This window comes from Pelodiscus sinensis, chromosome 3 (assembly GCF_052426305.1).
Source record: "Pelodiscus sinensis isolate ZL-2025 chromosome 3, ASM5242630v1, whole genome shotgun sequence".
NCBI lineage: Eukaryota > Metazoa > Chordata > Testudines > Trionychidae > Pelodiscus > Pelodiscus sinensis.
Window position 1 is genome coordinate 166,323,703 of NC_143054.1, and position 129,205 is coordinate 166,452,907.

A 129,205-nucleotide genomic window follows, 5' to 3' on the forward strand; every position below is an offset into this window, starting at 1 on the left:
TAGAGAAATTAGAAACTCAAGCCATTCTCAAAGCACATACTTTCAAAATATAAAATATGAATTGTCTAGAATTTTGGGTTATAAAAAAAGGACACAAAGTACTGTGGTGGACTTAAAACCATATGCACTCACAACCTTTACAGATTAAAATTAATTATCATCTGCTGTTACTAATAATGAAACCCATTCCTTTTTTCCATAAGATAAGTGTGCTCATTAGGGGTTGAACCTTGTAAAGTGCTCAGTACATCTAGGAGGTACTCAGCAACTCGCAGGAGTAAGCCCCCATACACATATTCTATATCAGATAAAAGCTCCAAAACTTTCTGAAAATCTTTAATAAGAATCAAGTTCACATGAAGAAGGATAAAGCACTGAGGTTCCTTCTAAAATGCGTGGCAGCATAGTCCCACAATCGCTTAATCACCCCTGTCAAGTCAGGTAGCACCATACATTGAACAACCACAAGTGGCCCACCCCAGGCAACTCAGGCATGGGCTTGCATAGATTTCCTAGCTCATGTTCGCACAAATAAATGTAATAGCAAATTTTCCAATATTCGTTTTAAAAATTTCTAGACTGTAGAGACTGCAGTAGATATAAAGCAGAAACCAGGTTCCCCTATTTTGGAAAAAACAAACAAAACAAAACAAAAAAACTTGTGTGGGACTTAATATTGTAGTTCTTTTAATAGAGTTGTAAAGTAAGATCATCTGGAATCTAAATCCAAATGAGGGAATACCAAGAAAGACAGTGAAGGTACACTTGGGTGTAATTTCATGCTGGTGATTTTTTGTTTAATGTAAGCAGCTAGTCTTAGAGCAAATTTTAAACTAAAAGTTGCATATTCATTGATACACACATGACTCGGAACATAAGTGACTTAGCACATTTGTACACATGCTTACATAACCTTAGTGAGAAGTATTTACATATTCAAAGTTTCATTTTAACAGCTGAAATTTAAACACATGAAAGCATATTAGCTACTACAAAAATGCATAATGGGATCAAATTTTACACTAGCATAAAACACATTTTAAAGTACTTTCTGGGTATTTCAAATTAATTATTTTCTATATGGTCTTGTGTAGCATACTTTCAGTCATTACAAAATTAATTTAATCATTTACTTATCTATTTGCAGGTACATTGTCAATTAAAAAAAACTAGCATGAACTTTTACTTGTACACAACTTTTATGCTCTATCAACATAATTGCATACAATCATAAATTCAAATGAAGTTCTCAAATACTTTGGTTTAATCTTAGTTGGGAATAAGTATTTGATGCAACACAAATCACATCCGCCACCCTAACTTTGCTGAAGAAACAAAGACATTGATAGCGTTCTTTGGTAAAAATGTTTGGGGCATTTTGTATGCATTTGTGTTTACCAAAAAGTGGTCTCTCTGATACTGTTGTACTGTCAGTTTACAGACTTAAAAAGCTATTCCAATTTAGTGAAGAATATAAAACTATCAATTTAGTAATCAATGAAAATTGGCAGAGACAACATCTGCAACTACTACAAGGGATCAATAGTATTTCTGAACCCCCCTTTATTTTAAACACTTATCTTTTATTTTGTAAATACTTGAACTACAGCCTGTCTATTATTTTGCAGGTAAAGTAGAAACATTGTTAGGATTCTGAAAAGTCACCTAACAGAGTCAAAGATGAGACAGTATTTAACTGCAAAGTATTTGTGCATCAACTACAATACATACTAGGCAAAGGCTATTAAAAAGAAAATCAGTTAACTGCTACAACAGAAGCTATGCAAATATAAAACAGAGCAGATATAACACTGAACATACCGTACTTTATTAGCACAAAAAGCTGTAACAAGGCACAGCAAGCAGAAAAATACATTGATTGAAGGGTTAGTGTTGCATACAAGAAAAGTTATTCTTGTATTTGCAGCCATAAGGTTCTCTAACTCATACAGTCACTGCCATGGAGAAGTAACAACATACTGTAGCAGCTGGTAAAGAAACTAGGGAGCAGGAAAGTGGTACAGAGCACATTTCAAAAAGGGGTTGGCGATTCCAACACAATTTTAGTGCAAAAATATCCAGGACAGAACAGTTGGAAACTCTTTGATTAAATAAGTTTAATCCACTTATTTAATACTGGAAACTTCTATCCAATAATAAAATAAAAAACAGAAGTTTAATTTCAAGTAGTTTGTTCAAATGGTATCAGCACAAACATTGCAAAAAGGTGCTAAATGGAAAAATATTATTTATAAACAAAATAAACAGTAACCTTTGAAACCTGCTATTTACTACAGTTATGTCTTTTTTTAAAAAATTGTATTAAGTTATACTTTAGCTATGAACACTTTCAGCATAAACAATGTTAAGTAGAGTTTTAAATTAAGCATTTCTCCTCAACATCATTTGCAACTGAGACATAGATGTCAGGTCACTAACTCCTATAACCTGGGAAATAGGGTTTCCTGGATTAAGGAATTGTTGCAGAATATGGATGGTGCTGAGGCAGGGTCTGAGAAGGAAGGGGAGTGTAAGGGGTATGTGGATGGGGCACTTACCTGGTGCTCCATTCCAAAGGGCACACATGGCTCTGTGCTCCCTGCCGCACTCAGACACAGCCCTCCGCCACTATGGGAGCAGCAGAAGAAAAGCATCTGGGGAAGCACTTCGCTGCACTGCCATTCCCTTAGCTGAGGGAAGGGGATGCAGCAGCATGCAGAGCCGCTTCCTCCTACCTCTGTCATGGTACAAACTACAGGTGTTCCCGGATCAGGGACATCCAAAGTACGGAGGTTCAGGTATATTTAGCTTTTAGCGAAGTATACAGACTGTTTTAACTAATGGCAATAATCAAATTTGAACAAACTTTCATTTTTAAAAAATTTCAAATAGCAGATTTTTAACTGCCTGTCCAAGATAGTATTAATCTTGCTAATAATGCCACTTGAATCCGTGAATGTTCTAAATACAAGCCCACTTCTGATCAGACATGTTCAAGCCCTTATCAAAAGGAAACCTGGTGAGCTAACTAACTGTGAATGATTTTTAGCATCCAAAAACTCTTAATGTAGCACAGGCTTCCCATGCTGCTAAAAAAATATTTAGAGATGTTTCGTTTCTTGACATTTGGAAACTTGTTTGGAAGGAACAATTAAAAACTTTTCAAAGATGAAAAGATTTTGTTGAAAAAAATTAACCACCACTCAAAACATTAAAATAGTCAACCAATAAAAAAAATGAGTTTTTGTTCTTTAGCATCAGATGAAATGCCCCATAGTTGCTTCACCCAATTACTACAGCTACAAATTTAGAAGTTAGCAACAAATACTTATGTAGACCTTAATGTAAAGCACATCACTTTGTCTCTGCTTACTGTATTAAGAAGCATCACAACATGATTGGTGTAACAGCACACAGGAACTGACATACTAAATATACAGTATTGCAAAAAAGCGGATGTGTTTGCCAAGTTAAACTAATGCGCGCACGCACACACACACACACACACACACACACACACACACACACACACACAAAAGGCAGCGCAGATTCTAGTAAGCCTACTGGGGACTTTCGGTTTACTTTGTCTTAATGGGTTCCCGTTCCAACCATCGCACCCGGACTTTTTGTTTATAGTGATATTCCTTTAGAAAGTCTTGCAACATTGATGGTAAAGGGAGACCATCAATTCCATCATATGTAGTGCACCTGCAGATTACTGCCCGGCAGATATACTGCAGACTAAAAGGAAAAGTCCTGTTCAGAGATACAGTAAGTAATGGTTCAAAAAACATGCAAGAACTAGGATCTTTATAGTGTTCTAGAAGTCCTGTAACTGTGGAGGAGTGAAATACACAGGGATCGTGAGCATCAAAACTAAAGTTGTGATTCCATTGCTCAATACGTGCATGTAGGGATCGGTTATAACGACGGAAGCTCACAGAAAAGAGATAGTCCTCTTGTGCAGAATCCCTGAGCAAAAAAGTGCCTTCAGGTTTGCCTTCCAGGAGAGCCTCTGCTTCATAACGGTCCATCACACCCCAATAACATGGGTTACCTGTTATTTTAAGCAAGTCTGGCACAAGGCAGTGTATGTAATCAATTTGCGTGTGTACTTTCCAAGCTCCTTGTCTGCTACTATGGATATGGCTCTCTCCAGACACCTGACGTTGCTTTTGCCTGCGAGACTGCAAGCAGAGTGTTGTTGCATCCTCTTCATGTTCACAGTTTCCCTGTAGTGTTGCACTATTGTCTCCAGTCAGCTCAGTCATACCTGGGGCTAACTTTGGTCCCAATTTATATAATGGATTAACCTGTGCTGTAGTTTCAAAAGTATGTATTTGGGCATTAGGAGGGGGATCCACCCCTTCTTCAATACTAAGCCTACGTCTCTCTCTAAGTCGGTCTTCTTCATCTTCTGTGGAAATCAAGGAAGGATCAAATGTATCAAAAAAAGTTGAATGAGGACTCACGGGAGCTGTATGTTGCTTAATCAGATGCCACTTTTGGGCAAGGTCAGATCCAGCAGGGAAAGGACATTTCTCAAGCATTAGTTCAGAGAGATGAATCTTTCTTTTATTAGAAAAGATAGGTTTTGACCTCTTGCTATAAGTTTTCATGGGAAAACATAACCCAACAGTATCCTGAAGCCGCTGTCGCAGAGAACGGCTACCTACCGTCCTGTTTGATACACTCTCCATATCATGAACAGAGCTCACGCCGTATCTTCGCTCCCTCCTTTGGAAGCCACTTCGTGTTCGACCAAATCTTTTATCATTATCCATTGAGCTTTGGGTTTTTGTAGAACAGGAATGTTTCTTCTTCCCACCCCAAGGAGCATGCCGGGAATAGGAATCTCTTCGTGCAAGTCTAGTTCCTGTGACACACGTGTCATTATCTTTCTCAATGCTTATTTCAACAATTTGAGGGATGTCAGTGACACAATTCTGATTTCTCTTCACTGAATTCTTTGAAGGACTTAAACCCAGTTGTAAGGCAATGTTCTCTCTTAGAGGGCTGCTTAGTTGCTGCTGAGCCAAATCGGGCACATGGATACTTCGGTCTTTAACAGAGGAATGCCTACTGGAGTCTACATCTGTGTTTTCATTTCTGTTTCCACCTTCATGATTGAAGAGATTCTGGCATCTGTATTTGAAGTTGTTCCACATCTTTCCCACTTGATCCATGGATTATGTTACCTAAATTCAAAGAGGATGAAAAGATTAATTAAAATTATTAAAAATAAAGATACCTATCTGATTAATGTAGCAATAGCATTCAAATGAACTAGAGGTATGGAGAAGATATTAGTTAACTGAAAAATTTAGAAAAAAAAATTAGTGCCTGCATAATCTTGTAGTGCTATTCTATTCATGTTGCATTATTTAAAGATTTAAAAAACAAGAATAGCAAAGAAAAGAACGCAGACAAGCACAAGTGACTAGTTTCCAAGAAGCTGCAGAATAAATGAATCTCACTTTACAAAAAGCCTTTCCCCACCCTACACCTAATCCCAAAATAGCCAAAAGCCCAAAAAAGCATTAATGGAAACAAGCACTATGATAACTTTTCAGTTTTGATATTTACATTTGATGGGCACATAAACATCTCTATAAAAAACAAAGAAAGAACAACATAAAGCCAATATTGCTGAAGTTAATTGTGTATTTGAGCCTAAAGCTTGTTATTTACATTTTATAATTACAATACATGTAAAGTTTCCAAGTCTTCAAATATGAGTGTCAGATATCTGTAAGTGACTCCCTAAAGAGGAGTGCCAAGAAACGGTAGTAAAACAAATGAAAAATGAAGGCTAACACCATTGAGTAGACTCCAGCAGAGCAGTTATGAAATTAGTCAAATAAACACTCTTTCCATCCCTGAAAGGGCAGAGGCCCTCTCTACAAAAAGCAGTTAGATTCATAAACTAAAATGGAAAAGTCAGGTCATGGTTTCAAGCTGTATTTGACAGATGTGAGAACCCCAACTTCAAAATTCAAAGATTTGATGAAAGAAAGCTGACAAGAGCTAATTCTCAAGAGGAACAGCAGGACACTCACAAAAGCTTACTGTTGAGGCTTCACTAAAGCGTCTCTTAACTATGAAACACCTAATAAAAACAGCATTTCTAATTTAACCCCCCCCCCCCCACACACACACACCAACCAAACAAGTGGGAAAACCGTGGAACTTCTGTTTTTACTTGTAGCAAATTTTACTTGTCAAAAATTAAATACAAATACAGTAGACTTCCAATAATCTGGCACCTTTGAGACCTAGGTGGTGCTGGATTATCAGATATGCCGGAGCACCAGGAAGTACTATAAGGGGGCATACTCCCAACCCAATCCCCCTTCCCATCTTATGCTCAGGTCCCGGAGCCGCCGGTACAGCTGCGCATCTCCCTCCAGGCGCTGGGGTACGTGCGCTGAGTGGCTGGCTTTTCAATGATTTGGCTGGGACGCCGTGCGCAACCCAATCCCCCTCCTCTCCTCTCCCCTCCCCTTCCCCAGAGCCAAACACCTCCCCTCCCTGCTGTCACCCAATCCCCCTTCTCCCCCAACCTATGTCCAGGTCCCGAAGTAGCTGCCTGTGCTCAGCGGCTGGCTGCTAGCACATGCAGGCTGGACAATGTGTGCGCTGGGGACCGTGAGCGGAATGGCGTGGGCTGTGAGCACGCATGCGGCTCACAGTGGCCCAGCCATGAAAGCAGCTGACCTGAGCAGTTCCGGATTCCAGTTGCTCCAGACTATCAGGAGTGCCGGACAACTGGGTGACAGACTATTGGAGTTTTACTGTATTAGCAGCATCCACAATACAGTTACTCCTTTAGAAGCCAAATCTGATAACCTATAATCAAGGTATGAAGGACATGGGAGCTGCCTGGAATATTCTTATGAATCATATGTTTATCTATTTTGATTGATATTGTCATGTTGCTAACAAAGAGCTAATTTCTGCTACACAGTTTTTCTTCCCAATGACTTTATTCAACAGATATTACAAAGTATCAAGTCTCTCTAGTGATTCTAAGGAAAGGAGGAATCCAGGTGGAAGAAAATGGGAACTAAGGATTTGAGAATTGTTATTTTATGTTTACACTAAAACCAGCCAGCACAGTAATTAGTGTAGTGGTGCATGCCCGCACGCCCTGTGTGACTTGGGCCATCCATTGCCCTTTGCAAGAAGCAGGCTCAGATTGTTCAGTTCTCCAGGGGAGCAGAGTGCAGCTGGGCTGTAGCTGCCTGGTTTTCTTGCTAATTTCATGGCTCTGTGAAATTGACATGAGCAACAGCCACTGTCCACAGACATTGCCTGGCCCGCTCTACACCAAAATCAACCCTACACCTCTTGTGGAGATGGTATTTATGTTGGTGGAGATCATTTACATTAGAAGAGAAAGACAAGACTGAAATGTAGACTTGCAAGTAGTTAAGCTGATGTAAGTTGTCTTACAATAACATCCCTAATCTATACTACACAGCAGAAGTGGGTAATTCACTAATCGTGTAGTCAACAGAATTTTTAGATCAATTAATAAAGGAAGGTGTTCAGTCCTGCTTCCCACTACATTTAAAAGGAAGAGCCACAGCGGGGGTAGCTCAGGCCACAAACAAACAGGCTTCAGGCCACGTGTTGAGTAGTCCTGTTTTAGCCTTTTTGATTAAAAAAAAAATCATAGGAACTTAGCAAACAAGTTACTCTGTCATTATATTGATATGGTTCTCAGCTCCCCTAAAGTGTTTAGCAGGAGCCAAAAACAATTGGAGCTGGTAGGTAACAAGACTGGTAAAGAAGGGTGTATGTAGCCTGCAGACCCAGTCTAATAATGGGACGAGTCCAGGGAATCTCAGAGAAGTGCAAGCATGGATCTGTTGCTGGAAATAGATGCTCACAGACAGATTGACTCAAGGGTCAAATGTACAGCTTAACTCTGAGTCACAGTTCCAGGGTAACAAATGTGGAGCACCCTATTGCTGCTGGAGCCCCAAACCACAGGAGAAACTTCTTTTACTAAAACACCTTCAGAAGAAACAAAAGAGCAACTTCATTAGAAAGAAAAATAAGAGAACTGAGCTAATGAAGGATTCTAAAAGATACAGAATTAGAGACTAACATCTTTACTCTTCTAGAATTAGAGACTAACACCTTATTAAGTCATGTAAACTAAAATGATGGATAAATCTGACTGAAATTTCTTGTAACTACTATGTGGGCTGCAAGTTCCTCCCTATAGCGATCCTGAAACGATTGCAGGTATGGAGAAAGTGTACTCTTCTGAATTGGTGCTCTGAAAATTAGGTCCAGATTAGGGATGTGAGTAGTCGACTCAACTAGTCACTTCCTCCACCCCCTGCTGCCTCTATCGCAGGGGGGCGGGGCAGAAGCTGGTGTTGGGGGGAACCGGTTCCCCCCAGTACCATCTCTGTGGGGGATAGGGGAGGCAGAGGCACAGTGGTAAACAGTGCAAGCGGGCACTGCTTCAGTCCCAGCTCATGTTGGTTCCCACTGCAGGCACTTCTGCTTTTGAAATGACAAGAGCCCTGTAAGAGGCAGCGGGACGGGAACGGACGGACGGACGCACACACACACACGAGCCAGCTTAAAAGCCAGTTCTCCCCAGCACTGTCTCCTCTATCAGAGATGGGGGAGGGGCGGGGGGAGAGAGAGGGAATAGGGGATGCTGCTGCGAAGCAGCCCCTGTCCGCAGGGCTCCCAGCAGGTAGCTCCCCCACCGCAGACAAGAGTTGTTGGAGCCCCTGTCCATGGCCAGCCCTAGTTGTCATGAACAGGGGCGGGGGCTGGAGCCGAGCTATCCACTGTGAAGAGGGGCTGCTGGACTCAGGGGTATGTCTACACTACCACCCTAGTTCGAACTAGGGTGGTTAATGTAGGCAACCGGAGTTGCAAATGAAGCCCGAGATTTGAATTTCCCGGGCTTCATTTGCATATTGCCAGGCACCGCCATTTTTAAATGTCCGCTAGTTCGGTCTCCGTGCCCGCGGCTACACGCGGCTCAAACTAGGTAGTCCGGATTAGGCTTCCTATTCCGAACTACCGGTACACCTTGTTCCACGAGGAGTAATGGTAGTTCGGAATAGGAAGCCTAATCCGAACTACCTAGTTCGAGCCACGTGTAGCCGCAGGCACGGAGTCCGAACTAGCGGACATTTAAAAATGGCGGTGCCCGGCAATATGCAAATGAAGCCCGGGAAATTCAAATCCCGGGCTTCATTTGCAACTCCGGTTGCCTACATTAACCACCCTAGTTCGAACTAGGGTGGTAGTGTAGACATACCCCAGGAGCCAGGACTGCTTGGTCCTAGATCATGCTCACTGATCGCTGCGGCTCTGCATTTTAAATGTAATAAAAGCCCAGCAGCTCTTCCTACATTTAAAATTCAGAGCTGCAGCCCGGGTGGCTCCAGAGCCGTCACGAGCCAGGACTGCTCAGTCCCGGCTTAAGTCAGCTCCTGGAGCTACCCCCACTGCGGCTCTGCAGAGATGCTTATCGACTAATCATATAACCAATACAAATTGTATCGGCTATATGATTAGCCAGATAATTGCATTTTAAACACCGTTGGTCCAGATATTAGTTGCTTCTAAGTTGTATTAAATATAACGGATACCCTTCTTACCCAGAAAAGGCATAAAAACCACTATGTTCCGTCCTGAGACTGTATCTCACTATGTACAGTTTGGACTTCTTCAAGCTGTGGATAACATGATTACTATAAAAAGAAAGATAGTTAAATGTTATTTTCATTAAGTTATCTTTACCTAGAAATTTAATATTTGCCACCTTATTATAAAGTATATTTAACATATGTATGCAATGGCTTGTGTTCAGTTTATCATACCAAACAGAAACCTTAAAGAAAGTTTTTCCTTTTTTAAGTCTGTTAGTACTTATGAGACAGGACTTTGCAGAAGATCCTAAAACGGATGTTTTTAAATACATCAAAGCTAAAAGCACCTGGATCCTTGAGGCTTCAGATCCTATGAGCACACTTGTATAGACCTTGTGGAAAATGGTCTCACATCTAAAAGCAATGGTTCCCAAGCTCTGGTCTGCAGAAGCCCCTGTGGCCTGACAAGCTAGTAGATCACTTGATCCTGGCTCTCCTTATCTCCAGCTGCTACATCACATCAAAAAGTCAGCTAAAAATATATACTTTCCTACTATTACTCTTCCAGGTAAGCAACTGCAGTAACTGCCACAACGATGTTATTCAATTGTAAAGCAGAGGCGATGATAACTTGTGCACTTAAAACATGGGAAGGAAGGTTAGTCAGAAGAAAATCTATTGAAGAGGAGGTCACACTATACCTTGAAAGTTTAGGGTTAAGTCTCTCCAAAATGATGGTGTATGTTTCATTTCAGGAATCCAAGAACTGGTAAGAGGATTTCAGGAGAAGAACAGTACTCAGCTGCTAGTTAGAGTTTCAGAAGCAACAAGGAGAAGTAACAACTTAATGACTGAATCTACTGCTTCCTTACTCCAAACCCCAGCCTGTACTAGTAAGAGTGAGCTTAAAATAGTACTGGTATACAAGGGAATTATGTGTATAAAAAAAGATTTAGGGTATGTCTACACTACAAAGTTAGTTCGAACTAACGGACGTTAGTTCGAACTAACTTTAATAGGCGCTACACTAGCGCTCCGCTAGTTCGAATTTAATTACTAGCGGAGCGCTTAGTTCGAACTAGGAAAACCTCATTTTACAAGGATTAAGCCTAGTTCGAACTAGCTAGTTCGAATTAAGGGGTGTGTAGCCCCTTAATTCGAACTAGTGGGAGGCTAGCCCTCCCCAGGTTTCCCTGGTGGCCACTCTGGCCAACACCAGGGAAACTCGTCTGCCCCCCTCCCGGCCCCGGACCCCTTAAAGGGGCACGGGCTGGCTACGGTGCCCATGCCAGGTGCAAGCCTGCCAGCACCCAGCCAGCAGACCCTGCACCTGGCACGGATCGAGCCACCCACCCGATGCCCCCCAGCCCTCCCCCTCTTCCCGGGACCAGGCTGGCAGCTCCCAGGAGCTTGCCCGGGACCGCAAGAGGCGGGCACCCGCCTGGGCTAGTGCAGACATCGTGGACCTCGGCCACGACCTCCGCACTAGGCACAGGAAAGTGGCCATCTAGGGCAGGAGAGCTGCCAGCCTGGCCACCCAGGAGCAGGTGTGCATGAAAATCAAGGGGGTCCACTGAGACCCCCGATCCTGAGCTTACAATGGCCATACTGGGTCAGACCAAAGGTCCATCTAGCCCATTAGCCTGTCTGCTGACAGCGGCCAACCCTAGGGACCCTGGAGGGGATGGACCGAAGACAGTGACCAAACCATTTGTCTCGTGCCATCCCTCTCCAGCCTTCCACAAACCTTGGGCAGGGACACCACTCCTACCCCCTGGCTAATACCACTCCATGGACCCAACCTCCATGACTTGATCTCACTTCCCTTTAAACTCTGTCCTAGTTCTAGCATTCACAGCCTCCTGCAGCAAGGAGTTCTACAAGTTGACTCTTTGCTTTGTGAAGAACAACTTTCTGTTACTAGTTTGAAGCCTGCTACCCATTCCTTTCCTTTGGTGCCCTCTAGTCCTTCTTTATGGGAACTAATGAAGAACTTTTCTGTATACACCCTCTCCACCCAACTCCTGCTTTTAGAGACCTCTATCCTGTCCCCCCTCTGTCTCCTCTTTTCTAAGCTGAAAAGTCCCAGTCTCTTTAGCCTCTCTTCATATGGGACCTGTTCCCAACCCCTGATCATTTTAGTTGCCCTCTCCTCTCCCAGCCTCTCTCTTCCCCTCTCCCACCTCCTTTTCCCAGTCTCCCCCAGTTTTGTTCAATAAAGACAGATTCCATTTTTGAACACAATTGTCCTTTATTTTGTACATCAAGAAGAGGGGCTAGGGAAGGGTAAGTGGAAGGAGGTGAGCGAGGAATGGGGTACATGCCCCCGATGGGGAGGACTGGGCTGGCTCTGCGGGCTTCTGGGGGTGGAAGCTCTCCTGCAGCCCCCCAATTGCCCCCTCTCCCCAGATGGCAGCCTGCGGCAAGTGCAGCCGGGCTGATGGCCGAGTGCTGTGATGTGCCCAGTGTGGGTACTCCGGGCAATTCAAGCCAGGACTGCCTTGCAGTCTGAGAACTGTCTCTCCGGGGTGGGGGTCGGGACCCTTTAAGCACAGCCCTCGGCTAGCCTGAGACAGCATCTCCACGCTCTAAGTCCTCCTCTGATGCCCTGCCGGCACTGCTTCCAGCCATCCTTAAGCCTGGTTCTGGGTCCACTTAACGTGAACATGCTAGTTCAAATTAGCAAAACGCTAATTCAAACTAGTTTTTTAGTCTGGATCCGTTAGTTCGAATTAGATTAGTTCGAATTAACTAATTCGAACTAAGTTAGTTCGAATTAATGTTGTAGTGTAGATGTACCCTTACAGAAAAAGGAATGTGGCATAGCAGTTAATGACTCAACAAGATATAAATATTCATAGATGGGGCAGCTACAGAACAAGACCAGAATGATTAAAAAGACCCAATTTTGAAAAATTTTAATCATCTTCACTTCCCATTCACTTGAGTGTGAGCTGAGGTTCCACAGCCCATCTGACAGAGAGGCCACAAGCAACTTCTGAAAGTTTTTCCAACACATCCTTCCCCCACAACACCTGGATAGAACTGCAAATATAGAAGTAAAAAGTGGATTAAATTGGGGGGAGGAGGAAAGAGAGAGGCAGAAAGCCTGAAAATTCAGTCTTTATACTGTACTAATGCAGGAGTGGGCAGTAAGTCAGAGGTGGTTTGCCAGGATTAGTCCCTGGCAGGTTGCTGCTGCTTTATTTACCAGCATGCCCACAGGTACAGTCACTTGAAGCTCCTGTTCGTAGCAGATCACTGCTCATGGCCAATGGAAGATGCAGGATGCGTTGCTGACCGGGACACCATTTCCTGCAGCTCCTTGGCTGTTGGCAGCAATCTGCGCCCAACAGCAATCTGCGGCCAAATGTGATTTTTTGCTTCTAACACAATCCTGTGTATTGTACTTGAATAGGAAGAAAGACATAAAATAAGTATCTTAAAAATAGTCAGATGCAGACAGGCTTTACCTGAAACCAAGAATTGTGTCTTAAAATGGAAGAAAAAATATTAACATGTTTAAATATAAAACTATCAAAAATGCTAGTCAGGTAGAATTTTGGAGGGAATGGATATCTTCCTTACAAATTAAAGTAATATGTTACTTAAAGCATTTGCTCTACTAAGTATATTTAGTAGAGAGGCTGATAACACTCTGTTTTAACTCATTAATACCTAAGAAGTGCATAGCATCTTATCTTGAATCTTTGGATTTAATAATATTTTTATTTAAATCTTACCTCTTATTTCCCCTTCCTTCTTAAAATCTACTCCAAAAGATAAACGGAGCAACTCACTTCCTATATTTTGTCAACACTATTAGCTGCTTCGATATATGCTTGCTTACAAGCCTTTCTGTGACCACCATGCACAGTGGCTACTTTGGTAAGTCATCTCGGATAACAGAAAAGTTTCTGGAACTTGAGCCCTTGTCACAGTTAAAGCCATATGCGTCATATTGGAATAAGACTTGAATCATTCTTCAAATTATATTTGATGCTTAATTCATCTAAATTTCAGATGCCTAAAGTTCAACAGATTTTGTTTCAAGGATTTCTTGTGCCGGCACTACATTGACAAAACTGCAGTAACTCAAAAGCCAGTTTTCATAAAGTTAAATAGTTATTTTTAGGGCCCTATCAAATTCACGGCCAGGAAGCATGTTGCCAATGGTTCAAATGGCAGTCCTATCACCTTGGAAAGGGCTAGGTAATGTCCTGGGGAGGGGAGAGGAAACAGGTTGGCGGATTTCAGAGTAGAGTTTACCATGGCCTTTTAAGAATCAATTGACCATAGGGTTGTCAGAGACAGAGTAACCCCATGTACCCTAGTGGAAAGCTGATATGGAAGCTAAGTGAACCCTTATAGAGGAGACTGAAAATCCTTGCTGTTTGAGATGGATGAGGTAATGTAGAAAAAGTGACACTGAGGCCAGTGTTGGGAGTGGAGCATTGCCCATCCAAATGCAGCATCATCCCTGGCCTGATGGTTCATTGTGTAGCGTGCCATAAAGGTATGGATGGAAGAGCAGGTTGCCACTCTGCAAATTTCCTGAGGAGGAATCCAAGCCAGGAACGCTATGGATGAGACCTGCATTCTCATGGAGTGTGCTCCCTAGAGGCTTTTTCCACTGCTCCCATTGGCCAGAATCTGGTCAACGGGAGCAGCAGGAAGCCATGCCTCAGTTGAGGTGCCTGGGAGTGGTGTGGGGTGCAAAGGCAGTTAAGTTCCCCCTTTATGCTCAGAACCTGCACCGCATCCTCTCACCCACCCATCCCCAGCCCTCACTAAAACTCCAGCCCCCCAGCCCATTCCTGCACTCTCCCCCCGGGAAGACACCCTTCCCCTAGCCCATTCCTGCACCCTCCCTCCAGGCCACACACTGCACCTTCCCTTGATCTTGTCCCCTTCCCCTGGCCAGACACCCTACTCCCAAGCTTGGCCCTGCACCCTACCTCCCACCCAAACCTCTCACTCACACCCTCCTGCATCCCACCTCCCACCCAGATCTTGCACCCCATCCCTATACTACTCGCTGGCAGCTCTGTCCTGCACACTGAACCCCTCATTTTTGGCCCCACTCCAGTGCCTAGGGGGTTCCACAAAAATCCACTAACCCCGGAACCCCAAAAGAATAATTCTGACTTATAGGAAGCCTTGAACCTCAGTCCTCTCTGTCCCTCGCCATGGGGATCGAGTGCCAGAGGAGTGAGGTGTCTCAGTCAGGGACTACATCTGTGAGGGTTAAGGTTTTTTTTTTTTTTTGCTCACTTGTGTGGTCCTCAACTGATTTTTCTGTGGGTCAGTAGCCTACGACGCAAAAAAGGTTCCTCACCCCCGCCATAAATAAAGACACCTTGTGCATGGGGCATAAAATTAATATTTTACTCTATTTAAAATGAAATTTGATAAACTCACAAAAGAAAGTTAAAGTGTTTAATTGTTTACCAATTTAAATTAATATTTCCTTTCTTACTGGTTAAATTAAACCATTCTCTCTAGCTGCAGCACTAGCAAAACAGCTTAGGCGTAATTATGCAATTAACAGCAATTTTCCATTAGCAACTGGTGGTCCACAGAAAGCTGCATTGAGCCAGGTGGGCTATGAGCCAAAAAGTTTGAGAATCACTGGTTTACTGGCATCAATTGGTGCTGATCCTGAGCTCAGTGCCAGCAGTGCTGAAGGGGGCACAAATGTGTCCAATGCTACCAATGCTGCCCTTGAATGAGACACTGGGCTAAGACCTTGACTTTGATGAAAATCCCAGAGAGTCCAGAAGGGCCACTGTGTGGGAGAATGAACTGTGCTGGCCATGGCACTAGGTAATGGCAATGGTCTTAGATCAAAAAAAGACCATGTGCTCCTACTGCAAAAGGACCGGTATGAGTCCGACTCCGATTCTGATGTATCCGTGAAAGAAGACCATAAAGGATCAGTATTTCTAGGTGCCAATGGCTGATGCCTACCAGGACAGCCCTGGCACCAGGGAGTGATGCATTGAGACCAGTGGGACATCATAGCTGGCTTTCCTCTGGAAAGCTCTCTGGGAGGGACTTATGCCAGCTACTTTCCCTATCTGGGGGGAAGAGAATGATGCTGTGAGGTGGGGTAGTAGCAAAAGCTTTTGGAATCAAAGGCAGACAAAGCGCATGAGTAGATTCTGGTGAGCAAGAGGGAGCCAGACTCCACCGCCCTCTCTCAGGCAGGATTTGACATGACCGGCACCAACTCGGATCTTATGGCAGCCCAGTCCTTAGGAATAGTAGTGGGAGATCATCCCATCTGGCCACCTCTTCTTCTGTGGCACTGGTAATTTTGACTAGTGCCTGCATGCGGTATGTGAACTGCAAGGGGAGCCCGTGAGATGCTGAGAGTCCTTAATCCGTGCTGATGGGTGCGTTGATGGTACTCGAGTGCTGCACACTAAGGAAGCAACACTCAGTGCCAGGTCTGTCAACATGAGACTGGATTGGGCCAAAGTGCAGCCTTCCTTAGAGATCAGCATCTCAAGTTCTTGCTTTCTTTCAAAATCAGAGGGTGAAACATCTTGCAAGCACAGCAGTCCTTCTGATGGCCCTCTCCTTAGCAGAGGCAGTAGCATGCACCAACTTCCAGGGAGCTGGCTGCCACCCCGCATGTAACCATGTAGACGCTGATATTTTCAGCGGTTACTCAGTCAGGCAACTATACTCATTTTAGCATCCCTATTAACTACTATCTATGGAAATACAACAGAACTATGTCAAGGGACTGCTGCTGTGTTTATCGAACAAGAGCACAAGGGAGTTCCAGATAACTGTCACTGGCAGTAAGAAGGAACTGAGGTGGGGGCATGTTGGCAGGGCTCTATATGGCATCATGAGAGTGTGACTCCAGGGGCCACCCAGATGGACCCTATGGCTAACTGCTGGGGGAAAAAAAAAATCTTCCAGCTACTGCACACATGTGTTTACACACACCCCCCCTGACTGGAATGCAAATGAACAAACACTCAAAATATATTTTTGAATATTTATATAAAAATAAAAAGATGCATGAAATAAAAGTGACCCTACATAGAAAAATCAGACTTAGAACAAATCTATAAAAATATATTTCTTTTTGTGTGGACCTTTGCACAATACAGAATTTCTTGTTCCATGCATCACTTCTCAATCTTTTGGCTAAGATCAAGTGTAAGGAGACTTGTTCCCAGTCTCAATCTACACTCTCTCCTGTTCCTCTTTCTTTCCTTTTAGCCATTTAACTCTAAAAACAAAAAGCAATCCTATGGCACCTTAGAGACTAACAATTATATTAGGTCATGAGCATTCCTGGATAAAACCCACTTCAGAGGTCAGTAATCTGATGGAGATATAACATGTTTTGACAAGGCAACAGAAAGCTAGTTTCAAATCAGATATTTGATCTAGTCCTCCTTTTGTAGTACTGGTTTCAGAATTATAAGGAACTACTAATTCTGCTTGCACAATTTAAGATTGTGAGCAAACTGGATGGATTGTACAGGGCGCAGTTCTGCAAAAGCCCTTAGATGAGACATTTGGTAAGTAAAACTAAAAAAAAAATCAAGTTAATTTTTCAGTCAAAAGCAGTTAGTTTTCAGCTGTTCTGATGGATGCAGTGAAGTGGAGCTGAGCTCCATTATTAATAATGCTGTTATTTTTTCACTTTTCAATATGATTACAACACAAATAAGATAATGAAATTAAACAGTCATCATCTATAACACACAACATAACATTAATCTGCAAAAGATGTTACACAGTTCCAAACTGCGTGTTTAAACAGCAAGGGTGTTATAGTTTTCAGCTCAGAAATCTCTGCTTATGTGTTGTGAGCACTCTAGACACCTAATAGTGTCTTACAGATAGTATCTGTTCTATTCATTGTTAACGGTGAAGACTGTTAATTGCTTCAAACTGAAAAGTGGCAAACCCTACTATGCTACTGTTATGAGAGTATGGGGAAAAAAATCTTAGGTGATGGGAAAAACTAAACTATGAACTAACTTTACTAAACACTGTAAGGTCCATGAGCTTTACAATATTCTAAAAAAAATATAAATATAGGCACTCACAGGATGTTTTTACCCTTAATAATCTCAGGTATGTGACTGTAAACCAGGGCTAGGCAAGATACAGCCTGTAGCCCAGATCGGGCCTGCCAAGCAACCGGATCTGGCCCATGGACACAGCAGGTAGCCTTAGGCAGACTCCTTGCCCTGCCTGCCCCCTCATCTACATGCTGTGCAGAAAAGTGGCTGCTAGCGATTTGTGTTTCACAGCTGTGAGCTGGAAGGAAAGGGAGAGGCTTCCTGGGCTGCCCCGACCCCCAGCACAATCCCGTTGGCCAGTTTCTAGCCAATGGGGATGCCTGTTTGAAGAAAAAGCAGCACACGAAGCACCACTCCTCTGTCCCCTTAGGCTCTTTTCACCAACACACATGGCTCCTGCAGCCTGTGCAGGGGCAGAGCAGGCAAGAAGCCTGCCTGAGAAATGTGCTGGGCTGCTGGTTGGGAGTCACCTAGGTAAGTCTGACCAGAGCCTGCCTCTGGCACCCCAGCACTTCCTTTCCCCATTCCCACTCCCCCACATAAGCCAAACCCTCTGCTCCCCTCCTGAACCCATATTCCTTCCCAGTCCCCTGCCCCAGGTCACACCACCTCCTTTACCCAAACTCCCTCCCAGACCCCACACACCCTCCTGCATCCCAATTTGTTCTCCCAAACTTCCTTCTGCATCCATCTTCCATCCCATACAACCACATCTCCTCCATTAATACCATAAAAATGTGGCCCTAAACCACCTTCCAAAATCTTGGAGAGACCTTCCCCCTCCCACTGCAAAAATTATTGCCCACTCATGTTGTAAATCCCAGCCCTCAACTTACTCCCTCTTGGATGAGTGTGCAGACCCACATACAAGCTCCAAAGTTAGAAACATTTATCAGATTTTCCCCTCCAAAAACCCCTTACATTTTTAAGACACAGGAACTTTAGCCTGAGCATCTAGCCTTATACAATTACAGTGGTCCTGAACAGGAAAAGGGGCAGGAAAAGATGTCAATTGGACAGATCCTAAGACATCATCGGTTCTCTGCAGCTGATGCATTTCTGCATCACACACACCACATCTCTAATGAGGTTATCACATAACAGGATTTTGAAAGGTTTTAGAATGAGACTGGGAATTTAACACACACATTGCCTAGAAAATTGGGGGTAAAAACTCTGTCTCAGACAGAAGGTACAAAAGAAACTAGCAGACAGGCTTGTCAAAAGCAGTCCTTGGCTGCCTTATCAAGACTAATTGGCAAAGAAACACCTCATTCCCCAGAGCACCATGGATAGGCAGAATATAAATTCTGCAGGGAAGAAAGAGCTGGAAGGTTACAACCAGCTCTAACTTGTTTTGTGCCTTTATTCTGACCTGCAGGCAGCTTTGTCCTATGCTACAGAGAGCCAAAGATACAAGAGACACTCTTTCCTATGTTTGAGCCTAGCAGCTGAAAGGAAGCTGCACTTCACTGTTTTGTATACAGACTGAACTGCCTCAGTCCTCAGCTGAAACCCTGTTGCTGCAGGTCCATTTTACAGTAAAGAACTAAATCATCCCATCCCACTATTACAAGAGTAAGCTAATCCCCATGCAACAACTGAATACTTGTGTTTTAAAGCCTTAAAGAGAGGAAATTCAAGACATTAAGATTTATACTTCAAAATAGCATTTCCAGGGCAAATATACGAATGTGCAGCGTGCCAGAATAGAAAACACAAGGAACATACAACCAAATTAGCAAAACCCTAATGACCATTCAGAAGACTCAAGAGGGTTAGAAGTGCAAGTTCCATTTGTATGCCTAAGTCATTAGGTGCTTTTGAAAATACCACCTTTCCAAATTTGGTGGCAAATCGAGCATTCAGGTGAGGAAGTTTTTAAGTATTAGTGCAAGGTGCATTTTTTGATCTTTTGTTTGAGGAAGGCAGGTGTTAAGATTTCAAGAGACTATGACTCCAGGTATGTCTACACAGGGCTAAGACCCATAGTGCAGCCACAGCTAGCTCAATGAGTTGGCTTGGGCTGGACTTAGAGGTCTTGGACCCTCCACTCTAGCAAGGCCCTAGATCTCTGGCTCCAGCCAAAGCCCAGACATCTGCACTCCAGTTTTTGTTTAGCTCTGAGCCTGGTCAGCTGACTCAGGCAAATTGCAAGGTTTTATCCCTTATGTAGACTCCAGAGATAGTCAGCTTGATAGTTTTGCTGGCAGAACTTGTACATCATTTGAAGCAACAAATGTGCATGTTACTGCAATATATTTCAGGATTTAAAAAAAATTGTGTTTGCTTCCAGTTTTCAAATGCTCAGTGCTAGTAAGTCAAAACATGTTTTATTCAAAACCAAAATCAAGGGCTAGTGCTCAAAGACTATAACAATTGCCAATACTTTCTGTTTTATTGAAACCTATATGCATATAATGTTAATTGCAAAAGTTGTAAATATTCTTGTAACTTAGGAGTTATGAGGGTTATTGCTCAGTTTTCTATTAAAACATTTCCTTTCAAGCACAGACTAAGTACAAGACATTTCAGTAAAGAAGGGGACTGCTTCAGAATTAAGCACTTGGCAAAAGAGAGCTTTTATAAAGGAAACTGTTTTGTAACCTAGGATACATAAAATTCTATTATAACGAAGTTTAAAAAAAATAAACCTACTTACAATTAAATCTAATATGGACAATCTACAGTAAGGCCTAAATTATTCCAATATATTAACTGCTTTAAATTAAATATAATACACTAAGCAATAGGGATGTTAAGAAGCAAGTACAGTAAAACTCCATTAGTCCGGCATCCAATGCTCCGGGACTCCTGATGGTCCGGCACCAACAGGAACCCAGAAGTGCTTCCCCCATTCAGCAGGAACCCGGACAGGCTTTCCCCCATTCAGCTGCTGCTGAAACTGACCAGCAGCTGAATCGGGGAAGCCGGGAGCAGAGCAGCTGGGGTGCTGCCGAGTTGGTCTCGTAGTGCTGCCCCTCGGGGCTGCGGGACCAATCCAGCAGCACCCCAGCTGCTCTTGGGGACGCCTGGGGCAGAGCAGCTGGAGTGCTGCCGGGTTGGTCCCGCAGCGCCAAAGGACGGCGCTGCGGGACCAACCCGGTAGGACCCCAGCTGCTTTGCCCCAGGCGTCGGGCAGCAGCGTCAGTTTCACCAGCAGGCTGAATCTGGACGCCTGGGGCAGAGCAGCTGGGGTGCTGCGGGGTTGGTCTTGTAGCGCCGCCCCTCGGTGCTGCGGGACCAACCCGGCAGGACCCCAGCTGCTCTGCCCCAGGGGTCCCCAAATCAGCCGCTGCTGAAACAGATCAGCGACTGATTCCAGGAAGCCCCGGGCAGAGCAGCTCTACCCAGGGCTTCCTGGAATCAGTCGCTGATCTGTTTCAGCAGCGGCTGAATCAGGGACCCCTGGGGCAGAGCAGCTAGGGTCCTGCCGGGTTGGTCCCGCAGCCCCGAGGGGCAGCGCTACAGGACCAACCGGGCAGTACCCCAGCTGCTCTGTCGCAGGCAAGAGCAGCTGGAGTGCTGCTGGGTTGGTGCCGTAGCACCGCCCCTCAGCGCTGCGGGACCAACCCGGCAGCACCCCAGCTGCTCTATTGCAGGCATCCCCGATTCAGCTGTTGCTGAAACTGACCAGCAGCGGCTGAATCAGGGACGCCTGGGGCAGAGCCGGACTATCGTAAGGGGGGGGCTATGAGGGGCCTGGGGTGGCATCCCCTCCCACCCCACTCCAGACCCCTCATAGCCCCCCCCTTCTGATAGTCCGGCATATCTGATAATCCGGCACCCCCTGGGTCCTAAAGGTGCCGGATTATCGGAAGTTTACTGTAAATAGCTAATCATGTGGTCCAGTGTTTCTCAACCTTTTTAAATAAAATACTGCTTTTAAAAAAAATTAAGTACCCCCTCCTTTTTTTTTTGAAAAAGTAAGCACCCCCAGTACCTACAGTTTTCAGACAGACAGAATTTTTTTCTATCATTGCAACACATTTGTTTAAACAACTTAATTGTAGCCAGATGGGCGATGAAATTTTTGGGTGTAAAAAGTAGAAAAATAATAAAGCGCTATAAAACTTATAACAAAAATTCAGTTCTCTCCAAATTTCAGTTGCGTTGACATGCCCTCCAGACTTCTCTCTAGTACCCCTAAGGGTATTTTGTTTGTACAACTGGTTGAGAAACACAGGTATAGTCAAAACAAATTCTATTGACTACACAATTAGTCGATAAGGAAGGCAGTTAAAGCACTCAGTCCCAGCTCACACCGGGTCCTAGGCCTACCCTGCTGCAGCCCTGCATTTAAAACGTAAGTTAAAACGTAGTAGAAGCCACGCTGTCAGCCTGCCCAGCTTTTACTACGATTTAAATGCAGAGTTGCAACAGGGGACGGTCCCCCACTGTGGCTCTGTATTTAAATGCATATAGTCAATAGCATTAACCAATAAGCTTTTACTTATCAGTTAATCAACTATACTATTACATCCCTATTAAGCTTCAGGGGGTAGCCAAGTTAGCCTGTACAGGATAAACTTAAAAAACAACAAATAGTCTGGTAGCACTTTATAGACTAACAAAACATATAGATGCTATCATGAGCATCTGAAGAACTGGGCTGTGCCCTTGAAAGCTCATGATAGCATCTACATGTTTTGGACTAACTGAAGTGTTGGAGCATAAGCTTTCGTGGGCAAAGACCCACTTCGTCAGATGCAAAGTGGGTCTTTGCCCACGAAAGCTTACACTCCAACACTTCAGTTAGTCTATAAGGTGCCACAGGACTCCTCGCCACTTTTGCAGATTCAGACTAACACGGCTACCCCTCTGATACTCTACATGTTTTGTTAGTCTATAAAGTGCTATCAGACCTTTTGTTGTTTAAGTTTATCCCTATTAAGCAATTCAAGTTTACTGCCAAGTTTTAAAGGAAATTTAATCACTGAAGGGGTGGAACAAAATACAGGACTATGTAGCACTTTAAAGACTAACAAGATGGTTTATTAGATGATGAGCTTTCGTGGGCCAGACCCACTTCCTGAGCACCTGTAATCAGTCTGTGTAAGTCCTAAACAATGTTCTCCTGGCAATACCTTCTTCTAGAGGTACAGACAGCATAATTTTTTTTTCCAGTTTTTTCACCTACTGCAGTTCAATGACTGCTCAAAGCTAGGCAACCAACAGACTGTCATATGAGCAGAAATTAATAGAACTGGGACTTCTGAGCTTAAAAAACAGAAGACTAAGGGATGATAGATACAGTAGAGGTTTATAAAATCATGACTGGTATGGAGAAAGTAAATAAGGAAAAATTATTTACTTGTTCCCAAAACACAAGAACAAGAGGTCACCAAATGAAGTTAATAGGTAGAAGGTTTTAAAAAACACAAAACAAAAGGCAGTACAGTAAAACTCCAGTTGTTCGGCATCCAGTGGTCCAGCACTCCCGATAGTCCGGGGTCCAGTTGGTGCCGGAAGTGCTCTGGCCAGCTGGACAATTTGAGCTGCTCTGCCCCCAGCTTCCCCAAGTCCGACGCTGGTCAGTTTTAGCAGAAGCAGACTTGGGGAAGCAGTGGGGCAGAGCACCCCAGCTGCTCTCCCCCTGCCTTTCCCAAGTCTGCCGCTGCTGAAACTGACCAGCGGCGGACTTGGGGAAGCCGGGGGCAGAGCAGCTGGAGTGCTGCCCACGCTGCGCAGTTCCCCGCCAAACCCCTCCCTCCCCCAGACCCCGCATAGCCCCCCTTCTGGTACTCCGGCGTATTCAATAATCCGGCACCCTCTGGGTTCCAAAGGTGCAGGATTATCAGAAGTTTTCTGTATTTCTTCACACAATGCACAGTTAAACTGTAGAAATCCTTGCCAGAGGATGTTGCGAAGACTGGAATTTTGACAGTGTTCGAGAGAGAACTACGTAAGTTTCATGGAGGATAGGTCCATCAATGGCTATTAGCCAGGATGGGTAGGAATGCTGTTTACAGCCTCTGTTAAGGATGCATACAGGTAACTGGTTAACCCAGTTACTCCGTGAGCATCACCCTTACTAACGGTTAACTGCTGCCTGGGAACAATCCCCCACCAGGGGCATACCATGGGTGGAGGGCTGCTCTTACTCCAGCCCTATCCCTGGCCCAAGTGCAGGGCTGGCAGCCGGGCTGGTGCTGTTTCCCGTCCAGGATCCCGCTTAGTCGTTTAACTGGTTAGCTGATTAATCGCGATTTTATATCCCTAGCCTCACGATTTTACATCCCTAGCCTCTGTTTGCGAGAAGCTGGAAATGGGTGACCAGGGATGGATCACTTGGGCTATGTCTACACTACAGGGTTTTTGTGCAAAACCCGCCATTTTTGTGCAAAAACCTGCAGAGCATCCACACCTCAAGCGCGTTTTTGTGCAAGAAAATCTACAGTCAATCGATAGAACAGTGGGCTTTTTGCGGTGTAGGTATACCTCCTTCTATGAGGCATAACTCCTTTTTGCGCAAGAGTTCGTGCACAAAAAGGTGCGTGTGGATGCTCAACAGGTTTTTTTGCGCAAAAAGTGGCTATCACAAAAAGCACAGGTGCATCGGAACTTCCTTGCACAAGTGTCCATGCAGTGTAGATGCTCTTTTGCACAAAAGCACATGGCTTTTGCTATGCAATGCACTTTTGTGCAAGAACTCTTCTGCAAAAGGCTTCTTGTGCCAAAACCCTGCAGTGTAGACAAAACCTTGATGATTCCCTGTTCTGTTCATTTCCTCTGGGACAGCTGGGATTGGCCACTGTCGAACACAATATACTGGGCTTCATAAACCTTTCATCTGACTTAGTATGGCCAGTCTTATGTGGAAGCTGAAAATGTGTTTTCCTTTTCCAAGTTATATAAGAGCCTACATGGAAAAGAATGACATTTTTTAGCTCTAACATCTTAAAGTGTTTTTATATATCCAGCCCTACGGTGGCTTTATTTACTTACTAATTAGAAAGATTTAAAAATTCAGCTTGTGCTATTTAAACTGTATTCCAATTTCCAGCCAAATAACTGTCAAGTATGAGTAAAAAGTTAATTTAGTAAATAAAAAAAAGCATCACTCACCATTTAATATATTAAAGGAAAAAACCACAATAAACTGTAAGTTAAGCTATATAGTTGCATAAATTCATCTGTATATAGCATAGCTAGATTAGGCAGGATTTAATTTAAATCCATTGATGTCAATAAATGTCTATTTCAGCAGACATTAAAATAAAAAAAAAAATACCCATCACTAACAGTGAGCAGGAGTGGATACTCTCTTTGCACCTTGTACCTGCAAGGATCAGGGGTTAGTTGCCCCATGGCCAGGCCCAGAACCTTTTGCAACTCCGCTGTTAGGGCTGTATGCACTCCTTCACCAGTCAGGAGCATCAGAGCGGTGTCCAGGCAGGAACTATTTGGCAGCAAAGCGGCCTCCTTTGGAACCAGGCACTAGTCCTCTACCTTGTAGGGTTGGTCTGATATCTCTGCCTCACCAGGCCAGGATCCAAGCTTCCCCAACACCTTTCACCTACACGGTTGTGAAAGGTAACCCCTAGAAGCCTCACTGACAATGCTAAGGATCCTTTGCAGACCACCTATAAATGTCACTCTGACAACAAACTTTAACTTCTATAATTGGAGAAATGTATATCTACAAATAATGAAATTAAAATGAATAGCCAAAACTACATACTCAAACAGAAAGCTGTCAAACTTAACTATAGTATGGATTAGATTTTTAATTGGTAAATGTCAATAAATGGCAGTTTCACCACATACAGAAAAACAAAAATTCCAGATAGGTAAGGCAAGAAAAGTCTGCTTGGGAACTCTGAGTTTGATTTAAGAGAATTTACTTTGTATATTTTGACATATGCATAATGTTGAAACTTTTTGAATATCAGGGTACCCTGTCTAATGATGATTTTCCACACTCCCCACCACAACTGTGTGTAAATTGTGAAAATGTAAGTTGATAAAAATAGAAAAAAATGCTTAAACATTGATATTATTGGTCAAAGTTATAAAAAAAAAATAGAAGTCAAATTCTGCCAGCCTCGATATAGCATATCCTCCTGCTTAGCAAGAAGAAATACCAAAGTCACTTTGTTTTAATAGATATCAAGCAATGAAAATGAAATCATCCTTTATGAAAAAGAAAGCTAAAACACAAAGAACAAGACTCAAAAAAGATCATAAATCAATGTTTCCTAATTAATTACGTCACTTAAATATCATGGGTAGATGGATGTAAATGAGAGAGCAGAATACTCTCCCAGTCAGAGGACAATGCTTCTAATTTAGATGCAAGTTGGATAAAACACTAGAAAAGATACTATATAGAATAAATATGCATTATCAGAGATGAAGTAGCAAAAGGTTCATTAAATCACCTATCACTTTGCACTATGGATTCTAAATTCAGAGGGGATACTAAATTAAGTTTGAAGTGTGTAGCATTATGATTTTAAATATAACTCATTTGTAACTTGACATATTGAGGCAATGTACATTTTCTAGCTATAATTCCACAAGATTTGTACACTCAAGTATAGATACTAATTTTCTAAAAAATTACTGCTGCCAAGTTGTGTCAGCTACTCACTGGCACAAGAACTAAATTCTATAACTCAAAAAGCACAAACCAAACAGTAGTCCCCGCACTAATTTACTTATTGTTCTAGGCGCATGGTGTCCAACATGCTAGCCACTAGCCACATGCTAGCCACTAGCCACTGGCCAGTTGAATATGGCTAGTTTGCTATAGCAGTAGTCTCTATAGTGGTTACTGCTTCAGAGCTGGTTGGGCACCACAGTTCTAGGCAACGTTTACAGCTTTGGGGAAACATTACCATCACAGATGCTTACATTTGATTTTGGCAGAAAATAATTTTCTCTGAAGATTGCAATTTAACATCACAGATCAACTGAACAAGATCTGTGAGGAGATAAGACTACAGACAAATTCAGCCTTGCTGGAAACAAGAACTGGAACTGAATTTTTGACCCTGATCAAATCAGCCAAAATAAAATTGCAACAGCAAGCTATAATTGTATCAAGCAAGGTTATTCAATGAGCAACAGAACAAAAGAGACAAGATAGTCATCACAACAACAACACAAGTCTAGTTTTAAGTTAACAACCAAATAAAATTGAAAAATAAAGTGAAAAATTTATCACTAAAACTAGTAATCCACCAAAGACATTAAGTGGTACCTTTCTAAAAGGAACTAAAGTAACTAAAAAGTAACATGTAACTAAAAAGTAAAAATTTGTTTTGCTTATCTTGGCTGTGCCAAATCAAATAAGGCTTACCAGCGAGTGCAATATTCAAAGGAAAGTTTAATACAATTGCTGCTGAACAGATTGTAAAATACAGTACAGCAGATTTATTTCCTTGTGTACTGATAGTTCTCAACCATTTATCTGTATATTATATATGCTCCTTGCTCATCCAAGACTGATATCAAATAAAAAGGAGGAGCCAAAATTATCTTGTGAAAAATACAGAAAGCTAAGATTTTCAATCAGGACATTTCAGGAAGTAATTCAAACTTTACCAATTATAACTAGGTGAGCCCAGAATTCCCCCCTTCCCCTGCATTATAGGTTGAAAGAGAAAGAGGGTCTGAATGACAGTAAACTAATTGCTAGATGTCTGGATTATATATATATATGGATTATGATTATTAGTTAGTAACCATAAGAAGCTTTAAAGCCACAATGAGATACAACAGACAATCCTTCTCCTAAACTCAATTTATACTTTTACAGTTTGAAAAATGAAGTTAAGAAAGAGATCAAGTCATAAAGAAAATTAATTTCACACCATTATTTTTGACCCTGTCTAAACAAACACAGTAAAAACCTCAGAGGGGTAGCTGTGTTAAGTCTGTAAGGATACGTCTACACTTGCTCCTTAGTTTGAGCTAGGGATGCAAATGTAGCTGATCAAAATTGCTAATGAAGTGGGGATTTAAATATCTTGTGAAAAATACAGAAAGCTAAGATTTTCAATCAGAACTCCTCCTAAATGGCAAGGCCTAGGATCACCACATTTCATATATAGCTTCTTCTTACTTCTTCTTATAAAGTAAAGCAAGATAAAGGATTTGGCTGTGCAGGGGGACTTTCAAGCTTCCCTCAGTACTCCCCCCTACATAAAACCATACATGGAGGGGGGGGGGGGGAGGAGAGAAAAAAAGAGACAGAATCACCAGGTAGATGAAAGAGGCTGGCTGGGATCAATCTCCCCTTTCGCCTCTGTTCAGGACTGTCCCAGCCCTGAGCCTCCCATCCCTCAGGTGCTCTTTAGGGAGGGCAGAGAGGGTGCAGACCTTCTCCATACAGGAACATTGCTGTGTGTTCTAGGGATATTAAATATAGGTTAATTGAATAGTCGAGTAACTTCACGAATTCTTATCAGTTACTCCACTATTCCATAGTTCCCAGGGGTAGGGCCAGAAGCCAGTATGCTCCAGCCCCACTCCCGAGAAGCCTCCTGCCACTCTGCATTGTTGCCTCTGTATCAGAGGCAGAAGCACAGGGTGGGAGCTGGTTTGCAAGGGGGAGCCAGTTTAAAACCCAGTTCCCCTTGTGCTGCCACCCTGTGCTGCTGCCTCTGATAAAGAGGCAGAGGTGCAGGGTTATAGCAACCCCTGTCTAGGGTGTGGTTTGAGTTCCCAGACCTGGGGAGAGCCATAACGGAGTTGCAGGGCTGGCTTTAGGAAGCGCGAGGCCCAATTCAAACCGTTTTGGCGGTCCCCACACCCCGGATTTTTTGTTGAGTGCAAAAAAAAAAAACAAAAAAAAAAACCACCAAACCACAACCACACAAATATCACATCAAGTAGATCTGATCAAAATCATATCTATATAATTGAACATTTTAAAAAAAAATGCCATCTTGTATTATGCAAAATTTTACACAAAATTAAATCAGTTGCCTTAAGTGTAGGTCAAATATTTTCAATGCAAGCTATCCAATTTTTTTCAATAAAGTTTAAAATTTGATTTTTAAAAAGTTACCAGAGAGCATTGCAGTTTTCGGTTACAATGATTTTCTTTTTAAATAGCAAAAATGGAGTCTTTGTTAAGAAAGTGTTAGTTCTGTGGTCAAATTCCAGTCCTTAGTGATTTCAGCACCAATGATTTCACTAGGTAATATGGTACCTCACCACCATTGCCTCCTTGCACTGCCCTTCAACACACTGCCTGCATGTTGAGTCCAAGGTCAGTCTACACAAGATTTTACCAATGATTTTTGCTCAACCGATCACTGAGACAAGACAAGGACTCTCAATTGATTCTAGTCATCTGTGCCTTTAAACACTGGATGTAAAGTGTCAGATATAATTGAGGACTCCCAAATAGACTCTACACCACCAGAAATAAAACCTGTTTCCATCTTTTGTGACTTTCAGTTAGATGTGACTCACTATCCTCTGCTTAGTGTTCAAGTTATGGTAGACTCTAAGCCAGGTCATATTAAGTTCAGGTCTTTAATGTTTTAATCATACAATATGGATAACAACATTTCATTCTCCCAACTCCAAGTCTTAAGTGAATTTCAACCCAAAAGAGCCAAAATTGATCACCTTGACACAGCAAGAGTGTCTACTGATCTCTGTGTCAAAGTAGGTATGTCTATATAAATAAGGTCTTCTCCTGAAGCCTTTTCCTACAGTTGATTAGCAGATGGCAGTAGACAGCTCATTCAGACCACTGGCTGATGATAGTCATCCTGACCAGTCATTAACCATAGTCATGGACTCACCCTACTCTCCATTGTCTCTATGATTCTCTGATGACCTGTGACAAAAAAGGAGGGTGGAAAGGGAAACTGAAGAGAGAGACTGCTCTAAATTCACCAAAGAGCAGTATTGTCAAACCCCCCCGCCCAAAAAAAAAATCACAAGCAACACCTATACAAAGTTATGAGAATGGTCTACAAATCATAAGGTATTTTAAAAATAAAACATATTGGATTTTTATTGGCCTTTTGTTTCATGAGTATTTAAGGTTCATGTTTTAAAGCTTTCCTCCTTAGCTGTAAGGCCCAGAAGTATAGAGAATTTTTTTTAAATGAAAGCTGAGATTCCTACATAATCAATTGACTCCAGGCCTTTAGAAAAAACACCAAATGTTTTGAGACTCATGGTAAAACAATGGAGGAATTCTTGGAAGCCAATGCTTTGCTCACAGTATAAATTAAAAAAAAAAAATCTTCTCCACTAAACATCCTAATGAGATACTGCAAATGGTAAACTGAATTCAACAGCTCCTGATATGAACAGGTATCAACCTAGTTTTTCATATTTGAGATGGGTTACCAGGAATCATACATGACAATATGAAAACTTTCCACTCTCAAGTCAGCATATTCAAAAAGCACCTATAATTTTGATCCATGCATTTATTGGATAGTGAAAGAGAAAAGAGGGGAATTAGTGTAGATAAATGTTTAAATTTAAAAAAAAAAGGCTGAAGGAATTAGGACTAGGCTCCTATATCTCACGTTCAGAACTGACTAGGACACTTATGACCCGGGACACTTATAAATCCCGGGTGTGACATGTCATGCCCGGGTGTATCCCCGCCCACCTGCGAACTGCACACACAGCAGGAGCAGCCAGCAGCATGCGCTGGTAAAGGTGGGGGAGGAGCTGAGCCGAGGGAGCAACTTCTGGGTGCAGGGGTGTGGGGCCCCCTCAGGCACGGGGCCCGATTCGGCTTAAGGCCGGCCCTGCTGAGCTGGCCTGCTAAAAATGTACTGGCAAATGGGGGGAGGTGCAAATGCATGTAGTCTACTATAGAATTAACCGATAAGCTTTTGCTTATCGGTTAATAGACTAAGGATGTAAAAGTGTAGCCAGTTCCCCTTCATCAAGGAGCAAGTGCACAGTTTGGCCTCTTGAAAATGAGAGGGGCGCCTAAGGACTAATTTACACTATAGAGTTAGGTTGGCTTAACTGAATAGCTCAGGATTGCTAAAAATTTCACACCTTGTACAACATAATTAAGCCAGCCTAAGCTCTGGTGTAGACACTGCTAGGTCTATGAATTCTGCCATTCCTTGGAAAGGTGGATTTATTATACCAATGGAAGAAAAAATTCAATATATTTCTAGTATTTTATATATATAATCTAATCTGACCTATTGTGCCATATTTATAAAGCTTGACCTCAAAAGTTACCCCTCAACCCCACTTAGTGTATCTTTAACTTACTGTTAAATGCTGCTTTTCTGAATAAAGAGTTTGCTATAGGCTTATGAATTCAGTAAATTTTTTATTTAAATGTTTAAGGCCTAAATATTTTATATTAAATACATATTTCATTTTAAACGGGTTATTTTTAAAATGATAATTTAAATGAAAATCTGATTAAGGTTACATATTTTTATCCACACTGATCCTGTGCTACGCGTGGCATTTCAAACCGGATGCACCCTCATGGAGCTCGGGGTCAGCAGGGACTTACTTTTGCACAACAGTACCACACTAGTGGCTCATTCAATTTGAGACACTACAGTCTCCATTCTTTTCTGTCTAGCTAATTATTTCCCCATTTTGTATTTGTGGATTGGATTTACACCCCTCCCTCGCCCTAACTAAAGAGCTTTGCACACATTTTTATTGAATTTCATTTTACTGGCTTTCAGACCATGTCCCTGAGATGTGGGGAGTCACCAGGACCTGCACCCCCATCCAGAGCCAGATGTAACTCTCAGCCAGCAGGCAGAACAGAAGATTTATTAGGTTCACCGAGATACAGTGTAAAACAGACTTTTAGCACAGGAACCAGAAGCAGTCAGTAGGATCTGTCTTGAGGGAGGGAGGGGGGGAAGACTCAGAGCCAAGGGCCTTGCCCCCCCATCTCTGCACCTCAAGCCAGTGAGAATCACTCTCACTCTCCAGCAGCCTCTCTCTGCCTGCAGCCCATCTTGCCTCCAGCCTTTGTCCAGCTTCCCAGTTAAAAGGTGTCACCTGGTCTCACACGCCCCTCCCAGGCTCATGATACAGAAAGCCTTGGCCATTGTGCTGGGCCAGCTTCCCTCAGTTTCCCCCCTTTCCTCTTCCTTTATTGTCAGCAAAGAGCCATTGTATACTCTGCTGTTTATTTTTGTCAACAGAATTGGCTTCTGCCAGTATCCCACAATGCCTGCCTGATGACTGTGCTCAGTGTTTTGATCTCTGTTGCTCTGCAAGTGTGTGCGTCATAGAATCATAGAGCTGGAAGAGACCTCAAGTCCAGCCCCCTGCTCTAGGCAGGACCAATCCCAACTAAATCAACCCGGCCAGGGCTTTGTCAAGCCTTAAACACCTCTAGGGATGGAGACTCCACTACTTCCCTAGGTAACCATTCCAGTGCTTCACTACCCTCGTAGTGAAATAGTTTTTCCTAATATACAACCTGGACCTCTCCCACTGCAACTTGAGACCATTGCCCCTTGTTCTGCCACCTGTCACTACTGAGAACAGCCTCCCTCCATCCTCTTTGGAACCTCCCTTCAGGAAGTTGAAGGCTGCTATCAAATTTCCCTTCACTCTTCGCTTCTGCAGACTAAACAGACCAAAGTCCCTCAGCCTCTCCTCATAAGTCATATGCTCCAGCCCCCTAATCATTTTGGTTGCCATCCACTGGACCCTCTCCAATGCATCCACATCCTTTTTGTAGTGGGGGGCCCAGAACTGGACACAATACTCCAGATGTGACCTCACCAAAGCTGAATAAAGGGGAATAATGACATCTCTGGATCTGCTGGCAGTGCTCCTCTTAATGCAACCTAATATGCCATTAGCCTTCTTGGCTACAAGGGCACACTGTTGACTCATATCCAGCTTCTCATCCACTGTAACCTGCAGGTCCTTTTCTGCAGAACTACTACTTAACTGGTTGGTCCCCAGCTTGTAACAATGCTTGGGATTCTTCCGTCCCAAGAGCAGGACTCTGCACTTGTCCTTGTTGAACCTCATCAGGTTTCTTGTGGCCCAATCCTCCAATTTGTCTAAGTGACTCTGGACCCTATCTCTGCCCTCAAGCATATCTACCTCTCCTTAGTAGCTTAGTGTCATCCGCAAAGTTGCTGAGGGTGCAATCCATCCCCCTCATCCAGGTCATTAATAAAGATATTGAACAAAACCGGTCTTAGAAACAAACCTTGGGGCACTCCACTAGAAACTGACCGCCATCCTGACATCGAGCCATTGATCACTACCCACTGGGCCCAGAGTTTTAGCCATCTTTCTATCCAACTTACTGTCTATCTATCCAATCCACATTCCCTTAACTTGCTGGCAAGAATGTTGTGGGCGACCGTATCAAAAGCCTTGCTAATCACTGTCCTCACTTCCAAATGCCTCAAAATGGATTCCTTAAGGATCCCTTCCATGATTTTTCCAGGAACCAAGGTAAGACTGATGGGCCTATAGTTCCCTGGATCGTTCTCCTTCCCTTTTTTGAAGATGGGCACTACCATTTGCCTTTTTCCAATCATCCGGGATTTCTCCCGATCTCCACGACTTTTCAAAGATAATGGTCAAAGGCTCCTCAATGACATTTGCCAACTCCCTCAGAACCCTCAGATGCATTAAGTCCGGACCCATGGATTTGTGTACAGTTAGCTTTTCTAAATAGTTCCTAACCTGTTCTTTACCCACCAAGGGCTGTCCATCTTCATCCCACCTTGCATCACTTAGCGCATTAGTCTGGGAGCCCACCTTGTCCGTGAATACAGAGGCAAAGAAAGCATTGAGTACTTCAGCTTTCCCCACATCATCTGTCACTAGGTTACCTCCTTCATCCAGTAGGGGCCCCACACCCTCTCTGATCACCTTCTTCTTGTTAACATGCCTGTAGAAACATTTCTTGTTATCCTTCACATCCTTAGCCAGTCACAATTCCATTTGCGCTTTTGCCTTCCTGATAACCCCCCGGCATTCTCGAGCTAGACATTTAAACCCCTCCCTGGTCATTTGTCCAAGTTTCCACTTTTTGTAAGCTTCCTTTTTGTGCTTAAGTTCACAAGGATTTCCCCTGAAAGCCAATCCGGTCTCCTACCATGTTTGCCTCTCTTGCTACGCATCAGGATGGTTTCTTTCTGTGCCTTCAATAAGGCTTCTTTAAAATACTGCCAGCTGTCCTGGACTCCTTTCCCCTTCATGTTAGCATCCCAGGGGATTCTGCCCATCAGGTCTCTGAGGGAGTCAAAATCTGCTTTTTTGAAGTCCAAGGTGTGTATTTTACTACTCTTTTCTTCCTTTGGTCACGATCCTGAAATCTACCATCTCATGATCACTGCTTCCCAGGTTGTCACCCACCTCTACTTCCCCTATTAGTTCCTCCCTGTTTGTGAGCAGAAGGTCAAGCTGCGCACGGCCCCTGGTCAGATCCTTCAGCACTTGTGTCAAGAAGTTATCCCCAACATTCTTCAAAAACTTCCTGGATTGCCTGTGTACTGCCGTATTGGTTTCCCAACAGATGTCAGGGTGATTAAAGTCCCCAACAAGAACCAGGACCTGCGATCTGGAAGCTTCTCTCAATTGTCCGAAGAAAGCCTCATCTACCTGATTTGGTGGCCTGTAGCAGACACCAAACAGAACATCACTGCTGTTGTTTGCTCCTTTAAACTTAACCCATAGATTCTCAACAGGTTTTTCTCCCTCTTTATACAGGAGTTCAGAGCAATCATAGTGCTCTCTTACATATAGTGCAATTCCTCCTCCTTTTCTTCCCTGCCTGTTCTTCCTGAACAGTCTATACCCTTCCATGACAGCGCTCCAGTCATGCGAGTCATCCCACCAAGTCTCTGTAATCCCAATTAAATCATATTTCTTGGACTGGGCCTTTTCTTTTGGACTGGGCCTCCAGTTCTTCCTGTTTGTTGCCCAAGCTTCTCGCATTAGTGTACAAACACCTCAGGTAACCAGTTGATCGCCCTATCTTCTCCATTCGAATTGGGGTCCTCCTTTCTTGCTCGTTCCTCTCTGCATTTCTTCCCAGTATCTGACTTTCACGCTCCCCTCAGGGTTTTGGTCACCATCCCCCCACAAACCTAGTTTAAAGCCCTCCTCACTAGGTTTGCAAGCCTGCCCACGAAGATGCTCTTTCCTCTCTTCGTTAGGTGGATCCCATCTCTTCCAACAATCCTTGTGCCTGGAACAGAGTCCCATGGTCGAAGAAACCGAAGCCCTCTCTGCGACATCACATGCGCAACCACGCATTTATGTCCTCAATTCAACGATCCCTGCCCAGTCCTTTCCCTTCAACAGGGAGGATGGACGAGAACACCACTTGCGCTCTGAATTCTTGGATCCTTCTTCCCGGCGCTACATAATCCGCAGTAACCCGCTCAAAGTCATTCTTGGCCGTATCATTAGTTCCCTCGTGGAGAAGCAGGAAGGGGTAGCGATCCGAAGATTTGATCAGTTTGGTAAGCCTCTCAGTCACATCCTGAATGCGAGCTCCTGGTAAGCAGCACACCTCTCGGGATTCCAGGTCCAGACGACAGATGGATGGCTCAGTCCCTCTTAGGAGGGAGTCCCTGACCACCACGATCCGTCGTTGTCTTTTGGGGGTGGTGGCTGTGGCACCCCCATCCCTAGGAATACGCATCACATGCCTTCTAATAGATGGTATTCCTTTCTGGTTTCTTCCTTGTGAGGTTCCTTCCAAAGCATTCAGCACTGCAGAGCCTGTGGAGAGAGCCTGAAAGTGATTACTTACCTCTATAGCATTGGGGGATTCCCATGCTGGCCTTTTTCCCCTTCTAGAAGTTACATGCTGCCAGTTCTCTTCCTGGTCATATACTGCCCTCTCTGGCTCTTCTGCCTGCCATGCTTGAAGGATTAAACGCTGCCTTCTATCGAGGAAGTCTTCATCCTCTCTGATTGAGCATAGGGTCAACACTTGGGCCTCCAGTCCTCTAATTTTTTCTTCCAAAATGGCGACCAGCTTGCATTTAGTGCAGATGAAATCAGTTCTTTCTTCCGGGAGGAAGACAAACATGGCACATGCTGTGCAGGTAACAACAGCAAACCTATCACCATCCATCGCTGCTGTCCTGGAGAAGGGATTTAAAAAGAAAGGCAAGAGAACCTCATGCCCTTCCCAAGTTCCTCTCTAAACTCCCTGTTAGCACTCACCTGTTCGCAAACTCCTTGGTCGCTTGCCCACTGCCTTATAAAGCCATGGAGTGCCTAAAAGTCCCTCCCCCTACCAAGGCTCAGCCAATCAGCAGAGGCTTCTAGAATTCAAACTTTAATTAGAAGCCAACAGTTCCCACCTGCCAATCACAGCATATACTCCATGAAGGGGGGGGGGGGGGGGCAACGGGGAAGTGAAAAAAAAAAGCCTCACTCACAAACAAGGGAAAAAAAAAAAAGTACACACACCAACCCTCACTCACAAACACAAGCTCAGCACATAGCAAGAAAGCCCCAAACACAACACACACTTCCCTCAAGAGTCCTGAATGTGCTTCTCCTTTACCTGGAGAACTCCCTCTCTAAACTCCCTGTTAGCACTCATCTGTTCGCGTCCCTCCCCTTTCCAAGCTCTGGTAAGTACCTGACAGCTGAGTGAGCTGCTCCCTTTGGGGAACAAACAAAGAACAAATCATTGGAATGCTCCTGTTCTGCTCTGCACTAGGAGCACAGTGGCAGGAAGACTGCTGCTGCAGGGGGAGGGAGTTAGATGCTGTGCTGTTTTGACATTTTTCATCACAGAAAGCTCAGAGAGCTACTCTTGATGCCACTCCCAGCAGTGGAGGAGGCTGGGGGAGAACGCTGAGGGAATCCCAAGATGTGGGGATCAGCTCTGCCTTCCACAACATTGCACTGTGGGATACATAGTCACAGTGCACTGCTCACACTTTCAGTGATAGTGCCACCACTATGGACATGATCTGTTGACCAAGAGAGAAAGTGTGAACACCTTCTGGCTCTTTGTTTTCTTCACTTTTGGTTGTTGATATACATTTTGTCAACAACACTTGGTAGTAGAGACATATTCTAAGACACAGGCAAAAGCTCCAAAGCCTTCAGTTAGTTAGCTAGCTAGATTACAGGGCACGATGGACAGAAGTAGTTGAATGTATGCCTTTTCCTCTTAAAAGGATTGCATCATTAGCAGTAAACTAGTACAGGCAGTCCCCGGGTTACGTACAAGATAGGGACTGTAGGTTTGTTCTTAAGTTGAATCTGTATGTAAGTCGGAACTGGCGTCCAGATTCAGCCGCTGCTGAAACTGACCGCCAGTTCTGACTTACATACAGAATCAACTTAAGAACCCCAAGCGTCCCCAAGTCAGCTGCTGCTGAAACTGATCAGCAGCTGATTCCAGGAAGCCCGGGGCAGAGCAACTCTGCCTCGGGCTTCCTGTAGTCAGCGCTGGTCAGTTTCAGCAGCGGCTAAATCAGGATGCCTGGGGCAGAGCAGCTGGGGTGCTGCTGGGTTGCTCCAGTAGCGCCGCTCCTCGGCACTACTGGACCAACCCAGCAGCACCCCATCTGCTCTGCCCCAGGCGTCCTGATTCAGCCGCTGCTGAAACTGACCAGCAGCGGCTGAATCAGGACCAGAGCAGCTGGGGTGCTCCTGGGTTGGACCAGTAGCGCCCAGAGCGCTCTGCCACAGGCGTCCATAGAAAAGCCTAGTCTGCTGGGGGGGGGGGGGGGGGCGTACTAGCTGTGCCCCCCCCCACCCCAGCAGACCAGGAAGACACGGGCGGCGGACCGAGACGCACCGCGGTCCCGCCGCCTGGGTCCTCCGCGGCTTTGCTCCCAGTCTCCCTGGTCTGCTGCAGACCAGCAGACCAGGGAGACGGGGAGCAAAGCCTCTGAGGACGCCGGCAGCGGGACAGCCGCGGGGCGTCTGGGCTGTCCCGCTGCCGGCTTCCCCCGCGGCTTTGCAAAGCCTCGGGGAAGCCGGCAGCGGAGCAGCCCAGGCGCACCTGGGGTGGCCCGCTGCCCGAGCCTCCCCCTCGGCTTTGCAAAGCCGCGGGGAAGCCGGCAGCGGAGCAGTCCAGGTGCGCCTGGGCTGCCTCGCTGCCCGAGCCCCCCCGCGGCTTTGCAAAGCTGCGGGGGGGGGGGGGGGGCTCGGGCAGCGAGGCAGCCCAGGCGCGCCTGGACTGCTCCGCTGCCGGCTTCCCCGCGGCTTTGCAAAGCCGCGGGGGGGGGGAGGGGGGCTCGGGCAGCCCAGGCGCCCCTGGGCTGCCCGAGCCCCTCCGCGGCTTTGCTCTGCGTCTTCCTGGTCTGCAGACCAGGGAGACGCAGAGAAAGCCCCAGAGTACACGGGCGGCAGGACCGCGAGGTCCCGCAGTCCATGTACTCTGGGGCAGCCCCGTTTGTATCTGCGGATCCGATGTAAGTCGGATCCGCGTAAGTCGGGGACTGCCTGTAAACAGTACCTTCACACTCATTTTCCTAGACTTTTGACTAGAAATATATAAAATATGAATCATACACAAAATTCTAATAAGAGTGAATGAGATCAGAAAAATGAACAGTTTGACCACTATGGCTAGTCGCAAGTTAAAGCAGGGGCAGTCATCTTTTGTTATGCTCCAAATTTCTTGGTTAAGGCATAGTCGAGATCCAGACTCTGAAGAAACAGTTTTCACACAATAGTGATCAGTAAAAAAAAATAATTTTTTGCTGTCTCTTCAAAAGTATCTGGAAGTCCAGATTTGACACACCGTTTACCTATTCACCACTCTTAGTTTAAAGGAACAAAGCAATAATTATACCTCATTAGATTAATGGCCATCTTCTAGCTAAGTGAATCTTACTGGGTGATGCTTAATGATAACTGGTTAACCAGTGGTCCCATAGGGTCCCTCTTAAATTGGTTAAGTATAATGTTTAACCAGTTAACTGATTAAACAGGGTTTTACATCTGTGTGATTTACATCTGAGGCAGACAATTTTTGATGAGGAGGGGCTATTTTGGGCTCCATGTAGTGCTGCTACTTTGAATGCCGCAGGGAGCCCAGCATCCCCAGCTGACCACAGGTTTCAGTGCTTTTGCCTCAGAAGTGCAGCAACAGACCTATAGCTGTTGCTGAACTTTAAAGGTGGAGGTATCCTATCAACTAATGCAGGGCTACTCAAAACGTGGCCCACAAGCCGCATGCAGCCCATGGCCCATTTGTTTGTGTTTATTTCCGGCTGGACATGCAGTCCACAGGTGAGAGCCAACACAAAAAAAGTAGTCAATATAAGGTCTTCTGTTGATATGCGTTTTAGTAGTTAAATTCCTGGACTGTCATTGCTCATTAAAAGTGCTGTTATATGGGTGGAAATTGGATAAATATTGTACTTTATTAATATAAGCAGAACCAGCTTAAATGGGGCCTGTGTGTTGTATAGTCTTGCCTTAATCTTTATATTCATGTCTGTCAGTTTGAAAGAAGCTAGTTGCATATTATATATATATATATATATATATATATATATATATATATAAAAACACTTAAGTTGCAGCCCTTAGCTGTGAGTATCACTGTGGCCCCCAGAACTTCCAAAGTTGAGTATCCCTGGACTAAGGATATGTCTACACTTGCTCCCTATCTTGAGATAGGGATGCAAATGTAGTGTACCGAAATCGCTAATGAAGCATGGGATTTAAATATCCTGCACTTAATTAGCATAATCATGTCTGATTGCCATTTTGAAATCACATTATTGTGAAATAAAACACCCCGTGTAGCAGCATTATTTTGAGAGAAAACCTTCTCTCGAAATAACTGTTCCTCCTCATATAAACCTCATTGTATTTCCAATTTTAAATTAATGTATTTCCAAACTAAGTTAATTTCTCTCTCTGACACACATATGCTAAAGCCTAGTTTCCACATTTAAAGAAAAAACTACATGTCTGTTCATGTTTAAACATGCTTGATTAAGGTCTGACTGTTCCAGCCTTATGTTGAGCAGTACCTTGCTATCACAAGAAGTCTCATGAATTTCAATTCATCTGTCATCTGAAGAAGTGGGTTGTGCCCACGAAACCTCATAATACTATCTATATTTTTTATTAGTCACTAAGGTGCTACAGGACCACTTGTTAAAGCATTTCAATAGGATTATTTGTGGTGTTAAAGCAAGGGTGGGGAACCTAAGTCCTGGGAGCCATCTGGATCGGGCCCCAAGGCTCCGCCCCCCCCAGCACTGGAGAGCTGGCACTAGCGCTCCAGCCTCACAGCTCCCCTGAGGCTTCTTCTACAGGATGAAGGAATGCCAACACTGCCTCCCCACTGTGGGGAGGAGGTCCCAAGCCTCGCAGGCCAAAGTCAGATCTGACTCACGGGCTCTGCCTTGCAGAGGGAGGGGGAGGAAGTGTCTCCATGTGCTGCTGCTTCCCCTTTCCCCAGCTAGCACAGCAAAGTGCCGCCTGTAGGGTTATCCCCTTGCTGCTCTGGTTGACCATAAACGTGGTCAACAGGAGGAGAAGGGGGCAATGTCTCAAAGCAGCAGCGGGACACGGAGCCATGTACGTCCTCAGGAAGCTGCACCAGCTAAGCACCCTCCCCACCGCATCCCACTCCGCTCATGCGCCCTCCCTCCCACCCGGAACCCGCACCCAAAGCCTGCTTCCTGGCACTCCCTCCCACACACTGACCCCCTCATTTTGGGGACCACCTCAGAGCCTCGGAGTGGGGGGGAGGGAAACACACCAAAAGATCTACTAGCCTGGGCCTTCCTAGACCTTGGTGTGAAAGGGGAATGTGGGGTGTCTTTCTGCTTCTCAGTAGGGATGTTAAGGACTAGTCGACTTTTGCCCCCTTGCTGCCTCTATCAGAGGGGGTACTTCAAAGGGGCAGCACCGCACAGCTGATCCTGAGATCAGCTTTGCGGCGCTGCTGCGTGTGAAGCTGAGGGTCAACTGGGGACTCCGCAAGTGACTGCAGGTTCTGAGCAGCATTTATCGAATCCCCAGCTGACCCCGGGTTCCACTGAAATACCGCAAGGAGCCTGGGATCAGCTGGGGAATCCCCAGTTGACCCTGGGCTCCAGAGCATTTCAAACCGGTAGACCTCAGGCTCCATGCTGCGCTGCTGCTTCGAAATGCACAAGAGCCCCTGCTGGGGACTCTTGTCCATTTTAAAGCTGGCACGCCATGTGAAGCCCAGTGTCAGCGGGACTTCCTGCTGGCCCCAAGCTGCACGCAGACTTCTGCATTCCTCCCTTGAAGTGCACAAAAGCCTCAGCAGAAGTGCCTATTGACTAGTCTGCAAGTTAACATCCCTACTTCTCAGTCAGGGACATCTCACTTTTGTGTTGCATCCCCGACTGATTTTTTCTGCGGGTCAGCGGCCCCCAACCCAAAAAGCGTTTCTCATGCCTGTGGGTGATTGAATCTGGCCCTTAAAGTGTTAGTTACTTCTGAACATCAATCAAAACTTTGTTAGCCAGAGGCAATAAAAAGTGCTTTACAGAAATGAGCTTGTTTCTAATCATTTTGTGTAAACTGTATTCACTTTAAACTTCTACTCATTGACAATATGAAGTGATATTACAGCAACTTCAAAAAAGTTAAGTCATTTCCTCCAATGGTACTATGACTACTGTATTCATATTGTAATATCACTATAGCTACTGTATTCATATTGCAATATTTAAGCACAATGGAGCAAGCTGCGGATAAGTTTACAGATTGACAAAAGTTTCTAAACAAGAGATATATGGCTGAAACTTTAAGCCACATTCCGATAATGAACAATGATTTGCAACTCCCACTAAACTTTCATATGAATTAACCCAACGTTTTGGTTTGATGTCATTTGTTTTCTTAACATTCTCGGTGGACATTATGCTGAAGTGTTTCAGCACAATTTGCTGGAGACTTTCCACTGAGAAGGTTAAGAAAACAAGTGACATGAGTTAATCCAGCATGAGCCACACTAAATTTATTTAGACGCCCACAGAATCTTAGAAGACCTAGTTATCTTGGTGCACTGTAGAATATGCTAGAAGTCAAATTCAGGAGAGAATTTTAGTCTTTCCCCCAACTGGAGGACACAGATTGCATTTTTAGACATTATTTGTTGTATGTTAACACCTCCCGAACATCTCTTCTAAATGCTGACTTATGAAAGGGCATACCTTTCACCCTCTAGTCCTGGGGAAACTCTTCCCTACTGTGAAATGCAGAATTTTGCAGAAATTAATGCTGTATATGCAGATTTTCTTTCCCTCATTCACCAATAGGCTACAGTGCTGCTGACCACCATTAAGGGCCACTAGATAAGGATGGAGGAGGGAACTGGAGGGTTCCCAGCATGCCCTAAAGTAATGATGCAGTGGTGCACACAAAACTTCATGCAAGCCCGGGCCCCAACATCAAGTTGTTTCTCCCTCTGAATCCCTGGGCATAAGGATGTGAAGGAGTAATCAACTAGTTTTATTGGTTAATCGACTAGTCTTATTAATCTAGTTGACTTCTTGCAGTTTCCCTTCCTGCCTCTGTATTCTTCACAGCACTAGCTCCATGCTGCTACCTCTATCAGAGGCAGCAGAGCAGGGTTGGAGGAGAGGGCCAGAGGACACCGGAGCCGGAGCAGCCTTCCCCTACCCACTCCCTCCCAGTAGCCTCTGTCTGGGAGGAGCTCGGATCCCCTCCCCCCCCCCCCCCGCCATGGACAGGGGCTGCTGTCACCCCACTCTGCTGCCTGTGTATCAGAGGCAGCAGCAGGCAGCCAGTCCATGAGAGGAACTGGTCTTTAAACTTACTCCCCTCACGAACCAGAGAGGCAGCAGCACTGGGTAGCAGGGGGCTCGCCGGGAGTGAGGCCAGATTGCACTGGCTGTTGGCCCCGCCCCCAGGGACTACAGAATAGTTGACTAACCACTAAGAATTCATGTGGTTAGTCAACTGTTCTGTTACCTGCTATGTAACTTCCCTACCTGGGCTCAGGGGGGCAGGTGAATGGGGGTAGAGGGCACAAGTGTTTGGGTGGGGGATTGTTGTAGCTCAGCTCAGGGAAAGGGAATGGAGAATCTGACCCTTCAACACTGGGTTCTGTGGAAGAGCAGGCAGAAACCCCGCCGCCCCTCTTCCCCCCCCAGTAACTGGGTTACTGAAGGAGTTTCTTTAACTCTCTAACATGGGGGAATTTGCATGTGTCTTTCCTGTTGCAGACTAGATGTTACATGTTTACATGCAAGGGGGAAGGCAAAAGCCACTGCTTGCGGGGAGCTAACTTTTAAGCCAGCTCCCTGCTGCCTCTGATACGGAGACAGTGGGGGTGGGGGTGGACGGGAAGGAGAGAAAGGGAGGAAGGAATTAATGTAACCACGAGGATTAATGAATAAGCCAATATGCCTAGGCTTGGTCAGTAAGGGTATGTCTACACTACAAAGTTAATTCGAACTAACAGATGTTAGTTCGAATTAACTTTGATAGGCGCTACACTAGCGCTCCGCTAGTTCGAACTTAATTCAAACTAGCGGAGAGCTTAATTCAAACTAAGTAAACCTCATTTTACGAGGACTAATGCCTAGTTCGAATTAGGTAGTTCGAATTAAGGGCTGTGTAGCCACTTAATTCGAACTAGTGGGAGGCTAGCCCTCCCCAGCTTTCCTTGGCGGCCACTCTGGGCACCACCAGGGAAACTCGTCTGCCCCCCTCCCGGCCCTGGAGCCCTTAAAGGGGCACGGGCTGGCTACGGTGCCCGTGCCAGGTTCAAGCCTGCCAGCACCCAGCCAGCAGACCCTGCACCTGGCACGGCTTGAGCCAGCCACCCGCTGCCACCCAGCCATCCGCCTCTTCCCGGGACCAGGCTGGCGGCTCCCGGGAGCCTGCCCGGGTCCGCAAGAGATGGGCGCCCGCCTAGTCTAGTGCGGAGATCGTGGACCTCATCCACAACCTCTGCACTAGGCACAGGAAAGTGGCCATCTAGGGCAGGAGAGCTGCTAGCCTGGTCACCCAGGAGCAGGTCTGCATGAAAATCAAGGTGGTCCACTGAGACTCCCGACCCTGAGCTTAGAATGTCCATACTGGGTCAGACCAAAGGTCCATCTATCCCAGTAGCCTGTCTGTCAACAGCGACCAACACTAGGGACCCTGGAGGGGATGGACCGAAGACAATGACCAAGCCATTTGTCTCGTGCCATCCAACTCCAGCCTTCCACAAACAGAGGCCAGGGACACCATTTCTACCCCCTGGCTAATAGCACTCCATGGACCCAACCTCCATGACTTTATCTAACTTCTCTTTAAACTCTATTCTAGTTCTAGCCTTCACAGCCTCCTGCAGCAAGGAGTTCCACAGCTTGACTATTTGCTTTGTGAAGAAGAACTTTCTGTTGTTAGTTTGAAGCCTGTTACCCATTCATTTCATTTGGTGTCCTCTAGTCCTTCTATTATGGGAACTAATGAAGAACTTTTCTTTATGCACCCTCTCCACACCACTCATGCTTTTATAGACCTCTATCATATCCCCCCTCAGTCTCCTCTTTTCTAAGCTGAAAAGTCCCAGTCTCTTTAGCCTCTCTTCATATGGGACCTGTTCCAAACCCCTGATATTGTAGTTGCCCTCCCCTCTCTCACCTCCTTTTCCCAGTCTCCCCGAGTTTTGTTCAATAAAGAGAGTTTCTATTTTTGAACACGTGTCCTTTATTTTGTACATCAGGAAGGGGGGCTAGGGAGGGGTAAGTGGAAGGAGGTGAGGGAGGAATGGGGTACGAGCCCCCGATGGGGAGGACTGGGGTGGCTCTGCGGGCTTCTCGGGGTGGAAGCTCTCCTGAAGCCCCTTGATTGACCCCCCCCCCGGATGGCAGCCTGCGGCAAGTGCAGCCGGGCTGATAGCCGAGTGCTGTGATGTGCCCAGTGTGGGCACTCAGGGCACTCCAAGCCAGGACTGCTTTGCAAGCGAGGAACCCCTGAGAACGGGGTGGGGGTCGGGTCCCTTTAAGCACAGCCCTCGGCTAGCCTGAGGCAGCAGCTCCACACTCTAAGTCCTAATCTGATGCCCTGCCGGCACTGCTTCCAACCATCCTTAACCTCAGTTCAGGGTCCACTCAGTGTGGACATGCTAGTTCGAATTAGCAAAACGCTCATTCGAATTAATTTTTTAGTCTAGATGCACTAGTTCGAATTAGCTAATTCGAATTAAGTTAGTTCAAATTAACGCTGTAGTGTAGACATACCCTAACTGTGTTCATGGATACATATTAATGCCCTTAGTGCAACCAGATTGCAGGGAGAAAGAAAAGGCAGCTAGAAGGGTTTTTTTGCTTGCTCAACTATTATGTGATGCAAGGTCCATATACTTTATTGTAACTAATTTTATATGAAAGGAAAATAAGAACCATAGTATTGATTATGAAACCTCTTGAACCAAAACAAAAATCAAAGTATTTTTTTCAAAAGATGGTTTAATCTCTTCCTGCAATGAGTTTTATGCTAGTCTATTCCTGTGCCAAAGCAGATTTCATTCGAAGTTTGAGTCCCGAGCATATATTTGAGCATTTAAATAAATAATGAAATACATGTTGGACCTCCTTGGTCTGGCACCCTTGGGACCTGACTGGTCCTGGATGAGGGATTTTGCTGGATCAGGGAAGGTCATTTCTGTGCATCCCGGTCACCAGCTCCCCCAGCCATCGCCTCACTCCCAGCTTTCCAGAAAGCTTCCCCCTGCCACTTACCCTCTGCATGCAGGGCTGCCCCAGTACTGCACATAGAGCCCTGCTGTTGGGCTCCCAGCCCCACAGAGCAGCCTGCCTACTGGGGTATAGCTGTGCCACTGGGTCAGAGCCCCGCTTAGGTTTCAGCCTTAGTCAGCAGCCCCACTGTCTCCTCTCACCGGGCAGCTCTACAGGCAGCAGCAGGGCTGCTGGGCTCGTTGCTTCATCACCGGGCAACAGCCCCACTCTCAGGTTCCTGGCCCCACCACCAGGCAGCCCTGTGGTTAGACTCCCAGCTCCACGGAGCAGCCGTGCTGCTTTCTAGTCCTGCTGGGCAGCTGTAGGGCTGCCACGCTCCTGATTATGCTGCTAGGCAGCCCTACTGCCTCCTGGCCTCACGAGGCAGTTTCGCTGTGGAGCTCTAGCCCTGCTGCCTCCTGCCCCACACCCCTGGTAGTGTCATCAGTGGGTGGCAGCCCTACTGCTGGGCTCTTTTTTGCTGCCATAAGGCAGCCCTGCTATGCTGCAGGATTCCCAGCTACCAGCCCTCCATTGGGACTCTCTGGTCCTGGGCAACATCTGAGTCATTGCTTTCCTAACAGTAGAAGAAACATTTGAGAATGCTTGTCCATACATAAACAGAAGAGAATTCCAAACTTAAGATGTATCTGATTAGTGAAGTTAAAAAAAAAAAAATTCAAGCTATTGTAAGTGGTACATTTCAAATGCTAACAACCTAGTGTAGTGAAATACTGTAATAGTGTGTATTGTAGGATGAGTGTCAGAAATATACCCAGAAGTACTTTGAAAGTTAGTTTGTCTTGTTGAGAGTTTAAATAAGAGTCAACTTTAAAGAAGAAATTAATAAAGGCTTTCTTTAACCATGATTAAACATCAACACAAGAACAGTATAGTATATTTACATACATTTTGCTGCTTCACAATAGACTTTAGAAGTAGAAAATGGCACTTGGTTCCTAGCCTTAAACATTACATTAAAAAGTCATGAAAAAGCTTGGAGGATTGTCACTTCTCATTTCACTATTCAGAGCACATCCATAGTTCACCATTCTTCTGGCTCCCATGAATCAACTTAAAATCAGACCAAGTTATCTGTGCAATGCTTTACGGTCTTTAATTTTAAATAAAATTAAATAAATACAAAATTTAATAAGTTATTTTCTATTCAACAAATTTACAGTTAATTAATCTGTAGATTTACAATTTCCTTTAACGATTAGAAATCATAGTAAAAAAATTCAATGAGTCTTGGACAGATGAAAACAGTCAAGTGAATGATGGAATGAAACTGCCCAAACCTCGACTTTTACATGGTATGAATATTTAGCAATGAGCTGATGAAACAAAACCCTGAAATAAACATGGACATCACAGATACAAGTGTGAACCACAATAGCTTGCTACTGTGGTTCAGCGCCAATATTAAATTACAAAGCTTGTGACAGCAGAAATAGAGCTATTTATTACCTCTTTAATTCCAAGAAAATATCCACAATAATGCACACATAAATCAGCCTTTCAAAATTTTCCTCATCCACACACCTGGGGCAAGTAAACCATCTCCCCACCCCCACCCCCACAAATATTCATGCATAAAACATTATCAGAGACAATTTTGCAAAGCTAATGTGTATACAGTATGCATCAATATGTATATAACATTTATAAGTACTATCAGCAACCTGTGTTACCTTTGGAATTATGCTAAATCTAACAATAGGATAGCATCAGAGGGGTAGTCTGTAACTGGAAAAACTTAAACAACGAAGTCTTGCAGCACCTTAAAGACTAACAAAACATGCAGATGGTGTCATGAGCTGTCATGGCATAACCCACTTCTTCAGATCAAGTCAAGTTTCCCTTTCTGCCTAGCCACTTAGAACTTGACATATGCCCTTCTTGTCTGATTTTCTGGGGTAATGCAAAAGTTAGCTTCAAGAGAAGATCAGTTCTGACTTTTCCATAAAAGCATCATAGAATGATAGAAGATCAGGGTAAGAAGAAACCTCAGGAGATCATCTAGTCCATCCCCTTGCTCAATCAGGGCCATCTAAATCATCCCACGATCTCACAAGCCCGGCCTTAAAAACTTCTAGAAAGGGAGATTCTGAGTTTCAATGTCAATTCCGAGTTCCTCCGCCTCTGGAAGAGCGGCCACTCTCTAAAATTTTCCAGAAGGCCCTTCCTCCTGCAGCAGACCCAGTAAGCCAGAACCCTTCCCATCAGAGCCAAACTCAAAGGCATCTTCTGGGGCTGCTTGCCTTGCCTTGCCCTGCAGTAACCTCTCCGCGCAGGGACGGGGCTGGGCACGGTACGTGGAGGGGCTTGACCCCACGCTCTCTCCATTCTCAATCCCCTCCAGCCTCTTTGCACCCTGCCCCCGCCCCGCTCCTCTCCCTTCCCCTCAGCTATGACTGCTCGCGGGCGGAAGGGAGGCGCCGCTCCCCGCCTCTCCTTGTGGGGACTGGGCCTCCCACAGGCCGGGAGAGCCCGTGGCGGGTGGGGGGTGGAAGAGCGTTTCTGCGCCCGGGAGCCGAGCTAGCCCCCAGCGCCCCTCGCCTCAGCCCGGGGACCCCTACCGTTCAGCTGCGGCGGGACCGGTGCACCTCAGCCCCGTCCCGGCGCCACCGGGGCCCCAGCATCATCTGCTCCCGGGCCCACCCGGCTCCCACCGCCTCGCGCGGACGGCACAGCTCCAGGCAGCAGCACCCCTCCGAATGGAAAATAGCTACCCGGGCCTCGGGGCGGAGAGAGATGGGGGAGTGACACCGCCGCAGCCAATCCCAGGGGACCTGTGACTTCATAAGACCAATAGGAACAACAGAGGACCAAAGGCGGGGTCAAACCCAGCCTATAGGAGCCTTCGGACTCGCTCCGCTAGAACTGATCTAGCGTGCGTCTGTTGACTGCCATCTTGGATTCGGGCAGCTTGACCAGGCCTGTAGCGGTCTCGTCCGCGTCCATTTTGGATTCGGGCAAATAAGCCCGGAGAACGGGATTGATCACGTGGGGGGAACGTTAACTGAGAAAACCGTTAGCCGGAATGTTCCAGGGCCTGGCCTTGTGAGGACGAAATCTTTCGTAGAGGGCATGAAGGGCTTTCCCCGCCTCGAGCTGGCAGCGGAGGCCTGGCTGCCCTGCATGGCCCACCCAGCCTGGGGCACCGCTGGAAGGGCCCAGAGCGGCCGGAGGCTAAAATAACCGTCGCGCCTGGCGCAGTTGCCCAGAGGGTTCCTGACTGGCAATTTCCTGGGGGGGTGGCCAATAGGGGTGCCAGGTGTCCCATTTTGAACCCGACAGTCCAGTATTTGAGCTTTCTGTTCAGGAAACAAATTGAGAAAATAGAAATGTCTGGTATTTTCTAAATAAGGTGTAATGTAGATTGTGATGTCATGTCAAGTGTGTCCAGTATTTTTGTTGAAACCATCTGGCAACCCTAGCAAACCAATTGGGTGGGGGGGAGTGCATGAAGTCATTTGCTGTTCAAAATGGCTGGTGGCTCCCTCTGGGCACCATGCACTCTCGGTGTGGTGTGGGGGGCATTCGCTAGCCACTTTGAAAAGCAAATGACTCCTCTGCACACTCCCCCGCCTACAGGTCCAGATTGGCCTAGGGGCGTGGCAGGGCGGGCCATATCTGGCCACCTCTGTTCTTCATTCACACACCTTCACACACTCATTTTCACAGGGCTGAGGCAGAGGTTCAGGGTGTGGAGGGGATGGGGCAGAGGGTTGAGAAACAGGAGGGGGTTCAGGGTGTGGTATCTGAGAAGGAGTTTGGGTGTGGGAGTGTGCTTAGAACTAGGACAAGGGACTGTGGTGCCAGAAGAGGTTCAGGGGGCAGACTCCGTCCCTAGATGTTTTTAAATCCCAGCTTGACAAAGCCCTGGCTGGGATGATTTAGTTGGGATTGGTCCTGGGTTGAACTTGATGACCTCCTGAAGTCTCTTTCAGCATTATGATTCTGTGACTGTAGGTGACACCACAAGTGGTTCCTGAAAGTAGCCAGCATTCTCCTCTGTCTCCTAAGCGCTGGGGCAGCCAGGATCAGAGGGCTCTGTCTGTGTGCTGCTGCCACCACCCACAGCCGATGGGCACTGTGCAGGCAGTGGTTGGGGTTGGGGCAGGACATGGAGCACTCCTGACCACTCTTGCACCGAGGAGCCTGAGGAACATGCCAACCAATTCCAGGAGCCATCGTGAGACTAGTATAATAAAGAGAATTGGCAACTCCCTTGGCTCACTGACATTCATAGCAATGCCTTGCATACCCTGATGCCCACACCCACCATGTTTACAGCAGCTCGGCCTGGCCTACCACAACTCACAAATAAATCAGTTTTAATTACAACACCTTCTGTTCCCCTAAACGCTTACTCTAAGCAGCCAAATGTACTGCAGACTTAATTCAAAAGTCCAATCAATAGCTTACAATTTATGCCAATTTAAGAGGGGAAAAAATAACCATAAATGATCTGCAGTCTCCAAGTCAAAAAGGCATAATGAGCATTGGCAGCCAATGGCCTGGGTAGCTGCTTCCAGGCATGGCCGCTGCAGAACCCTGAGCCGGAGCTGCTGCATGAGATGGTGGAGTTGGGGTGGGAGCCGGCGGCCGGGCTCATCCTGCTGTGGAGGGAGCAAGGCAAGGGTGGGAGGAGGGAGAAAGCCCAGAGCCTTGCTGCACCGGAAAGACACCATCCCTCCTCCCCCATGCGGTTGGAGCACTAGCACTGGCTTCCCGCTATGGGGGTGAAGGGGAGGGAAGAGAAAGCCTCGAGCCTCCCTGTGCAGGAAAGAAGCACTCTCCCTCCCGGGCTGGAGGAACAGCAGCACACTGTCTGGAGCAGTGTTTCTTAAACTTTTTGAGACCACGGAACACCAAACAATATTTTTTTCTGAAGAACACCTATGAAAATTTTCTTCAAAAAAAATTGTCAAACAAAAAAAGACAAAAAGAAAGAAGAGGCCGTGCCACACCTGTGAGTTGTTCACAGAACACCAGTGTTCCACAGAACATAGTTTAAAAAACAGTGGTCTGGAGCTTTCCCTGCGCTCCCATTGGCCACAATCTGGCTAATGGGAGGTATGGGATGCCCAGCATGGGGCATGAAGACAAATAAGTGCCCCCACCTCCTCAAGCCTAGCTCCTGCCCCCTCACTCACCTCCCTGCTGAGACCCCACCCCCCAATCCACTCCTGCCCCCTCTCCTCCAGCCATACACCCTACCCCATGAAAGATACCTACCCCCATGCTGCAGCCATCCTGCACCCCAAGCCCCCTAACTCTCTGCCCTGCTGAGATCCCACTCCCCCAGCACTCTCACTCATCTCCTCACTGAGACCCCACCCCCCAGCCTGTGCCTGCTCCCCCCCAGCCAGACACTCTTCCCCCAGACTGCTCCTGCTCCCTTCACGCCCCCCCCCCCCCATCAGACATCCTGTCTCAGCCTGCTCCTTCACCCTACCTCCCACCCTCAGCCCCTCCTGCACTCCCATCCCTATCCCACTGACCGGCAGCCCTGTCCTGCACACTGAACTCCTCATTTTTGGCCCTGCCCCAGAGCCTAATGGGCCCACATAATCCACTAACCTTGGAATCCCCGAAGAATTAATCTGGCCTGAGGCCTTGAACCTCAGTCCTCCCCCTTCATGGGGCTGGAGTACCAGGGGAGTGAGGTGTTTCCATTGGGAGCCACATCAGCGAGGGTTTTTTCAAGGGGCTTTTTTCCCCCTTCTCACTTGTGTGGTCCCCAACTGATTTTTCTGTGGGTCAGTGGCCCCGATCCAAAATAGGTTTCCCACCCCTGCCATTAATAAAGACAATGTTAAATCCTTTTTGTGTTGAACGTAATATTTTACTTTATTTAAAATGAAGCCTGACCAACAAGGCTCCAGTCGGGGCCCAGCCCCCATCTGACTGGAGCATCTTTTCCCAACCCCGAATCCTGGAGAAGGCCCTGTGATTCAGCCCACAGATGATTCTGGCCACAGAAAGGGCTGGTGGCAACCCCCCTCCTGCTGTGGCATGGGTAGGAGAAGAGGCCACGATCTGGCTGCAGCGGACAGAGGGGAGTTGGTGAGCATAGTGAAAGGTAGGAAATTCTTTCCTGATTTTGCTGCTATAAAAGAAATACATTCTTTTCTGTCTAGTCTTTACAGCAAAAAATCTGCTTTTGTCAATATAAGTGACCAGACAGTCTTGTATTTTGGCCTCCTTTCTGGTAAAAATTTTTAAGATGTCCGGTATTTTCTGATTTTTTCCCCCGGCCAGGAGGTGAAAATGCCGGGCACCTGGCAACCCTACAAACACTCAGAGCCCGGCCTCCCTCCTAACCCCCCTTGTGGTCCCCAACACCCCCAGACACCAGACACCATGTTTACCTGGTTCCACAAGGCCGCCGGCACAAAATGGCTGCCTGCAAAAAGACCAAGGGGAAGCAATGACTCCCCTGAGTCTTAGTGCTCAACCGCTCCCCTGTTCCTATCCCTGCACTCACTGTTAAAGGGGACATGCTGTTTTATTAAATTTTTTTTTCTTAATAAGTCTTGGAGTCCTTTTTTTTTGCTCAACAACTTTGGTCTCCCCCTCCCTTTTTTTTCCCATCAACAGAATTTTTTCCCTGTGTTTTTTTTGGGGGGAGAAGGGGGGGTTCGGTATTTTTGTTTCAACCATATGGCAATCCTATAAGCGAAGGGCAAACAAATCTCATCAGCATCAGTAGGAAGAGTATGGAAAGTAAGTTTTGATCCATAAGTTGTGTCCTGCACAGCTTTAAACCATCTTTGTGTTCTCAGTGTTCTGGGTTTGTCAGTACAACTCCCATGTAACTTAATGTAACTTCCTTCTGGGAAGCCTGTGAGCAGCTCCATCCAGAGCTAATCGGAATGACTGGACAGTATGGCCCTTCCTCCAAAACACTGTGATACATCCTTCCTGCACCTGGCCGTGCCCTGGAGTTTGTATGTCCCTTCAGTAGAGTTTGGTGGTAATTAAAACAACTATAATAATACATCACTGTAATTATGAGCTAACGGTCCTAAATTAAGGCCAAAACTAGTTCTAATTTGAATTACTCTATGGCTGTGTCTAGAATGGCATGATTTTGCAGAAATACTTTTAACTAAAAAGTGTTTCCATTAAAAGTATTTCTGCAATAGCGTGTCTAGATTGGCACGGATGCTTTTGCGCAAAAAGTGCTTTTGCGAGCAAAAGCATCTGTGGCCAGTCTAGATGTGATTTTGCGCAAGAAAGCCCGGATCGCCATTTTAGCCATCGGGGATTTTTTGCGCAAAACAGTTCTTCCCTGTCTACACTGGCCCTCTTGAGCAAGTTTCTTGCGCAAGAGGGCTTTTTCCCGAGTGGAAGCGGGAAAGTATTTGCGCAAGAAGCACTGATTTTGTACATTACAAAGTCAGTGCTCTTGCGCAAATTCAAGCAGCCAGTGTAGACAGCTGGCAAATTTTTGCGCAAAAGTGGGTGCTTTTGCGCAAAATCTTGCCAGTCTAGACACACCCTATTAATATAAATTCCTCTGTCCTGTAATTACTGTTAAGTTTATTTCCCAGTGTACTGAATGTTACCATTGATTCTGTTAGTTCCCATGATAGCAAAAAATATAGAAATATTAAAAATCTTGCTGTATCTCACTAACTGCCCTTATTTACCATTTCTACTACATTAAGTATGTTTACAAATTCCTTGGGAAATGTAGGGCCAGATTTTGTTTTCAGCCTCACAGGTGCAACATCCACTTAAGTCAACAGGAAATGTATTGGAGTAACAATACAGAACTGGGCCTTTACTTCCTTGTTTATTGGTATTTAAAATACTGTATTAAACCCCTTGTGAAGTGGAGCAAAAGGATGTAACCAGTGGAAAACACTTCTACCAAGTTCAATGTCCAGCCAGTAGTGGGCTTCAGAATCTCAATTAAACAGGGCCTGATAGTATATCCTGGGGACTAAAAGAAGGTTGTAGGCCAGTGGTTCCCAATCACTAGTGCGGACCCCCATTCTCCCCGCAAACCATTTGCAGACCCCCATCAAAGCCAAAACCCCCAAATCATTTGGTCCACTGAATTTTGATAGGAAGATTGTAAAGTGGGGCAAGCTGGAAACATTATCAGAGGCCTGAGGTACTGTACTATTTCAGGGACACCAAAAATAGTTTAAAAAATCAACCTCTCAAAGAGGATTTGTTTCACCACTGACAGATCATAACCATTTCTAGTAAAACTGTATTTTTCATGAGCGTTTCATTTATGCCTGTTATGTTTCCATATCCTGTTTTGTTGTACCATGGTAGCTAACTTGTTTGGGTTTGCTGTGAGGTGCCCTGAAATTCTTCATTCTTTATTACTTTCATGTCAGCTGCAATATTTTTACATACCTTTTAAGGTCATACAAGGGATAAAAATGAGTTAGATGCCACCCGATTGAAACCTGGATGATGATAGCACAGGGGTGGGCAACATTTCTGGCCTGAGGGCCACACTGGGGATCAGGTAGGGAAGGGTAGGGGAGGCTGTGCCTTCCCAAACTGCCAGGCATGGCTCAGACCTACTCCCATTCAATATCTCTGCTCCACCCCCCAGAAACCACTCTGCTCCCAACCCATTGACCACACTGCCCAGCCAGAGCATATAGCTGGGGCATCAGGTCTGGCAGCACAACAAGTACAGGTCCTGGTGTAGCTGAGGCTGCAGGGGAGAGTGGACATAAGGGGAGGAGCCAGGAGCTAGCCTCCCTGGGCAAGAGCTCAGGGGCCAGACAGAAGGGTCCTGCAGGCTGGATGTGGTTTGCAGGCCATAGTTTGCCTCCCTCTATGTTAACAGGTTACATGGCTAGTTTTGTATCTTCGGAGTATTGTCCCTAGAATCTGAAGATGTCTGCTTCACCATCTGCTGGGATTCAAGATGGAGGAATAATACTTAACATTTATATAGTGTTTTTCATCTGTATATCTCAAAATGCTTTAAAGAAACTAATCATCATTACTACCAGTTCTGATGAATAGAGCCCTGCAAATCTGCAGATGTCTGCTTTCTTTCCATGGACCATTTTTAAGGATTTCAGCTTGGATTCAGATATAAAATTGCATCCAAACAGGGTTCTACAGCACAAACTCCCCGGAACAGAGCAGCTGTCAGCCAGCCCTCCGTCTTCAGCTTGGGTCTCTGAATCATGCAGCAGCTAGTTGTGATATGTGGTAATAACCTATGGGCGTTCTGGGAGATGTAGTCTCTAGTTTGCTCAGCTGGAGGAGGTAAACTACAACTCCCAGAAGGGAGTGAGCCAAGCAGTAGTGTAGCAAGGATGGGACAGGTGGATGAGCCCCAACTTTAGTGTGGTGGGTAATAATGGAGGGGGAAGAGCAACGGGGCCGCCTCTCACACCCTCCAGACAGCCTTGGGGGAGGGATAGATGCTCTGGCCATGGGGCCCCTGTAAAAATGTGCACCCCTCTTCCCTCTCAGAAACTTGGGGCTTAGCCTGCTCTACCCACGCATGCTCCCACCTGGGAGTGAGGTCATGTTCTGTTCTGCTTGGTGCTCCAGCTGGGAGTGGGATCAGAGTGCAGTGAATTGTCGCACTTTCCTGCCTGCCCAGTGCTCCATCTGGGCTTAGGAAGCAGGACTGGGGACTTGTCCCACTCCCCTGCCAGGTGCTCCTGCCAGGAAGCAGATCAGGACGCAGAGGCTTGCAAACCCCCAGGCTCCACTCCCTAACTGGAACACCAGGCAAGCAGAGCAGGGCATGCCTGCTCTTCAGGCCCAGTCCATGAAATCAGTCAACATTTTCCCCAAAGCCTATTTGACTTTAGCATTACAGGTCAAATTTTCAATCCTAAGCAAATGCAGAGTTGCACACACACTGCATCTGTAAAACCCAGCTTATACATACAGACAGGTGTCTAACCAGTCACTTGAGTTCACTTGCCTGACCGCACATGTGAATGCCAGTGTGAATGAGGGGGTTTGTGGTTGTATCCTATCTGTCATCAACGGACATTTTCTCATCCATTCAGACATGGCACTGATTCTTTGATTCAATGCAAGATCATGTAAAGTACAGCAATGGATAAAGCTACTTCAACAAATTTCTCATGCAAGCAATTAAATCTCCTTTCAGAAAAGTCATTAAGAGGTCACACAAATCAGAAGTCACAGTATTTCATAGAGACATTCAGTTACTAGAATCAAATCTTTGTATTTTCATACAGACCAACACCATATGCTAAAAAGTTGTTTCTGTCTCACACTTGTAATTTTTAACTGATTTACAAATGTTGAACCAAATTCTTGTCTCATTACACTGGCAAAACTCTAGTTAAGTCTCCAAGGAGAACAGTGGTTGTTTAGTGTCTGAAGAGCCGGTCATTTATTTAGGAACCTCTATGCGGACTTAGGTAACTGACAAAGGGCTCGGTCATCAATCGGTTTTGAGTGGGAAAGTTGACCAGTGGACTTGTGCTGATGGAAGTGTGCAGAGCAATCAATTGCATTCTGCTCTGAAAGGCCATGACTCTGTGCAATGTGCCTGAAATTGTGGATGGCTGTGCACAGATGGGCTTCCAAAATGTGGTGGGATGATAGATGGCATGCGTATTCTAATTCTGGCATCAGATCACCTAGCCTCCGAGTATATTAACCTCACGTGTTCTCCAGGTGCTTGTGGATCACTGTGGGCATTTCACAGACATTAAGTAGGCTGGTCTGGAAAGAGGCATGATGTTCAAGAAGGTGCAAGTGGAGACTTTCTTCCCAGACCAGAAGATCACTAAGGAGGAAAAGTCAGTCCTTTGTATGAACCAACCTAGTAGGGTCCCCCATATCAGCTGGAGAACCCATCCTGAAGCACTGCATCCATGGGGATGTGCAATCCTATCCAATTGCATAGGCATGAGGAAGGGGTGTATCAGGTTAGATTGGCCCCAAGATTGACCTACTTTGTGATTTTGGGATGAGATCGGTGGGGAGTTCACAGGATTGTCCAAGACTGGAGCCAGCAGGAACAAGAGGAAGAAAGCATGCACCCGGTGAGGAGGGGACTTATGACCCAAGTGACAACAGAGGTCTCAGGGGAAGACCCATCATCTGCCCCTAGTAGCCCTCCACAGCCTATTCAGAAACTGGACTGATGGACAGGATCGATTCAGATTGACTGGATACAGGGGATGACTTCATGAGAGAACAGTGAGAAGACCACATGTTGAGTCAGGCCTGAGAGCAGGTGGTGGAGCTGAAGCCTGCAGGGGATGCAGAATGAAGAACGCCCCCAGAAACCTCGGTTTGAGCTATATGAAAACTCTCTTTATTGTGTAATCAAGGAACCCCAGATCCAAGGTGAGATGTGGCAGTTGCTGGAGAGGCCTGCTACGATTACCCATGTGACACTTTGGGCCGGGCACTTGGGCCAGGAGAAGACCTTGCAATGGGCGGCACAAAGGTTTTTTTGGCCTAGCATCCACCACGAGATATGGGACTTTTGTGAGTCCTGCCCAGAGTGTCAGTGCACCGGCCTAAAAGGAGTACCAAAGGCCCCCTTGATAGCTCTACTGGGAATGGGGATTCCATTTGAATGGTTCCAGCCAGAGCAGCTGAACTTATGTAAATCTTTTCTGGGATGGGGATATCCAGGGTGATTTTGACCGATCAAGGAATCAATGTTTCCTCCAAACTCATGGCTAAGCTGTGTCAGCTGCTAAACATCAGGGCCCTCTTGAAGGAGACCTGGGAAAAACAGGGGTCCTGAGTCATGGGTACTGTCCTCTACATAATCCAAGTCCACGAGCAGTTTCAGAAACTCGGAGAGTTCGCTGATCAAATCCCCTGCATGCCCAACAGATGGAAGCTCGGTATTACAACTATGGGACAAAGCTACACACTTTTGAGCCAGGATATCATATCCTCCTTCTATTACCATCAACTCAGTCTAAGTTGCTTGTGAAGTGGCAGGGCCCTGTCATGGTAGTATGGCGCATGGGGACAGTGGATTACGAAGTTCAGTTAAGAGGAAGAAGGAAGGAGGTCCAGACTATCATGTAAACCTGTTGAAGAAATGGAGAGCTTAGGAGGGCTTACTGATCACCCAGTACTGACCCACCCAACCCAGAGATGTTGGTGGTGGTTGAATCCATAGTCCCTGCACCTGTCATGATAGGTGCGGAACTGAACCCAAGGTAGCAAGAAGAGCTACACCAACTGGTTCAGGCCTTCCCCTCTATATTATCCACCCACCCACAAGAGTCCAAATTAGTAAGACACCATATTGTTACACTACCCAGCCAGAAAGTGCATCACCACCATCAGCCCGTACCTAAGAAGATGTGGGATGTGGTCCAGAAAGAGCTCAGACCATTCTTGAAATGGGGATAGTTGAGGAGTCACAAAGTGAACGGAGAAGACCAATTGTACAGGATACAAAACCTGATGGGACCATCCAATTTTGTATAGACTTTTGAAAAGTGAAAGAAATACCACAGTTTGATGCCTACCTTATGCCCAGGGTTGATGATTTACTAGAGAGACTTAGTAACACTAATTTAATCTTTACCCTGGTTTGATGAAGGAGTATTGGCAAATAATTTTGACTCCTGCTTCCAAGGAAAAGACAGTATCCCTAACTCTTTCAGGCTGTTTTTCACCATGCCCCACAGCCTTCATGGAGCAGCCACGACTTTCCAGGAACTTATGGATAAGTTATTACAACCCCACCATCAATACATGGCAGCCTCCATTGATGATACAGTAGTATACAGCCAGTCATGGCCAGAACATATCCAGCATCTGGAAGCCGTGCTTCCAGACTTTGGGTGAGGCCGGCAAGTGTCACCTGAGTCAACCCAGCAAGTGTCACCTGAGAAGATGCAAGGCAACATACACCAGGTACAACATTGGGCAAGGGACCCTACACCCATTGGTGGACAAAGTGCAGGCTTTGAGGGATTACATGGCTTCCACAAAGAAGAGACAGGTTTACCAATTTTTAGGGTTGGTGGGTTACTACCACCACTTTGTGGCAAATTTTGCAATACTTGCAGCCCCCCATCTGATTTGACTAAGAACACCCAACCCCGAAATGTTCAGTGGTTGGCAGAATGTGAAAAGGCTTTCCAAAACCTAAAAAGACCGATTAACAAAAGTGCCAGTTTTGCATTACCCAGGTTTCTGTAGACTTTTTATTCTACAGTCTGATGCATCTGAGGTGGGGCTGGTAGCAGTATTGTCCCAGGAGTCAGAGGGAGAAGAACATCCAGTCCTCTATATGAGTCAGAAATTGTTTCCCAGAGAACAGAAGTACTCAACAGTGAACTAAGCAATTGACACCATAGTATTACCTTCTGGGGAACCTCTTTCATCAATCACAGACCACGCACCAGTTCGGTGGCTAAACAGTATGAAAGATGCCAACCATTGATATCTATTGCTCATATGATTTTAGCATGGCTCATCAACCAGGTAGGGTGCGCGCTAATGTGGACTTTTTCTCCCGGGTAGGAAGGGAGGATGGAACACAGGAGCCCCTATCAAATACCCTCTTAAGGGGGAGGGTGTGTGACTGGTGTATCAACCCCGCACTGGAGCTGAGAGGGTTAACCTGGCCCAGCTGACTGACGAGGTCCTGCCCTCACAGTCCTGCTGGACATGCTCCAGCTGGAGGCCAGCTATAAAGGCATGTGGAGCTGCTCAGTCTAGGCTGAATGCTGCAGGAGAAGGAGGTGCCATTGGAGCTCCAAGGGAGGAACCACCAACTGACCAAGCCACAGAGGCCAGTCAGTGGGAAACTGCAAGGGAGGCCCCTAGTATGGAGGGAAGTGCTGGAAAGAATGATCTGGAAGAGATCAGTAGGAAGTAGCCCAAGGTGGGGAATTGTTGCATGTTTTAATGGGATTCCCCCTGAGCTAGTGGTGGTTCACTCCACCACTCAGGGTCCTGTGCTGGGATCCGATGGAGAGGGTGGGCCTGGGTCCCCCAAACCCCTCCTCATTAACTCCATGAGGGAACACACACCTGTTGTTACTGACTCTGGTTACTGGGCCACACTGCCCTGGGAGAGAATAGTGTTATAATTGACTCTGGCTATTAGGCTACGCTGCCCCAAGTGAGAGGGGTGTGGCTACAGACTCAGGTTGCTAGGCCACACTGCCCTGAGAGAGAGAGGGGTGTTATCACAGACTACTTTTACTAGGCCACTCTGCTCTGAAAGAGAGGGGCATTGTTATTGACTTGGACTACTAAGCCACACTGCCCTAAAAGAGAGAGGCATTGTTATAGGCTCTGACTGCTAGGCAACATTACCCAGAGAGTGGGTGGAACTGGCATATGCAGGTTAGAACACTATTTGAGCTGTCGCTGAAGGCCCGACGCCCCCGTCCCCATGGAGATGGGCAAGATTCCCTGCAACAGTCACGTACCTTGAGATCTGCCCGAAGCTTTCATAATTCCTATGGTTGGAGCACAGCTGGAACTAGACAGTCTCCTCTCCTCAAACACTGATGAGGTCCAGCATCTTGGCATGGCTCCAAGCAGGATCTCCTGGTGCATGGAGCAGACATGGCCAGCTGGGAAGATGTGCTGAGAACACAGCACACACATCACTGAGCAAAGAACTCACTGAGCAGGAAGAGGACTTTCAAATTTCAAAAAGAATGCAAAGGGCAGGTCTTGAAAGTTGGTGACCTAAGAGCAGGGCAGCAGAGTTCAAACATGACCACAGAGGCAAGAACAGATATTGTGGGAAGGATATCAGAGGCCAGTCACAACGCAGTACTACACCCCAGTATCCACACTGCCTCCCCGCCCAGTGCTGTATGCTGAGCTCAGCAAGCTCTACACTTCTCTGTCAGATGGTTTGCCTAAAGTGCAACAACTGAAGAGTTAGTGTGCACTACGTCTCTTGCCAGCATGGACACCTCAAAAGTTACAGCATTGGGAGCTGATTTTTTGTGCAGTAACTTGCCAGTGTAGACTTGGCCTACAATGGCACTTTGCATTGCTGAAACTTTCTGGCTCGGGTATGAAAAAACACCCCTGTGCACACAAGTTACAGCACTGTAAAGCGCTGGTGTGAACCAGCCACAACGTTCGCAGAACTTTCAGTTTAAAGCACTGCCATGACTGCTTTTGTACTTTCTTTACAATGAACTTGTGCTAACTGTCATGTTTCCAGGCACTAGGCCTTTTTGTGCTAACCCATTGATTAAAAAAGACCAAGAGCCCTCATAACATCATTTCATTCCTATTGGGATGTATTCCTAACTCCTTGCTTAATGTTGTAGTCATGTTCCCAAAAAATGCTGTTTTAAGCAACATGATGATAAACAAAATCCAATTTCCCCATAAAATTAATGGAAATGGACGGGGTTAGTTTCCATGGGAAATTTGTTTTGCCAGACTTATATACAGTAACATTTTAAGTGTTAAACAAAGACTTTAATACTGTATTCACAAAAGACAATTGTGAAGCCTGGCTGAGACAGAGATGTAGTGGGGTAGGAGCACAGGAGCTTGCCCCACCTCACCCACCTGGCACTTGCCAGGGAGCAGGGTCACAGCATGGGGGCTTACCTCGCTCTGCCCAGCTGAAATGCCAGGCAGGTGGAGTGGGGTAAACCCCTGCACCCCAATCCCACTCACCATCTGGAATGCTGGGTGGGTGGAGTGGAGCAAGCCAAACAACCTTATAATGCAACAAGGAGTCCTGGGGTACCTTATAGACTAACAGATTTATGGAGCATAAGCTTTCGTCGGCAAAGACCCACTTCGTCGGATGCATGTAGTTGTAATTCCAGAGGCAGGTATAAATATACAGGCATAAGACTTATAATGGAACATTGCATGACTTTCAATGAGTATGTGCTCTAATAGATCAGCAATCTAATAATGAAACAATGTTAACTGGGGTGGCTTTAAGTGAGGAGTACCAATTTCCTTGCAACAAGGAGGAAAAAATAGAACAGGTATTTACTAGCTAAAGGAGAGAAAAAAGCAGCAGACAGCTGCAAAATGACTCTGCTAAATTTAAACAACCATCTCCAGAAAGGCATGATGGGAAAAGATTGGCACTTAGGGGGAATTAGTAGGAATTTGCAAGCTCTTTCTAAAGAAAGTGTGCCTAAGAAGGGGCCCTATATTATGGCCAGTTTGGATTTCTGATTTTGTCTGTAAACTGTTTGCAAGGATGAATACTGAAAGCAATGCTCAGCTCATGTAGCTGGAGGTGGAAAACAATAAGCTGCCTCCTCCCAGTCTGAGCAACTGTAGAGTACTCTATGGAGAGTTTTTTACCCCAGTATCTAGATGACTCTCCACCAGCCCTTATGTAATGGTGCTACCACAATGAACGCTAGAAGATCTGTGTAACAGTAGATCCTGTGGCCCCACCCACAGGCTGTGTGCTGCCCTATAGAGAGTCCTGGGGCAAGGGCTTTGTATAGCACAGATCTTCTGGGTGTCCCCCCACCCCAAACTTGAAATTTTAATAATTCAGCTGCCAGCTGCAGGCTTTTTGCTTTCTGAGGTTAGACATGGTTTGCCCTGTAGGAACTAAGCTCTACATTTCTAAAGAGATTTAGTTGGCTAAAGATGCAGATAGTGGGAAATGAATGGTTGTCAGGCTCCTAGGTGTTTTAGAATGTCCAGGTGCTTGGTTTCTATCTGAATATTTCTATATGGCCCTAGATGTCCCATTGCACAACAACATACTATAATTAATGTGGCACTGACTGTGCGCTATGAGATACTGTGATCTTTGGAAAACCGCTTTTCCCTAATTACTATTGTCTGATTTTACACTAATCTCTACACACTGCCCATTTAAAACATCAGCATGGCCTGTTGAAAAGATTTCCAACATCAGATGGGTTAAAGACTTTTTTTTTCTAAGAAAATTTTGTCTTTAAACTTTTCAACTAAAATATAAAGTTTGACACCACAGCTACAACAATCAACAATGGAGGATTCATTTCACCTTATAAGGGATACAGTTTGCAGCAGCAAAGAATCTTCCATGATTTTTTATATCTTTTGGGCATTGTAGTTCAAGAACTGTACTTGGATTCTCTTGAAAAGCCCTAGTGTACATCGCAGTGTTCAAGTTTTCATAGCACTTTCAATCCTGATCTAAAATTAGAGCCTGCTCCTGAAATGAATATGTTGCTCTTCAGTAAGCAAGCTGAAAATTGAACACTAAATTCTTGTCTCATATACTTCTGAGGTAAAACAGGAAGATTTATTTCTTGTCACATCTAAGGTAATAATATAAACTGTTTCCATTGTGTCTGTAAGTAATTGCAGTTTATTGGATCATACAGTACAAATTCTGCATCGCAGCAGGGACTTAATAGGTAAGAGGAGGAGTATTATAACACTCTCAGTTAAATCTGTATATATAGTTTAGAAATGTGCATCTGTCTGTCCATCTTCTGAGAGTCCATTTGTTCAAGAACTCCTGCTAAACAATAAGTGTTAGAACCACCACATTTTATATGCGGCTTCCTCTTCTCCTAACTTAAAGCAAGGTCAGGGTTTGGTTGTGCTAAGAAAAAAAGTAGTACCTTGAATGTAAACAGTGAGAGTGACACAAAGCAGCAAATAAGCAATTACAGATACAGAGTTCAATATTCCTAACTTGCTCTACAAAAATGATGCATGCATACAAATGGGATAATTATATCTGGTAGATTAAAACCTTTCCAATGATATCTCACATGAAATATTTCTTATATGGCATATTCCAGTTATATCACATTCGTAAGTATATTCCCATAAAGTATATGAATGCTCTGTCACACAGAAGCACTTGCAATCTTAACTGGGTTATTTTTAAAGTACTGAGGGCTTTTTTGCTACCTTGATATTCTTTTAACATTTTTCACATGGAATTTATCTCTATTTAGAGTTACTTTACCTACTTTTTCCTATTTTCTGGTAATGTAGTTGTTTAGCTGAATTAGCTACATTCATTTTCTGATTCAGTTTCTGTTTTGACACCATGTACAGTAAAACTCCATTAGTCCGGCATCCAATGCTCCGGGACTCCTGATGGTCTGGCACCATCAGGAACCCAGAAGTGCTGGGGCAGCCGGACAGGCTTCCCCATTCAGCTGCTGCTGAAACTGACCAGCAGCTGAATCGGGGAAGCCGGGAGCAGAGCAGCTGGGGTGCTGCCGGGTTGGTCTCGTAGCGCTGCCCCTCGGGGCTGCGGGACCAACCCAGCAGCACCCCAGCTGCTCTTGGGGCCGCCTGGGGCAGAGCAGCTGGAGTGCTGCCGGGTTGGTCCCGCAGCACCAAAGGACGGCGCTGCGGGACCGACCCGGCAGCACCCCAGCTGCTCTGCCCCAGGGGTCCCCAAGTCAGCCGCTGCTGAAACAGATCAGAGGCTGATTCCAGGAAGCCCCAACAGCGTCAGTTTCACCAGCAGGCTGAATCCAGACGCCTGGGGCAGAGCAGCTGGGGTGCTGCTGGGTTGGTCTTGTAGCGCTGCCCCTCGGCGCTGTGGGACCAACCCGGCAGGACCCCAGCTGCTCTATTGCAGGCATCCCCGATTCAGCTGCTGCTGAAACTGACCAGCAGCGGCTCAATCAGGGACTCCTAGGGCAGAGCCTGACTATCGTAAGGGGGGGCTATGAGGGGTCCGGGGTGGCATCCCCTCCCACCTCACTCCAGACCCCTCATAGCCCCCCCTTCTGATAGTCCAGCATATCTGATAATCCGGCACCCGCTGGGTCCTAAAGGTGCCGGATTATCGGAAGTTTACTGTAATACAATTTACAGCACAGACACAAAGTTCTCATGGGCCTTCCATTCTGTCAGAAATAATTTCCTACATCTTTTAATACCATTGAATTCTTCTTGACTGGGATGATCTATACGCTGCAGTGGAAACACTGAAAAATCAATTCTGAGTTGCAGTATGTCATGATGGTTTATTAAAAATGGTTACTCTTTACAGGAGATATTTACTGAAGTTAGGAAGCATTACAGGTACATTTTTAATTTTTAAAAATAAAAATAGGTACTTTGAAAATTTCTTTATATGAAGCTGTGATGAGCTTACTATTATTATAGCCCAGTTATAGTTAAGTGTAATCAGCATTTCCATGATCTAACAGTGGATTTAGGACTGGAGTTAGAACTCCATTATAAAAATTCTGTCTCAGCACACTGTTGGGTATTTTTATAATCAAACTAATTATTTAGATAATTGGTTAGGTTGCTCACACATTCAGGGGCAGATGACTGTTTTGCAGGGCCCTGGGCAGCATAACTCCGCGGGGCCTCCCCTTTGCCACAGCACATGTGCCGCGATGCCATGCGCATGCGCAGTGGCGCCACGGCGCATGCGCGGGGCTTTTTTAAGTGCGGGGCCCCGGGCGGCCGCCCTGTTCGCCCTGCCCTATATCAGCCCCTGCACACATTTATCCCTAGTCTTCCAACAAGAACTTTGCAAAGATTTTAGCACATGGCCTGGGAACAAGTATGCAACAGCTGTACATACTCCCAGTATATGAATTTGAGAATCTTTTCTAAAAACACAAATATCTTGAAAATGACTTAGTGGTGGAATTTAAAGTCTTCAAGCTGAAAATGCCAAAAGACCACTTCTGTACACTTCTGTGTATTTGGTAGCACATTGATTCTCTGGGTGTTATTTCTCCCTCTTTAATGGGTGGTCCACTTAACCCAAGAGCCAACTACTGCTCATGCAGTATCCATTTATAAACACACACAAATTTGCCTATACATTTGCAGGTACAATTTAAGAGCTAGTATTGAACATCTGGCCCTTAAGGTCACAGAAAACGAGCTTCACACTTCAAGTGAAGTAGTCATGTCTTGGAGAGCTAAAGGCACTTCATATATTTTCACTCAGTTCCTGGAGGGTTCTAGTCTTAACATTGATGGTCTTCCATACCAATGAAGACCAACGGAATCCTGGTCACATGACCTGGGCGAGTGACTAATTGGAAGACTGTCAAACCAAAGGACCCTACAATTGTTGGAACATAAGAATAGTCGTATGAAGACTCAGTATTAGCTCATTATGTGGGCTTCATATAAAAAGATTAAACACTTCCTAGATGATTATAGTTATACGCATATGGCAACTCTTAATGCTTGGGTTTCCTCACAAAGAAAATCGCCATCTCATGGTCATGCTCCAAATTATGCACTTAGCTGAGATGTGGCAGGATTAAGTATATAATTAAGCCTTTCATAACCCATTTGGTATCCAGAACTAACTATTTTGCTTTGAAAATACCAATCCTTAGATTCAAACGGATAGATTTCCAATACTTAGACATACAATACATAATTTTCAAAGCCATGATAAACTGCACACTCCAACTCCAGCATTCGTACATGCAAGTATATATTTTTAAAACCAATTGCCAGCTTGGCATGCACGATTGTCAGAGGATGCGCCTTATTTGATGCCCCCTCTTGCCCCTTATCCTTAATTTCTTCTTTTTGGAGTAACATGACACTAAGCTAGGGGGAGAGGTAGATACGTTGGAGGGTGGGGATAGAGTCCAGAGCTGTGTTCCCTCTAACATGGTCTATATTTGGGTGGGTTGAATTTTCTTTTGGGTGGGTTGAAATTTCTCATGTGCAACACCAATATTGAGGTAGTGTGTGGATGTGCACTGCCACTACAAACAAAACATATGGACTGTTTATATATATTTATATGTGTGGAAGAAAATATATTAAAACAAGGGATATTTAACAAGGAGCAATGCTTACAATACTTAAGAAAATTAACACTACCCTTGGAGTACCTGTATCATCATTTCTAAAAACTCAACCTTGTAAACACACCAAAATGCATATTATTCACACACAGCTCAGCTTTAAGATGCTAAACAAGTCTATGAGTTAACTAGAAATAATATTTGCAAGGAGAGCATGACTAATACAATATTTACTTACACTGGAAAGGGGAATAAAAGGCATTCACTAAGGCTTATACAGTTTCTCTGGGGAATGTTTAGGATCCATGCTGTAAAAGCAGATAAAACTTCGCCTGGTTTGAAACTTTCACATTTTTATGTGTCACCAACTGAAAGAATAGAAGCCCCAGAACAAGTTAACACATGACTTCAGGATTTGTAGACAGATGCATGTTTCAAAGATCTTGCAAATAAGATTTCATCCTGCAAAATAACTAGCATCACACCTAGTATTTGCTACTTCTGACTCATGAGCCAGAACTCTACTACATAGCAAAGATCTGGCCTTAATGCAATACAATATACCATGAACTAATTAGTAACACAGGTTTTTTTACATGATTAAGATTAGAGTTTTAGATATCTGCAACACTCCAAAAAACTTTTGTTAAAATAATCTTTTTCTTTCCTACCTTAAGCCATTAACACCTATGTAAACTGTGTTTGAAATGTAATCATGCAAATGTCCTGGCACACATACCCCCCATGCAACTTGCTTTCCTCTCCACCCTGCCAACCCAACTAGATGGAGAGGACTGCAGCAAGTGAGTCAGGAGGACACCCCAAACAAACTGCCTCCTGCCTCCATTTTACTGCACCTATGCCAGCACCTACCCACCTCCTTTCCCCTGCCACTCCTGTGCAATCTGCTCCTCCCAGACCAGCTGAGGGCTGGGATAAAATCCTGCTTCTCAGACTAGTAGGCACCAGCAGTCTAGCTGCAAGTCAGAACAGGATCAGCACAAAAAATTATCCACACCTCCCCCACCTCACCAAAGGACACAACACAAACTCACTCCCCCTCTTCACCTCACCCCAATGCCAGTACACATACAGACACCCTCTTTCCCCGACCTACCTCATGCAGTCAGCCCCTTACTTCCCTACCAGCCCAGGAGGGTTGGGGAGACTGCTGGGTTTCTGCCTCTGCTTCTCTCTCTCTCTCTCCTCTACCATTACAAGCTTCTACAGAGAGCCTTTGCCACACACTTCTCTACTGACAGAGCAGATCTGATTCTTTGTTTTTTATTTGTTTTGTTTTAGGGTGGGAGAAAGCAATTTGCAAAGTTCCATGAAAGTGGACTTGCACATATAGAAGTTTTGCAGCCACTGCTGATCATCCCATACCTGCACTATAGTGTGAGCTCACCCGTCTGTGCTTGTCTGATGGCACCAAAACCGGCATTCCACTGCATCCAGAGTATTGAACACTGGCAGCATTTGCAAGTTGCTCAATTCAAGTGCTTTGCATAGGATCATGTTCATGGTCTCCTGCAATTCATCCTTGTTCTGGCAGGCTCTTGGTATGCTCTGGGTATACTTCAGCATAAGGTGAATAATGCTTGCCATCATTATCACAATGCTTTGTTTTACAGCGCAGTCCATTGTGGGATCCATGCTCATGTTGCTGTGGTGTCTCCATGGGTAGGCAAGTAAAGAAAGGGAATGAAAAGAACACCTGCCTTTATAATAAGCAGGGGTGGAGTCAGTAGAAGAATGCATTATATGACACTGACAACATGTACCCAGAACCACCTGCCACACAGTTTTGGTTCCAGCATCCACTGAGACCTTAGCTCAGAATTCAAAGGGGCCACAGGCATTGTGGGATAGATTCCCACGATGCATCTCTCTCAAAGTCAACAATATCCTCCCAGCCGGGGATATGCTACTTCAGCCTACTTTGAATAGCATCAGATTCTCTTGCAAACTGGGGACACACATCTTTGACTTAACAAAATCGGGCGGGAAGACAGCGACCTTAATAAATTTGATCTAATCTCATAGTGTAGATATGGCCTTAGTCTTTAAGGTGCCACAGGACTCCTTTGTTTCAGTGAATTAAATATGTAGTAATCTGGAATGATTATAAAGGCTTAAGAGTACATTTAAAATATAAAATTAACTTAGAAATACTGATGAAGAAAATGTAAAACAGAGAAGACCTACATCATGTATTCCATAACATTTAATGTATTCAGCAGGACAACTGACTTGCCCTTATTGGAAAGTTTTTTTCCTACAAATCTCTTGCAGTCTCTTAAAAAACAGTAACTGACATTTTTTATTCCCAACTTTAGTGCTTTTAAATGGGTACCTTCTGCATGTCCAGTCTTCACAATCTGGCATGTAGTGAAAAACATGCTCCTTTTGCTTTAGAAAGAAAATACAAAAGAGTGCTTTTTCTCAACTATAATTTGCTTCATTTCAGGGATTTGGCTGGAAGGGGGCAAGGATGAAGTTGGGGTGGGAAGAGAAGAAGGAGACAGTGGGGAGTGAGTGGGGCCTGGGCAGAGTGGAGTTGGAGCAGGGATAGATTAGGGGCAGGGCAGAAGAGGTAGGATTTGGAGTTTACCTCCTCAAGCAGCAGCCTCACCCAAAGATCCTCCACCTAGCTTCTGGGGGAGAGGTTGAGTGAGTCACAAAGTGCTCAGCTGCTGCCCCTCTACTTCCTTTTGCTTTAGGATGGCGTATTGTTGGGGGCAATGGGCCTGTCTTTGCAATGGAGTTGCAAGGCAGTAGTACTGTCCCAGCTAGGGAGAGAGAAATTGGAACTCTTGCTGCGTCACCAGCTTTTCTTCAGCCTTATGTCAGCTCCTAAGAACCCCATTAACCATCTCTGGATGTGGAGTGGGATGATAGGAGCTTTGGAATGAAATCCTGACTCCATTCAAGTCAATGGCAAAACTCCCCCTGGCTTCAGTGGGGCCAGTTTTTCACCTTAGCCTTTGCCTTTGGGTCAAAAACAAGGGGTAGCTGTGAGTTCACTGCCTAAGCAGCTCTCGTTTCCCCAGGACTGGAGCAATGCTGTGTGGGCCTGGGGCCAGGTAGGCCTCAACACTCAGTCAAAGCTACTTGTCTACCTAAAACAGGATGCAGATATGGTCAGGAGTTTGCAGAATGGTAGGACTTAAGCTGGCAATGTCAGCTTTCACTTTGATTCCATTCTCACTTCCTGTTTTGCCATCCTTAGTCAGATTGAATAGAACCTTATCATTCTAGAGAAATAAATGGGACTATTTGATACTATTCTAACTGACTAGGGATGGCAGAATTAGGCTCTGTCTCACATCTTCAATGCTTTTGTATTTATTTTTTGCATAGAACTAAATTCACACTGCTTGTACTGGCTGTAGGCATTTGCAGGGGGCACTACAATGTTGGTTGCTTTGGTTGGGTTGGGTTGTTCCTTTGTTTTTTCCTCTGTGCTTTGCTGAGCCTTTGGTTTGTGGATGATAGTAATGGAAAGCAATTATCATTCTATCCTACTGAATTTGAAGCTCATTGCCCTACAGGAATGTTTCTTAAATTTGTCAATTAGAATTAAAGGAAAGTCTCCTATGAGCTGAACTTCTAGCAGCAATACTACTTTTGTCCTGTCAATGTGATTACCATTTCTGGAAGGTTAATTACTTTTATTAAATATTGAAGCTTATTTTTTAAAGTAGCATAAATCAAGATTTGAAAAAACCCATGAGCCTTATCATTATGGCTTTCTCAATTGTTCAGTTATCTTACAAGGTCAATATTTAGAGAGTTTAGGCATATAGGCTATAAATTCAGCAATTTATTACCAAACTGTCTGGTGAGAGTTGTAAAAGCAGCTCTGCAAGAGGAGTGATAGTAATTAGTAGTCTGGCAGATGTGCAGGAGAGATAAATTTTAATAATGAATACTAATCTACATACAAGTTGAACAGAGTAAGACAGATTTATTTGGGGTTTTGGTTCCTTTTGGGCATTGCATTTCTGCGTGGCTGCCAATGACTTTATCTTAGTACTCCCAGAACTGAGCTGGTTTAGGGTCTATGTTTTGGCCAAAGTGATGGCATTTTCCTTAGTTCTTCTGCTTGCTGCATGTATGTAACATAAGAATGCTGTCAATTTGTTTGAAATCATAGCTCTGGTGAACTAATAGACACTATGTAGAAATGTTGATTCCATTTTGACTGGCATCAAGGGCTTTGATCCTGCAATTTTATTCTGTATTGATTTTATACCCATTACTGTGGTGTCAGAGCACTGTGGCACCTGAGCACTCAGGATGCTGATGAGAAGTCTGTAGACATTTTAGATAAGACCTTAGGTAGTACACAGCAGGGAGTAGGAGGAGGAGCTCAAGGTGTGCAAATTGGGGTAAGCATTGAGTAGCAGTGATTCTCAAGCTCCTTGCAGGCCTGTTCCTTTATTCCAGAGAGTTCAGAGTAGACAAGGATCAGGATGTGGGTGGAGGACAAGTGTGTCAGAAGAGAAGAGAGCTTCATACTACACATCATGCACTTATCTTCATGTTCCTTTCTTTGGCCTCCCTCCTGCTGCTTGGACTGAATTACACATTAATTCACAATCCAATTCCCCACTCCTCCTGATTACCAACACAGGTGGACACTAAGTTTGTACTATCCAAGGTCAAATTCAAAGTGTCTGCTAGGATCCCTATGTATTTAATAAGTGTCTATTTGCCTGCTGAATGCCTCCTTCCATACCTCTTCTGACTTTCTCTTTTATTCTCTAAAGCTGAATATCTTTCCTCTACTCTTGGCAGCTGACTTGAATCATCAGACCAGCAGCTGGGTCACATTCACAGTGTCTCAAGAGAATGAGCTAGGGCTATTAGTAAAAACAATACTACCTTCTCCTTTCATTTCTTGCAGTCTGATAACAGTGACTAAGATGTGATTTTTTTTTTATTGATTACATTTCTTACAGCAAGCAGAGAAAAGTATAACTTGCTATGGCAGCAATTTCTTCCCTTTCATGCTTGATCAAGCAGACTGTACTGTTTGCATACATATGTTCATATTTCATTATTACTTGGGTGTTCTGTCTGCCCAAGGGAATAGACCATGAGAAAGTGTTGTCAATTTTTTTAAGACCAGAAAGAGCCATTTGCTCATCTAGGCTATGTCTAGACTGCAAAGAAATTCAGAAAAAGATATGCAAATTGGAAACAGCAATTTGCGTATCGTTTTCTGCTTTTCTTTCAAAAGAGGCTTTTCTGAAATTTGGCCCGTCTATACAGGGCCAACTTTCAGAAAAACCTCTTCTTTCAGCCCATCCCTTCTTCCTGTGGTATCCCGGAAAAGCTCTGCAGTGTAGACATAGCCCTAATCTGACCTCCTACATTACACGGCCATATGATTTCAGCTAGTAGTTCCTGCATCAGCCCAGAATTTCTGTTTGAGCTGTAGCATATTTTTAGAAAGGTATTCATTGATGTAAAGGGTCTTCCTAGAACACCCTCCAGCAGTACCCTTTGAAGCCTGAAAAATTAATCCATAAAAGGCTATATATAGGGTTGAAAAGCCTTTAAGGATTACTATATTACAAATCCTGTGCACACAAATCATGAAAGAGTCCCACATGGTTTGTTTGAACAGTTCATGCAACTAAAGTATTGAGCTAGCATCACCTTCCCTCCCCCCACAATGTCTTAACTCTCCAAGACAGCTCTGGCATCTCCCATCATGCCCCGGCTGTCCAATACAGCTCTGGCATCTCCCATCATGCCCCGGCTGTCCAATACAGCTCTGGCATTTCTAGCTTCACCTTACCACAGCTTCTCTGTCCCACTAGCTTCAACTCATATTGCTAGTAGGCATCTCCTTCTGCCTTTCTCTGCCTCTCTCCTTCAGCCCTTAGCTACAACTAGAGATGATGGCATTCTGAATCAGGGAGGTTAGCAGGCAGCCCCCCGCCTCCCTCAGCTCCCTAGCCCTCAGTGTTTTTCAGTCTTCCAACACTGGGTTTGGTTCAGAAAGATCAGCAGCTCTGTCCCCTCCACTTGGTTCCTGGCAATGCTTAATTTGTGCTGGGGCTCCAGCAATTTTTTTACATTCCTAACTGTTGATACAAGCCCAGAAGCATTAAAGCAATGAACTGATATACTTAAAGGTGCCAGGGCTGAGGCCTGGCAAGCCCTGGCACAAATTAAGCACTTCTGCCTGGCCCTTTTTCTCTTTTCAGCTTTGGCTCACAAGATCTATAAGTCAGTCCCTCCGTTGGCTTCCTGATGATCCTTCCTGGAAAGAGGGAAGAATTAACAGAGTTTTCTGCTCACTGCAGCTTTCCCAATAGACTCCCATCCCCAATCTTAATTCCCTAATAGCTCTCACTTCTCTTTTTTTGACTATCATGTGAGAGGAGTCAAGAGGAGAGTTTCTTCTCTCAGCCTAGCATGGTGTAGACAGAGGTGTGAGATCTGCTTCATTTACATATGCATGGTATGTCTACAGTTTAAATTGGGGTGTCATTCCCATCTTGAGGAAAAATACCCATGGTAGCTCTGGTTGTGCTAGCATGCTAAAAATAGTGTGGCTGCAGTGGGAGGGATCAGCTACCAGGGTCCCTCCCACTGCAGTTGCACTCTATGGGTGTGTCTAGACTACAGGATTTTTTTGAAAAAAAGTGGCCTTTTTTCAAAAAAACTGTACCTGCGTCTAGACTACTGCTGTGTTCTGTCGACAGTAAATTGAAAGAATGCGGCGGTTTTGTCAATACAGGCAGTCCCCGAGTTACGCGGATCCGACTTATGTCGGATCCGCAGTTACGAACGGGGCCCTCCCTCTCCCTGGTCTCAAGCAGACCAGGGAGAGGAAGCAAATCGGCGGAACACGTGGGCAGCGGACAGCCCAGATGCGTCTGGGCTGTCAGCTGCCCGCGTGCTCCGTGGCTTTGCTCTGCTTTGCTCCCCGTCCCCCTGGTCTGCAGACCAGGGGGACGGGGAGCAAAGCAGAGCAAAGCCGCAGCCTAGACGCGTCTGGGCTGTCCGCTGCCCGCGTGTTCCGCCGATTTGCTCCCCGTCCCCCTGGTCTGCAGACCAGGGGGACGGGGAGCAAAGCAGAGCAAAGCCACGGAGCCTGGGGTTCTTAAGTTGAATCTGTATGTAAGTCAGAACTGGCGTCCAGATTCAGCCGCTGTTGAAACTGATCAGTTTCAGCAGCGGCTGAATCTGGACGCCAGTTCTGACTTACATACAGATTCAACTTAAGAACAAACCTATAGTCCCTATCTTGTACGTAACCCGGGGACTGCCTGTAGTGGTAAACCTCATTCTATGAGGAATAACGCCTTTTTTCAAAAGTCATCTTTCGAAAAAAGGCGCTATTGCATGAAAACAGGGCTTTCAAAAAAGTGAGGCAAAAAAGTGAGCTGCTTTTTCAAAAAATCTTCTTGTCTAGACGCTCTTTTTCGAAAGAGGCTTGTAGTCCAGATGTAACCTATGTGCCTAGTCTCTTGGACAGGTATGTATTGGGGTGGCTACTGTCTCCAGCTGTCACAGCTACATCCTATTTTTAAGGCACTAGCTCTAGCTCAAATTGTAGGCATACCCAAAGACTTCAAGTAATGGAACATCTACCCCATCCTTAGCTAATTGGTTCCAGTAGTCAGAGGCATAGCGAGAATTTTATGCACTTGAGGGCAAAGGAAAAATTTGTGCACCTCCCCCCACTGCCACAGGGTCACAAACCTGGCACACGGCTGAGCCCAACCCTGGGAGGAGAGGTGGGGAGAGCTTGTTCTGTGTCTTTCCCCGCCCCCTCCAGTTTGGGGCTGGGCCTCGGCATACACTAACCCACAGGTGGAGAGTTGGGCTGGTGGCAGAGAGGAGGCTCCAGCCAGCGCCGGCGGGCGGAGGAGGAGTAGCCAAGCCAAGGGATGACAGGAAGAGCGGAGGGGGACTAAATTGACCGCCCCCTAGCATGGAACCTGGGGACAACTGCCTCACCTCACCCTTCCCTTGCTTTGCCCCTGCCAATAGTTAGTCACCTTCACTCTTAAAATGGAGATTTAATATGGAGACTGTCCTCTCCTGGAGATTTTTGTATTTTACTTAGCCTAAAATAGAAACCATGCTGACTGAATGAATGTTTGGGAACACAGCAAAACACAATATGAGGAGCTGCCTCACTTGGGTTAATGGGAGCCAAGGAGGAGTCTAATTAAACAGGGAAGTAATCCCCCAAGGGAGTAAGGGAGCCTAGCTGTGGAGGAATGAGCAAGGTGGCAGGGCCTATAAAGACAGAAATAGGAGCTTTGGGGCTGTTTGGAAGGACAGACTCTTCCCAGAGGGAACCTTAATGGTAAGAATACGGTGGCAGGGGTGTGGGTGTTTCATGGGGAAAACAGGTCAAAAAGGGAACCTGACAGTGTGTGACCAGATCTAATGACTGGAAACCCCAAATCCAGTTACTGTGAAGTGGGGGAGACACTGGGTTAGCCCCAGCTATAGCCCCTCTTCACTTGGGGCTGCTTCCTACCTTCATTGGGTAGCTGCAGCTCCCAGCCCTGGCTCTGCAGGCATCCCTGTTCAGATCTAGGAGGGGAAAAGTCACAAGTGACAAGAGGTGAAAAGGATTGTATGGGGTTGAAGGAAAGAGATGGCCCAAGGTAGGGATTTGGTGTGATCGGGTGGGCCAGGGAATGTTCTGGCACTGCTGCTGGAGTGTCTGGTTTTTAAATATTACAAAGTTGGCAACCTTAGGTTGGAAGAAGCCCAGTGAGAGAGAGACTGGACTGCTGAGCTGAGGGTCCCTGGACTGGAATCCAGAGATAAGGATAGGCCTAGATTCCCCTGCCAGGCACTGTGGGAGTGATACCAAGGCATTGAATGCCCAGGATTTCTGGGGAAATATTTCCTGGAAGGGGGAATTGTTGATTGAGCTGGTTGGAGAGGACAGAGTCAGAGAAGACATTGCAGTTCCTGAGATGGCGAGAGGACCTACAGGCCAGGCAGAGCGTTGGAACAATGGAATGCAAACCATGGAACAGGTTATTGACTGAGTAAGCCAATCCCCAGAATAGCCAGCAGGGGGTGCCACAAGTGGTGAGCATAAACCATGAGACAAAAGTAAAGTGCAGCTGCTTCTTCCTGTTGGGCTCGTCTACATTGGCCCCTTTTCCGGAAGGGGCATGGTAATTTTTGAGATCGTAATAGGGAAATCCGCGGGGGATTTAAATATCCCCCGCGGCATTTAAATAAAAATGTCTGCCGCTTTTTTCTGGCTTTTAGAAAAGCCGGAAAAGAGCGTCTACACTGGCCAGATCCTCCGGAAAAAAGCCCTTTTCCGGAGGATCTCTTATTCCTACTTCAAAGAGATCCTCCTTTGAAGTAGGAATAAGAGATCCTCCGGAAAAGGGCTTTTTTCTGGAGGATCTGGCCAGTGTAGACGCTCTTTTCCGGCTTTTCTAAAAGCCAGAAAAAAGCGGCGGACATTTTTATTTAAATGCCGCGGGGGATATTTAAATCCCCCGCGGATTTCCCTATTACGATCTCAAAAATTACCATGCCCCTTCCGGAAAAGGGGCCAGTGTAGACGTAGCCGTTGTGTTTGTCAGTCTAAATTCAATGTTAGGAAAGTATTTGACCTAATGGTACAATAGGTCCCTAAAGAACATCTCTGTACTTTATTTTTCCATGTAAATCGATTTAGTTAACCTTGAAGTAAGACATTTTAAGTACATAAGTCCATCAGATTATTGCTGACTGTTTGAATAGAAGAGGGGAAAGCTACTAATTATAGGGATCAGAAGAAAGGTAAAAATGGCCTTCAGAAACCCAGCCGGGGAAAGCAAAGTGAATGTAACTGAAGCATATATACAGACATTAGGAGGACACGAGAACAAACCTGCTACATTCCATGCCCTCATGAATACAGAAAAAAGCTTGGAAACATGAACCTTTAAGGTCTCAGAAGACAAATATGAGATTTTGGATTCTTCTTGAGTTGGGCCACTGAGCAGAAATGGGATAAAAGGCCTGTATTTACACTCACTTCCTGAAAGCTGAAGACATGTGGAAGGGGGGACACTGAAGTCTTGAGCTAGCCACCTGTCTACACTGGCTGCTTGAATTCGTGCAAGAGCACTGACTTTGTAATGTACAAAATCAGTGCTTCTTACGCAAATACTTTCACACTCCCGCTCGGGAGAAAGCCCTCTTGCGCAAGAATACTTGCTAGAGGAAGAGATGGGTGACTTGCATTGTCTAAATTTAGTATTCAAATCCCAAATATGCTAGCTTGGAAGTGGAGAAGGCATATTGTTTCCCCAAGATGATTGGATAGATTTATCGTGTGTATATTTATCCATCCATATCCAGGGGAAAATTTAGTTGATAGATATTATATAGTGTGTTTGCCCCAAACTCAGAAAAGTAGAGGGAGGTGGAATTTGAAAGGTGGTGCACCACAAGATGCCAGGGAATTGGGATTAAGTATTTTAAAAATGACCCAATTAGTAATTCTTTATTAGACTGTATTTGGTTAAATCCTCTTTATCGCTGCTCCACCATTAAGAACTAATGTTTTCCCTACCAGAAAAAACACTAGCTAGAGGGAGAATGTAATGTAGGCTGTGTGGGAAGATTAATGTTGCCACAGAAAAAATGCAATGTGTGACTGTAAGGGCAGTGGATAGTGATTACAAATGGAATCACAACCAGCTGACACTGTCATTAGTATCCCTGGAGCAGAAGACAGGCCTGGGCTCCCCCCAAACTGCTGTGAACCACTACAGAGGCAACCCCTGAAGGGAGGAGTTTGGGACTAATGAGGGGTTCACTCCAAATCCCTTGGACTGGCTAATGATGCCTGCCTCTAGTAAATGCTGAGAGGCTATATGAGGGTCACAGCAAGCCTGAGGCAAATACTGTCTAGAAGTGCATTTCCGTTCCCCCGTCCTTCCCCCCACAAGGCAAGGGTAGAGCTCTGTCACAAGCCTAATGCTATTTAATATTTTTATCAATGACCTGGAAGAAAACTAAATTATGACAAAGTTTGCAAAAAATTGGAGTGGTAAATAATGAAGACAGGCAACTGCTTGGTAACTGAGGAGCAATCATGCAGTATACATTTTAATACAAGTAAATGTATACATGTGAAGTGGGCCTCATCCTCCCTGATTGGATCCACCTTGTCATCTCCAGCCTGATTCTGGCCTGCATATTTATACCTGCCTCTGGAAATTTCCACTACATGCATCTGACGAAGTGGGTCTTTGCCCACGAAAGCTTATGCTCCTACACTTCAGTTAGTCTATAAGGTGCCACAGGACTCCTCGCCGCTTTTGCAGATTCAGACTAACATGGCTACCCCACTGATACTTGTCTACATGTAGCAACTAGGAGCCTGCCTACACTTGAAATGCTACAGTGGCAGCTCTCCAGCAGCACCTCTGTAGTGCTTCAATGGAGACACTACACTGGGTTCTCCCATTGGTGTAGGTAATCCATCTCCCCAAGAAGTCAATGGAAGAATTCTTTTAACCTAGCACTATCTGCATGGAGATTTAAGTCACCTCAACTATTCACTTAGAGCTGTGGATTTCTCACACCATTGAGCGACATAACTGGTCAATCTAATTTTCTAGTGTAGGCCATCCCAAAACATGTAGGCCACACTTTCAGAATGGTGGACTATATTGTGGGAAGAGAGACTCTGAAAAAGATTTGGGGTCATGGTGGATAATCAGCTGAACATGAGCTTCCAGTATCACACTGGGGGGTAGGGGGGGAATGAGGGTGTGTGGAAGGGCCAGAGCTTACCCCAGGGTTGCATTGACCCTTCTGGAGGCCTGGGGCTAGTGGATTTTGTGGAGCCCCCCTAGAATGGAGCCAAAAAGTGAGGGATTCAGTATGTGGGAGGAGGCTGCTGTGGAGAGGGGGTGGGGTCTGGGTGGGAGGTAGGGTTCAGCAGTAGAGTGAAGATGGAGGTGTGAGGTTTCAGCAGTAGAGGGCAGGAATAGGCTGGAGGTGAGGATGCAGTGTATGGGCAGAAGCAGAGTGCAGGTCTGGGTGGTAGGTGCAGGAGTGGGGGTGCAGGATCGGGGTAGGAATGAGGGTGCAGGAGTGGGGGTGGAGCTGCAAAGACTGGGTGGAAAGGAAGATGTAGGTAAGGGTGTGGGGTCTGGGAAGGAGGAGATGCAGGGGCAGGGTAGGAAAACTAACTGGAGATGAGGGCGCCTACCTGATGCAGCTTCCAAGAGGGGAGGGGCATAGGTTCTCTGAGTGCTGCAGAGAAGCACTCCCTGCAGGAACCGTTCTCCATCACTCCCATTGGCAGGGAATCACAGCCAATGGGGGCAGAGCCTATAGGAAGCGCTTCTCCACAGTATGCAGAGCCACTTCCTCCCCCCTGCCAGGCAGAGTCCGTGGGCTCAATCCAGCCTGCAGTTCGTTTATCAGGCCTACAAGGCTTAGAGTTCGTCTACCCTCTCCCAGCGACGGTGGAAGCTGACCCATGTGGCCAGAGCACCAGCACCAGCTCGCACCCTTGTGGAGAGGGGATGGAGCCCTGAGCCTCACAGGCCAGAGCAATTGGCTCCCCACCCCTATTCTATGGCCTAAAGAGCTAATGTGATCCTGAGATGCATAACTAGAGGAATTTCAAGTAGGAGATTTTACTTTATATTTGTCACAGATATGACCACTCCTGGGATACTGTATTCTGGTGTTCACAATTCCAGAAAATTGTTAAACTGGAAAGGGTTCAGCAAAGAGCTAAACCTGCCTTATTGTATTAGACTAAAAAAAACTCAGTCTATTTAGCTTAATAGAGGGATAAAGGGGGACTTGATCACAGTAAGTACCGACATGGGGAACAAATATTTAATAATGGGTTCTTCAAACTACCGTATTTTCCGGCGTATAGGGCGACTGGGCGTATAAGACGACCCCCTATCTTTTTAATTAAAAGATAGGGTTTCATCTTATACCCCAGCGCCCTTCCGCCTCCTTTGCTCCCGGTGTCCCTGGTCTGCTGGAGATGGTCCCCAGCAGACCAGAGGCACCGGGAGCAAAGCCGCCAGGAGCGCCTGGGCTCCCCCCCGCCGGAGCCCCTCCGCGGCTTTGAAAGCCTCGGGGGAAGCCGGCGGGGGGGCATCCCAGGCGCGCATGGGCTGCCCGCCCGCCGGAGCCCCTCCGCGGCTTTGAAAGCCTCGGGGGAAGCCGGCGGGGGGGCATCCCAGGCGCGCATGGGCTGCCCCCCCTCCGGAGCCCCTCCGCGGGGCTCCGGAGGGGGGGCAGCCCATGCGCGCCTGGGATGCCCCGCCGCCGGCTTCCCCCGAGGCTTTCAAAGCCGCGGAGGGGCTCCGGCGGGGGAGCAGCCCATGCGCGCCTGGGATGCCCCCCCGCCGGCTTCCCCCGAGGCTTTCAAAGCCGCGGAGGGGCTCCGGCGGGGGAGCAGCCCATGCGCGCCTGGGATGCCCCCCCGCCGGCTTCCCCCGAGGCTTTCAAAGCCGCGGAGGGGCTCCGGCGGGCGGGCAGCCCATGCGCGCCTGGGATGCCCCCCCGCCGGCTTCCCCCGAGGCTTTCAAAGCCGCGGAGGGGCTCCGGCGGGCGGGCAGCCCATGCGCGCCTGGGATGCCCCCCCGCCGGCTTCCCCCGAGGCTTTCAAAGCCGCGGAGGGGCTCCGGCGGGCGGGCAGCCCATGCGTGCCTGGGATGCCCCCCCGCCGGCTTCCCCCGAGGCTTTCAAAGCCGCGGAGGGGCTCCGGTGGCGGGGCATCCAGCGTACAAGACGACCCCCGATTTTTGGGGGATGTTTTTTAACTTCAGAGGTCGTCTTGTACGCCGGAATATACGGTAGCAGAGAAAGGTATAACATGAGCCTATGGCTGGAAGCTGAAGCTAGACCGATTATGACTAGAGATATGGTTGTATGCTCTAGGAATTATTTTGGAGAAGTTTTATGATCTGTTTTATGCAGCAGATTATAGATTATCATAATGGTCCCATCTGACTTTGGAATCTATGAATGCATCAGTGGGATACCAAACTTGTGTATTTTTTGCCATTTTGTCAATTCTTTAAGATTACTTTCTCTGTCAAAACTGGGCTTGACAGTCTTTCAAAATAAAGTGTGATCAGTTTCCATTGCTGATATTACAATATTTGTTACTAATAGACATGTTGGCACTCATTTCTTAATGCTTAATGAAAGATTTAATTGTTCTACTAATTCTGTTATGGGAGAGACAGATCTTTGAATTCAGAACTGTAAAAGATCTTTGTAATAAGTGACCAATAAAATGTTTTTAAACAAGTTAACTGCTGGTTGGTAGAATTTCCCACATTTGTTATTGAGTTGTTATAGAAAGATCCTGAGAATAGGATGGATGCAGAAGGTCACCAATGAGGAAATTATATGGGAAGATACAGCCGAAAGAGAACCTACTGCAGAATGTTATACAACGGAAGTTACAGCTATTCGGGCATATCTGCAGAATCAACGAAGAGCGAAAAGTTAAGACCCTGGTATTCAGCATACTGGATGGTCCAAATAGAGGCAGACCCCCACAGAGAATGGGTAGATGATATAGTAGATTGGTGCGGCGCTAGTTTTCAGAAACTAAGCCCCTCCACACTGGACAGGGAAAGAAAATAGGGAGGCATTGGACACCAACAGGCGTTGAGCCCATGGTTGATGATGAAGAAAGCTGGATTATGTAGTGTCACTGCAGACTGATTCTTTTTCAGATGACAATCACTGAGATTAACAGTAGGTGGTGCTAAAGATTCAAATATAAAGAAAGATTGATTTTATAGGAATATTTCAGCAAGTGTTGCTATTTGCACAGTTTGGCCTAAGAGAAGCTACATAGACTAGTTCAAAAATCCCCTGAAAAATGTCTTGTGAGCTACCACATTACAAAAATAAATTTATATGCCGATACAATTGCACCCAAGTAAATTAATGAGATTCTACAGAGCAGAAAACAGCAACAGTGACAACTAAGTAATGTAGGAACAAAAGAACTGCTAGACTGGACTGGACATGAGAATCCATCCAGTTCAGTATCCTTTCTCTGACACAGCCAGTACCAAATGCTACAGAAGAAAGTGTAAGAACCCGGAGTTGGCAGTCCTTCCTGCATTATGTCATCCTGATCACTCATACTTGTAAATTGGCTTAAGCTCTGAAGCAGAAAGCTTAATATCCCTTCCAAAATTTTGTTGTAATTCATTTTGATAACACTGGATATTCCTGGTATCTATTGACTGTCAATCCCTTAATGGTATTCTGAATACCCAAGTATGGACTCTGTGCAGCACTGCTGCTTTGAAGTACCCCCCTAATCTGATAGAGGCAGTAAGGGGGAGGGAGGATATTGACTAATCGATAAGCATTTGCTTATCAGACTACTCCTTAACATCCTTAATCATAACTTAAACCAAGGTAAAGGGTTGATTGTGACAGGAAAACTGGATGTGCCAGGAATGGAATTGCTTCTCATAAAACCAACCAACAAGAGACAGAACCAAAGTACATACAGTCCTCACTATAGCCATAACCGAGTGAATGTTGAAAGAGACTGAATCAAGATAAGCCAGAAATATAGGTTTCAGAGGGGCAGCCATGTTAGTCTGCAACTTTAGAAACAAAGAGTAGTCCTGTAGCATCTAAGATACATATATATAAACTTATGAGCTTCCCTGGGCAAAATCCAAACATAGGATGAACCTGGAATAGAATTGCTTCTCAATAAACCTTATAGAAAAGAGATAAAAATGGAGACATTTGAAGTAGTGCTCTGTTTCAGCACTGCTGGATAAATCTGCTGGTTTCTCATGTTAAAGAGACAACAGTGTCTCTCTCCTTAGATTTTTGGGAGGCTGTTCCTTTTTCCAGGTTCCTGAATTAGTTACTATTGGTCTTTATCTTATAGCAAAACATGAAACTGACTCAGGTGGCTTTTAACAAACAAAATACTTTTTCTAGATGCAGAGAGTTTGCCAAACATTTCTAAGAGCTTATGAGAGCCACAAAAAATTGGTTTATAATAATTCTGACATATAAATTGGGGGGAGACCTTTCTCCATTTCACAGGGAAAAAAAGTATTTTGTGCTTCTGCCTTGATTCCAGAAAGTACTTAAGCATTTGCTGCATGGAGATACTCTACAGATGCAAGGCACTGGACTGTAAGCTGTCATGAAAAAGGAGGAAGTACAGTATTTGAATCATGTCCAACATTCCTACCACTGCTGGGCAAACTGATATTTGCGATGTTTGAGACATGTTTTCCACAGCAATTAAGTGAATTGATGTACAGAGATGTATTAGATGTGCTTTAAAAGCATTATGTACAAAACCTGTATTTTCTAACAGATGTTTTTCATCTAAGAAAACAAATGGAAGAAGAAAATACTATGGCATTAACAATTGTAAATCAGTTCACTTTCTGTTGAAAGCCCTTAAAACACATTCTGTTTTGAGAATAAAAAACCATGGGATAAGAGAGGCTGCAAAACACAATTCACATTATTATGGCCAGCATCACCAGGGGTATGTCTACACTACCCCGCTAGTTCGAACTAGCGGGGTAATGTATGCATACTGAACGTGCAAATGAAGCCCGGGATTTGAATTTCCCGGGCTTTATTTGCATAAGCCGGCCGGCGCCATTTTTAAATGCCGGCTTGTTCGAACCCCGTGCCGCGCGGCTACACGCGGCACGGGCTAGATAGTTCGAACTAGCTAGCCATTCCGAACTATCTGTACACCTCGTTCCACAAGGTGTACAGATAGTTCGGAATGGCTAGCTAGTTCGAACTAGCTAGCCCGTGCCGCGTGTAGCCGCGCGGCACGGGGTTCGAACAAGCCGGCATTTAAAAATGGCGCCAGCCGGCTTATGCAAATAAAGCCCGGGAAATTCAAATCCCGGGCTTCATTTGCACGTTCGGTATGCATACATTACCCCACTAGTTCGAACTAGCGGGGTAGTGTAGACATACCCCAGGTGACACTGTTACACAAAACATAACGTGACAAAGCTTCTTTTCAACCTTGGTGGGTCTCCCGCTGTCAGGCAGATTACTTGCCTCAGAGGCTCATAGCAGCCTTCAATTTAGACACCAGCTTGCTGTTTGTTTAGCTACTCTCATCACTGGCCAGCATGGGAATAAGAAGGGAAACCAAACAGTTTCTTGCATATTCAGAAGCTTCAGGGGGTAGCTGAGTTAGTCTGTAGCATACAGGATAAACTTAAAAAAACCACACCCCACACACAAGGGCTGTGTCTACACTGGCCGCTTGAATTTCCGCAAGAACACTGACTTCCTACTGTCTGAAATCAGTGCTTCTTGTGGAAATACTATGCTGCTCCCCTTCAGGCAAAAGTCCTTTTGCGCAAAGCTTTTGCACAAAAGGGCCAGTGTAGACAGCTCAGATTTGTTTTGCGCAAAAAAGCCCCGATCGCGAAAATGCCGATAGGGGCTTTTTTGCGCAAAAGCGCGTCTAGATTGGCACAGACACTTTTCCGCAAAAAGTGCTTTTGTCCGTGCCAATCTAGACGCTCTTTTCCGCAAATGCTTTTAACGGAAAACTTTTCCGTTAAAAGCATTCGCGGAAAATCATGCCAGTCAAGAAGTAGCCAAGTAGTCTTTAAAGTGCTACCAGACTAACAAAACATGTAGATGGTCTCATGAGCTTTTGTGGGAACAGCTGCTGTGCCCACAAAAGCTCATGAGACCATCTACATGTTTTGTTAGGGTGTGTCTAGACTACTGAGTTTTGTCGACAAAACTATACCAGCATCTACACTACCGCTGAGTTCTGTCGACATAACGTCGACAGAACTCAGCAGTTTTGTCGACGCTGGTATACCTCATTTTACGAGGCATAACACCTTCTGTCGACAGAGTTCTGTCGACAGAAGGTGTTATTGCCTGTAGGGTTGCGTCTAGACTACAGGGTTCTGTCGACAAAGCAGCTTGCTTTGTCGACAGAACTCAATGTGTCTGGACGCTCTTTGTCGACAGAAGTTTTGTCGACAGATACTGTCGACAAAACTTCTGTCGACAAAACCTGGTAGTCTAGACGTACCCTAAGTCTATAAAGAGTTACCATTCTATTTGTTGTTTTTTTAAAGTTCATAGTCTCTGTAGCTCTTCTAAGGCTATGTCTAGACTGCAGGCTTCTTTCGAAAGAGGCTCTTTCGAAAGCATCTTTCGAAAGAGCCTCTTTCGAAAGATCGCGTCTAGACTGCAGACGGATCTTTCGATAGAGGAAATCCGCTTTTTCGAAAGAGAGCACCCAGCGAGTCTGGTTGCTCTCTTTCGAAGACGGCCTCTTTACATTGAAGAACGCCTTCTTTCGAAAGAGAAACTTTCGAAGGAAGGCGTTCTTCCCCGTGAAACGAGGTTTACCGCCATCGAAAGAAAAGCCGCGTTCTTTCGAAATAATTTCGAAAGAACGCGGCTTGAGTCTGGACGCAGGGGAAGTTTTTTCGGGAAAAGGCTACTTTTCCCGAAAAAACCCCTGAGTCTGGACACGGCCTTAGTGATACAGGATAGGACAAACCCATCTGCCAAAGCCAGTGTCTTTCTAGTACTGAAATGGGGAGTTGTTAGTGGCAGGGAACACAAGCTCAACCTCTGTTCCAGCCCAGGGACTTTCTGATGACAGCTACAGATTCCTGAGCCACTTTCCCATAGCCTTCCCCAGCACCTTTCTTAGCACAGGTTCTGCCTTCTGGTATGTGCTTTCATTTTCTCCTCTGAGCCACTCAACAACTCCTTCTCTTCTCAAACTCATCACACACACTAAGCTACTGGACAAAGCCCTTTTGAACCAATCTCAACTGGTTTTTCATTGACCCCAGGTGTTCTGACTAGTTTAACTCTGGAAACCTTCTAATTGGCTTCAGGTGACTTAATTGACCTGATTGGCAAGTTCCCACTGGTTCTAGACTAGCCCTTGTTAATTTACCCTGGGAACAGAGATGTACTCAATTTAGGGCTAATATACTTTCCTTAAACCGTTCTTCTATAGCTTTCTGGCCTGACCCTGTGTCAGTAAGTACCCTGCCACACTGGGCTAGACAAATGGCCCATCCTGCCCTGTCAGTGGCCAGTGTAAGGGCTTCAGCAGGAATTAACAGAACAGGGCCATTATCAAGTGATCCATTCCCTGTTATCCAGTCCCGGCTTCTGGCAGTCAGAGGTTTATGAATACCTGGAGTACAGGGTTGCATCCCTGCCCATGTGGATGAATAGCCATTGATGGACCTATCTTCCATGAACTTCTCTAGCTCTTTTTGGAACCCACCTAGTCTTCCAAGTTTTTTCTTAACATGTAAGCAAGTGTTCAGTCTTAGGAAGACATGTTGCATAGTATGGCTAGTTTTGTTAGGAAAGTACAACTTTTCTGCCAGGTGCCAAAAACCTCATCAACAGATGGGTTCAATCAGTCTAAGGAGCCTTTTCTAAATTAAATCCAGAGCTTGAGACCCCTCCCAGAGACTTCTACTTCTGGGACATTAAAATAAAACTTCCCTCGTCTTTTGCAGGTGATTCTTCAGCACTTGCGAGCATTCAGAAGTCCTTGAGAATACAGAAATACAAGTATCTTTTTATCTGGGGAAATAGGGAATAAAAAAACCCCCATGAAAACTCCATTTGCATAGAATGAACTGAGCACCCTCAATCAGTACATTAGGAAACTGGACAACTCCATTGTTCCAAATAATGAGCGTCCCAGAAGCTTAGGCTCCAGCCTAAGCAGAAATGTCCACACTGTAATTCTATAGCCCCACAGGCCAACCCCTGAAAACCTGAGGCAGCGGCAGGAATTTTATTGCAGTGTAGATGCACCTTGGATCCCAAGGTATCTACTATTACTGAGCAAAAGAGCAACCATATGGAGGAACTGATCACAGAAGGAGCTGGGAATACAACTTTAGGCTCCAATCCTGTAAACAGTTACACATGTGTAAGTGGGGGACATCCCCGTTATTGAATGGAACTTTCCCGGCTCCTGCACTACCCCAGTTAAATGAGCTAGTGAAAAGATGTGAGTCCTCACTCCAACTTCCTTTACCCAGAGGCCTCCCTGACCTCAAGGGCTCCCCTTTTACTCTCCTGTGTGGTAGAGTCCTCGTAATCCCAACAAGGCTGGGCCCAGGATTCATGGGGAGTCTCAACCCTCAACCTTGTTTTGGCCACTTAGGGCAGGGGGAAGGGAATGCCCACTCTGGGGTGTTCTCTCCACACTAGGGTTTTCCCTGACCCACTGATCATTGCATACAGTTCATCAAAGAAAATAAAATGTATTAAACAGCAATCAGTTAAAAATGGAATAAGGAAAACACACGAGCCCTTTCTGTGGCATGGGGATATCACAAACAGTGTCTCTGGAATGTAACTCTGGCAGTTTATTGTCGGTTCCTAAAGGTCCCAGGATTCCTTCTCAGAACCTGGCTGTGCTGTAGAGATGCTGTAGGTCAGACACTTGCTCTGGCAGTGGCCACATGTCTTCAGGTTCTGGGTGGCAGGGCCCTTCTGCCCAGCCTCAGACCCACAGTTGGGATTAGGATTCCCCCAGTCTGGCCTGCAAGGCCTTTTGGCTGGTGGCATCTCCCTATGCTGGGCTTCTGCTCAGAGCCCCCCTCACTGTCCTCATCTGCTACTGCATCCAGCTCTAGACAGGTCAAACCCCAATTCCACTGCTCCAGTCCCAGCTCCAGCTCCCATCCCAACTCCACTCTCTGCTGCTCTGCCTCCAGCTCTTTGGGCTGCCTCTTTGGCTCTGTCCCCAACACAGGTTCTATTCTCTGGGCTGTGTCACAAGCTTTGTTCCTGCAACCCTATTCCCATCACTGTACCTGCTCTCTGAGCTTATCCTATGGCTGGCTCGGCTCCGCTCCACTCCCCAACTCATCTCAGGCCCCTCCTCTCTCGTTAGCCTGGTCCCACTCTGTCTGACCCAGACAAATCCAGCTCACATGGAAGATGAGACTCCCTCTTTCCCTGGCCTCCTGAATCTCTCATTGGTTTGCTCACCCTGTCAATCAGGCTGACCAGGAAAGCTGGCCTCTTCCCATTGTTCCTTGAGGCTGCCAGTCTCAGGGTCCTGAATTCTAATTGACCCATCTTCCCATTCTTTTTGGTACTGGGAGCCAGCCAACCAAAAAAGAAAACTCCACTGAGTTTTAGTAGAAAGCTGACAGTTCCCTTATCTATGTTCAAACCCCTGCCCCAGATTACAATCCCCTCCTTCACCCAAACACCCTCTCAGACCCCGCACTCTCTCTTGCATCCCAGTCCCCTACCCTGAGCTCCCTTCTGCACCCAACCTCCGCCCCAGACCCTGCACTCCCTCCACTTATCAAAATCTTGGAGTGGCCCCCATCAAATTATTGCCCTCTCATGGTCTAGATCAAGGCTACTCAACTTTGGAAGCCCTGGGGGCCACAATGATACTCTCAGCACATGCCGAGGGCTGCTGCATAAGTGTGGTTGCATATGCATGCAAATATATATGCAAATAGCTTATTTCACACTGTTGGGGGGCATAAATACAAAGCACTTCCCACAATGCCCCAGCACTCCCAGCACCTCCTTCGTGGGGGATAGAAATGCCGACACCCTGTACCCGGTTTGTTCTAGCCAGCCCACCCGCTTGCATCTTTCAGTGCTCACCCCACCTGGGAGACGCCTCGCCATTATGGAGCGTGTTGCTATGTTCAAAGGATCCCACCCATAGGCCACATGTTGAGCCCTGTGTAACCCCAAACTGCCCCGCAGGCCGCAAACAAACGGGCTGTGTGTTGAGTAGCCCTGGTCTAGATGGTGCTTGGTTCTGCCATGAGGACAGGGGACTGGACTTGATGATCTCTTGAGGCTCTTTCCAGTCCTATGGGTATCTCTAAACTTGCACCCTCTTTCGAGAGAGGGATGCAAATGAAGACATTCGAAATTGCAAATGAAGCTGGGATTTAAATATCCCACGCTTCATTTGCATATTTGCGTTATGGCGCTATTTCAAAATAACAGCTGCTGTTAAGACACAGTTATTTCGAGAGAAAACCCTTCTCTCGAAATAACCCTTATTCCTCATACAGTGAGGTTTACCAGAGACTAGAGACAGGAGGAGGAAAGGGAACAGGTCACTGCAGGGGGTGGGAGGTGTCCCTGATACTTCCCACTGCAATATAGCAATCCCACCTGCCTGCAAGACAGACACTGCAGAAGGGAAGAGAAAACCTTCAGTTGCACCTCTGCTGCTCCCTAGACACCAGTTCCCTCCCCCCTCAGAAAATCCCTCTCTTCCTACCCTTCCCTTTCTCCCCACACATACTCACCATGCAAGCTCTGTCATACAGGGCAAGTGGATGGGGTTGTGTGTTCTGGAGCTGGACTGAAGGGTCAGGGTCAGGATGCAGGGAATGAAAAGATAACATCCCATGCGTACTGCCCCCCTGCTGAACAGGGCCCTTGCTAACTCTAGTCCTTAAGCACAGCCCCGTCTGCTTTCCCTGAACAGGTTCCCACAGGCAGGGCAAGTGGATGGGGCTGTGTGTCCTGGAGTTGCGCTGCAGGCAATTTAGGGGGCAACATCCCCACATGCACCCTTTAATCTCCATGTACTGTATGTGGCATCACACTGTGACAAATGTTGCTCTTGTGCAGCCGCTGTCCTGCTGTTACCAAAAGGACAATGCATGATAGAGAAAGTATTCCCAGGAGAAATGTTGCTCTTGTAAGGTGTTGCTGCAAACTAGTGTCTATAGTATCATAATTACTGTGGGGGGTGATATGATCAAAGGGGTGATGCAGGGAACATGAGAACAAGTAGTTGGATTGAAAAGGGAGAAATGAGCATATGTAAATAGGATGAGATTTCTCCATGTACAATTACCACACTATGGACTTTGCCTTGCCAAATGCTAGTCACAAGCAGTGTCTTTAATAAAGGTGATAATTTTGCTGCCACTTAGGCCATGAGCAAAGACAGTGGCACTGTGGCAGAGCATAAGCAGGCCTTGATTTGATGCATTTGTTACCAATACAGCAGAAGTTCTGGTTTGAGTCACTCCTGAACGTATTAATATGGATTGCAGCTGGATCTGCAGATGTTGTGGCCCCAGCACCATTGAACAATTACATCAAACAGCAATAAGATGATCAAAAGATGCATCTTGTACTTCATGCACATTATGTAGGCCAAAAATTGTTTTATAATCAAATCTAGTGAATTGGAGCTGTATTTAAACTTATTCATCTACACTTAATCAAAACAACACGTCTTTGCATGAATTAGATTACAATGTGCGTGTGCCCACTGAATTATGGTCTATCAAGCTCATTAGACAGCATCTCGCTGAGGTGGTTAGTTTTACAGAAAAACTATTCAAGTCTTAAACTTTATGGCTGTGCTTTGAATTCTCTGGATGAGGCCTTGTGGGAGAGTGTTATCAATCTGGATAACTCTCCCCCAAGGCCTCCCAGATGAGCTCAGCCCCATCATATGCTCACCGAATGGCAGCGATACCTGGCTGCTCATAAGCCCAGGTCAGCCTCTGTCCCCCACCCTGGCAGGAAAGTCCCTTGCTCTCACATATATTGTGGAGCACACAGCAGGCTGCCACCACCTGGGGGATGTTGCACTCGCTGAGGTCCAGGTGGGTGAGGAGACTCTGGGAACCTCCCATTCAAGTGGCCGAACACACACTGCACAACCATACAGAATCTGCTGAGACATTGACAGTCTCTTTGGTGGGGTCCAGGTTGCCCGTGTTGGGCTTTATCAGCCAGGAGAGGAAGAGGTAGGCTACATTGCCCAGGTTGCACATGGGCATGGCCCTGACTCTGATGGTGGGGGAAAAAAGTGCCAGCGTGCATCCTGTGAAAGAGGCTCAAGTTCCAGAAGATGCCGGCATCATGCGCCTTCCCCAACTACCCAACGTAAATGTCCACGAACCGGCCCTTGTGGTCCACGAGGGCCTGCAGCACCATTGAAAAATACCCCTTTCTATAGATGTATTCAGAGGCATGGTGGTTGGGGACCAGAATGGGCATGTGGCTGCCATCAATGCCCCCCCCCCCCCCCCGCCGCAGTTGGGGAAGCCCAGGGCGGTAAAGCCAGAGATGATGGGATCCACGTTGCTCAGGCTGATGGCCTTCCACAGCAGGATGGTGTTGATGGCCTTGACCACCTACAGAATCATAGAAGCATAGAATCACAGGGTTGGAAGGAACCTCTGGAGGTCACCAAGTCCAACTTTCTGCCCAAAGCAGGACCAATCCCAACTAAATCATCCCAGCCAGGACTTTGTCAAGCTGGGACCGCAAAACCTCCAGGAATTAAGGGTCTACCACCTCCCTAGGGAACCCATTCCAGTGCTTTACCACCCTCCAAGGAAAATAGTAACATAGTCAAACCTGCATGAGCACAGCCCTAACCTTGGATCTCCCCATGCTTAACTGGTTCGCCATGGAGTGTTAGCTGTCCAGCATGGTGAGCTTCCATAGGGCAATAGCGATATGCTTCAGGAGCGGGGTGGCACATCGCATGCAGGTGTCCTGTCACCTGAGGGCAGGGGTGAGCCACTCTCAGAGCTCCAGGAAGGTGTCCTTCTGCACGCAGAAGTTCTAGGGACACTGCTGATTATCCCATCACTGCAGGACGATGCAGTCCCAGCAGCTGGAACTGGACTCCTTCTGCCAGAAGCGGTGTTCCACAGTGTGCAGAGGATGAAGGGAAATTTGGTGCATCAGGAGTGCCAGGGCATGGGTGAAGCAGTCCCTTGGTCCAGGCTGGTCGTCGTGGTCCTGCAGCACCACATGGGCAACCTGCAAGGGGAACCAGAGCATGTGGTGTGAGTTTGGTGTTCCACGAGGGGTTAGTCAGTGGAAAAGTGGAGTGTGATACATGGCTGTAAAGAAGTGCACCTGTAAGCACGAGTGAAGTAGCCTCAGGAAACAACTCCAGGAAGTGCTTCTGGGGGGCTTTAAATGCGATTCAGTCTCCAGTCAGTGTGGACGTGCTATTGCGATATAATTCTGTGCTATTTCGATGGTACCTTGTAGTGTGGATGCACTATTCTGAAACAGTTACTTCGGGGCAGGGGGGGGGGTATTATTTTGAAATAATTTTCCAGTGTATACCCATGTGGAGCACTTGTATGCTGGTGGGCAGACGGCTGCTGAGTTTTCAGTAATTTTAATCTCTTATTGCTTAAATTGCAGAAGTGGAAACACAGCAGCATCTTTAGCTTACATAGAAACTTTTAACATTAGATATCCCAATGTACTGTGACAATAATGCAAATCTTTTAGACCCATGTAAAAAACCCCAAACCCTAGCATAGGAAATATTTTTCTGGCAACTAGCAAACCCATAGAAGATGGCCAGACTGGTCAAATACCAGCCAGGGGGTAACCCAATGCAAAGTAGGGGCCCTATCCTTATTTGATACGATCTATGAAATTTACACCAACTCATGATCTTTCTCAAGATATTTAAGATGATCACAGCAAAGGTGCCTGTCAGGTTTTGTCCCTGGAATAAGCTGGAGCTTTTGTAAAGATGCTGGCATCACCAAACTAAAGTTTGGTTAATATCCTGTTCAAAATTTATTTTAAATATGGTCAATCTTCAGGGGATGAAAGGACCAGAGGTGAAATCTTGGTGCACAAGCTCTGGCAAGAGCTGCAGCAAAAGCCAGCAGGGAGCTATCTAAAGAGCTGGCAGAGACCCGGGTTGCAATAGGACAGTATCTGTAAGAAATGTTAAAGTTATTTTCACTGCTGGAAAGGACCCAATTAGACAGAGTCGGGTTTTATTTAAAAATATTGTAACACTTAATATTGATTTTTTACGTTTCAGTGAAAATTTTCTTGAATTTAGATTTTATCCTGTAGTATAAGCAGCCTGGGTGTGGCAGCAACGTGCTAGTACCTAAGAACCTAAAAGTGAAACCGCAGCAGAAAAAGATACAAAATTTCACGACAGCTTTAGGCGAACACACATGACTTACCATATCCGTGAATAGTCACTGGAATGTTACATGGCAGGAAACAGCAGAATGATTAGCAACAGTCTTTTGTAATTCTGCACATGATCCACTGATTCATAAGCGATTGTATCCACACCCCTTCTAATCCACTGCAAGTGAAACAAATTAAGGCCCTCTATGCTGTGAGCATTATGCACAAAAGTAGTCTTGTGCTCTTTGTGTGAAACTTTATATGCGTTTTGTGGCAGAGCTCCAGTTGTACCCCATGGGTCCCACACTTCCCAGCGGATTTTTAGTATGTCTCAGAGGTTCATGGTGACCCTCCCACTGCCTCTTGACTCTCTCAGAGGCAAAGTTCCCTGCTTAATGAGCCATTCTCATCAGCGGCAAGTCCCTGGTTTGGATCAAACACACTTCCATGGTCCTAGGCTCCTCTTCTTCCCCAGTGGTAGCCCACTTGGTGTGGGAAGGGTTGAGGGGAACCCAGGCCCACCCATTTACTCCAGGTTCTAGCCTAGGGCCCTAGATAGTGGCCACTAGTGGGGCTCTTGCTCTTATTCTCATGGAATAGCAGCCTCTCTCTGGGCCACTTCCCCAACCACTACCACAGTGGTTGGCTCCCTGGCACCTAGGTGAAAACCTCTTCCACTTACAACCTCCTGCTCTCAGATCTGCCACCCTTCTCCTCCCCACATTCTTTTCCCAAGGGGGAGGGGAACCTATGCTGGTGGACCAGCCGGCTTTAACTGGCTTCAGGTGTCCAATTAGCCTGCTGCTGCAGGCCAGCTCTTAATGAGTCTAAGATGCCCACCTGTCTTGGTTGCTGAGCAGCAGTCTCTGGAAGCCTATGCAGAGAACAGGAACCCACTCACCCAACTACCTGTGTAGAGCCCACTCCCCAACTACCTGTGTACCTGCCCTCCACTGAACTTCTGCTGCCCCGTGCCTTTTCGTCTGCCACAGTTTATAGGCATGGAAACATAATTTATTGCATTCATGATTGTTTCTGAGCCATATGAAACTTGGATACTCTTTCATTAACTCTTTCTTACACCTCTCTAGATAAATCAGTGAATCATGTGTGGAATTACAAGGAGCTGTTGCTAATCATTCTGTCATTAGGCATCTACCAGAGGATTTACCCAGCATTACTCAGGTCCTTGTGGGGGCTCAGGGCTGGGGGTGGAGGGAACAGAAGTCAGGACAGGCAGTTGGGCATGGGGGGCCCAGGGCAGAGCTGGGGATGCAGGAGTCAGGGCAGAGGATTGGGAGGTATGTTGGGGCTCCCTGGGGCCTGCTGCAATTCAGAAATAATAATGACATATTGAATATGAACTGCTCCAGCTTTCCATTAGTTGGGTTTATTAGCCAGCAGATATTGATAACTGCACATAGTTCACAGCCTAAGTTCCTATCCAAATAATTACATAGTCTCTACATTCATCTCTGCCATCGTCAATCATTTGGAGCCATTAAATTCTACCTGTCCCCCAGGAAAGGACTGAGTGCTCCAACAAGCACCATTATGCTGTTCAATGGAATCTACTATGTAGGCCATAACCAGAAGGCTTTGTTGAGAGGATAAATTCAACCCCTGCTCTAAACAGGAGAGTAAGAGGAATGACAAACGTGTTCATAATGAATCATAGAATCATAGGACTGGAAGGGACCTCGAGAGGTCATCGAGTCCAGCCCCCCGCCCTCAAGGCAGGACCAAGCTCCGTCTACACCATCCCTGACAGATGTCTATCTAACCTGTTCTTAAATATCTCCAGAGAGGAAGATTCCACCACCTCCCTTGGCAATTTATTCCAATATTTGACCACCCTGACAGTTAGGAATTTTTTCCTAATGTCCAATCTAAACCTCCCTTGCTGCACTTTAAGCCCATTACTCCTTGTCTTGTCCTCAGAAACCAAGAGGAACAAATTTTCTCCTTCCTCCTTGTGACACCCTTTTAGATATTTGAAAACCGCTATCATGTCCCCCCTTAATCTTCTTTTTTCCAAACTATGAGATCCTCTTCCCATAATTTTCAGAAATGCAAATATTCTGGTCCATCCACTAGAACAATGGATGTGGGATTCCGAGAGTGGACTCCAGAGCTGAGAAAGACAGGATAGTGTCTAAGTAGTGCAGTTAGTCGGGAGGGGTCAGAATTTACAGCTGAGGTTTCCTCACAGGTCTCTAGCTCCGTTGATGATGATAACCAGAAGGTTGCTTGCGTGTGTGTTCAGTGATGTGTGCCGTGTCGACTTGTGCACTTAGCCTCCACAGCAGACCCCAAGAGAGCCCCCAAAAGACCACAAACCATATAAGGATCGAAGGTGCCCAGCAGGTTTATTGTTAAGTGAAGTACAGTAATAGTTGTCAGTAGACTCTACTGAACCATTATGAGACACCCTAAATATAGTATATTGTCATAATACCATAGTAAATATTTGGAATTTGAATATGAAATATTGTATAGGAAATTAGAAAAACCAAGATGATGGGAGGCAACTACCGGTATCATCTGGTTGTACCAGACTGTAGTGAGGGAGAGTGGCCATCCATAGACCCTGCGGGGAAGGAGACCCTCACTGAACCCTGGTGGGGGGAGCCATACCACACTCCATCATGCAGGAAGTCAGTAGGCAGAACAGGAAGTACAAACGGTGGGTCCAGGAACTCAGTTGGAGCCCAGCCACCCAGAAGTGTAGTGAGGGTGTTATGCACCCAGGGGCAAAGGCAAAATTTATGTCCCACCCCTTCCCCCGCTGGCATGCAGCAGGGCCCCGAACCTGGCACACAGCTGAGCCTGACCCTGGGAGGAGGGGGGAGCTTGTACCTCATCTTCCCCTGCCCCTCCAGTTTGGGGCCAGGCCCCCGCACGCACTAACCTGCCGGTGGAGATGAAAAAGGGTCGGGTTGGAGAGGCGGGGAGGAGGCTCCAGCCAGCAGGCAGAGGAGGAGCAGGCGAGCAGGTTATGAGAGAGGAAGCAGAAGGGGACTAAATTGGTGCCTCCCTAGCGTGGTGCCTGGGTGCAACTCCTGCTCGCCCCCCCTTGCTACGCCACTATAAATAATCCGCCTCTTAGGATAGTTATCGTTCAATGAATTACTTATTTTAATAACTACAGACAAATATAAATTATAGTTTTTGTGGTTTACATTCTGTTAAATAATTTTTTCTCTTTAATTTGTTCGTATCCTGTTCTCATTAGGTTCATGTCTTTTACATAAAAATGTCAAATGCTTAAAATATGTAAGTTTTAGAAAACACAAGAGAAATAAATGTTATAAAAACCTAAATATGAATTTAATCACTATATTTCAATCAAGCATTTAAAACCACTGTTATAGCAAACGAGTACCGTATTTTAGCGAATATAACCTGCGGGTTATATTAGTTTTTACAAACCCCGCACCCCCCGCTGCGGGGTATACTCTGGTGCGGGGTATACAAGATTTTATTTACTCACCTGATGATGAGCGCTCCCCCGCTGCACAGCTGCCAGCCTCTGTGCGGGGGAGCGCTCATCTCCCAGTTCCTGAGCAGCTGCAGGAAGGGGCAGGGGAAGCACTATCATTCCCCCGCCCAGAGGTTGTGTGGCTGTGCGGGAACCAGACGGGGTGAGTGCTCCCGCATCCGGAGGGTGGTTAATTCCCCCGCACCCGTAGAAGCCTCCCCTCCCCCGCACAGTTTGAAAAAAAGTCTAGTATACCCTGCGGGATATACTCATGTGTGGGGTGAACAAGATTTTTTTTACTCAAACTGCAAAAGCCGCGGGGTATATTTGGGTGCAGGGGTATATACAAGTGCGGGGTATATTCGCTAAAAGACGGTAACTCGTTGCTTTAACGAATAAAAGGTAAAAAGATTTTGAGTGTATCAAATTTATTGCAAGTAATCTGTAATGCTTCCTAACTGCCTAGTTAATTCCCTAGTTAACCTAGTTGTTTTTCATACTATCGCACAGCGATAAACTACGTCATAGTTATGAATGTAAGAGATTGACTTACCTGTTAAAATAACACTCAGAAAAACTTTTTTAAAAAGGTAATACACAACAAGAGAATCGCCCTCACATTCTTGAAGCAATAAGCCTAGGGCTGAGGTTACACTGCTAGCATGGCTTTCTGTCTGCCACGAGGACTTTTTCCTTCAGGCTGCCATGAGATTCTATCCTTAAGAAAAGGAGAGAAGTCCCTCTGAGCTGCTCTTCCAAATTTCACATGAGCCGTTCAACTGAACCCATAAATGTCAAGATTCAAGGCCAGCCTTGCCTTTGGCAGACTGCCTCGCCAGGTGTTCACAATCACAACAGCCGAACACATATAAGACTTAGCTGAGAAAGCCCCCCCCCCCCTTACTAGAGTGGGGCAGCCATCTCACTACTTACAGAAAAACTGCATAATTATAAATTAATAGTATCTTAGCACACGTGATCCTCTCTTGATCAGTTTTTAATGTGCAAGCAGAATAAAGTCCAGACCAATAACATGTACACTTTGTGTTTTAATAGGCACAGTTTCACAAAGCTGAAAACAATTATGGATCAAATCAGTCATGAGGAAGATTTTAATCAGAAAAATGTAACCATAAGTGGAAATCTTTTGAAAACATCTTACTAGATCCCCCGAGAGTTGCAATCCCACAACTGAGAAAGAAGGCAGTATTGGTTAAAAACTCAGCCTGGTTTAAAGGCGAAGTGAAGGCAGCTATTAAAATATATATAACAAATGGAAGAAAAGGTATATAGTAGTGAATATAAGTCAGAAGTTAGGAATTGTAGAAAATTGATAAGGGAAGCAAAGGGATACAGGTGATCTCTATGGTCAGCAAAGTTAAGGACAATAAGGAAGAACACTTTTATTAATAAATAGAATCCTGACATTGTTACTGGTCCATTTCTAAATGAAAATAGTAGACTTATCAATGATTATGCAGAAAAGGCAGAACTATTCAATAAATATTTCTGTTCTGAATTTGGGAAAAAATATTGTATCATCTCATCATATGGTGATTATAACACTCTTTCCCTATCACTGGTGTCTGCAGATGATGTTAAATAGAAGCTATTAAAGGCCAATATTTTTAAATTAGCAGTTCCAGATAGCTTGAATCCAAGAGTTTTAAAAGAGCTGGTGAAGAGTTCACAGGATTATTAATCTTGATTTTCAATAAGTCTTGAAGCACTGGGAAAGTTCCAGAAGACTGGAAGAAAACTTATGTGCCAGTTTGTGAAAAGAGTTAATGGGATGACCTGGATAATGATCGGTGCATCAATCTGATACCACTCACATGCAATATAATGGAGCATCTTATATGGGATTTAATTAATAAAGAACTAAAGGGGGATAATGGAATTAATGCAAATCAACATGGGTTTAAGGAAAATAGACCTGTCAAACTACCTTGATGTATGTTTTTGGTGAGTTAACAAATGTGGTAAATTACAAGTTTGGTAATAGACTTTTGTAAATTGTTTTGACTTGGTACTGCAGTATATGTTTATGTAAAAGCTAGAATGATATCAAATTAATGTGCCATACATTAATTGGATTAAAAGCTAGCTAACTGATAGGTCTAAAAAATGATTGTAAATGAGGACTCCTCATTCATCCAATGTGTTTCCAGTGATGTCTTACACAAATCAGTTTATGGCCATACACTATTAAACTTTTTTATCAGTGTCCTAGAAGAAAACATTAAGTTATCATTGACATAGTTTACAGATGACACAAACACAGGTGGAGAGGTAAATAATGAAGAGAACAGGTCACTAATTCAGAGTGATCTGGATAACTTAGTAAAAAGGGTTCAAGCAAACACTATCAATGTTCAAAAGTTTCAGAAGGGTAGCCAAGTTAGCCTGCAACAGGAAAAACTTAAAAAACAACAAATAGACTAGTAGTTAAAGACTATCAAAACATGTAGAGGGTATCATGAGCTTTCATGGGCACAACCTACTTCTTCAGATGACTGGAGTATTAGAAGATCAGATCCAAGAATAAATAAGGGAAGGGAGAGGAAGGAGAGAAAAAAGAGGAAAAAAGGGGGGGGGGAGAGAGAGAGAGCGAGAAAGTAATTAGATGGTTCACATAGTTACAAGAGGCTGATAAGAACAGTTAGCACCTCCATTGTTTGGTTGGTTGGTTAAGTCACTAGGATGTGGAAGGTAGTATGCGAGCCAACTGAGGTCCCTGTTCATACCATTTGCATAATAATTAAACTTGTATATGAAGTTAAATTCCAATCCTTCCCTAGGGTATGTCTACACTACCCCGCTAGTTCGAACTAGCGGGGTAATGTAGGCATACCGCAATTGCAAATGAAGCCTGGGATTTGAATTTCCCGGGCTTCATTTGCATAAGCAGGGCGACGCCATTTTTAAATCCCCGCTCGTTCGAACCCCGTGCCGCGTGTAGCCACTATGTATTTGGCTTGTGGAATTGGCCTGAAACAACATGGTGACTTGGAGATCCATTAATGAGTGTCCAGGCAGATTAAAGTGTTTTCCAACAGGTTTTTGTGTATTGCCTTTTTGGATATCTGATTTGTGTCCATTAATTCTTTCCTGTAGAGACTGTCTAGTCTGGCCAATATACATGGCAGTGGGGCATTGTTGGCATTTGATGGCATAGATCACATTAGTGGATGTGCACTTAAATGAGCCTCTGATTTGGTGGTTGATGTGGTTGTGTCCAGTGATGAAATCGTTAGTGTAGAAGTGTGGGCAGAGTTGCCACCGGGGCTGATTGCAGAGGTGGGTTCCTGGATGATTATGATGAAGGTGTGTTGCGTGGTTACTGGAAAGAATTTGTTTGAGGTTGGTGGTTGTCTGAAGGTGAGGATTGGCCTATCCCCCAAGGCTTCTGAGAATGAGGGGTCATTTTCCAGGGTAGGTTGTAGATTGTTAATAATGCATTGGAGGGGTTTAAGTTGTGGACTGTAGGGGTACGTCTAAACTACATGCCTCCGTCGACGGAGGCATGTAGATTAGACAGATCAGCAGAGGGAAATGAAGCCGCGATTAAAATAATTGCGGCTTCATTTAAATTTAAATGGCTACCCCGCTCTGCCGATCAGCTGTTTGTCGGCAGATCGGGACAGTCTGGACGCGCCGTGTCGACAAAGAAGCCTTTCTTGATCGGCACAGGTAAACCTGGTTTCACGAGGCATACCTGTGCCGATCAAGAAAGGCTTCTTTGTCGACGCGGCGCGTCCAGACTGCCCCGATCTGCCGACAAACAGCTGATCAGCAGAGCGGGGCAGCCATTTAAATTTAAATGAAGCCACGATTATTTTAATTGCGGCTTCATTTCCCTCTGCCGATCTGTCTAATCTACATGCCTCCGTCGACGGAGGCATGTAGTCTAGACACACCCTAGGTGATGACAAGTGGAATTCTGTTTTTTTCTCTTTGGGGCTGTCTTGAAGTAGTTCATGTCTGGGTACTCTTTTGGCTCTGCAAATCTGCTTTTTCACTTCTCCGGGTTGGTATTTCAGTTTTATGAATGCTCTGTATAGATCCTATAGGTGTTTTTGTCTGTCTGTGGGATTGCAGCAAATCTGTTTGTATCTTGGGCTTGGCTGTATACAATAGATTGAGAAATGTGTCTAGGATGGAAGCTAGAGGCATGAAGGTAAGTGTAGTGGTTGGTAGGTTTCCGGTATAGGGTGGTGGAAATTTGTCCATTATTTAATTGTACTGTAGTGTTAAGGAAGTGGATTTCTCATGTGGACTGATACGGCTGAGGTTGATGGTGGGGTGGAAGTTGTTGAAATCCTTGTGAAATTCTTCAAGGGTCTCTTTCCCATGAGTCCATATGATGAAGATGTCGTCAATGTAGCATAAGCAGAGTAAGAGGGTGAGAGCTGAAGAAATGTTGTTCAAGGTCAGCCATAAAGACACTGGCATATTGTGATGTCATGCAGGTGCCCATGGCTGTGCCGCTGACTTGAAGATACAAATTGTCTCCGAATTGGAAGTAGTTGTGGATGAGGACAAAGTTGTAGAGCTCTGTAACCAGGTGTGCAGTGCTGTCATCGAGGATGGTGTTCCCGATTGCTTGTAATCCGTCTTTATGTGGAATGTTGGTGTAAAGAGTTTCTACTTCTATGGTGGCTAGGATGGTGTTTTCAGGAAGATTTCTGATGTTTTGTAGTTTCCTTGGGAAGTCGGTGGTGTCGCAAAGGTTGCTAGGAGTGCTGGCAGCATAGGGTCTGAGGAGAGAGTCAATATAGCCAGATAATCCTGTTGTAAGTGTGTCAATGTTTGAGATGATGGGTTGTCTGGGATTTCCAGGTTTGTGTATCTTGGGTAGCAGATAGAAAACTCCTGGTCGGGGATTAAGGGGAGCATTAGTGTAAATTTGCTCTGAGCAGCATCGGGGAGCTTCATGAGCAGTTGTTTCAGTTTTTTTGGTATTCTTTAGTGGGATCACAGGAGAGAGGCTTGTAGATTCTGGTGTTGGTGCATTGTCTGGTCGCCTCCTGTTCATAATCTGTTCTGTTCATGATGACTACAGTGCTCTCTTTGCAGGCCTCTTTGATTATGATGTTAGAATTGTTCTTATAAATGCATACATCTAGGAACAAAGAATGTAGGCCACATTTATAGGCTGAGTGGCTATCCTGAAAAGCAGTCACTATGAAAAGATTTGGCACTGGAGTGACTGCTGTAGGAATACTGTGTCCAGTTCTGGAGCCCACAAGAAGGAGATTGATAAATTAGAGATAAATTATCTACGTGAGGAATAAATATTTATTAAGGGGTTCTTTGACATAGTCAAGAAAGTATAAGATGATGCAATGGCTGGAAGTTGAAATTAGACAAATTCAGACTGGAAACAAGGGTCCATTTTTAATCCTGAGAGTAATTAACCATTGGAGCAATTCATCAAGGGTCATGGTAGAGTCTCCATCATTGACAAATTTTTAATCAAGATTGGCTATTTTTCCAAAACATTTGCACTAGGAATTGTTTTGGAGAAGTCTTATGGCCTTTTCCATATAGGAAGTCAGATTAGTTGATCAAAATCTGCCTTTGTAATCTATGGGTATGTCTACACTACAGCATTATTTCAAAATATCTTATTTTGAAATTATGCGTCTAGACACAAAATGCATTTTGAAATAGCATTTTGCTATTTCGAAATAGCGCATCCACACTGATTGGATGCTGAATCATATTTAAGGCCATCCGAAACCAATTCCGGCAGGGCATCAGGTCAGGAGTTACCTTGTGTGGCGTCTGCCTGAGCCTATCTGAGGCTCGTGCTTAAAGGGACCCCCCTGGAAAGCCAGTTCTCAGGTTTCCCTGCTTGTTTGCCTACCTCGCTGAGGGACGGCAAAGCATTTGTCCTCTGCGTGCTCTGGTTGCCCTCACTCAAGACACCACAGAACTCTCCAGCATGGAGCCAGAGCTGCCCCTGGGCATTCTGCTGCTCTTGGACATATTGCTGCAACACTGGCAGCACTTTCTGCAGGCTGCCTCACAGGAGCTGCAGCAACCCAACCCCCAGGCCTTCTTCCAGACCCTCCTGGGGTATGTGGAGGAGCAGCTGCAGCACCTGGACGCCGGCGTGCCCCACTGCATCTGGCGTCTGGACACCAGCACCAACTGATGGGACCACATAGTCCTGGAGTGCTGGGGAGACCAACAATGGATCCAGGACTTCAGGATGAAGGGCACCTTCCTGGAGGTCTGTGAGTGGCTCACCGCTGCTCTGAGGCGCCAGGACACTTATATGAGGCCCCCCATTCCCCTGCACAAGCGTGTGGCCATCGCCCTCTGGAAGCTCTCCAAGCCAGATAGCTACCGATATGTGGGGAACCAGTTCAGCATGGGGAGATCCACCATTGGTGCCGTGCTCATGCAGGTATGGCAATCTCCAGCCACTGTGCCAGGAGAGGGGGTGGAAGGAGGGAATGGGCTGCCCTAGGGAAAAGGCGGGGGAGGTGGTACAAGTCCCCTCCCCAGGAGGGTTTGTTCTGTCCCACCTGTACTAAGAACTGCCCACCGTGGCCAGGATTGCAAGGGGGGTTGCTCCTGAGGTGTGGGGGAGCGGGGCAGTGGCGGTGAGGGGGCACTCTCAGGCACCCTGGAACCCCAGTGACTCTCGGTTTTGTGTGTCCCTGTGCAAGTGGACAGGGACATCAACAGAGTCCTGCTCTGCAGAGTATTCCGCCTTGCCAATGTCGATGTGGTCATCAAGGGGTTTGGCGCCCTGAGCTTCCCCAACTGTGGGGGGACCATCGACGGGACACACATCCTGATCCGTGCCCCAGACCATTAGGCCTCCATGTTTATAAACCATAAGGGATACTTCTCCGTCATCCTGCAGGCCATGACTGACCACCGGGGCCACTTTCTGGACACTAATGTTGGCTGGTCAGGCAAAGCACACAACGCACGTGTGTACCGCAACATGTGCCAGAGGCTGCACGCCGGGACCTTCTTTCCTGACCGCCACTTCAGGGTCGGGGATATGGACATGCCAGTCTGTCTGGGTATGTCTACACTACCCCCCTAGTTCGAACTAGGGGGGGTAATGTAGTCATACGGAGTTGCAAATGAAGCCCGGGATTTGAATTTCCGGGATTTGAATTTAAAAATGGCGCCGGCCGGCTTTATGCAAATGAAGCCCGGGAAATTCAAATCCCGGGCTTCATTTGCAACTCCGTATGACTACATTACCCCCCCTAGTTCGAACTAGGGGGGTAGTGTAGACATACCCTCTGGTGGGAGATGCAGCCTATCCCCTATAGCCCTGGCTCATGAAGACCTCAACCCTTCCCGACAGGCCTTCAATGCCAGGCTCAGCAGGGCCTGCATCGTGGTCGAGGATGCCTTCGGGCAGCTGAAGGCATGGTTTAGGTGCCTCCTCACCCGCCTGGACCTCTTGCAGCGGAATATTCCGCATGTGGTGGCAGCGTGCTGTGTTCTGCTCAATGTGTGTGAGCAGAAGGGGTAGGCCTTCTTGCCAGGCTGGGTGGTGGAGGCAGAGCACTTGGCCAGCCTGTATGCACAGCCCCACACGGCTGCCATCTGGGAGGCCCATCGGGGGGCTGTCCGCATCTGGGAGGCCCTCAGGGAAAGCTTCTACCCGGAGGAACAATAACAGTGCTCCCTGGTCTGCCCCACTGGGGGCTTGTGCCTCATTCCTCCCTCACGTTCCTCCACTTACTTCTCCCTAATCCCCTTCCTGATGGAAAATAAAGACATGTGTTTTCATTAAACCAAACTCTGTTTATTCAACAAAACTGGGGGGAAAGAAGCTCAGGTGAGACTGGGGAAAGAAGGCAGGAAAGGGTAGGAGAGGAGAGGTGAGAGAGGAGGGGGAAACCTGGGAGGAGGGAGCTGGAAGCGGGAGGAGAGGCTCAGGCATCAGGGTTGGAGTGGCGCCAGCCCCACTGTCTCCCAGCACTATGGATGCAGGGGCCTCGGTGTCCCCGGGGGGGAGGGAGAGGATGGAGGGAGAAGCGGGAACCGGAGAAGGAGTGGGAGAAGGAGCGGTAGCTGGGGAGACAGCAGAGGCTGGAGCGGCAGGAGGCAGCAAGCTCTGCCCCAGGGTCTGCAGATGGGCACAGATGGCACAGCCCTGGGGAAGCTGCTCCCGCCAGCTCTCCTGCCAGAGCTGCAGGTCTTCCTCCACCCAGTGGTCAAGGGTGCAGTGCAGGGCTCGCAGTAGGTAGTCATCTAAAGGGCTCGCAGTAGGTAGTTGTTGGGTGCTGCCACTGGTAGTTGTCCAAAGGACGGGCATGTCTGTGGAGCCCTCAGGTGCGGGAGGATGTCCCAGGCTGGGCGGTGTGCCCTGTACTCATAGCTGGTGCGGCTGTGGAGAAACAAGAGAAGAGCTCAGTTATCCCTGGGGACACAGTGCGTGAAGCCCAGCCCGCCTCTGCAAGACAATGATAACAGTTCTCCACACCATCAGAGCAAATTTGCTTGCACACGAGCCATGTTCGGGATGTCCTGCTATCCCCGAGAGTGGGAGCTGCCCTGAGACTGCACCTATGCCCCGGTGCTGTATATCAGTGTGGGTGTGTGTGGAGGGGAGATGTCCCCTGCCTCTGTGTACAGGGGGCTTGTGGAGGGAGGAGGTCCTGCTGTGTCCCACCCCAGGGTCAGGAGCCTGTCATGTCTCTCCACTCGCTTGTGGCTATCAGGCGAAGGCCCCTGTGTGGCAGCCAGCTGGGGCCATGTGCCCAGGGGTGGCACAGCACGTGCTCGCACGTGCACAGGTTGCTGTGTGATCCAGCAAGGCCCACACATGCCATTCCTGGTCCCTCACGCATAAGGGGGCAGTGATGGCACTCACATGTTGCTTCCCTGGCTTCGGATGATTCCTGGGACAGGTCCACAGGGACGGCTTGGGGTCCTGGATGAGCGGCATGGTGACGCTGGCCTCCTCTGGCTCCTGGCCCTCCTCCTCCTTGTCCGTGCCATTATCAGGTGCCCTCTCCCCCAGGGTCGATGACCACCTGGGGGGAACGGATCGTCCCGCCCCCCAGGATGTGGTCCAGGGCATCAAAGTAGGGGCAGCTGTCTGTGTCTGCCCCTGGTTGGGAGCTGGCCTCTGTGGCCCTGGCATAGGCCTGCCGCAACTCTTTTATCTTCATCCGCATGTGTTCCTGGGTGCAGATGTGGCCTCTGTCGGCCATGTTGGCAGCTATCCGGCCATAGACAGCCACATTCCTGCATCTAGTGCAGAGATCATGGAGGTTGGTGGCATCCCCACAACCTCAATAAGGTCCATGACCTCGGCACTGGACCAGGAAGGCGCCCATCTCTTCCGGCCCCTGGCAGGCTCTTGGGAGCTGGAGGACTGCTCCTGGCAACCACTGGAGGGCTGGCTGGCTGCCTCATTTTGTGCCACTGGGTCAAGGGCAGCAGCAGAGTGGCTCAGGGCTGGCAGGGCTGGTGCTAGCCACAAAGACTCTGGCCAGACTCTGTACCTTAAAGAGCTCCAGAGGGGAGGGGAAAGGAGAAGAGTTTTCCTGGTGTGTGACAGAGTGGCCAGGAGGGCACCCTGGGAAGGTCTGGAGGCCCCCTATTCCCTGTCTACACAGCACCTATTCTGAAATAGCTATTTCGGAATAGGCTATATTCCTCGTAGAATGAGGTTTACATATTTCGAAATAAGCCCTCTGCTATTTTGAAATAATTTCAAAATAGCCGTTTGGCTGTGTAGACACTAGCAAAGTTATTTTGAAATAACTTTGCTGTGTAGGCATAACCTGGGGGAATGGTTCTGCTATGAGTGGAACTTTCCTGGATCTACACTACTCCGGTAAAAGGGGCTAGTGAAAAAAATCTGAGTCCCTGCTCCCACTTCCTTTACCCAGAGGCCACCCTGACCTCAAGGGCTCCACTCTCCTGTGTGGCAGAATCCTTGTAACCCCCAAAAGGTTGGGAGTAGGATTGCTGGGGGGGCTCAACCCTCAACCTTGTTGTAGTCACCTAGGGCAAGGATTAGGGTGTCCCACTCCAAGATGCTTTCTTCATACTGAACACTTCCCTGACCCACTGATGTTTACATATAGTTCAAAGCAAATGCAATGTATTAAACAGCAATCCATTTTTTTTTAAAAGAGCACAGGGAAAAATGGAAAAAGTTACTAGAAAACGTCTCTCTCCATTCTATAGCATGGAGACCTCACAGTGTCTCAGGAATGTAAAGGCTGTTCAGTCTGTTCCTATAGGTCCCAGGCCTCTTTCTCAGGCCCTGGCTGTACTGGGTGGCAGGAACCTTCTCCCCCGTGTCAGACACCCGCCCACCCTGTCTGGCCTGCAAGGCCTCTGTCTGCTAGAGTCACTCTGTGCTGGGCCTCTACCCTGAGTCCCGCTTGCTATCCCCTGCTGCTCACTGCACCAAGCCCCAGCTCCACTCTCTGCTACGCAGCCTCCAGCTCCTGGGCAGCTTCTCTGGCCCCTTCTGGCTCTGTGGCTGCAGCCCTGTTCGCAGCATGGCTCTGTGCTCTGTCTCAGGGTCTGTAGCTGCAGCACTTCTTACAGTTGGGCTGTATCTCTGTCTCTGGCTGGCTGCCACGACTTTCCTCCCCAGCTCAGCTGGGCTCAGGCACATGCTGCCTCCTTAGTTCGCCCACTCATTCTGACCCAGGCAAACACCCCACTCACAAAGGAGCCTGGAGAGTCGGGCTCTCCCCAGACTCCTCACTCCCTCATTGGCCTGCCTGCCTTGTCAATCAGGCTGGCCTAGAATGCTGGCCTCTTCCCATTGTTCCTAGGGGCTGTCAGGCTCAGAATTCTGATTTCTCATAGACACTTCCCCTTCTTTTTGATACTGGGAGCTAACCAACCTAATCCACGCTCCCAACTGAGTTTTAGTAAGGGGGACAACAGTCCCCTTACACTATGACACACCATGGAAGCTGCTTTTTATAAAAAAAAATAAAACCCTGATATCAGATGGCTTCTCTTGTTTTCTACCTCTTTTGCATAAAAGTAGAGTGTAGAATGTGCATTGGCATAACATGCTCGGCGGTGAAATAGTCCCTGTTCCCAGACTGCAGATTTATATTGGGAAATATCAGAAATATCAGTTAATTGATCTTTCTGGTTAATTAAGTGCTGGAACAAACCACATGTGACAGATGTTGGCCATATCACTTGATGCACTGTTGGAAGGTGCTCTCGTACTATAGTGATGAGAGTGCCATAAGAGCCTGTATAGAACAGAACAGAACTTGTGTTTACATGATAGGTTAATCACTTGTCACAGTGACTGAGACCAATCTGAATGGACTAGCTTTGATGTTTAGTCACAGAGAGTTGACCCAAGACACTTACAAACTGATAGAAAATGCAAAAGTGATTACTTTGAAAATCTACTAAGATCTCAAAGACTGTTGCTGTGCAACGCTTTAGCTATTGTGCAAATCACTGATTCATAAAAATAAAACTAATCTGCATAACATTTCCATGGGTTACTGTGAGGAAGTGGGTATTGTATTCATTCTGTTCACTCTGTTCTGCTGCATTCAATTTCTACTGTCCTGTGGTAACCCTGTGTGTGTGCCTATTTCCGTTGACACTGCACCAATACCTAGATGGGGATGGGAATTTTGGGTGTGACTCTTAATTTGGGAGGCTGCCCCAATCTTAGCACTACACAATGGTCGTGGCTTTCTGTAACATGAGCCTGGGAGGGGTGTGTGAGCAGATGACCCCTTTTGCTTGGGAAGCTGGACAAAGGCTGGAGGGGGGGCTGATGCAGACAGAGATGGGCTGCTGGGGGTGTAGGTGAGTCTCAGCTGGCTTAGGATATAGGGAGGCGGCCCAAGGCCCTGGCTCTGGTCCCCCATTCCTTAAAATAGATTGTACTGACTGCTTCTAGTTCCTGTGCTGACAAGCCTATTCTATGCTGTATCCCTGTGAACTAATATACCTTCTGTTCTGCCTGCTGGCCAAGAGTCCTATCTGTCTGCAGGGCCCAGTGACTCCCCCGCACCTCGGTGACAGTTCCTTATTTACATAATGACCCCCATGCATTTTAAACTCTAACTTTGCCACTGAAAAAACTTTTCATTTCACCTGGCAAACCTTCTAATTAATGTCCTTTGTGCAGAGCAATTACCAAAAGAACACTTCTGATGTATCTATATGTTGTGTTAATCTACACTGAATCTGGGAACTTAAGGACCTGGCATTCAAAGAGATATATTTTTGATTTTTTAAAGCCAGTATTTTACTTATTAACCAATATTGCCAAATATTTGGCGAATGAGAAAATCAGAGAGAGAACCTAATTTTTGTACCGGTTGGTAGATGTTTAACTGATGTAAATTTTCGTAGCTCCATTGACTGCAGAGGAGCTACAGCAATTTAAACCAGCTGGACCTTTAGCCATAAAAGCAGGTTAGCAGTGAACTTTATTTTAAAATGAGACAAAACTGATTTAAGAAAAAAGAGTAAACTAGAAAAGTACAATTTAAACAGCCCTAGATGTGCAATGGTTTACTCTGATCAATTTGACAAGTGAATCACTCTTAGATCAAGAATTAGTTGCTGTTGGTGTGAACAATACATCTGTTGAATAACTGGAGAAACCCTGCTAAATTGAAGTCACAGTTTATGCCCTCTAAAAGGTCCATCTGATAAAGCAGTAAATCCATGAAAGGAAGTATCCTCCCTTTCATGGGTTTAACCATGGTAAAAGAGAGACTATGCCCTGTTCACGAAGTTTCTGTTGATAAAGAGGTTGAATTTTGTTCTTTATTCCCAGTTCTGTATTCATGGTACCAGCCATGAATTCAAAGGCCAAAATTATATACAAATATATCAATGTAAGATTAAATTTTTAGAAATGTAATAAAAGCAATGTGATAAAAATTTAAATTAATAATTATTTAAATACTTAATTAAATAATCAAATAAGAAGCTGGGCTTTGACAAACTGATTGTGACAAAATAAGTTTTGGTTCACCCAACTAAAACATCCCTACAACCATCAAACTGTTGTGAAGGATCTGGGACAGGCCACTTGCCAATCTAAGGTTTTGTTCTTGGCCATAGGCTGTGAAATGAACCACTGCTCCTCACAACCCCACTTCCTTATTGTTCATAGGGATTGAATAAGAAGTTGGGTTCTGGGTAGGAGTGTGGAATTAAATCCATCTCAGGTCATCCCAAGTGATGTCCCTGTGAGTGTCAGTCTGCTTTGAAGGAGTTGGGATATGCTAGTTGCCAACCCAAAATGCTGTTCTTGCACGGCATGCTGCCACACACCCTGCTCCCACCCCTCTTCTGTATTGTAAATAGTGATTGAATAAGGAACTGGATTTTGACAGGCTATATGTGACAATATAAGTCTTGGGTTACTTCAGGTGACATATCCCCACAACTATTAAACTATTAACTATTCTGAGGCATGAAAATCCCTTTCTTGAAACTTTTGCTTTGCAAAAAGTGTGTCTAATGTCACCAATCCTTTTTCACGGCCAAACACTACCAGCAGCTGCAGATGGGGGTTGGACAGATTTCCAGGGTGCAATCTGAAACTGGATTACTTCTGATCCATGTCTCACCAGCCTGGATTCCATCTCACACTGTGATTCTGTGATAAGCTTCAAGGCTCTCCCAACTTGTACTCACACCACATCCATAGACAGGGGCCACACCCATCTGGGTTACTCATGAATCAACAATAGAGAGGCTCCAAACAATTTCCTCACAGCTCCCAGCCTTGCACCCCTGAACTCTACCATCTCATCTTGGTCAAAAGACTGACTGGTGCACTTATCTAGTCCACCCTTCCCCTTAATGTGGAGAGGACAATGCACCAGCTCTTGCGCCAGAGCAGATTTTCCTTTAGCATTTTAAACAATATACTGTTTTAAGTAAAAATATGAAACAGATATATTAACTATAGAAAGATAGATTTTAAGTGAATGTAAATAATATGTAAAAATCAAGGACTATTACTAAGAAATAAACAAAACTGTAGTCTAAGTCTTATCCACTCGACAGGTTTTGAATCAAGGAGTATCTCTCCGTGAGCTAGTACAAGTAGGTTACAGTTATTACATATACAGGCAGGGATCCATCTTTCCTGCTTGGGACTAGCACTCCCCCGTTCAATATTTTTTTCTCAAGAGTTTCCAGGTGTTGTGTTGTAGAGGAAAGTCCAGTCATTATACCACTTCCCCCTTTTATATTTTTTCCCGGTGTGCTAGAAAGATCTTTTGGTGTGACATGAATCAGTCTCCCTTAGGCACATGCTATATCTGAGGGGTTTCCATGGAACTCAGTTGCTAGGGTAATCCTTGTGTGTCTGTAGTCCCATCAATGTAGTCAGGCCTCCTAATTGTTGTACATGAAAGGCTGCTCATGGTTGTTTTGCAACCTTATACCATGTGTCAGTGGCACATACAGAGCAAATTCATATTGAATGCCGGCACACACAATTTAACAGGATATTAATGTTCAACAGATTGAAACTTTTAATATGATACCTCACAAGGCATACTTTGTACAAAACATATCGTACCAGTATGAGAAGTATTGTGTGCAGAGTATAATTTTAGGGCACAGTGTCACAAAGAGAGCTTTAAAGGTTGAAGCTGTGGATCCTATGCTTGTGGGCAGAGGGACCTGTACATATTGTCTTTGTTCCATAGGTTGTTTGTTCTCCATGAGTGTTTTGTGGCTGAGCTATGCTATGGGCTCCTGAACTGGCAAAGTGAGATAGTTTGTGTGTCAGAGAAGGCCTTGGCACTGAGACCATTGGGGCTTTGAACAGAGCCAATATTTGAAGTCTCTGAGGGTATGTCTACGCTACCCCGCTAGTTCGAACCAGCGGGGGTAATGTAGTCATCCGCAATTGCAAATGAAGCCCGGGATTTGAATTTCCCGGGCTTCATTTGCATGAAACCGGCCGGCGCCATTTTTAAATGCCGGCTAGTTCGAACCCCGTGCCGTGCGGCTACACGCGGCACGGAGTAGCTAGTTCAGATTAGGCTTCTAATCCGAACTAGCTGTATTCCTCGTGGAATGAGGAGTACAGCTAGTTCGGATTAGGAAGCCTAATCCGAACTAGCTACTCCGTGCCGCGTGTAGCCGCGCGGCACGGGGTTCGAACTAGCCAGCATTTAAAAATGGCGCCGGCCGGCTTCATGCAAATGAAGCCCGGGAAATTCAAATCCCGGGCTTCATTTGCAATTGCGGATGACTACATTACCCCCGCTGGTTCGAACTAGCGGGGTAGTGTAGACATACCCTGAGTGGTTATTTCCTCCCCTTTGGCAGGGGTGGGAACTGATCATTGAGACTTAAGGCTAAACTATGTTTGAAACATTACAGCAACACTACTGCAGAGCTTCAGCGTAGACACTACTCATGCTTGAGAGCGGCGGTTCTCCCTTCGGCGCAGATAATCTAGCTCCTCCAAAGGTATAGTTACCACTGTCTACACTGGGGTTTGGGTTGACTTAACTATGTCACTGAGGGTATGTCTACACTACCCCGCTAGTTCGAACTAGCGGGGTAATGTATGCATACCGCACTTGCTAATGAAGCCCGGGATTTGAATTTCCCGGGCTTCATTAGCATAAGCGGGGAGCCGCCATTTTTAAATCCCCGCTGCTTCGAACCCCGTGTAGCGCGGCTACACGGGGCTCGAACTAGGTAGTTCGGACTAGGGTCCTATTCCGAACTACCGGTACTCCTCGTGAAACGAGGTGTACCGGTAGTTCGGAATAGGCACGCTAGTCCGAACTACCTAGTTCGAGCCCCGTGTAGCCGCGCTACACGGGGTTCGAAGCAGCGGGGATTTAAAAATGGCGGCTCCCCGCTTATGCTAATGAAGCCCGGGAAATTCAAATCCCGGGCTTCATTAGCAAGTGCGGTATGCATACATTACCCCGCTAGTTCGAACTAGCGGGGTAGTGTAGACATACCCTGAAGGAGTGTTGATTTTTCACATCCCTGAATGCTATAGCTATGCAGATATAAATTCTCAGTGTACAGCAGTCCTAAGTATGTGAGGGTATGTCTACACTACAGCGCTAATTCGAACTAACTTAGTTAATTCGAACTAAGCTAATTCGAACTAACGGATCCAGACTAAAAAACTAGTTCGAATTAGCGTTTTGCTAATTCGAACTAGCATGTCCACATTAAGTGGACCCTGAACCGGGATTAAGGATGGCCGGAAGCAGTGCCGGCAGGGCATCAGAGGAGGACTTAGAGCGTGGAGATGCTGTGTCAGGCTAGCCGAGGGCTGTGCTTAAAGGGTCCCGACCCCCACCCCGGACAGACAGTTCTCAGGGGTGCCCCGCTTGCAAAGCAGCCCTGGCTTGGATTGCCCGGACTACCCACACTGGGCACATCACACCACTTGGCCATCAGCCTGGCTGCTCTTGCCGCAGGCTGCCATCTGGGGAGAGGGGGCAATTGGGGGGCTGTGGGAGAGCTTCCACCCCCAGAAGCCCGCAGAGCCAGCCCAGTCCTCCCCATCGGGGGCTCGTGCCCCATTCCTCCCTCATCTCCTTCCACTTACCCTTCCCTAGCCCCTCTTCTTGATGTACAAAATAAAGATAACATGTCTTCCAAAATGGAATCTGTCTTTATTGAACAAAACTGGGGGAGACTGGGAAAAGGAGGTGGGAGAGGGGAAAAGAGAGGCTAGGAGAGGGGAGGGCAACTAAAATGATCAGGGGTTGGGAACAGGTCCCATATGAAGAGAGGCTAAAGAGACTGGGACTTTTCAGCTTAGAAAAGAGGAGACGGAGGGGGGACAGGATAGATGTCTCTAAAAGCAGGAGTTGGGTGGAGAGGGTACATACAGAAAAGTTCTTCATTAGTTCCCATAAAGAAGGACTAGAGGACACCAAATGGAAGGAATGGGTAGCAGGCTTCAAACTAGTAACAGAAAGTTGTTCTTCACAAAGCAAAGAGTCAACCTGTGGAACTCCTTGCTGCAGGAGGCTGTGGAGGCTACAACTAGAACAGAGTTTAAAGGGAAGTGAGATCAAGTCATGGAGGCTGGGTCCATGGAGTGGTATTAGCCAGGGGGTAGGAGTGGTGTTCCTGCCCAAGGTTTGTGGAAGGCTGGAGAGGGATGGCACGAGACAAATGGCTTGGTCACTGTCTTCAGTCCATCCACTCCAGGGTCCCTAGGGTTGGCCGCTGTCGGCAGACAGGCTACTGGGCTAGATGGACCTTTGGTCTGACCCAGTACGGCCATTGTAAGCTCAGGGCTCAGGGTCGGGCGTCTCAGTGGACCCCCTTGATTCTCTTGCACAACTGCTCCTGGGTGGCCAGGCTGGCAGCTCTCCTGCCCTAGCCGGCCACTTTCTTGTGCCTAGTGCGGAGATCGTGGACGAGGTCCACAATGTCCGCACTAGCCCAGGCGGGTGCCCGCCTCTTGTGGTCCCGGGCAAGCTTCCGGGAGCCGCCAGCCTGGTCCCAGGAAGAGGGGGAGGGCTGGGGGGCATCGGGTGGGTGGCTCGATCCGTGCCAGGTGCAGGGTCTGCTGGCTGGGTGCTGGCAGGCTTGTACCTGGCACGGGCAGGGTAGCCAGCCCGTGCCCCTTTAAGGGGTCCGGGGCCGGCAGGGGGGCAGACGAGTTTCCCTGGTGTTGGCCAGAGTGGCCACCAGGGAAACCTGGGGAGGGCTAGCCTCCCACTAGTTCGAATTAAGGGTCTACACAGCCCTTAATTCGAACTAGTAAGTTCGAACTAGGCTTAATCCTCGTGGAATGAGGATTACCTAGTTCGAACTAAGCGCTCCGTTAGTTCGAATTAAATTCGAACTAACGGAGCGCTAGTGTAGCGCCTATGAAAGTTAGTTCGAACTAACTTTGTAGTGTAGACATACCCTAAGTCAGTTGCCATATGTCACAGGGTGCCTCCTCGGTATCCAGTGTGCCGCACTCATTAGCCAGTGTCCTTTGTCTCACAGTCACAAACATGCTATTTCACTTTCCCACATGCACCTTTATTCCACAATTCTATTGCCAACAGAACAGGACAAAGCAGCACTTACCTGGGGCACTCCCTCCCCAAACAGCAGCTCCTTGGAAGCAGGGCCAGGTGGGTTTTTTGTTATGTTGCCACAGGCACCAGCCCCCCAGCTCCCATTGGCCACAGGGGTGCAGCACACATAGACATGCACCTCACCCAGGGGCCACAGGGATGTGCCAGCAGCAGGAAGCTGCTCTAGCCCAGCTCTGCTGCCAATGGTGGCAGCAGGGGCCACTGGGCCCATTTAAATTGCCCAGAGGTGGCAGTCAGGGCCACGGGATGCACCATGGAAGGCAAGCGGGGGTGGCTGGAGGGAGAGACTCGGCCCCAAATTTTGCTGGATCCAGACCCTAACATCAGGAATATTCCTAGAGATAAGTGTCACAGGTCCATGTAACTCGCCATCCCTGTGCTGCTCACCTTCAGAGCTCCTTTCCCACTGCTTCCTATTTCTCACTCTTATATCCCCCCAGATACTGCCAGTTGTATCAATAGTCTAGTAATTACCACCCAGCTGCTCTTTGCATGCCTTCACGAGACATGCTCTGGTACAGTTGTCCACAGAAAATACAGCTGTGGGACAGCATGAGTACTGTCTATGCCAGTGTTTCCCAGTTTTATTTGGCCATGGAACTCTTTTCAGCTTTTCCGAATTTCAAGGAACTCCTAGGTTTGTCAAGCAAAAAAAAAAAAAAAAAAAAAAAAAGGAGGGGAACCCACCTATGAAAATCAATCACATTCCTTCCCCAAAACCTCACCCCTTTGAGGCCCCATCCTCTGTATTCCCCTCTCTCTATCCCCAGCCCTTATACACTCTCACTGGGTTGAGACAGGAGGTGCAGGCTCTGGGGTGTGATGAGGGATCTGGGTGTGGGAAGGGGTGAGAAGTACAAGCTCTGGGGGGGGGGGGGGAATCTGGATGCAGGAGAAGGGGATACTAGCTTGGGGAGGGGGCTCCGGGCTGGGGAGTGTTGGGCTCAGGTGGAAGGTTGGGGTGCTGAACAAGCCACAGGCTTGTGCATGTGAGGGTGCAGGAGTTAGGGTTGGATATGTGAGGGGCTCAGGGCAAGGAGGCTCTGAGTATGATGGGCTCAGGACACAGATTTGTGATGTGTGGATTGTGCAGGAGTGTTGTGGCAGAAGACTTAGGATGTGGGGGTGCAGGAGTTTGGGGATGTGAGAGGCTCAGGACAGGGGTTTCCAGTGTATGATAGGCTCAGATTTGGGGTCAGATGGTGCAGGAGTGTTATGATGCTGCAGTGAGTTTGGCCCCAATTACGGGCTTGTTGGCCAGGCTTCATTTGACAATATTATGTCAAACTCAAAAGATTTTAGCATTGTCTTTATTTATGAGAGGAGCGGGGAACCAGTTTTGAGTCAAGGGTCACTGACCCACAGAAAAGTCAGTTGGGGCTGCACAAGTGAGATGCAAAAAAACCCCTCCAAAACCCCCAAGCCTCACTAATGTGGTCCCAACTGTTCAGGTGGGAGCAGTGGACAGGGTGCTAGTGGGTGCTCGGTCCAGGGATAGGGTGCTGTTGGGTGGCAGGATGCTGGCACAGCTGGTGGGGTGCTGGCACAGGATGCTGGGATCAGGGACATGGTCCTGCTGGGCACTGGGGTGGGTGGCAGGCTGCTGGGACAAGGAACAGGGTGCTGCTGGGTGCTAGGATGGGTGGCAGGGTGCTGGGGCCGGGGACAGGGTGCTGCTGGGTGCTGGGGACAGTGCTGGTGGGGGCAGGGGACAGGATACTCATGGGGGGTCTGAGCAGAGGACAAGGGCAGCTGGGACCAGTACCTGGCAATCCTGCAGCACCTCTGGGTTCCAGGAAGTGTGCGACTGCACTTCCTCTCCCCAAACAGCTGGTATGCGCGTTGCCTGAACAGCAGAGGCTGTTGCACTCCAGCAACTTACTTCCACGATGCCGTCCTGCGGGGGTGGGGGGGGGGAGGGGCAGGGGGAGGTGGAGGGTGCGGGGAGTCCCAGGGTAGAGAGTGCTGCCTGCACAGTCGGAGCTGCGCAGACCCGGGTCTCCTGACCTCCCCCTTCCCCCACTGCGCAGAAAGGCCATGGAACTAAGTTACTGGGTGCCACAGCCCCAGCTGTTCAGGGAGCGTGTGCTGGCTCCTTTGGGGAGGGGAAGTGCTTCCCTCCCCACTGTGGGTCATGTGGGATCCCCCCTGTCCGGCACCCCCTTAGTGTGCTGGCTGGGAGCAACTGTTCTCCTCTGCCCCCGCCTCACTATGCCTCTGTGTCATCAGGGAGGAAGGGGAAACCAGTGTGCTGCTTCTTTAAGAAGCTGGCTAGCAGGGGCTCTCTCTTTCAGAAGGGTTGGGGGAGTGCCGGCTCCTCGCAGAACCCCTACTTTCACTGGTTCTGCAGAGCACCAATTGGGAAACACTGGTCTATGCTGACGTGCTGCAGCAGTGCTGCTGTAACGTTTCAAGTGTAGATTAGTCACCCCATTTCACTCCTCTTGGTCACAAACTGTTTGTGCTCTTTTTTGGTTTCGACTTTCTACAATTCCCCTATTACTAATCTCTCCCCTTGTGCTGTGTGTGAGAATGATTCCAAAACTGGTTGCCAAAAAAGTCTTCATTTTCTTGGATGTGTTACAATGTATAATTTGAGATCACTTATCTTCTCCACCACTATGATCACCAGCTTGCATATTCACAGAAATCATATCTGTTTTCTGGCAGAAAGGAAAAGTTGCACATTCAAAGCATCTCACAGCAGTTGTTCTCTCTCCCTCCATATCTGCTATCAGGTATAGGGTCATACCTAAAACAGGAATCACATTTCCTCTTTAAACTCCCACCAAAATTCACCCAGCTTGCCACTCCAGTTCACCTTATGTGATAGACATTAACATCTTTACTAATGACCTGGAGGAGGGGAAGGATTGCACCCTCAGCAAATTCACAGATGACACTAAGCTAGCAGGAGACATAAATACACTGGAGGGTAGGGATAGGGCCCAGAGTGACCAAGATAAATTGGAGGATTGGGCCAAAAGAAATCTGATGAGGCTCAACAAGGACAAATGCAGAATCCTGCTCTTGGGACAGAAGACTCCCAAGCAAACTAAGAGCACTCACTTGAAGATCTCTCCCTGGCATCAGACGAGGCCTGAGAGACGTCCTGGCTGACAGGCACCGGCTCCAGGCACAGGGTGACGGTGTCCGTATTCTCCTCCTCCTTCTCTGACGTGACCTCCAGCTGGGCGATGACGGGGGTCTGGAGGCCGGAGTCCATGATGATGGGTGGGGAAGACGTTTCCCCAGCCCCTCAGGAGTTGGTGCAGCTCCTGGTAATAGGGATATGTGTGGGCTCCTGCCCCTGAACGTGAGCTGCGCTCTGTGGCCCTCACATATCCCCATGGAGCTCTTTCACCTTACTCCAAATCTGTTCCAAGGTCCAGGGTGGATGTCCGTGTTCTGCCAGGAACATGGCCATGCGCTTGAAGATCTCGGTGTTGTGGTGCTTGGCATTGCTCGGTGCTGGGAGCTACCACGCAGGCTGGATAAAAGAGCTGGGCTCTTTGAGACTCACTGACAGGCTCTTGCCCAGCCCTGACTTAAAACAAGATCAGGGTTTAGTTGTGCCAAGACAATGGGATGTGCATGGAGTGCAATTGGTTCGTATCAAACAGAAAGGGAGGGGTCTGATAGGACAATTATACTCATGCAGGGGGACAGCAAGCATGGGGACACAAATGCCACAGAGGGGCAGCAAGCTCTCCAGTGAGCAGCTGCTGGCCAGCAGCACAGCCCCTGCTACCGCAGCGTGCTCCGGGGAGAAGCTGTTGGCCATCACACAGCCCCTGCTGTCCCTGGGACAGCCCTGGGCACCACCGGTGGGCAGTTGCATGTGCCCCAGAGGGCTGGGCACAGGGAATGGCAAGAGGCAGGTCTTGTGGCCTCCTTCACCCTGGGGCCGGCTCCAGGAGAAGCTGGCCAATGGAGAAGCCAGTGGGCAGGATGTGCAGCCCCCCTGCTTGCTCCCGGCCAGCCTCGGGGAGAAGCTGAAGGGTGGAGTGTGTGGTCCCCTCTGCCCCAGGGAGAAACTGCTGGGAGGATGCATGGCCCTTGCCTGCACAAGCTGGCCCCAAGGAGAAGCCAGCAGCCACCCCCATCCCATGCCCTGAGCTCCCCACCTCCTCCCCTGAGCTCCCCTACTTCCCAACTCCCTGCCCTGAGTACCTCCTCACCCCCCTGCTCTGACTCCTGCACCCTCCCACCTCTGCTGAACCCCTCCTCAGCCCCAACCCCGATTCCTGCACGCCCCCCCCCCCCCATACACACACACTGCCAGACCCCTGACTTGAAAGACCCCAGGGTATAAACAGGGGTGGCCCTAGACTAGCTGCCAGCAACTGGCGCCCTAGGCGAACCATGCAATCGGCATCCCCACCTCCAAGCCCCTCAATGATATTGTGCTGCCATTTGGTGCCCCATTTAACTTCGTGCCCTAGGCGACCGCCTAGTTCGCCTATATGGATGGGCCGCCCCTGGGTATAAAAAAATCAACCTAAAACACAGCCAGAAAAGTCACTCCAATTCCAGGGCCTTCTCCAGTCCTGTTCCCTGCAACACAGCAATTTATCTGACTGCTGGCTGCCCTGAGCACCTAAAACATACTGCAGCAGATGACTACTCTTGTGGCTTTCCTTGGTTTTCTGTGGGAAAGCAAAGCAATCTGTGGGGGAAATAAATTCTGTACATGTGCAATGGTGCAGAACTCCCCTAGGAGTAAAGACATTCGCTAGTTCACCTGATAATAGTAGATAAGAATACAGTAGCATGTCTTTAAAACTAGTTTGGACAGTGCTCTAGTGGTGTCCATTGCATAGGTGCCAACTTTCCCTCTAACTGGGAAGTACTTGATCTTCCCAATCCTAGGCCCAGCCTCTGCCTGGCCTCTTCCTCTCCCTGCTACATCCCCACGCTGCACCCGTCCTCATTTCACCCCCTTCTTCCAAGCAACCATCCCCACTTCTTCCCACCTTTCCCCCCCACATCGCTGCTCCTCCCACTCCCTCCCTGAAAATGCTGAATACCACAAAATAGCTGTTTGCAGTGATTGGGCTCTTGGAGGGAGGGGAGGAATTGAGTAGCAGGGCCACCAGTGGGCAAGAGGCACTGGGGGGAGATTGGCTGCTTGGTGGGTGCTCAGCACCTGCTATTTTTTCCCCATGGGTGCTCCAGCCCTGGAGTGCGCATGGGATCAGTGCATGTGGTCAGAGCTGGATTGAGCCATCCCGGCACCCCGGGAAGACAGTTTAATTGCGCCCCAGGTTGGGGGAGAGCACATGCACGGCCCCGCCTCTGCGCCGGCACGTGGGGGAGGGCGCACAGAGCTGGCATGCAGCCCAGGGCCGTCCAAGGTGGGCCGAGTCTGGCCATGCAGGGCCCCGCAGCCGTGGGGGGGAAGGATGCTGCTGGCTGGCGCTGCGGGGATTAACACGGCCCCCGCCCCGGGTGGCCGCTGCAGGGTGGCCGCTGGGAGCTGCTGCAGCCCGCGATCTGGGAGCCGGGCATGCAGCGCCTGATGTCAGCTATAAGGGGTGCTGTGCTACCTTTACAGCTGCCATCAGGTGCCCCCCCATAGATTGGCACCCTGGGCAGCTGCCCAGCTAGCCCATGCCTTAATCCGGCCCTGCATGTGGTTCACTGTTTTCTCTAATTTAGAAGCTTTTGGAAACCATTCAGAGCAGCTGTATGCATAAACTGCTCAGTATATTGAATAAACATGATTATTTGGGAACCAATTGTGCTCACACAGTCTTGCTAATTTTGTTGTGTAACGAGCAAAAGACACATTAATCATACCAAATATGTTTATATCTGTAAAACAATTAAAGGAACTTCAGTAAACAACTATTTTTGCTGTGGTTAATTCCTCTAACAAAAACAGAAAGGAGTCTGGTGGCACTTTAAAGACTAACCAATATATTAGGGCATTGGGGCATGAGCTTTCCTGAGCTACTACCGGCAGTCCCCGGGTTACGTACAAGATAGGGACCGTAGGTTTGTTCTTAAGTTGAATTTGTATGTAAGTTGGAACTGGCATCCAGATTCAGCCGCTGTTGAAACTGACCCTTGGCGCGGCGGGACCAACCCGGCAGCCCTCCAGCTGCTCTACCCCAGGCGTCGGCGAGAAAAGCCTGGTCTGCTGGGGTGGGGGGCACACTAGCTGCGCCCCCCCCCCAGCAGACCAGGGAGACGCGGAGCGGCTTTTCTCGCTGCGGAGGACGCGGGTGGCGGGACTGTGGCGCGTCTCCGCGGTCCCGCCGCCCGTGTCCTCCGTGGCAAGAAAAGCCTGGTCTGCTGGGGGGGGGGGCGCACTAGCTACGCCCCCCCCCAGCAGACCAGGGAGACACGGAGTGGCTTTTCTTGCCGCGGAGGACGCGGGCAGCGGGACTGCCGAGACGCGCCGCGGTCCCACCGCCCGCGTCCTCCGTGGTGAGAAAAGCTGCTCCGCATCTCCCTGGTCTGCTGGGGGGAAGCGCCCCCCGCGCCTCCGGAGGTGGCGACAGTGGGGGAGGCACCCCGCACTAGCTGTGCCCCCCCATTCGTAATTAGGGGTCCGACTTAAGTCGGACTGACGTAACCCGGGTACTGCCTGTATTCACTTCCTCAGATGCTGAAGAAAAAAGGAAGGGACACAGATGGGAGTGTAACATTAGTGCTAATTATGTCAGAGTGGATGTGGCTCGTCTCCAACACTGATGAGAAGGTGAGAGTATCTGAAGGGGAAATTACCTATTGTGATGTAAGAACCACTCCATTTTTCTATGTAACCCTTTGTTCAGGGTGTCACCTGTGCATATGAATTCCAGCTTAGCCAAATACACTTTCCTTGCAGTCAATCTGAAGTCCCTCCCCCGAGGATGGCAATTTACAGGTCAGAAACAGTGTGTCCAGAAGACAAGTTGTGGGGAAGTTGAGCCAGAGGAGACCTACCACACAATTTGACACACAGTCTGTCAAATCCCAGTTTCTTATTCAAGCTCTCTCGTGTATAGAAGGGGCCAGAAGGGTGACACGTGGCAGCATATTCTGCAGGAACCAAGCGCTGGGCCAGGGAATGGCATGTCCCAGCTCCTTCAGAAAAAGCTGATTGTGGGGACGTGTCACTTGGCGTGGCCCGAGTGACCCATTACACTGCAGCGCCTTGACTGGTCATTTAAATGATTGCCACAAAGACTAGAGCAAGGCGATGGGGCAAGATCCCACGCGGATGTATTTTACATAGTTTTGACCACGCGATAAGGACATGGGCGCCACAAATCAGGGGAGCTGGGGACAAGGAGCCAGCGCCAGCCTCTTCACTTAGGCAAAGGAGCCAGCAGCGCCCCGGGAAAGCGCCCCCCGCAGCGGGAGGGAGCAGGGCGGATGTGTACATAGTTCACGGCTGGATTACGGTCCTAGAGCGGCTGAAAGGGCGCTGGAAGGCAGGGGCGTGGAGCGTGACTCCAGCCGTGTCCTCTGATTACTGCCGGCAGGTCAGATGGGCTGTGGCCGCCGGGCACGGGGGCAGCGGGACAATGGCAGCTCAGAGGAACCTGCCCAGCTGACAGCCCCGCGGACGTCACCTGCTGAGCGGGGGAAATAGCCATGAAGAGGCAGCGGGGATAAATAGAGGCCGGCCGGCAGCCCCCGGCCTCGCACGGCGCCTCCCCGCGGCCAGCCCGGCCCAGCAGCATGGAGTACCACGGGGCGGGCGAGGAGCTGCATTGCGCCCGCAGCGGGGCCACGCCGCGCCCGTGCTGCAATGGCTACACAGAGCTGTCGGCCGAGATGCGCCGGGCCCTGGTGCAGTACCGCCTGGGGGCGCCGGAGGTGGGCGAGCTGCCTGCCCTGGAGGACGCCTACCTGAGCATCCTGAAGGGGGTGGGGGAGAACCCTGCCAGGCAGGGGCTGCTGCTGACGCCCAAGCGGGCCGCCAAAGCCATGCAGTTCCTCACCAAAGGCTACCAAGAGACCATCGAGGGTGAGTCCTGCTCCGCGCGGATGCGAAGGGAAAAGTGCGAGCGCCCGGCTCCTGGAGAGCCCGGAGCCACTTTCACCCCGCAGGGCCCTCACCTCGGCAGCTGAGTGCTTCCTTGAACTGGAGGGTTAATAGAGCACCTGGCCTGGCCCCTTGAAGTACGGGTTAACTACTTCGACTAAACACTCTGTTCCATCTTGCATTTAGCTTTGACACTGTGAATAGGAAAAACTTAAAAAACAACCAATAGACTAATAGCACTTTAAAGACTAACAAACATGTCGGATGGTATCATGAGCTTTCCTGGGCACAGCACACTTCTTCAGATGACTTCCCAGTCATGGAAGAGGGTACTGTAAGCTCCCAAGCTTGTCTCTCTAACCATAAGTGGGTCCAATAAAATCTATTACCTCACCCATCTTATCTCTCTGATCTCCTGTGACCAACCAACAGGGATACAAAACACTTAATTGTTCACTTAATTTGGGGAGCAAATTCTCACCTACTGCTTTGTGGGTTTTCAGGTCTTGCTTTTAACAGACTTCACCTCTGTAAACCTTCAGAACTATTCCCTGTCTCATAAACTTGACTATAGGAAGTGTCCTATCAGCGGTACAAGTAATGGGAATTAAAAACAGGGAATTTTTTTTTCATTTTACCTTTCAGGTTTATGATGATGATTGTAGGTATAAATAGCCTGAGGAAGGCAGAAGAGAGAAGTAATTTTCAAATAAATGAATCTGCACACAGTCAGATGCATTATAGAAAACTAATGTGCCATTTTGTGCTATATTTTTGCAGTGCCTAGCACAATGGAATCCTCATACAGGACTGGGGCGCCTTGCATTACCTTGATGCAAATAACCAGAAAAAAGATTTTCAGCTTGAGCATCAGTTACAAAAGGGAGAGGGGAAAGGCAAGTGGCAGCAGCAGGTTCAGTGGGTGTGTATGAATTATTCCTGAGGCATATTATTAAAGTTTAAACTTAAATAGTACCTTTGTTAACTTTTTTTTTTTTTTTTTAACAAAAATATGGCCCTGAGCCTGCAAACATTTTTGGGGGTGTGTGAATAAGTTTAATATTATCTTTGCAAGAATGATGATATAATACTATGCAAACACTTATATCGAAGAGTAAGAATCAGTTTCGGTTTTACTTTTCAGGGATTTTTATCCTGAACTTTTCTTTTTCCATTTTTGACATATGTCAGTAGGAATGTAGGTAGGAATTTCAAACTCGGACAGAGGAAATTTTGTTCTGGGGGCAGTTATCTTCAGGTATTGAGGGGGACAGACACTATGTCTCCCTCCAAGAAAAGACTCTTTCTTCACTTTCTGTAAATAGGGTAAAGTTTAGTTAAATCCATTAGGTTTCATTGTTTTATGGTTTGGGTATGGGATCTGCTGTCTGTGCACTTTTTAAAAGATGTTTGGCTTTTCTTTGTAACTAAGTTCTAGGCCAATGGAGTTTCTCCATGAGTATATTATTTGTTACTTTTTCATCTAGTTATTATGCTTGCAATAGGAATATTGTGGTGCTAATAAAAGTTCTTTAACTTTCTTTTCTTAACCTGGTATTGTTTAATGGTGGTGTCCTGCTTTTTACTTTAGGGGTGAGATTTTCCCAAATGGTCTCTCCCCTGGTTTCTTTATTAATTTGGGTGGTGGCAGCAGAGATCCTATCCCCAAAATCTAGGGTTTTAAGATTTTGGGGGGAAGTTTTTATATCAAAGCCTGGTAGATAAGGTTTTGGAGTACACTTGCTGGCCCCCACTTCTGCATTTATTGTGCCAGAGTGGGGAAGGAGCCATGACAACATATTACTTATGTTTCCTCCCATGTTGTATTTTTCTGATACTGTACAAATTGTCTGTGTCTACACTGGCACCCCTTTCCGGAAAAGGGATGCTAATGTAGACTTCGGAATAGCAAAATCCGCGGGGGATTTAAATATCCCCCGCGGCATTTGCATTTACATGGCTGCCGCTTTTTTCCGGCTTGGGGTAAGCCGGAGAAAAGCGCCAGTCTAGACGTGATTCTCCGGAAAATAAGCCCTTTTCCGGAGGATTTCTAATTCCTACTTTCTTATTCCTTTCAAGTAGGAATAAGAAATCCTCCGGAAAAGGGCTTATTTTCCGGAGAATCACGTCTAGACTGGCGCTTTTCTCCGGCTTACCCCAAGCCGGAAAAAAGCGGCAGCCATGTAAATGCAAATGCCGCGGGGGATATTTAAATCCCCCGCGGATTTTGCTATTCCGATGTGTCTACATTAGCATCCCTTTTCCGGAAAAGGGGTGCAGTGTAGACACAGCCATTCTGTATCGTAATATGCACAATAGTATCTGGTCTCTGAGATGACAAATTTTTCTCATCTTCAGTATTTAGACTTTTCTCTTTCTAATGAATGTAAATAAGGCTTTGCAGCTTCTGAAATACTGATTTCATAAAGAATGCATGTACTAGGTACCCATCTTCTACAAACAGATACTATTTTATACTCATCTACTAGGCAATAAGCTCTTAAACATCTAAACAGTGGGTACTCTCCTCTTTCTGTTTATGGGCATGTGCTGTGATAAGTGCTCCTCTCACCCTTGTCTGTGACTGGGAGCTGGGCCACAAAAGTACATCAGCATAAAATAGTTAAGCATTCCTTGATGCTGCTAAATTCCTGTGTGTAAAGTTACTTACATGCATGTATGATGGAGTGAGTGAGTTGAATGAAGGATTTCAGCTGTACTTAAAACTGATTATTTTAATTATACTTAGTTTTATACAACCATTGAATTGCAACTGAGAATATGTCTATATTAAAACTATTTTTAAAAGGTTTGAGGTTCTACTAGTCTCATGTCAGATATATTTAGTTAGTCTCTAAGATGCTACAGAACTACTTGTATTTTTAAGTTACAGACTAACACAGCTATCTCTCTGAGATTTTCCAATTGCAGTACATGTATAACCCTGTTCAGGATAGAATCCTGTGCAGAATCTTCAGTTAACTGCTCATTTTGTCCTTTCAGATATACTCAATGATGCAATCTTTGATGAAGATCATAATGAAATGGTGATCGTCAAGGATATTGATATGTTTTCCCTTTGTGAGCACCACTTGGTACCCTTCTTTGGCAAGGTAGTTATTCATCTGCCTTATAGCAAATATTTGTCATTCAGCAAATATTTGTCATTCAGCATTCTTAGAAGCTGTACTGAATAAAGGGAAATAAAATGTGTTTTGAAAAATTAGGGTGAACTTTACTCCTGCCCAGTGTAGTCCTCTAGAATCCTGAATAAAAAAATCTTATGAAAAGTTTTAATACATGACAACTATTATGTGAGCATTTTGGTGTGATCAGAAAAGGTTTTATTTTGTGGATGAACTGCATCTGCAGTATGAAGCATTTTAGAGGCAGAAAAGAAAAGCCACATTTTCTATAATTAGGTAACAGGAAATTGATTACCCTTGGAGAGGCTCCTTAATAGGAATCTTAGAAATTAGTTTGCTATAAAAAAACAAGGACATTTCATTTTACGGAGAATCTTTAGATTTTACATTTTGTAAAAAAATAAAAATGTATTAAGTATAGTATTAACTAAATTTTATTGAACATACCAATGTGTCCAGCCTCCCACTCTTGTGGTTGATTCTTTTAATACATTTTAAATCTACACAGTTAAACATACTCCAGTAAACTCTTTCCAGAAGATATGCAGTGGGATATAGAGATTCATGTTTTAATACTTCTTAAATTTAACGTAAGAATGACCATACTGGGTCAGACCAAAAGTCCTCTTAGCCCAGTATCCTGTCCTCCAACACTGGCCTATGCCGGGTGTCTCAGAGGGAATGAACAGAACAGGTCATTCTCAAGTGATCCATGTTATGTCAGCTATTTCAAGCTTCTGACAAACAGAGGCTAGGGACACCATCCCGGCCCATCTTGGCTAATAGCTGTTGATGGACCTGTCCTCCATGAATTTATCAAATTATTTTTGAACCCTGTTATAACCTTGGCCTCCACATCATCTGGCAAGTTGACTGTGTTGTGTGAAGCAATACTTATTTTTGTTTGTTTTAAACCTGCTGCCTATTAATTTCATTTGGTTTCTCCTATTTCTTGTGCCATGAGAAGGAGTACATGACACTTCCTTATTGACTTTTTCCATACCATTCATGAGTCTATAAACCTTTATTATATCCTCTCTTAGCTATCTCTATTTCACATTATGGATAATTCTCTGAAGACATCCACTCAATGACTCTAAGATCTCTTTCTTGTGTGTTATAACCAATTTAGATCCCCTCATTTTATATGTATAGTTGGGATTATGTTTTCCAATGTGCATTACTTTGCATTTATCAACACTCATTTTCATCTTCCATTTCACCCAGTTTTGTGAGATCCTTTTGTAGTTCTTCACAGTCTGTTTGGGACTTAACTTTGTTGAATATGTTTGTATAATCTGAAAATTTTGCTACCTTTGCTGTCTAGTGTTTACTCCTTTTTCCAGATCATTTTTGAAAAGGACTATTCCCAGTACAGACCCCTGGAGGAACCATTATTTGTCATTCTCCATTTGGAAAACTGACTGTTTATTCCTGTCTTTTGATACTTACCTTTTTAACCAGTTACCAAAGTATGAGAGGACTTTCCCTCTTTTCCTGTGACAGCTTATTTTGCTTAAGAGCCTTTGGTGAGGGACCTTGTCAAAGGCGTTATAAAAAATTTAGTAAACTGTTACTCAGTTCTCCTTGTTAACATGTTTGTTGACCCCCTCAAAGAAGTGTAGTAGATTGGTGAAACATGATTTCCCTTTACAAAAACCATATTGACTCTTCCCCAACAAACTGTGTTCACCTGCGTGTCTAACAATATTGGTTTTACTATAGTTGCAACCAGTTTGCCCAGTACTGAAGTACTTATCTGCCTGTAATTGCCAAGATCACCTATGGAGCTTTTTAAAAAAAAACAAAAAAAAATTAGCTATCCTCCAGTTATTTGATACAGAAGCTAATTTAAATAATAGGTTACAAACTACAGATGGTAGAGCTGCAATTTCATATTTGAGTTCCTTTAGCACTCTTGGGTGCATACAGGGAGACTGACAGAGTTGTTGGTCCCCTGGGCAAGGTGTAGGACAACAGCTCCACACTTCTGGAAGGGGCATGGCTTCAGGCAGAAGGAACGAGGGCTAGCCACCCCCATGACCCTTTCAGAGCCGACAAGAGCATGTCACATATGACTCCAGCATCAAATTAAAGGGCCCAAGGCTCTGGCCGCCAATGCCGCAGTTGCCCTCTTTGTCCCAACCTGTCAGTGGGCCTTTGGGTGTATCCTGTCTGTTGATGGAGACTTATTACTGTTTAGTTTGTCAATTTGTTCCTAAACCTCCTCTAATGATGCCTTAATCTTGGGCATTTCCGCAGTTTTGTCACCTAAAATGAATGGCTCAGGTTTGGGAATTTCCCTCACAGCTGTGAAGACCAATGCAAATAATTAGTTTCTCTGCAGTGACCTTATCACACTCTGGGGTTCTCCTTGCTCAGGGAACCCTAATCCCCTATACCTTGCCTCAGTGGCCAGTCATCATTTAGCCTCTGCCCCAGGGGCAAAGTGCAGTCTGAAATGGCCGCTCATCATCTGGAAGGCAGTGTGGACCTGCTACCTTCTCCTGTCCCGGCTGCCTCCCTGCAGCCCTAGTGTCCCTCAGGCCTGCAGTCTGGGAATTGGGTCATGCCAAAGCTCCTCAGCTCTGCCTGTCTTGCCCCAGCCCTGCTCTATCCCAGGTACCCTCTGTAGCTTCCCAGACAACCAGAAGCTAGCTTCTCAGCTCTCACAGCCTTTTATAGGGCCCAGCTTGTCCCTAATTGGCAAGTGGTGTGCAAGCCTCCTCTGTAATCCCCTTCCTGCACAACTACCTCCTTTCTATTTTTCTCAATTGGATTTAGCTTTGACTTTTTTTTGGTTTTGTTCTTTCTTTTACCATTTTTTTTAATGAGGTGTACATGTAGGTTGAGCCTCTGTTATGATGTGCTTAAAAAGTTTCCATGCAGCTTGCAGGGATTTCACTTTTGGTACTGTACCTTTTAATTTCTGCTTGACTAACTTCCTTATTTTTCTGAAGTCCCTTTTCTGAAATTAAATGCTACAGTGTTGGGCTGCGGTGGTGTTCTCCCACTACAAGGATGTTTCTATAACAATCTCCTTCTTTCCTTTCTCTTGTTTCTTTCTCAATAAACCTCCTTTCCTACTTGCTACTTTCTCTTCTCATGCCTTTCTCTGACTCTTATTCCATAAAGACTGATAATTCTTGACAGCTCAAACTGGAATGCGCAGCAAAATGAATGCCTGTTTTCTTCTTTGTCAATAAATCTACTTGCTCTGCATATGCCTATAAGTTCCACAGCATTTATACTTTCTTCAGCCCTGCTGAATCCCAGGTATATAAAACTGTGGCCTCTATATAAAACCATGGTATGCCCACATCTTGAATACTGCATACAGATGTGGTTCCAATGCCAATATATCAAAAAAGATATATTGGCACTGGAAAAGGTTCAGAAAAGGGCAACAAAAATTACTGGTGTTTGGAATGGGGCCCATATAAAGAGAGTTTAAAAAGACTTCAACTTTTCAGATTAGAAAAGAGGAGACTAAGGGGGAGGGGAGATATGATAGAGGTCTATAAAATCATGACTGGTATGGAAAAAGTGAATAAGGAAAAGTTATTTACCTATTCCCTCAATATAAGAACTAGGAGTCATCAAATGAAAGTAATAGGCAGCAGGTTTAAAACAAACAAAAGGAAATTTTTCTTCATGCAGTGCACAGTCAGCCTTTGGAACTCCTTGTCAGAGGATGTGGTGAAGGCTAGGACTTTAACAGGGCTCAAAAAAGAATTAAATAGCCATTGATGGACCTAACCTCCATGATTCTATTAGCCAGGATGGGTAGGAATGGTGTCCCTAGCCTCTGTTTATCTGGAAATGGGTGACAGAGGAGGGATCACGTGAGGATTACTTCTTGTGTTCCCTCCCTCTGGAGCATCTGGTATTATCCACTGTTGGCAGACAGGTTACTAGACTACATGGACTGTTGGTCTGACCCAGTATGGCCGTTCTTATGTTCATATGTTCTTATACATATGCACTTTCTCCACCTTTAATTACATCTGCTGCATAGTTCTGGTCTGACTTCACAGGGCACTTTGGCTCTTTCTATTCTGCAGCACTATTTTGGGATACGGGTGGTATCTGAAATAGCTATACTGTGTCTTAACAGCAAGCCCGTTCTTTTGAAATATAATGAACTCGCTATTCCGACGTCCCTGTAAACCTCATTCCACAAGTAGTAAGGGACATTTTGGAATAGCAGGTTATTTCAAAATTTAGCACTATGTAGACCGCACCAAATTATGAAATAAGATGCGCATTTTGTGTAGCTCAAATTATGTATCTTATTTCAACCTATGGTGCAGTATAGATGCCCCCTTTGTCTGTGTTAAGGATCCAGTCCTGCTCCCATTAAAAGCAGCACTGAAACTCCCATTGACTATCACTAGAGGAAGGATGAGGACCAAAACCAGAAGGTTTAGGTTCTGGAAGCCCTGATCCTGCAGTTTCCACTGAGTGGGCAGACTGCTATGAAATGTGAAGCTCCATCATGGCTAGAGCTTCTCACAGACACAGCTATCTGTGCATTGTACATT

General features: G+C 46.4%; 2 protein-coding genes across 3 annotated transcripts in view; one reads left to right on the plus strand and one right to left on the minus strand.

The window, feature by feature from the left end:
- Positions 1-770: 770 nt before the first annotated feature.
- SOCS5 (suppressor of cytokine signaling 5) lies at positions 771-48,084 on the minus strand. Of its 2 annotated transcripts, XM_075925405.2 has the most exons (3): positions 47,910-48,084; positions 9,642-9,734; positions 771-5,198 (listed from the first exon to the last, which is right to left on the minus strand). In XM_075925405.2, the coding sequence occupies exon 3, from the start codon at positions 5,184-5,186 to the stop codon at positions 3,579-3,581; it is 1,608 nt and encodes a 535-aa protein (XP_075781520.1). In that variant the 5' UTR covers positions 5,187-5,198; positions 9,642-9,734; positions 47,910-48,084; the 3' UTR covers positions 771-3,578. The 2 variants fall into 2 exon arrangements, with proteins under 2 accessions (XP_075781520.1, XP_075781519.1); XM_075925404.2 differs by lacking the exon at positions 9,642-9,734 and having other exon boundaries at positions 47,910-48,083.
- Positions 48,085-121,144: 73,060 nt separating this feature from the next.
- Positions 121,145-129,205, plus strand: part of LOC102458456 (GTP cyclohydrolase 1-like) — an 18,632-nt gene continuing 10,571 nt past the window's right edge. Inside the window, exons 1-2 of the mRNA XM_075925409.2 lie at positions 121,145-121,497; positions 124,519-124,628. Of these exons, the coding sequence (XP_075781524.2) occupies positions 121,209-121,497; positions 124,519-124,628 (399 nt within the window). The 5' untranslated portion in view covers positions 121,145-121,208. The remainder of the gene's footprint in view (positions 121,498-124,518; positions 124,629-129,205) is intronic.

Excerpts from the sequence above, each read along its gene's own strand:
- SOCS5 (XM_075925405.2), bottom strand. The coding sequence starts at position 5,186 with ATGGATCAAGTGGGAAAGATGTGGAACAACTTCAAATACAGATGCCAG.